Genomic DNA, 140,246 nt, shown 5'->3' with positions numbered 1-140,246 from the left:
CATAAACACAAAATTCAGAATGGTGGTTACCACTGAGCAAGGAGGAGAGGGGAGAGGGCTCAGGAGGGGCACACATGGATTATAAACTAATAATAATGCATTTTCTTAAACCAAATGAAAGATGTACACTGCATAGTCCTATAAATATTTGATACAGTATTTCATAGTTACTCAGTGTCTAATAAAAGTAATCATTAAAACAGCTTAAAGGAGAAAAAACCCATATGGTTTTAGCAATAGATGCTGAAATGGCCTTTGACAATGGGGGACAGGGTTGGGGGACAGGGTTAGGGGGCTCACAACCCACGTTTCATTCTGTGTAACTAGTGCCCCCTGGCGCTCAACTCAGACAAGATCGTCAGCCACAGCTCCATCCCAAAAGCCCCAAGTTTAAAAAAAGATACAACAAAAACAGAAGGAAGGTCTTTCCACACTTTAAAGGCCGTTCACCAAAACCAACAGCCAATATCCTGCTCAGCCCTAACATATGAATTTCCATGCGCATCAGAAAGACCTCGATAATTATTCAACACTGTTTCAGAGGTTCTGCAGTTAAACTGGCAAACTGGCAAATTTGCACATTTCATCTATAAAATACAAGTTTCTTTTAAAAACTACCGGAGTTCGTATGATAGAAAATAAGCAATATTAAATAATTTGCTTTTCTCTATATTAACTATCAGGAATAGAGACAAAAAAAAAAACCCTCATCCACAGTAGTGACAAAAAATACAAGACATTTAGGAATAAAATGAGAAAGTTTTAGAACCCGTATGAAGAAATAATAAAATCTTATTGGAAGATCTAAAAGGAGTCAAACAAATGGAAAAACCATAGCATCTAGGGAGATTTAAAATCATAAAAATGTCAACCCTCCCACAACTTACATCTACATTTAATGCAATTAAAATTTAAACCCCAATGGAATTGGCGGGGGGAGGCAGGGAGAGGAGAGAATTGGATAACGTGATTTTAAATCTCATGTGAAAGAAGAAATTCTAACAGTCGCCTGGAAAAACATTCTAAAAAGTAAAACTGTGAGGGAAACTGATCTATCTGCTGATGACGCCCCCAGATTCTAGGAGCTCAACCCTCACGTCGGAATCACCTGTCCGTCTAGCTGGTAACAGTATGTCTCCATTGTTGTATTTAAGGGTCATCTCAAACTCAACAGATCCAAAACCACATATAGTGTAATATAAGTAATAACCAAGGCGGGTCACTTAATAAATGGCGCTGGCAGAAGTGAAGTTCCACCTGGAAAAACCAAAACCAAAGTTTGACTCCTGCCCTACCACTTCTACTAAAATAATTTCCACAGGAAATGGAGATTGATACACAAAAAAAAAACTTTAAAACAGTGCAACAAAATTTAAGAGAATACTCAGGGGTTGGATAGAGGGGGAAGGATTTTCTCAAGCACGATAGGAAACCCCAAAACCTTTCAAACAACACCATAAACCAAGCCACGGACAGACAAACCAGCGGAAAACGAGGCGCAGCTGTTAAACCCGAGCCGTCAGGGCGAGCGGGCGGGTCTGTCAGGGGAAGGTAACTGGAGAAGCTATTTTAAAATGTAAAACCCGCGGCTTCCTCTCCAGGTCCTCTGTCTTGCAGATGTAAAAGCACCACACCATTAAGGGGCATCTCTACAAGAAATTTTCCTGTAGTGACCCAAGAAAGTTGGAAAACAGCCGCGGTGAAAGGTTTCCTCCGAGCCAGGGCTTGACACGCAGACTACAGGGGCAAAATCCAACCTCCCCACTGCCCTGTCCCAAAGCCTCCCGCTGACCCGGGACGTGAGACCCCGCGGCCGCCGGCCCCAGCCTGACCGCGCGCGGTGGGGCCGCAGGGACCCGACGTCGGACCCCGGGGCGGGCCTCGCACACCCGGGCTCGCTCACCTCCCCTTCTCCTCACCCGCGCTGAGGCGCAGACGCTGGCACTCGCACTTCGGGCCCCTTGGCAGGCTCGCGAGCCTCCCAAGGCGCATGCGCAGGGCGCGGAGCACGTGCAGCAACTGCACCGCGCAGGCGCCGTTGCGTGCCTGTCTCGAGGCTCAAGATGCGGGCGGGCGAGACGGGCGTTCTCCGCGTCATGCAACCGTTGGCGGTCTGGGAGGACGCCGGCCCACCGATACCCGCAAAGCCCGTTTTGAGAGATGACCCAGTGCTGCGGGCCGCGTCCTTTAGGCCAGGTGAGAATCTGCAGCCAGCCCTCGAGCTCCTGCTGTATTATGGTAGCTGATGATTTAGCGTGAGGAAGTCAAAACTCTCCCTTCTGACACTCAGGGGTTCTCGCATCGCAGTGCTCCAGACCTGACTAGGAACAGACTGGCTTAAATGATGGGGAAGTGGTGCGGGGAGTGAGAGCCCAGAGCTTCAATAGAGGAAAAGCGGGGAAGGAAGGAACGTAAATTCAAAGTGCTGAATTAGAGCGCCCACCACTTCCCCAAAAACCTGCAGGTGCTCTGGCAGGAGTGGCCCTGGAGGATCCCATGGAAGCATCATAGCAGCGTCAGGAAGGGACAAGAAAGGAGGAGGGATGTGTCCGCCAGAGCCTTCTAGTCTCACTAGCCCAGGTTTGCCTCTGTGCCGTGGGATCCCTACCCTCCGAGCCTTGGCTGGAAGCTGCTGAGAAAGCCCGTGCCTCAGGAATTAGCACAGGCAACCTTCCTGCAGCCCGAAGGACGCTGGATGGAAGCCCTGCCCTGCTTGCCTCAGGGCATACTGAATGGGCTGATGGTTAGGCGGCTACGAGGAAGGCCACTGAGTAAGCCGTGGAAGGCCTACAGGTAGCCCGTGGGGACCAGTGACTCTTAGAAGCAAAAATAACAGGTCAGGGCAACAAGGGCTTTGGGCCCTCATTGCAACTTGAGACCAGCTCAATTACTGGCTGTCCTTATAGGTTCTGGTGGAGAATTGGCCCTGTGCCTTAGTAGGCCATAAAATCTCTACTGTCATCCAGCTCCTTTATTTTAGAGAGGGGACCCAGGATGGGCAGTGATTTGTCTGAGGCTTTGTGAGCTGGAAGAAGGAGGGAAATTTCTGCAGGATCCACCAGGAGCCCTAGTTGGGCCTGGCATGTTCCTAGTTAGGAGGTGTAAATCGCCAGACTGAGAAACAGGCTTGGCAACATTTTGGCTCACTGCTGAGTGGGATGTGCCTTGCCAGGTCCTTCCTCTGTCCAGTCTGTGTCTTGCGCACTATCAAGAGGGTGCCCCCAATAGTGCTGAGGACAGTCTGAGGCCTCAAACGTTGCACTGGAGGAAGCACGTTCCTTTAGAGCTCTGTGTCCTGTGGCCAAACTGGCTGTCCACCTGCTCAGGGAACCAAGAGCAATATGGCTGTTCCAAAGGAAGCCTCAGAGGCTTCAACAAAAGGGCAGAACCCTCCAGTGGAATTCTGAGGATGTTTTCGGCATCTTGGCAACCGTCAACAGGTCCCCAATAGCCTGGCCCAGCTGCACAACAGCCTTACACTGGAGACAAGTAGCCAGTGGAGGCACTGCACGCGCAGGTAAAGAAGTCTGAACTTACCAGTCTTAACACTTATTGGTCTTTAGAGCTGTGAACTCTTCGCTAATGCTGCTGGAACCACGGGTCTAAAAGACACTCATGTCTTTCAAGGGGAACTGGACCCAACAAGGGGAACCAAAAAGCAATGCCACCCAGACAGATGTAGAGGAGGAATCAGAGGCGTTTCTCTCAGCCTGCTATTAACCGATGCCTTCCTTTGGTAAACCAAAATATCAAACCCTTGTCCTGACCTAGTAATGAGGACAGTATTGATGCTAAAGTGGGGTTTTTAATGCTAAATCCATGGGACACTTGGGAGCTGAGGCAGTGGTATAAGGTGAACTTTTTTGAGGATTTTGCCCCTTATTTTTCATGATTTACAGAAAAGTTCCTAACCGAAGTTTCAGAAGTACAGCCCTGTCTCAAACACAGCTGGCCAATGAAGATGCTCAATGTCAGGGTAGTTCAAACCAATTAAAAAGTCCACTTTTCACCTTTCAGATTAGTAAACAGTTAAGATGGAAGAGCCTGCATACAGGCAAGTGTGTGGGGGAAATAACACACTACTGATAGGAGTTGAAATTGGAAGTCTTTTCTGGAATGTATCTTCGAATTTTTAATACATCCGTCTGACACAGCTATTTCTCTCTTTGGAATTTATCCTATATACATAGGGATCTGAGTTAATGATTAAGTACACACATACACACACAGATAGTCATCACATCATTTTTCATAAACACTAAAAATCCAAATATTCATAAATAGGGGACTGTTAAATGACAGTACATTCAAGACAATGAAAGGCTATATGGTTGTTCAGAAGAATAAAGTAGATCCATATGAGCTCTTCTGAAACAGGTTCCAAGATACACTAAGTGGGAAACAGGCAGAAATTGTGTGGATGTGTACTTGTGTGCTAAGGGTGGATACTCTCTCCCGGGAGGGGGTGGGGGGGAGGGAGCCTTGATTTTCATGGTCCAGCCTTTTGTACTGTTTGAATTTTTACCATGTGCATGTGTCACTTAAAAAAACAAAACAAAAAACACAAAAGAAATTCCTCATCCCTCTTATCCTTAAAAACAAGGGTCACTGCACTCATTCACCACCTCGCAGCCTTGAACCCAGGACCTTCTTGCCACAGACCAACCAGACCATCTCCTTCCTCCCACAGTTCCAAGGAGATCAGTTATCTGTGGCAGGGGAATGGAAGAGACCCCTGCATGGCATCTTCCTACCCAGAATGGCAGGAGCTCCGCGTGGGAAGCAGGCTGCACTCAGCGCAGCTGTGGTTGGATTTAAACAGCAAGGTGGGCACACCCAGAAGTTGAAGCTAAAACATTTAAGAAATGCAGTGTTTCAGTTCCTGTGGGTGTAAGGAGGCTGAAGATACAAGACACTGAAGATGGTGGAGATGAGGAAGAATTTGAAGACAATTTAAAGCCACAGTGGAGGAAAGGATGAAGAGGAGGAAGATGCTGGATTTTACTAAGAAGAAAACAGACTGAGTTCAGGAGTCTCACCAGTGAAAGTTTATAGTATTGCATTTTGATTACAGGTGTGTAAATAAAAAACTTGAGTTTACCCTCTGGTAAAAATGCAGAACCAACTTCCATTTAGATTAAAACAGTATGTTTGGGGACAAAAATGGACCATATGCTGCCTGTGATGGAGAAGGCGAGCTGGACAGGAGAGGAACCACCAGTTCAAGAAACCCCAAGACTCAGAGAATCTTCCAGAGGAAGAGGGCAGGGTCTCTCTGAATGGTATTTCCCCCAAACAGCCCTCTACCAGGAATGTGTTTGGGGAAGCCCCAAACCCACAAGTCACAGGCGCTCTGGCTACGTGCACAAGTGGGTGAAGACTTCTAATCCAGTGTGGCCTATCTAATCTAGGGGCCTCGCAGTGCTCCCAGTCTTCTGCAGACTTCACAGGGCCACTGCTGGCCAGATGTGGGAAGCTGCCGGAAACACTGAGAGGTCTGACTCGCAGACCAGTGGTCGAAGGCCATAGCTCTTGAAAACCCTAAGTCCCCAAATAAAGAGGGGGAAGAAGAGAGTTGGAGGAAAGCAAACCAGAATTTTTCCAATGGCCATTAAAGAGAAAACTCAGTGACTCCTGCCTTTGTCTTTGACCCTGAGAAGTTGTTTGAGGGCCACAGCTGTTTGAGGCTGTGACCAGGCAGCAGGAAAGGCATGGTGTGCTTCCTACAGAGCAGCCTCTGGAGTCCCTGTGACCCACTTCCCACACCTGTGGGCCCCTCCTCCTTTCTGGCCCAAAGCAGGGACCCTGACCAGGCATGGTGGGGCAGAGAGGGAGCAAGGGAAGAAAAAGCAGCAGCAGGCCCTCCAGATGGCCCACAGCATGGAGGCAGGCGTGCTCCTTCAGGACCCTGCCACACCCACTGACAGAGCTCCACCAGGTCAGCACAGGGGATCCTTCACACACAAGGTCCTTTCCTAAAGGGAATCCTTTGGACTTCAAACATTCAGCGTGCTACCCAGGTCAGCAGTCGGACCAGAGTTGGATCAGTCCACTCCTCAACCCAGACTCAAGTTTTTGAGGCAGGAAACCTCAGTGTCCACAGTTAGCCGTGGAAATCTCCAGCAGGGAGCACTTGGGCGGTGGATGGGGAAGCTGAACAGGAGGATCTTTCTTCCCCAAGCTGTTTGGACTGTGCCACAGCCAAGGTGCCCGACAGCGCAGGCCACCACTCACATCCCTGCCTGGGGCAGGAGCCATGAGTGGGAGAGCTGCTCAGTGCTTAGCCTCCTCCTGACCCGTGGCCCCCTTGGAGTCCCCTGGATTGGAGTTCCTGGGGAAGCACCACTCTGGGGGGCCCTGTCCCTCCCCCAGCCCTGCCCCTGGAGCCTCTCCAACTTCCAAGAGGCGCTGGATTTGCCACATCTTGAGGAGCCAGGAACCAACAGATGTGGCTCGGACTTGGCATCCTGGTTCTCTCTGTCCTTTGCCCAAGAGTCACCAAAAAAGGTATGGTCTCACAGCAGGCACAGCATCTTGTTTCTTTTAAAAAATAAATATTTATAAACTTAGGGAGGAAGATTCAAAGAATCAGAGTCTCTTTCCCTCCAAAAGCACAAATGTCCCACGTGAGTCAAACCAAGGTAAGTCCACCAACCCGTGAATGAAGCGCCACCCCCAGGAGCTCTGCCTTTAGGGGTAGGGAAGCTGATCTCTGGCTCTGGGCCCCTTAGTCCCCCTTGGTGATCAGGTCCTCGATGTAGGCATCCAGCTCGTCGTCTGTGTTAATGTCTATGTCCTGGAACAGAGTAGGGCAGGGTCAGCCAGGGGCCTCCTCGCAGCCCATGAGGCCTGAGCTCAAGTCCCTTCCTCTCTCCCCTCCACCCTGTCAGGCCCACCCCAACTTGACCATCTGCTCCCCCCAGCCCCATCCTCTGTGCACAGATGACACCCAGATTTCTTGCTCCTGCCCTGCCTCTGCCCCAGATTCCCACTTGCCTCAGATGTGCTTCAGGCCTCCCAGACTCACTACACCCAAGAGCTCTACAGCACCACCCACCCCATGTTGCTCCAAGTCTCAGTACAGGCCACCACCTCCCCTCTACCCAGGGGCCCAGACAAATCAAAACAATCACCCTGTTTCCTCCCCTTCCCTCAGGTATTAACAGATCTGCCCACTTCTCTTCCTCCTCAGTCATCATCCAAGGTTCACGCCAGAATCTCTCACTCAGACAACTGTGGGAACCTCCTCACCGGAGTCCCGGATTCTAACCTCTGCCCCCTCCAGGCCCTCCTACAACCAACCAGAGTAAATGTCTTAGATTGAAAATGTTTAGATGGTACCACACCCCTCCAGTGACTTCCAACCCTATACAGGCCCCACCGCTTCTATCTCCCTGCCCTGGGCCTTGGGCCCAGCTCTTCCCTCTGCCCAGAACTTCCACATCCCACTCCTGTGTGACTGGCTCTGCTCTCAGCTCAAATACCTCCACAGGCCACCCCTGAACACCCTAGTAAAGTGGCCTCCCTGCTTTCTGTCTCTTTTGTGTTTACTTCACGGCATGTCCCACCAGTCTCCTCCACCTGTTGGACTCTGAGCACAGGGACCCTATCTTGCCTGTCTGGTTTACCAGGGGTCCACAGGACAGGCACAGAGCAAACCCTCAGTGTTTACTGCCTGGATGAAAGACAGACTCTACAGGGCACACCTGCTTCTGGGCTACCCCATCCCATCTGGGCATCATCTGGAAAATCAAGAAGGTCTTTCTGTTTTATGGCTTGGAGGATTCTCAAACCAGGTTGTACGTCAGAATGTCTAAACAAGGGCAAAAGTATGATACTGTGGGTCTGGCTGGGATGAGGCCCAGGCAGCTACACCACGTCCAGCCCTCCTGGTTGGGATGCTGTGCAGCTAGGGCTGGAACCGCAGATTCCTGTGATTGAGAAGGGAGCAAGAGGTGCCCAGGCCCACCTCCCTGAGACACCACGTGGTCCAGCTGCAATGAGAGGGCTGCCTGGCTCACCTCCTGCACCTTTTGCAGGAGTGCCACGATGTTGGTCCTCAGCTTCTGCAGCTTCTCTTCTGTCTCGCGGAGCTTCCTCTCGGAGGTGCGCAGGCTCTCCTCGGAGGCCTTGGCCCGGGAGTCAGCACGGCTCTGGTAGGAATGGCACAGATTCTGGAGCCCCACTTCATACTGCTTGAAGTACTCTTTCTGTTGGGAGGGGAGCCGGAGGGTGAGCGCATGAGCTCACAAGGGTTCCCAGGGCCCTTCTAGATGGGCACTGGTGTCCCCAACTGGCTCAGCGCAAGGAAGCTGGGTCTGAAGGGATGTCAGACACAGAAGTAATGATCTCCTTGCTCCAGAGAAGACAGACCTTGATGCCCACCTCATGACATCACGAGGATGAAGACGAGCGCTCATGTGTGAAGCACTCAGCAGAGTGCTCTGGCAGACAGCCGCTGCGAGTCACATGATGCTACTCACCATCCCAGGTGGCCCAAGAGGGACGAGATGGCCACTCCCCAGATCAGTCATACCTTTCTGACTTCACACAGCCCTCCCAGCAACCCGCTTCCAAGTCACACCAACAACGTCAAGACCAAAAGTGCTCTTCCGCAAGTATTTACCAAGAACCTCCAAGAGCAGACACCTCGGTTTGTGCAGTATGTTTACACAGCATCAGAGCTTTTCATCGTCTTCCCTGAGTGCATGACACTTCCCAGGGGTGGGGCAGTAATGTTAACAAGACATAAGGTTTTCAAACTTTTAGAAGGTGGCAAAATACTTGTTTAAAATTAAGGTTACAACATAAATCTCAACGTAAAAACAATTTAGTTAATATCTCTTTGTTTATATTTTCAAAGCTCAAAGTTATGAGATTATGATTTACTCACAAATCACCAATGAGAATGATGAGGCCATTCTGATGAGCACAGACCCAGAACCCACCGGTCCTGGCCAACCACTGCAGCCTCACCACCTCTAGCATTTACTTACTTCTGTGAAGATGAATGAGCTACCCAGCAGTGAATGGCTCCTCCTGGCTGCTGTGTTTTAAGTGTTAGAACAATCTATTTACAATCTAGAATGTTATACTAGTAAACCACGGTTGCAAGAGAAAATTCAACTTATGCACAAAAAATAATTACCACACAAAATAAATGTTCAAGCAGGCTCCAAAAGTATTAAAATGAAAAACATGTCTTGAGCCCAACTATGATTCATATTTGTTTTCACATTTTTTTCATGTTTAGGTCATTATAGATTCACATGCAGCTGTTACTTTTTTTAAAGATACACATATTTGAATCTTATAGTTGCAGGACCCCTGAGGGCTTTATGGAATTCCTGGTCCAGCAGGATGGCAAAAAGGACAGTCATTTACAAACCGTCAAGGACACAATGAACATTAGACTCAGCTGTGTCCCTAACTTAAAAAAAAAATGAAAGCCAGAGTTATTTTAGGCATTACACTTAGGAGGCTATTAGGCTGATGCATTAGTGGTTCACCTCCTTCTACAAGCATAAGCTAACCGACTATTTTAGGCTCAGTCCTGCTGCCTGTGCTCTGGTCTGAGCAGTCAGGCCCCCTGCAGAGACCCCACTGCACCCAGGCTTTGCTCTGAATTTGGCAACAACTTTAAGGCGAGAGCAACAAACCTGAGGAAGGACGCCAGGCTGGCCCGGCTGGCCCTTCAGCCATTTGCTCCTGGGGTCTGCAAAGAAGGCCTGCAGCCCAAGCAAGGACGTGAGCCCAGGCCCATGGCTTCCTGTGAAGCCGCCTTCCAGCCTCCCCAGGAGGCAGCACCCTCGTCTCACAGGGAAGCAAGGCCCTGTCTGTCCTCAGTAGTAGTTCAAATCTGGGCTCTATCACAACACACTGCTCACGTCTCTGAGCCAGAGTTTCTTCAACTCCTAACCTTGTTTCCTTTTTTTAAAGCTCACCCCTCTCTGGCAAACTTCATCAAGCACGCAGCTGCCACCCAGGGCTGCCGTCAAACACACCGATCCTGCAGATTCAGTTCTAGCTGTCCTCTCTAGAAACGCCTCCTGGAAAACTTAAGCTGTTCCTACCATAGAAACATCCTCTTGATGTACACAATTCCCAGGTCCCCACTCTGGCCCTGGCCTTCTCATCCCGCGCCTCCCAAGGGCTAGTCCCCAGTGTCCTGCCCAGTGGACATCACCAGAAACGTAGTGCCAGTACCTCTGGCCCAAGACAACTGAGTCACAGCTCATTTTCCTTACCCCACCCTCTGTTTTCTCTCCCAATTAACAGCTCGGTCACCAACCTCCAGTTCCCACAGGCCTGTGAGCCAGGGAAGCGTGTGGCCTCTACCTCCTCCCCCATCACCTGCCTTCAGTCAATGAAGGACCTGACATGACGCCTTCATCCATTGGTCCACACCCACCACCCCTGGCTCTGCTTCTCACTCCCTCAGCCCTGACTGCTTACAGGCAGACCAGCCTCCCTGTCCCCTCCACCCATCCTGCCAGGAACCAGTTACCCTCCTAGGGGCAGGGTCGGCTGACCACTTACTGCCTATGGGCCCAATCAGCACAGCCACATCCCTTCCTCTACATGCTGTTTGTGACACAGAGCTGAACAGCTGCCCCAAAGACCTTACAGCCCTGTAAGCCTGAAAATACTTGCTAACTGGCCCTCTACAGGGACAGTCTGTTGGCCCCTGCCCTAGACATGGTTCAGATCCACAATTCCATCCGCTCAAACCTTTTGCTGGGCCTCCACGTCACACAAAGTTAAGCCACTGTGCCTAAGACTGGGCGCTCCAGAGGCATCACATCTGGCTCTGAGGCCCCTTCTCCCTAAGCGCTCACCGGACAGACAGCTGCCTGCCTCGGGCCCCAACCTGCCCTTTCATCCCAGGGTCTTTGCTCACAAAAGTCCCTCTGCCTCAAACACCTTCCATCACTCATACAAACACTTGCTAAAACCCACGTTTTCTTCAGACTGGGTTGCCCTCCCGCACTTCCCCAGGCTGCCAACCACCCCCACCCACATCGACAGTCCTTACAGCTCTGTCTAGTGTCCAAACATCTGCTGAAAATTCAGTCTCTACAGGCTCTCCTTTGCTGCTCCAGCACTGAGGCACCACGTCCACATTTGCTGGGCTCATCTCCACACACCACCTCCCTCTGAGAGTGAAGTTTTAGGCACTTTGAGCCTAAGCTCTTCACTGTTTCCTGCCTCAGTCACACCGGGCCTGCCGTCCTTCTGGGAGGATTCCGCCCTGGCACCTCACGGCTGTATACCAGTCATCCAGCTAAGATGCTTCTTTCTCCACAAGGTGAAGGCTTCCTTTCCCTTCCCTCAGTGGAAGAAAGGGAGGCTGGCAGAGTGGGGAAGAGGGCACAGCTGAGCACCGGCAATCCCACCAAGCACCAGAGTCAGAAATCAAAAGTCTGGCCAGACTCACCAGCGGAAAAGATATTAGCTCATCTGAATTCATAGCACTCAACTCCTTCTTAGAGATGGGGAAACTTGGAGGCAGGAAGTACCGCAAACAATTCCTAAATAAGAAAAAAGGTAGGGTCAGGAAGTCAGAATTGCATGGGGTTGCACGGAGAACCACCGCTGGCCCTGGAGCAGGACGACAACGCACCGAAGGATCTGGACGAGCAGGTCGATGGTCTCGTGGTTGGTGCTCGGGGCAGTGGTGTCAGGCTCGATGCGAATGCAGTCAGAAGTGGAGGGCTCCGCCATGGCTACAGCCTGCTGGGCCACCGTGGCCTCCTCCTCCTCCCCGCCCTCCTGCTGTGTGTCTGGGCTCTGATACTCGGGGGATGGGGGCTTCATCAACCGCACGTCCTCGCTGCCTTTCTCCACCCTAGGGAGGAGGACACAGCGTTTGTGTCACCTGCCCCTGCCCTGGCCACTGCTGTCAACCCAGCCTCGCAGAAGGGGCGTTACCAGCGGTCTCGTGGAGTTGTGTCCGTGGGCACGTAGTCAAATTTCACCTTCCACCGCACCACATTCTTGCCCACCTCCACAGCTGTGACACGGCCTGTGTACCACTCCCTGTTCACACGCACCTCCACGTGCAGCCCTTTATCTGCAGGTGTAGACAGGACTGAAGTCAGAAAAACAGATTAGAGCCCCCCCACCCAGCCAGGGCCACCTCAAGAAAGGTTATCCCAGGTTCACAGGAACAAGAACCCCTAGGAGCTTGACCCGCAATGCCAGGGCCATGGAGCCCAGCCACCCTGGTCTCCCTCCCTGCCTGTCAGGAGGGGGCCACAGAGCAGCAGGATGATTGACTGCCAGAGGTGAACACCAAGGAACTAATGCTAAAGATAAACACGAGGATGGGCCATCCTCAGAATTCTTCTCGGAATTAGAGAGCCCAGAGCCAGGAAAGCCTCCGTGAGCCTTCGGGATAAGGTGCTGCTGGCCGAGGGGCCCCACGTCCCCCCCCAGGCTGCGGGTACCTCCCTGAACTCACCTTTCTGAGCACTCTTGAGATCAGCAGGGTCCTCCTCACCAGCACTGTCTGACAGCTGCAAGAACGGGGCCTGTCAGAGGCCTTGCCCGCAACCCTGGGAGCAGCCTATCTGCCCAGGGTCAGCAGCCACCACCTCACCCCTCATGTGGCCTCACTGGAAGCCTCTCTCTAAACCACTAACTATGCTTCTGCCTCCACAAACCCCGACAAACGAGAGAGCAGGCGAGAGGCTGAGTGTCAGACACATAGAAGCAGATCTGTGTCAGTGACCTCAGACCTGCGATTACAGCCATAAGCCATCCTCACTCAGATCCTACCCGGCACCATGTTTCTAGTCAGCTGTGTGACCAAGTCCTTCAGAGATGAACTGGGCTTCTGGAAGCCTCCCATCACAGGTCACGGGAGGTGCTCTGAGAACCGCACCTCACCACTTACCTCATTCACGTCCTTCTTCTCCTCCTTCACAGCAAACTTGCCCCGCTTGGACCTCTCCTTCCTCCTCTCAGCCTCTTCCTCGGCTTCGTCCTCATCAGAGACCCCGAGACTCCGCTTCCGACCAGGAGTGGCCTACAGCAAGAGGAGAGGGGATGTGAGGGGCCCTGTCAGCCCTTGAGGTGCCGGAAGATCCCTAAAGGAGTGGTTCATAGTGGCGTTGTGTGTCAGTCCCTGCCAGGGCTCAGCTCCTGACAATACTAGGTGCACAGCAACCCCCAGCCCACGCACCCATGAGGACTTCTGCTCAAAGCTTCGCACATGAGCCTCTCAGTTCACTCCCTACTGAGACTGCCTGGCCAGCTGGGACCTCCCCAAGCCGCACCAGCCACTGCTGCAGCCCACCAAGGCTGTCACCAGATGCCAACCTCTGCCCATGACATGACAAGCAGTGGAGAGGACTCAAGTCTGTGGAGGACCGAAACTCAGAGGGAGCACCCAAGAGCTCCCAACAAGCTCAGTCCCTCCAGGGCTCCCAACTGGGTCCCTTTAGTGATCAGACTCCTCCTCCACAGGGGCAGGCAGGGAGCCTGCTCTCCACCAAGGCCCCCCAGTGCAGCCAGCGCTGCCCAACTCCACTCCCACACCACTGTGGGCGGGGCTGGAGGAGGAAGAACGTCTCACCAGGGAGACTTTACTGGGTGGCTCTGGCTTCTTGACCACTGGAGTCTTGATGGCTCTGGGGGCAGGGGCCTCCCGAGGGCTCTTGGAGTTGGGCACCAGAGATGGGGACAGCGGCTGCACCAGAGGGGCAGGCCGGGGTGCAGTCTTGCCCGGAGTGTTAGCAGGCTTTCGGGGAGCCTCAGGTGGCTGAAGCAGCCTGGAGGTGCTGGCCTCCTCCCGGGCTGCCAGGGCAGCAGGCTTTGGGGCGCTGCTGCTGACGGGAGCCTTGCGGGGCTGGCTGGATGGCCTGGGAGCCTGCAAGGAAGGGGGTCTGCTCGGGGCATTCTTGATCACGGCAGGTAAAGGAGGCGACCGAGGACGCTGCGGTCTACGTGCAGGTTCCTGAAAGAGGCCCAGAGAGAGTGAGAACTCTGACCCCAGCACAAGACACCTAAGGAAAAAGCCTCTCCCCTAACCCCGGGCTTCACCTCTGTGGAAGGTCTGGTGGTCACTTCCAAGGGCAATTTCTTCAGGTCAGCTTGGGAGCGGATGGGTGTGGTTTTCTGCAGGGTAAACATGATGAGGATGTTGTTTGCACATCTTGGTACTTTCAAGCAAATTCTTTGGATCCCTACTCTCTGTCTGGGACAGCAGGCAAATAAGAAGGAAAACCTAGGCCACAGTCCCACTATTTCGAGCCTCCCTCTCTCACTGGGGAGACAAAAATACACGGACATTAAACCACTAAATTACAAGATTCTATGTGATTAATCCAGCAACTGAGAGACTGAGAAAAAGTGTCAATGGACTAAATTTCTATAAAATGAGACAAATAAGGTTGGAGAGCCCTGACGGACAAAGCCAGGAAAGACAGGTGGGATTCAGCAGACGGGAAGGCATGCACACAGCACTCGGGTCAACGAGAGCATCTTCCTGTACAGAAGCCAGAAAGGGAAAAGCCTTTGTAATAAGTATGATAAAGGGTTGATATGACACACGTATATATATATTTTTAAAAACTCTGACATATTAATGAAAGAAAAAATAACAGAAATAAAAGAATAGTTATAAAAGAAACACATGAAAAAATTGTTCAATTTTAGAAATATGAAATGTAAATTCTAAGATGTATATCTTTGCCTATCAAATTTGTATAAACATTTAAAAATAACCATACTGCTGGTAAAAAAAAAAAAAACAGGATATAATACATCTTCTAGAGGATAATTTGGAAACACTTATTAAAAAAAAAAACCATAAAAATTTAAAACCCCTTTTACTCTTTCAAATTCACTTCTGGAAAATTATCCCTCCAAAATAATTATGCACAAAAAAAAATGTGTGTGCTTGTAAGATATGACACAATGGTGTCATGATCTCTGTACTTCTAGTAAAAAAATACATGTACTTATTATGTGTATACAGTAGTCATCAAAAGTTGGAAGGATATATAGTTAATGGTAGTTACCTCTAAGATATATTCATTTTCTGGAGTTTTAAAACACTCTAAATGAACTGGGCCTCTTTGTCATATATAAACAAAATTGTTTCTTTAAAAGAAAAGTCAGCGTGTCTGGAGGCTGGAGTTTCTGTTGTGGCAGCACTCATGGGTGAGAAGAGGGTGGAACTGAGCCTGAGGGAACGGGGGAGCCACTGAGGGTTCCTGCCCCCCTTGCCCCTGCCCACGCACCTGCAGGGCCTCAAGCTTCTCCTGCTGCTGGCGAATTTTCTCTGTCAGTTGCTTCTGCTTCTCTTCCTGTGTCTTCATGTCCTTTCTGAATGTCCCCAGGGGCACCTTCTGCTTCTGTTCAGAAGCCTCACATCTGTAAAGAGAAAGTGCTAGAGAGCGCATGGTCCAGGTAGGGCGGGGTCCTTCCTCCTCAGCCAGCCCAAGATCTCTCACCAGAGAAACCTCTTCAGAGTTTCCAAATGCACAGAATTAATACTCAAAGCAGGACACACTTCTGTTTTGATTTCCAGGCACTCATTATGTACAGCAAAACCGAGATGTAAGGATTATGAGCATTGACCTCAAGAAGCACAGTGGAAGAGTGAAGAAAGCAGGGGGCTGGAAAGATGCCCACCAAGTCCCTGGCAGAGCAAGTGCTCACCGATCTTGCTCAGGATCTGGGTTCATGGAGCAAACCCAGGTGTCGGGGTACTCTTTTTCCACAGAATTCAGCTGGAAGGGGAGCGTCCGCCACTTCAGGCACAAATCTGTGATACAGAAAACGCCCCCATGAAACGTTGGCCATGCCCACCACCAATAATCCCAATCAGGCTCCTCCCAGCCAGGCCCAAGGCAAAGATGCCCCAACCTTTCATGTGAAGACCCTCAGTCTGGCTCCAACTCTGCCTGCCTTACAGAACAGTCATTCTTCCCAGGGACAGTGATTTCAGCAAGGATGAAGACTTTGTATCACAGACTCTCAGCAGCCCCAACCCCTCTCCTGCTCCAGGACGGTCCTGGCTCAGGCATCAACCACACCTCTACCAATGTGGTACAAACTGAGTGAGACCTGGCAGGTTAGATGACACCCTGCCTCATTCTGGAGGGGCAGGTGGATGCAGCAGAGCCCTGAGACTGAGTTCCCAGGCTCATCACCAAACAGACTCATATCCTTAGTGGGGCCGTTAAGTCCATGAATGTCAGTGCAGTCAGGAGGCCAGCACAGGGACTATGTCGGAAAGGAGTCAGGAAGAGGTTTCAAGCCCCAACTCACCACACTGGATGGTGGTTGGGATTTCCATAGCTCTCCGCCGTTTATATCGCAGCTCACTGGATGGGGGCTGGTTCCAGTTGGCAGAGAGGTAACCAAACTCATCCCAGAACTTGATGATTCCCCGCTGGGCTGGAAGGCAAACACCCACACATCAGCTAGGAGCCAGCCCCCTCAGGTAGCGAGAGTCCCAAGGCTGGAGGTGAAGAGGAAGGGCGTTACCAATGGCGATGTCCTTCCAGTACTGTGCCAGGTGCTCCCCCATCGCCCGCAGCAGGTGTCGGTACTCCTTGGCGTCAGCGAAGTCCTGCTTGTTGTGTGTAGGCTCCAGGACCAGGTAGGGCACATCAACCACCCCAACGACTCCGCCGCATGCCCTACAGAAGGAAGACAGGGCTCTGTCACCCCTCTGGCCACAACCCTCCCACATTCTGTCTTGGGCTGGATGCTCTCCGTGGGCGGCACTCACATGCCCCCTTCCAGCTGCGGGCCCACTTTCTCATACATCTTGATCAGGCGGCTACAGTTGTAGATAAACATGCCGTCCAGGTCCCGGTGTTCAATGTTGACCCCAAAAACAAAGTTCAGTTCCTTAGGTTCTTTAAGTGCTCTGAGAAGACAGAAGATAAATTCAAGCAGATCAACCCAGTAACACACAAACACCATGGTATTTAAGATGTGTTAAGCTTAAGCTTAAACTTGAGACACTTAAGTTTTGCGTTTGCATTCAGTGTGTAACCTGTCAGACTTGATAAGGATAAGCTCTGTGTGGTCACTTTAAGCTCCCTAATTAAAAGCACAAGACTTTGGCTTTTGGTACCAAAACGAGATGGATGGAAGTATCAATGGGATTCTGTGAAGCTGCTGCCAATCTCTGCAAAGACCATCACATAGTGAGATAAACACAAGGTTTTCTGCGTAATTACTCCACCCGTGCGACAGTAATACATTTTAAAAAGGCAGAAATTCCTAAGAACAATGAACAAGTATGTGAGAGAAGAAACCATCATGTGATAAATATAAAAAAAAAAATAGTGGAAGGTGAAAAACAGATGGATGAGCACTGGCCAAACTCATGGGAAGAAACCCGAAAGCTATGGCTATGGTGAGGGGCCAAGAGGCAACCAGGGATTCAGACCTAGAGCCTGGAGAGGCTCCAGACACGGAGGGGCACAGAGGTCACGCAAGGAGCCAGGACACACGCCCAGGCTGGATGAAAAGGAACACCTCAACCTACAGCACCAGTCCACATCTATAACCAGGGGTACACAGTTAAGGGTAGATATCACCAGGTGGGAGAAGTATAAGGGAGTTTACAACTGTATTTCTTAAATGTTCTATAGTTTACAAGTTGTATCCAATAAGCATCTTATACATCCTCTAAATGGAAAGGGAAAAAAAGGAAAGACAGAGGGAAAGGAATGAGAAGGGAGAGAAGGGGTGGGAAGACAGAGGAAAGGGACGGAGCGAGGGAGAGCTGCCAGTGAGGAAGGTTCTGTGTTCGACACATGGTGTTGGCTCTGCCCCCTTGTCCTGGCTCAGGAGGCACTGAGCTGGGGGAACCTCTCCTGGGACATCTGACAAGCCCTTGGGATCACATTAGCAGCTTTCTCAAAGCCCTCTGTGTGTGACAGAACGTCTACCTCGCAGGCGGGGAGGGATTCCTCAAGCCCTTTAACTGTCAATAATCAGTACCAAAGCTACATAGTTTTAAAAGCCCCGAGGCCACCGCTGGGCACTCACCGCTGCTTGGCCTCCTTGATCCGCTTCTTGACGTCGGCTTCCCTGCGCAGGGTAATGGCTGTGTTCTGCACCTGCCGCAGCATCACCTGGAAACGCACCCAGCACCGAGTGAGGAGTGTTCGGGCCACAGTAGGCAGCGCTGTAACATCTAAGACATCTCACTTTAAATCACACGGACGCAAAACCAGACCTGGAAATTACTTCTTTTCCACAGAAAAGGGTCCTCGCTAGGGACCAAGTCAAAAGCTCTACTTCACTTGACCGGATTCACCAACATTAGGGAGGAAACACCCAAAACTGAAACAGCAGTCTACAGTGGGTGCATCACATGGGGAGGGGTGGAGAACTGCCCTGCGGCAAGGGACGCTCTTCACTTCAATTTTTCTCTGTAAACTGAGGATACTCCCAGTGTCCACCTCATGGGGTTGCTGGGGTGCTGAAGTGATCAGCCAAGCTTTCCCCACACAGCATGTTCGACAGTGATTATGGAAGTGTCATATCCCATTTTTCAGAGTTAGGGCAAGGGGTTCCTGACTGGCCTGAGATTGGGCCAGGCCAGCACAGGGATGCTACCAGCAGCAATGCTCAGGGAGAGCCGGGGGTCTGCGGCCTCACCCTGGAGTCCCGCGTGAGGTCGCCGCCCAGGCGCACTTCTAAAGTCCGGGCTTTGCTCTCTGCCTCCCGCGCCTTCTCTTCAGCTGAAACCCAGAAGAAACCATGATAAGGAATTCAAAGGGCCATACTCTTAGTCATCCCTTCTGGACCCCACAGTGCAGACCCCGCTGGACAAGACGTGTGTACACTGCCAGGGAAGGAATGGGAGAGCAGGGAGGGCAGCCTCCCTGCCTGGAAAGCCAAGGAGGCCCCAAGAAAAACGGACAAGCTTTTCAAACTTTACAAATGAATCAGAACAGGTCAAAAATTGCCCAAGGCAACCAGAGTCAAAACCTCAGCAAGAGCTTATCCTTGTCCTCAGCCAATTACTCCCCCTTCAAGCAGTCAAGAAGCTTGGTCAGCATGAGAAACCTTGAGATTTTTGCCTTGGAGTCAAAAGAACCAATTTCGCAAGCATTTGTGCCAGAGGACAGCGTGGGATTCTTCACTCCAGGCAGGCAAGTCAAGGAGTTGATGTTGCTTTTTTAGATAAGTGCCTATAAATGGCTGAGGAAGAGGCAGCCTGGGCAGAAAAACTGCTGAGGGGACTGGAACGTGGCGGGAGGGGTACAAGAGGAACTGGGCCAGGGCTCAGGACAGCCTATCCTTGGGTGCTGGACAGAGATTTTGCCTGGATCCTGCTTTCGCCACAAGCAACGTCCCCCCGGACAACCCCCGCCAACCCCGCCTGCCCACGGGGTCATTACCAATCCGCGCCACATGCTCAGCTTTCTTCACCTCCTGCTCCGCGCGGGTCTTGAACCGGCTGGACGTGTATTTGTACATCCTGAAGTGGGGCAGGGGTAGGGGAAGCAACCTGAGGGCCCACACAGCAGGGGGGCCAGACAGCAACTGTTCTGCACCCTCCTGAGTCCCTTGCCCCCTGCCCCATCTCTGATAAGCAGCCACGCCACTCACCAGGCGTGTTGCTAATTCCTCAGGAGAAGCCAACCTCAGCAATCAGCCAGGGCCTCTGCTTTCCTGAGCAACCTCTAAAGACCGAGGCCAGGCCGGGCACCCTCTATGTCACAGGCGGCACACTCACCGAGCCTCTCCAGCCTGTCAGCCACCCTCGTCCCTCCCTCAGGACCCAGAAGGGTGTCCACTGTAAGTCTCAAGTCGAAGAAAGGCCTAAACTCAGTTGGCATCATCAGAGACTCTTATCAGCCAACACTCCCAATGATGCCCAAAAGATGGATGGACAGGCCCCACCCTCCGCCCCAGGGAAATAGCAGGCCAGGGTGACCAGGCCCCTACCTGGGCTTGTACAGGCAGCAGGAGAGCCTCTTGGTCTGCACCTTGTGCCCGTGGAGGAAGATCCTCATCCGGGGGTCAATGTAGAGCACAGCGGCGTAGGCGCGGAAGGAGCGGCGCTCTGGTTTCCTGGAGGCAGGGGGAGAGGAAGGGCTCTGTTGCCACCCATCACCAGTCCAACCAAGGGCCTGCCACCTTTCCACCTCACATCTCGGCCTCTCCTGCTGCCAAACAGCACATCCCACCCCCTCACATCCCCGGCATAGACACCTGGCACAGCCCCCCTGCCCGCCACGGCCCAGGCAACTCCTCTCCCCTCTCTAGGTCTCTGTTTCTTCCTCTGTCAAATTAAGGAATTGGGGTGTGGGGTCACTAGTCTCCTCATCTGCAATAGCTAAGGAACTGCTGCCCTCCATCCATCCCTCTGTCTTGTGGCAGGAAGACAGGCATTCTCAGCTTTATCAACTCTGACTCTGGGGAATTCAGGGAACAAGCTCACAAGTCACTCCCCTCATCCTCCCTTCCCAGCCATACTCACGTGCCCTCCGGGGAAGTCTCTGCCATCTGGATATCTCTTGGGTTTGAGATTATGTCTAGCTCCGGCTCTCCATTATCCATGAGCTTGAGGTTGAAGATGATTACCAGCGTTCCTGGGGAACAGAAATCCTCCTTTCCTTCTGCCAGGCACCCCTAGCCGACCCCCACACCACTCACGGCTCTGGAGCCCCTAGATTCTACAGGTTACAGGCTCAAAGCCTACTCACCACTGTTCCCAGGAATCTTCATGAACTGGGTCATCACTTCCTCCTCATTGCGGAAGGGAGAGTACTTGTAGATTAGTTCTGTCTCGATGGCAAACTTCTCCACATTGTCCGTGACAGGCTCGCGGGTCCGCGCATTCCAGGTGGGCAATGGGACTATCACCTTTGGAGAGAGAACAGGCAGGCACTTGGTGTGTCCGTCCCGTCCCTCCCCACGGTGACACCCAAGCTCCCCCGCCTGGCACCAGAGGCTCTGGGGTTCCTGCCAAGACAGCCTCACACTCCCAGGTCCTCCCGGCTACGCTGGTTCATGGCCTGGGGGGTCTCTGCGTGGGCAGCTCCCGGCCTGGGAGGTCCCTGGTCATTTCCCAATTTGGTAATAATTCTACGCTTTCTACTAAGGAAACTGTATCTCTAAGCATGTAGTGACTCTGAAGATACATATAAATGTAACACACAGCTCAGCAATTCCACACCCAGGTACAGATCCTAGGAGATTCTCCTGCACGTGTCTACCAGCAGATGTGCAAGAACACTAACATCCACGCAGAGTGGACAAATTAAGCCATACTGTCTTCACAAAAAGGATTACTGTGAGTGATGAACATGGGCAAATGGCTACTGGCATCAACGTGGATGAATCTCACAAACATGGTACATGAAGAAGCAAAATACAAAAACCTACAGTATGAGTCCATTTATATAAAATTCACATGTAGGCAAAACTAAACTATTATTCAAGCATGCAGACACAGGTGACAAAATTATCAAGAAACACAAGGAAACAATCGTCACCAGAGTCCCATGAGGGCGGTTCCTTCCGAGGAACAACAAGGAGTATGACTGGTCAGGGCACAGGGGAACATCCACATCCGTCCAGGACGGTGGCTACGTGGGGATCCGCTTTGTAATTCCTCTCTCAACTGTACACAGGTTTTAATATTCTCCTCCACACGTATGGAGTTTAATCCTACATCTAAATAATCTTTAAAAAACCTTACCTTGTCAATCATACCTCAATAAAGCTGGGGGAAAATCCTACTCATTCTTCAAAAACACTGCCTCAAATGCCCCTTCCCCAGAGGCCTCGACATGCAGGCCCCCCTCCCCGTGCTGCCCAGCCTTGTGGCCTGGGATTTCCTCTGCCCAGCAAACCAGTCCAGGCACCTGAGAGGTTCCACACAGACCGCCCGCCCTGAGGAAATGGGACTCAGTGTTTTAACAAGTGCTGGGGTGATAAACTGCTAGTTCTGAGTTACTTGACTGGTTTCTCAGAAACTTCGTGCCTGCAGTATTCAGCTCTGGGGCTGGTCTGGACACATTCCAACCCAGCTGAGAATGATCTTATTCTGAAATCTTGGCCGAGTGCACACTAGAGTACAATCCAAAACAGTAACCTTCTAACACCAAGTAAGGAAAAAATTTCAACCTAGTGTCTCCACCGGGGGATCTGAGTTCCACTTGTGTTCTATGCACCTGTACCACACTCTACACCAACCATTCCTCTCAGCAGCCCCAGGGGACAATGGCGTTACTTTAACTGTGGGCCTTCACCCCGTTAGGCACCCCACCTCCCCTCTAGAATACTTCTTTACTTTCAGCGTCCCCACTGCCCAGCTTTTCCTCCTACCCTTCTGGCCACTTCGGCCTCTTACGCCACGTCCTTCACCCAGGCCTTCCCACGCAGCGGGCCCGAGACCCAGGTCCTTTTCCTGGGCCACACGCTCTTTTACGTGAGCTTATCTGCTACCAAGAATCCCAGATCCAGGACTTCCCCGAGCTTCAGACCCAGACTTAACTCTCCAAACTGCCTATCCTCCACGCCCCACCTGCCCCACCAGAACCCGAGTCACCTAGGACCCCTCCTGCCCTTTCTCCTTTCCACTAATTAAGCACCAAATCTGGAAATCTGTGTGCCAGGCCACAGACACCGACACCGCAAACCTTCCAGTCACCACACAATAACCAAATTGACTTTTTCCAAGGAGAATCTGCTACTGCCACACCGCTGCTTAAATTCCCTTTAGTAGCTGCTTTTACTAAAGTCCCCTACACTCCCCAAGGCACAAGGTCAAGCCTTCTCTGCTCTCTGGAGGCCACCACCTTCCCACTGCTCTCCCAGCTCTCAGGGCCTTGAACAGACCACTGCTACCGACAGATACCCCCTCCTCCCACCACCCTCAGGCCATCAGGAAACATTCTGGAAAACACAGCCTCCAGCCCCATCTTCCCGGAGAGTGCCTTCCAGCTCAGCACCTCTCACTCCAAGTCTGCTGAGTATATCCACTGAGTGAACCGACACACATGCTCCACCAAAAAGGCAAACAAACCCACTGGCTTACCAAGTAAAGATGGCAGAAAAAGTGCCTTTCATTCCCAACATGAATTGATTTGCTAGGATTTAGGATCCACATCTAAACAAGGCCAGTACGAAGTGAACCCCAGCCAACCAACACAGATGAATTAGGTGGAAACTCTGCCCGAATTCACCAGTTCACACGACAGCGGTGGGTTTCTCTCCATAGACCCTCTCAGCCTCTCACAAGCTCTAGCCTTCCTTTCTCACACGTGAAAGGAGGCAGGAGTCTGGTCTGAGCCTGGGCAGACCAAGGGCTTCCCTGATCTTCCCCACGATGCGGTACAGACCTCAGCAGACCAGCTCTGCAGACATCTGAGCCACCCACCAGGCCCAGAGTCAGCTGTGCATGTGTTCAGCTTATATAATTAATTACCAAAATGTTTTAAAATCAGGGTATTCTAGATTCAGTACGCCTGTCTTCCAGCATAACAACAATCAGCTGGGGCTGAGTATCACATGTCACTTGGTGAAGAACTTACACCGATATTTCCAACATGATCCTGCTCCACTACCTGCCCAGCCCTCATAGGTTCATGACTTGTAGCTTCTGATACAGAAGGTTAGAGCAACACATTCATTCCCTTAGAAGATGCGCTCACAGCACATTCCAAGGAATAACCAGCACACGGGAAAGACAGGGCTGTCCCTAAGAGTATCACCAGCTAGGGTCTCCACCCAAATCAGGGAAGCCCCCAAAATACCCCTCCTGATAAAACAGCTCTCCACAGCGACACCCCCCACCCCATACTGAATTCTAGCTGCAGATCTAGGAGACCCACAGAGCCACCTCTTGGTCCCTGCCACTTGATGGCCGCAGTCTCAGAACCAGGACAACTGTTCTCAGAAGCTGTGAGATTTTACTTCCTCTCACATTAAGATACCTGTCTTGCCCCCTCAACCAGTTCATCCAATCAACCAGCTAATCCCTCAGTGGGGGGCAGGGCTTCAATCCTCAACACAAATAAGTCCAGCAGGCAAATGACCCAGAACCAGGACACATGGGATGGTGACTTGGAGCACGAGGATGAGACCCACTTCATCAATGCCCTCCTCCTCGTGAAAGGTCCGCGACAAGAAGAGACAGGTCATGGTGTCTTCCTTCTTGGTGAAGAGGATAAAATCCTTCCCAATGCGCATGGAGCCCCTGAAAGGGAAGCAGAGGTGGGTTATTCTCCCAGGGGTTCAAAAGCTCACCTGAAAAAGAAGCAAGTCCGCCCTCTGGACATGACTGAATCTGCCTCTAGAGGGCTCTCCTAAAGGCCTCCCTTGCTCCCAGGGCCCTGCGCTGAGGCCCACAGCCCTCGCCCCCTATGCTCCCCTGACTCGCCCCCTCTGCTCTTCCATTGGCCTCAGTCTTTCCTTATCACCTTCTCAACCACATTTACCCCCCACACCAGGCTGTCTCACCACCTGTGAGTGACCTGTGAGTCTCACCCTCCCGTGGCCGCCCATGCTCTGGGCTCATCCTGGCTGCGCCAGGGCTGCTGCACCCCAACTGCACCGCCAGGTTTCACTCCAGTGACCCACACCTTCAACACATCATCTTCCACGCCGAGCACACCCAGTCCTCACCTGTCCTTCCTTGCTGACACCAACTCCCCTCCCACTCACTCCTCAAACGGCAGCACCATCAAGGGAAAAGCCCACTGCCTGCACTCACAAGCCCTCAAACACCAGGATGACCCAAAGGCAGGGCTAACCACACAGAGCATCCTTCCTGTTCACAGTCTGGAGGAGGCCTACAATCGCCCCACGCCCCGTAATCACAGCCATCGTGTCTCAGCACCGTTCTGACACCTCAAACTTGTCATGCGACAGGCCCCTGCTTTAGGGTGCAACTGGTTTCTGAGAAATGTGCCCTGAGGCTGCCGTCCACAAGGAGAGTCTGAATGAAATCTACTGTTTCCTACCTCTATTTGGCCTTGTTAACCCTCTGGAGAGCAGGCAAGGACAGGCCCTCCTGGGCAACACAGAGCAGGGCAGAACATGAAGCACCAGCGGGAGGGGTGCCCACTGGATGATGGGCTGTTTGCTCCTTTCTTCGAAGCAACTTCTGGCTTTATGGCTGTCACCTCATTAGTCCTCCCAGTACCCCCAGGGGCGATGGCATTGGGAAGCCATATTACTCTCCTCCACGCACAAACACAGCCCAGGCACACAAATGAATGCCACGTCCCATTTCCCCAAGTGCTCAGGAAAACTCCAGGACACCACCCAGAGCACCCTGGGGGCTGCCCAGTTCTGCTCCTCCTCCTCTGGTTCCCGAGGTGCTGGCAACACTCCCTCCACAGCCCTCATTCCTCCCTGGAACTTACTGGTGGCAAAGTGAGGCACGCTGGCTTGCCTTCCCTCAAAGATTGCTCTTGCCCTAATTTGGCAAAACCTCTCACCTCGCGCCTCTTTCTTCCCTCTGTTTCTGATCCTGACCTTGGAGGGAAAATAGCAACAACACAAAAATGTCACTTCTCTGCTTCTCAACCCCATGCTCACCACAAATCACTTCCTCCTGAAAGTCTTTCTCAGTTTCTAAATTGGTTTCAAAAGGAACACACTCTGGACGCTAGATGGCTCCAACTCAACGGGTCCTTCGCAAAAGTCATTCTAAAACATGCTGATGATGACACTCAACTTCTGTGGGCTTTCCTTCCTGGTTTTCCAAGCACTTGCAGAATCACATTTCATTTGCTCCTGAAACTTGCTCAGTAAGGGAGAACGTCAGAGATTAGAAGCCCATTATCTACAGCAGGAAACATACTCAGGAAGTAAGAAGGCTTGTCTGAGGCCACAGAACTGATACAACCACGAAAAGGAGGCTGATCCAGATGGGAAGTCAGGGTTGCTTACATCACACGGACTCTGGGAAAACTCAGTTGTGGAAACTATCCACACCAGAATCTCCTGGGGAACATACAGGTCCTACCCCTGACTCACCAAATCAGGCCAGGAATCTGCCACGGAAATCTCAAAGGAGGAGAAGTAAATAAGAGGTCAGAAACCAGGCTAGTGCTCTCACAGCAATGACAGCATTTAATTCTTATGTATTATAATCCCAGTTACCAACGAGGAGGCTGAGGCTCAGAGAAGTAGTTAAGTGGCGGATGTCAGATTTGAACCTCAGTTTGACTGAAGGGGATGGAAGGCAAAGTCGGCTCTGCATTCAGAAAGACACGGTTCAGATCTCTGCTCTACACTGGGGCATTTTCACATCTCTGGGCAAGTCACTTCACCCCTACAGACTGCAATTTCCTCATCCGAATATGAGAACCACGGTACCTACACCTCACAGGTCTATGGTGAGGATTAAACAAAATCACCCAAATAAAGTTGTCAGCACAGCGCCTGGCACATGGGAAGTGCTCATCAGAAAGACAAGTAGGGAAGCCCAAGAACAGGCCCCCGCCGTCCTGGGAAGCACCCCCTCTTCCCCACACACCTGACGCCTGCTGCGCCCAAGAAACCACCGAAGCTGCTGACGGACCACACACCACCCTCCCTCCAGCAAAACAACACGTTTTCACAGCCACACTGGAAACGTGACTCAGAATTCCATTTGTACAAACTCCAACCCCACTAAATCTCATTCCATCCAAAGGTATGTACAGCTGGAAGTGAGCTTTTCAGAAATAGAAATCTTTCTCTTGGGGCTTCACTCAAACCAGAACAACACGTTCCAAACACCAAACCAGTGGGAACTAAAGGCTGAGAAAGAAGTCCAAGGGATCTGAAGACATTAGGTAGGTCCCTGATACCCAGCCTCACGGGACACGTGAGTAGAGACTACGTCCCCTGGGGAGGAGGGTTCAGGTCTCTCTCACTCACCCTGGGTCCCCAATGCCTGGCACAAAGTGTGCTGTGCAGTAGGTGCTCAGCAGGAACTGCTGCTCCATGGGGCGACACCCTCACCGTCTCAGACGTAACCCAAGCCCACAAAACCACCACTTGCATCCTTAACCACAGGGTAAAAGTGAGAATTTTCAACAGGAGCAGTGCTGTTCCAGAGCACAGTGCCAAGAGAAGCCTACAGCTTCCCCCACCTCAATGATTTTGGATGATCTGTAACGTAAAGGCTGGACATCAGTTGGTAAGTCCCCAAACCACCACTCCTTCTTGACTTTCCTCCTGTTCCAGAATTACAGGGATGAAGGACAAGGAGAAGGAAATTTTCCCTGGATAGAAGCAGGACAGCATGGCTTGATCTTGTTTTGAGTCCTGTGATGGGCTCCCAGGATACTTACGACTTTAACCCATTCCCATACTGTCCAATCTGGGTGGACTCAGGTGTACGTTTGGCCGACTTCCCAAACTGGATCACACTGGCGGCATCACCTGAAGTGGCAGGCACAAGAGAAAGTGAAAAGTCTGCTTTTCTTTCCCAGACTCAAAAAAATCAAGGTCTGAGCCTCATTAAATCCAAGCAAGGCTATGTGTCTACTGAAAACCTCCATCCAAGGAAACTCACAACCACAAGGCAAAGAGGCAACCTCCGACAGGCCTGTCGGTGCTGCCGTCGTGAGGCCCTTGTTCTGTTACCAGAACGTGGTAATAAGGCTGGGGGAGGCCTCTGCAGCTACAGCTCCAGGATGTTACGCAAGATGATAGATACAAAATCAAGAGGCAGTAACCTGACAGACTTGAGGCTGCCATTCGGATCCTGCCTCGCATGTTAGGACAAGACCCAGCAAATCCATTAGTGGAATTAAGCCTGAGATGTTGCAAGGACCTCCCTCTCCCTGCTAGTCACAACAGTGAGGCAACAAAAAATCCAGTTAACAAAGCATGTATGTCGTAAAAATGGTTATAACCTCCCCAAGAGACGCAATCAACTTGTCACTTACTTGGATCCATTCCTGCTCCATCATCCAAAAAACAAAGCATAAAACCTCCTCGGAGATCCTCTCTCCTTTCTGTAAAAGAAGAAGCTGCCATTACTGGGTAGTTACTCCGCAGAGGGTGGCAGCTCAGGTATGACCAGGAGGATCAACATGAAACTTGGGTCAAAAGAGCCAGGTCAAACCTAGCATCTTTCTCAGTCTTGGCTAGTTTGAGTTAACTGGCAGGGCCCTTGAGGGTGGGAATTCCCCTCAAAGGTTCCCCAATGCCTTCCAGTTCAGGACCAAGCCTGAGACAGTCTATGAGGAGGGCAGACAACACCTAGTCCAGCATCTAACGACAGCCAGGACCACTGAGTATGCATGTATTTCACACACAGCAGTCATCCTTTTGCCTCTCTGCCCTCTAACGTGGACACTAAAATACTCCAGCCACTACACGCTGCATCTCACCAACACTGCTCAAATTCAGCAGGGCACATCCTCTGCAGGTTAAGGGTACGGCAGCATTCAGACAAAGTGTTCAAGTCGGACATGCTATGGACACAGTGGTGGCAGCGGCTATCTAGAAGGTGAATTACTAAGTCTTCACATGACCATCCCGGGCCAAATGCAGTTTCTGGGACATATGCAGCCATTGCCACATCCCTTCCATGCTACAGGTCCTTGGCATGGCTCCCCAACCCAGGAGTGAGAGGGCACAGAGCACAGTGAGAGCTGCCTGGTTTTCAGCCGGACCTACTTGACTGGGAGGAGGAACAGCCCTTTGACAGTAAGACACAGAGCAGCCATGGCAGAGCTTGCTGGAAGGGAATGCAACAGACTACGGCTGCCACTCCAGTGGCTAGAAGACCCTTTTCTTTCAGCAGCTTCTGCAGCAGTAAGCGGTTACTCCAAGCAGCCTGGGTCTGAGCATATCACCAAAACTGGAGATAGTCCCAAATAGGGAGGGACCATCCTAGCATTTCCAAGGTGACTTCTGGCCCCAATGATGAGGACTAGATGGGCGAAAGAGGACTAGCACATGCCTTGCAATCAGGAAAGCACGTCTACTAAACAGAGGAAGGTCAGTTTAAGGTACCACAGGGACAAGCCCAAGGCTGCTTCAGTCTAGTTCCTAACAGAGGACTTTTTTTCTGCTCCAAGCTGCAGCTCACCAACTTTATACAACTATCTTAGCTGGGGAATCTCAGTTTGAAATGCTCCTTGTTCTCCCTCAGGCTAAAGATTCAAGTTAAGTCACAACTGGCTTCTGTTAAATGGACTAGTTAATGCAATTTAAAATGCCATTTCAGAAGTACGATAAACCACAGAGATTTTCAAGTATTACTCAGTGTTCAGGAAGCTGAACTTTGCTGAAACATTAATAACAAGTGCTTCTTGAAAGTCTGAGGGCAAAGACCTTCCTGGAAGTACTTTTGATAGATAAGAAAATTTCTCCTTGTGGCAGTGCCTCTCATCAGACCCTGGAGAATCCACACAAGAGCTGGGAAGCAGACACAAGCACAAGAAAACTGCAAAAAGTCTTCAAAGTTTCCTTCTGGAAGAAGCAAAGTGTCAATATAGAGACAAACAGGGTCAGAGACAGAGCATGGTAAAGGAAGTGTCCTAAATCTAGCCAAGAGCCGTTTGCTGCACACTTCAGCCATAAAGACATACATGGATACTCTGCTTTGGGATCTAGAAACTGGTTGGAGCCAAGTGTGTCTGAAAAATCCCCAAGGATTCCTGGGATTTCTTGAACACTATCTAGGAAGTTACTTCTAGGCCCTGGTGTGTTAGGACAGGACTCACAGGCTGTTTTTACGTACAATCATCACCTAACAGTGGGTCTGAGGTCCCTTTCTTGCTCAAGGACTTCATTTCAAAGCTCCTCATGTGATTTACGAGGTTAGGAGACCCATCTATGGAGGATTCTCCCGGCCACACAGTGACCAACAGCCTGTAAGCAGCTCCAAGTGTCCAGGTCCGTGTCATGTACAGCACTGCCTCAGGGCCGAGACAGACTAGCAGACAGAGCAGTCACGCCCTCAGCTCTGGAACAGGCAGCCTGGCACCTTCACTTAGCTATAGTCTCATCCCAATCACTCACTCACTTGACGTGCCTGGCTCTGTGATGAAGGTATCAGCCGTGAACAATGCAGATGTGGTCACTGCCTCCACGGAGCTTACAGTCCAGTGACCGCCACTCTCTGCAGCAGATCAGGGAAGCAAGAGGGTTTAAGCAGGAGACTGAGAAGAGTGTCAGCTGGAGCAAGAGTAGCTCACCCAATTCTGGGCTCCAACCTGCAGGATCTAACTGCGTGGTCTGAGGTGGTACCTGAGAACTTGCATTTCCAACAAGCACCCAGGTGATGCTGATACTGCCCACCAAGGACCACTCTTTGAGAAGCACAGAGCTAGAGACAGCAAGAACTAAGAGGTTTCCCTGCTCAAAACTCTCTACCAGTTAGAGGTACATTCCTAACACCTTTTATATACTTTACTCAGTCAACTGAGTGATACGTGAAGCCTCCAAGGAAAGGATTTTGAGGATGATGGGGGAGCTCTAGGCAGAGGGGAGTCTAAGCAGCTGGAGACTGTCTGCTCCTCTTCCCAGCATACATCTTGGAAGCAAGTCCAGGAGGGCAAAGCCAAACTGCCTTCTCTGCAGCTGCCCGTCAGACCCTTGCAGCAGCTGTGTACAATGACAGAACCAGTGTGGAAGGCTGCACGTCTAAGCTTCCCCCAACAGGGCCAAGTCTAGCTTCTTCAAATTAGCCTGACATTCCTCCCTCCAACTCCCATTAGGGAGAACAGGGGGGAAAAAAAGAAGCTGGAGAAGCGATGTGATATGGAGCTATAAGTCAAAAGTCAGAGGTGATAAAATAATGCTGTCCTTAGCAGAGGCTGTAACAGAATGACATCCAAGTTCTTCATCATACTCTGCAATCTGTTTGAGCAGTATTCGTTTCAGTGACATTTGCTCCAACTAATTTTCCATTTACTAACCACTGACCTGGCCCCACAAAAGGGATTTTTGAGGAATGGCAGTCCCTGTCCAAGGAAGTCCAGAAACTCAATTAAAAAACAGTCTACTTCTGACAGGCACATTATGGTCTGGCCTCAACTAACAGGAATGCTTTTGGCTAAGTGAGTCTGGTTCCTTTCTCGCCCTTCCTAAGTTTAAATTAAAATGTGAATTTGTGAACTCAAACTGTATCTGATCTTTGGGGAGATTTCCAAGTTCAGTACTCATTTAGTTTCAGAATGGGAGACAGGAAAATACTTCCCCCCGTATATTAACAACACTTTATAGTGTAAGATATTACTAATCCTACTGTTCTGCTTGTAAAGAGGTTGCCTCAATTCCTCCCATTGAATGTGTTAATGAGGCACTGAGGTAGAGAAGTGTGAAGTTAAGGGCACCTCAGTCAAGATTCCAGTCTCAAGGTACTCAGAGTAAATCAAGTCTTTCTCCAAAATGCTGTAGTGCTTAGAGCTTAGTGCTCCTACCACACCATTTACTCCTTAATGACTCTGACAGTTCCCTCAAGATGGAGTTACTGTTCTCTCATCATCTGTAGATGGTTAACTCTCTCTCCAATTGGCAACTCTCTAATGAGAATTCAGCAAAGGCCCCTCTCACTAGCTCTGGATTCCTCCCAAAGCCTAAGAGCTGTCACACTGAGCACAGGGTAAATGCTCACAGGGCCTTTTTCATTTAAACTGAAATTCAACTTGGTTCTGCTGCGTTCCAAGTGTAAAGCACTGAATTTCCTTGCTGAAATTCACCCACCAAGGGTGGCAAAAAGGAGCAGAGATGATCTCTTTCAAAAAGCTTCTTCCAAATAGACGTGGCTGTGATAATCTGTCCTTTCAACATCACTTGGAGTAGAGGCCCACTCTTCATGTGCCATCTGTGCGATGATTAAGACAGCCGCCATTTCTTCCAGAGGTGGCTGTTGTGACTCCTCACTGAAGCACACTGGGAGGTAAAACACATACTGTGGCCTGGGAATGATGCCTCCATCTGGCCTGCGGGCTTAGCACCCATCTTCTAACATTCTTCTGCTGTGTCCCCTTTCCTGTCACTTTCTTCTAAAAATAAAAGGAGTCTCCTTTTCACCACTTTGACAGAGCCTTCTGAACAGAAAGCTTTCAGAATTTAACCAGTATAACTGACTTTTAGCTGTTCTGAATATTCTCCTTCCTCCAAAGTCTCAGGTATAAGAAATTCATATTTGGACAGATTCTTTGTAATTATATGACACTGGAGGTTCTAAGAACTACTTCTTATTGTGGGCTTATTCCCATTTATCAAATGCGCTGAAGAAGAGGGGCTATCTGACAATTGTATATTCCCACAAAACACTCAAGTCTTCTCAGAAGGTAGACAATGTTACTTAAAATATTACCTCAAACTTTTCAGAAAAGTCTGTCAGAAAAACAGATCATGCTAGCCAAATTGGATTTAAAAGTCATTTTCCTCTAACTCTACTTCCAAATTTTTAGCATTCAAATGACAAAAATTGTGCTGGTACAAACACTGAACAGGCAGGAAGCAAACTATCTATAAAAACGAAGGTGTGGGGTACCTAATGATAATGACTAAGAATTCTTCCACTGTCACACTCACTCTAGAAAAAAAAGAGGATCTCACTGCCAAGAAGCAGAACCAATTAAATAAGCAAAACAGCAGATGCTGTCAATATCTTTAAATTCCAAGCAAAGCAGCCCTCCTTCCTACCTGACTCCTCTGCCTGAAAACATCTCTGCAGACTTCAGGGCCAACCCCGTTGCCCAGCTGTTTTATACAACTGATACCAGCAACTCTCCAAGTTAGGACTTGGAGAAGGGAGATCCCCAAGGTTGCAGAGGGAGGAGAGGGCTTCCAATAAGATCTCTCTTTGGCTGAGAAACCACAAGCCTGGCCACCTGCTAATTCCAATCAGGAAAATCAGTGGTACTTGGTCATTTCTCTCCCCATTACCCTATTCCATCTTCCCCAGAAATCTCCTAGTGGCTTTTTAAAAATATATCTCTAGATCTGGGCACCCCATGTTAGTTTCTTCACACCAATATTCTTGATTTCTGTTATTAAGTCTGACCAGGGCTGCCCTGTTTCTGCCTAAGGCCTGGAGTAATCAGGCTGTCTACCCAGGATCCAGAAACCAGTTATTTCCTACTCATTTCTTTTTAGGCACAGCAATAAATGCTTTCAGGAACTGGGAGTCAGAAGACAGGGCTGATGTATGTCTTACCTGCATAAATATCTATTCTGGTGGCATCAGCATCTCTGCAAAGTTAGAAGAAAAAAAAATCAAGATTCAAATGAGAATATGAAATATCAACCATCAAAACACACAGTATTTTGAGTGGGATACATACTATTTTGACTCTATTTTCAGTTTTTAAAGAAATTCTGTATAGATTAAAGCTATACTTTTATACTTGGCAACACAATTTTCCTTATATGTCTGTGAAACACTTCTGGAGCTCCAAATTATTTTAAATAATCACATGACACATAGGGCCTGGATACATTTTTTTAATAAGAAGTTCACAGTGAAAACATCTAAAAGATAAATAAGAACATTCCCTTTACACAGTAAGAAATGACTCAAATCACTCTTTTGATTGCAAGCATAAAAAACGTTCCAATAACTTGTCCATTTTTCCTTACCAAGATACTGAAAAAAAAGGGAAAGCAATAACCTGCCACAAAACCTAAGAAAAATCAGGTCTCATGGTATATACACTACAGTCAGCAGACTGATTCGCAAGTCCATAATCTTTTCCTCTTTAAGCTTGAAAGAAAGTTGGGACACCCCATTAGACTCCAGCCATCAGCTGAAATAAAAGTTCACTCATCAATGAAGTTTTCCATAAAGGCTTGAAAGTAATCTAGCCCAATTCTGCCAACTGTAGGCAAGGAAAACAAGGCAAACAGAGTTTCATGCATTTTAAATGCAAAAAAATAAAAAACCCACACAAATCCATACAACTCTACATGCACCTATTCCCAAAGACATAAAAACACTTTCAAAACTGAGGGAGATTGGCAAAATGTGTGCATGAACAGGAACATATATTCCCCGGTAATCTCCAGTTAACCGTATGATCTACAAAAAATGCAGCCTGCCAAAATACACTATGGTCTCACTAACCTAACAAGTGGCAAGTTCAAACATGGTTCCATTAAGCTACAAGATTTTTAAGTTGAGTATAAATATTATGAGTCAGCAAGGATTGAAACAACTGAAAATATCGAAAAATGGGAGTTTTCTGGTTAAACAATTTGTTAACTAGCACACTTCCACGAGCACTCCAGTGAATAACAATAATAAAAACAGTAACAGCATAGGTTTATAACACAGGCACAGGTAGACCTATCAGCAAGCTCATTAACTGGAGAGCTGTTTAGAAAGTGCTTCTGTCAACTCTTAGTCTTCTCTTCCTTTATTAGTCATCAAACTTGGCCAATAAATACCATGTATGAACTTTATCTTTGAATTCAGAAACAAGACTAAGACAATATTTTCATGATATAAACAAAATCATAATTTGGACTTTGCTATTTATCTCTAAACCAACACAAATTTCAGTCTTGCACAGCAACATTTATAGGTTTCTATCACTAAGAACTCAGTATAACAGTACTGAAGAATGATTTCTCTCAAGCACAGCTGCTAACAATGGAAGATGCTTTGATCAACTAGAGTCATTTGACAATAAATACAGTCACCCCCTCTGTATCCACAGCGGATTGGTTCCAGGACCACCTGGGGACACCAAAATCTGCAGATGCTCAAGTCCGTTGTATAAAATGGTGCAACCTATGCACATCTTCCAGTTTACTTAAAATCACCTCTGGGTTACATATAATACCAAACACAATGTGAATGTTATATAAATAGTTGCCAGTGTGTGTTAATTCAAGTTTTGCTTTTTGAAACTTTCTGGAAATTTTTTTTCAGTATTTTCAATCTGTGGTTCATTGAATCCACAGATGTAGAACTTGCAGATACAGAGGGCCCACTGTATTCTGGGAAGACACAGAACTCTGGCATAATTTAAAAGGCATTACACGGTGTACTGTCCTGGTAACAAGCTAAAACAGAGCTTGTTCCATTAATTAGATTCCTAGGTTTTTATCTTAATTGCCTGTGTTTCACTACAATTATCTTGCTCAAATACACAAGGGAGGGTAGCTTTGGAGGTCATAAGTTCACTATTTTTAGGCTTGAACACAACAATGAATTAAAGTATCAACTAATGTGCTATTAAAAATACTTTTTGGGTAGGAGGCCTCTTAGAAGTGAGTCACATTTGCAACAAAACTGCCTTCCTCCCAAGTCTTCAGAGGGCAAAGGTCACAACAACCCAAAAAGTTTTCAAGCACAGGTCATGTGCCTGAAGACCACATACCTGGCATTATCAACCAGTTCAGCAAGAGCACCAAACAAGAATTCATGAGTAGTTCTGAAAAGATAAACACTGAGTCAGCAAAAGAATTATGGAATTGAACTATGACTCCTAATAAAAAGTTAGTTATAAAATATTTAAAAGCTTAAAAAAAAAAAAGCAAAACTAAACTTGCCATTTGCATTGTCAATTTACACTATTGAGGTTTAAGCTTCTCCACAATTCAAGTCTTTCCAGAGCTTGCTTAGTCCCCCTCAAGTGTTAATCTGTCAAGTCCTGCTAGCTACTGAGAAATGTTTATTCTTAGTAGGCTGAGCAGAGGAACCCACCCTGAAGCATTAGATTCCTGAGTACTACTGCTAAAAGCAGTGTTTTTCACTCTCCATATTCTACCTAGAAAAATGCCTGTATTTTATTTTTCATTGCCTAAACCACTGTCAGCTTCTGTGTATCTCTAGGCATGCTCAGTGGACAATACCTGTGTGCGATCTTCTGGTGGAAACCGATTCAGTTTTGTGCAATTTATAAGCAAAAACACTCCATTTGAAAGGTGGGAGAAGGGAGGGAACAATCCATTTCCTGACTTTCCCCAATTTTGGCTAAAAACAGAACTTTCTCCACATTAAAGAAAGGAATTCAAGACCCTTGTTAATAACTCCTTCTAGGAGAATAAAGCCTTGGTGTGGTCTCCTAGGGCCCTTATTAAAATTAGCCCCTTCAAGGAGGGAAGCCAATGGTCATCTCCTCCTCAAGGAGGCTGCTCAAAATTTGGGTGGGATAAATTCACAATTACCATGTTATTCAGAACTCAGTAAAGATGATATTTATGCATAAGATGTCTCCTTCTAATTCTTCCTCCATTTACATCCTCCTTAACTTGTGTTATTTCCCAAAGTAGTCCTTATTAGATATAAAAGTGGGATGTGTCTACCTTAGAACCACCTAGAAATCCTGACTTTTTTTTAATGGCGGTATTAGGGATTAAACCCCAGATCTCATGCACACTAAGCACGTGCTCTACCACTGAGCTATACCCACCCTCCACCAGAAACCTTGACTTCTAATTAAAGAAAATATAAAAGCATTAACCTACGTAATACATTACCATCATCAATTTTTCAAAAATAACAGTATTATTCCAGCTGATTTTTTGGTATAGTTTCAGCCAATAAAGTGAAAATTTCTCAAAATTTATGAATTATAACAATATTAAGATTCTTTGAGCACTTACTATATTGTTTAAAGCAAATAGTAAAATGTTTATTTATAAAATAAATACCCAGAACTGAACTGTCCAGGAACACTGGTTTTTCTTCAAGTAAATCTTCAAAATTTCACAAGTGCAAATTTTTAATTAAAACTACCAGTTCTTGGAAATTTAGCAAGAAATTTTTCCCATGAGATCAGTGAAAATATCTGTTGCTGATTCAAAGGCAGCACCAATGACGTTTCAACAAAAAGTAGATATTTTATCTCCAAATCACCTAGAAGACAGAGCTCAAACTCTTCTCATTAAAATTGAAGTTTTGATTATTTTACATTTTTCTTTTAAAAACTACATAAAACAGCCATATCTTTAATTATCAAAAATATTTGTCTCTACAATCATCTTAAATTCTTCAAATTATCAACTAAAGAAACAAAAAAAGTATTCTGTAGATTACTCCGCTAATAGGGAAAAATAAACTAGAAAATTAAGCTGATTTGTTGAAGGTAATACACGTTAAAAGTAAATCTAATATTTGCCCTCAAGCTTTCAAGCAATCATTTTGCTATCTGACTTAGCAGCTGACTTTGAAACTGACAAAGTGAATTAGTTTTCTATACTCAAAATTTTTTAAAAATTTTTCAAGGTTGTCATATGAAAATACAGAATAAATTCTATTGCAGTATTTCTCATTTCAAAAAGAATTTGCACTTTAAGTCAAGGAATCTCAGAAATATAGCTCCTGGGGAAAAAAAAACACAATCATACTAAGAATGAGCCTACATCTTGTATGCAGAAATCTTTGGGACAGACCAGTTAAAGAATGATGTATCTGGCCTACTGTCATCTGTAGTGACAATGGTGAATATGAATAATCTGGAAAACTAATTCTGATACTTTTGCCATTACGACAAAGAAATCAAAAATAGGAATAGCAACTGCTTCTCAGCAATATATATTTCTGATTGCTTCACATGAAAATTAGAGACATTTAAAATTCAGTAAGATCTCAAAAGGGCAAGCACAAAGCACCTCTGCGTGAGTTTTCACTGCCTTCTATACAGTGTTTAGAAAACTGCCTTTGTTCATTTAGACTCTAAAGAAAATATTTCAAATGTTTGTTGTTCCATACAGTACTAATGCTGTTCCACAATACATATTTTAGATAAAAGTAGCTTTAAAATGTAGCTAAGGGATACCTTCATGATGTGCACTTACACATCATAAAAGGGGCCTTTTGTGACAACCGCTGGTAAGGTCAGATACAACATTCAAAATCTTTTCCAAACCTCCAACTGAATAATTGTTCCTAACAAATGCTAGAACTAAAGCTCTCAGTATCTCTTAAAACCGTAAGAACCGAAACATACCAACTGAGAAAACTCTCCCTTTTTTTTTCAAATAATATTCAAAGAGGTAAGCTCATGGCTAATAACATTTGAGTTAGAGATATTTGTGTAAGTATCAAAGGAAATTTTTCTTCACAGACCTAAAGATTCTTTGCATGTGATCCAAGAAAGATCAACCATCTGGAAAAAGACAAAGATTTTTAAAAGACTCTTTCACTTTCAAATGACTGTAGCTTTACACCATTTGTAGCATGATCAAAACAGTTTTGCAGCTCAGCATTTCCAGCAACAAATTCACGTGTGAATCTACTCATTATGTAAGGAAATGGTCTATTTATATTCAGACTGAATTCAGATTCAGAGATAGACTACCCATAAGCCCATCACACACTGATAGCTTCTGCTAAGTATCTGGATACTGCTGAGTAGTGGATATCTTGTCAAGAGTTTATTGCCTCAATTGCTAGAAAATAAAGCTAGAAAGTTCTAGAGCAACCATTTTACATTCAGACAGCTTTAATATATTTAGAGTGTGGACCCACGTTTCAACAGGATTACACATCACAAGAAATACCGTCTCTAGAGTTAACAGGTTACTTCACACACTGATAAAACAACCCCAAAATATCATACAACCGAGTTAACAACTTATTAAATATGCCACCAGGAACACACATATAAAGCAGACATCTTACACTTAAGCACCCTGCCCTATCAGACCACCCAGCAATACTGCAAACAGAGTGACTTAAGATACACACCTTACACCAAAGGAACATCACTACCACCACTACATCTGGAATCTGGCACCTAGACTGCTTGTCAACTTTATACCAGCAGTAACCAAAACCTACAAAGAGCAGTAACAACATAAAATTTTTCTTTAAAAACCCTAATTTCATTCACCTCATATGAGCAACATCCAGTATTAAAAGAAATTAGCCTAAGATTTTCATGTTAGAATTTCCCAGGCTTCAAACCTCAACCCTGATATAATCAAGAGAATAACCATCCAGTTACTGTAGACCTACTACAAAAATAAAAAATTTAAAACAAGTGTTTAGTATCTCCAACAGATGCTCCAGAATTACCTAAGAATTTATCTGCCTGATGACAAGCACCAAACAGCAAGTTGCTACCACACTGACCAACTTGTGGTTTATATAAGCTCATATTATAAATAGAAAAATAATCATCATCTATTCAGTATTTATTGTGTACCATGTACAATCTAATTACCTTATAGACATTTTACATAATCCTCATAAACACTGTCAGATTAGCCCCATTTTACAGATGAAGAAACTGAGGCTCAAATAAGTCGATCCACCCAAGGAACTGCCAGGAAGCAATCAAACCCAAGCTTGGCTGGCTCCCCAAGCCCATGCTTTTTTCACTGCACCACACTGATTTTCACCCCTCTATCCTGGACTCTGCTCAAAAGTCTACACTGGGAGGTAAACAAAGGGTCGTTTGTTTCATAATTGACAATATGGCAACATTGTAGATGTCAGACACCCTAAAATGGTCTTGTTTTTTTAAATTAGAACAAAGAAAGCGTGTAAGACAAAAACTCCCTTCTCTGAAAGTAAACTGCACCAGTAACAGGAGGAGATACATTACCATCATTACAAGTAACAAGTCACATTTTATGAAAATTTTAAAGTGTTTTTCCTCTAGAAATGAACTTCCAGTCAGGTCACAAAGAACAGTCTTGAAATTGGTTACAAACCAAAAACCTATCTAAGTATCCTGGGGTTCATATTTTCTTCTGGCAGGATTGGACACATTCAAAAGTAAACAACATCAAAGGTGTAATCCAGATAATAACTCCAGAGCTTCCAAAATGATACATACAACCATCAAAATGTTCATGCAAGCAAGTGGTTCCAGTTCAACACGGTAAGCTAAATTCACAGAAAATTCTCCAGTTTCACTTTCAAATTAGAGGTTCATTGAGATAAACTGAAATTGAAGACAAAGTGGAAAGTGAACCCATTGCTCTTTAGACAAAGAAACAAGCCCTTAAAGGTAAAACTGACTAAGTCAGTGCTGCCTAATGGTTAAAAGCACTAACCATGTGACTAGATAAATCTTACTGCCTTGAACCTTGGTGCCTTAAATCTGCCACATAGCAGCTGTGGTATGTAACTTAATTGCTTTGAGCCTCAGTCTCCTCAAATGCAAAATAGGAATAATTCTTACCCCAGCAGGGTTTCTATAAAGATTACTTTAGACTATGTTTTAAAATGATTGGTATGAAGCAATTAACTGTTACTATTATCAGTCTTTGGGGAAGCTGGAATAAGAGTCCAGTTCCTGAAATCTCATTCATGGTCTTCCAAGATCATACATAGTTTGTCATTCCAAATAAGGCCCCAATTCCAAAATCCAGAATTGAACTTACCAAACACAATCACCTGTGAACATCTAAGTGCCCTTCAACTGCTTGATCTTAACATGGCAATTCAAGTATACAAAAGGATACTGAAGGTTTTATCCAAGGCTATGCTTTCAACTAGATGAGTATAACCTTTGATCAGAGACCTTATCTAGCTGAATTTCACATTCATCATCCACAGTATGAGACTTCACCTAGGTGACTCCTATAATACCTACTCAAACACTCTAATTCAATAAGAATCTTCCTAAAAGAAACAAAACCAGCCTCTCGTTTGGCATATTAACTTCACTACTCAGATAATTTTTATTACCTTCATAGGAAAAACTGCAAACAAGAGAATTACAGATGTTATCACAAATAATATGTTGTCCTTTCCTATAAAATACTAAGTTATTGTACTATTACTGGATAACTGAAGTCTATATTCTCAACCATGAGGGTGGTTCTTCAGATCTCTGGGCCATTCATTTAGCTGCTCATCATCTCTCCAGATACTAGAATGAGATTACTTACCTTCTCCTGAAAAGTGCCAAATGAATGTAAAAATAAATAAATAACCTAACTAGTTATGACCTCACTGGATTACTTCCAAGAGTGGGCAAAAGGATTAACCGTGAAACATTCCAGAACAATGTGGAGTGATGGTAATCTCTTCACAAACTCAAGAACCATGAACACACTATTTGTTCAGGGACTTGCACACATTTGGTGAAAACACTATTTAAATCATGGGTTTAATAAAGTTGTCACTTCCTGCTTAGAGTATACAAACTATATTGGATGAGGGTGAATTTCCCAGAGAAATGAAGCCAACTGTTTCCTGGGGAAAAAAATAATTTCTTCTCACAAGTTGTCATTTAAATGTCTTCATTCTTTTTATTTTTTTCTTTTTTCCTTCTTAGAAAAGGCTTGGTATAACCCAACTGTTTTGACTGTTGTCACTAAAGAGAAGGAGTTGATAATATAACAGTCCAACTTTTGGCGATCCAAAGAATAGTACTTGTGGATTCCTATCAAACACTTGAATGAAACAACGCAATATTCTGACTCCAAGTAACTAGCTTGCATTTGATCAAATAAATTTCAATCCAATAAAGATCATATTCTTCCGGATTAGCAACAAATATTTCACTGATCTCAGTTCTTCCACACAGAGCTCAAGACTCATCCAGTGACACATCCCAAAAAGTAAAAGGGTAAAATTTTCTGGGAAAGGATTTCCATATTAATATCAAGCAGAGTTATCAGCGACCTCGGTGGCACCTATAGGATACTTACGAATTTGTGTGTAGATATTCAAAGGTTAGCTGAGCTCGATTCAAACTGCTGTAATTTGTGAAGGCCATTAGTGCAGTGAGGTCTCCAGTCCTTTACCTACTAACTGGGAAATATAAGCTTACAATGGAATAAATTTTTCAGGATTCCTTCTTGTAAGATTTGGTAAATCTGTGCTCCCTATAATCAAGCAAGATTACCTAGTATCTATCCAAAATATATTCAAAGGGTTGTCTAAAACAATAATTGATTTCTCCTTTAATTTTTGTTTAATCTTCTCAACAACTATGATATAGTATCTTGGGAAGAACTACGTCATAAATCTGTACTCTTCAGGATCTTTAGCGTTAATTTGCGATAGTTCGCGAGTCGAATGTGGTTAGTGCTGGAGTAGAAGATACTGGAGATGGCGATTTTATTACTGCTCCATCTTCATGTTCTTAGAGCCTTTCTTTGTTCCTCTAAATTTCTTGAGGAAATTTACCAATCCGGAAATCTAGCAACTTCTGTCATATAAGTGGATAACCACCCATGTCTTCGCCATCAAAGATCCCAGGATCCTTCAATAAGCCCCAGACTGGTGACCACGATGTTGATGGAGTGCATATGGCGTTGGTTCCGGTTTCACCACCACACTGACTTAAAGATTTCCTAAGCGCTGAAGACCGACTTTCGTTTTCAAAGCCTGGACCAAACCTAGCTTGCTGTCGGCCCCAATTTGGGTCAGATTACCTCACAGTGACCCACTACGTCGCCTCAGAACTGACCCACCCAAATCATCTCAGGCGGGCCGCGCCCCTCCCCCACTTCCTTCAGACAGCGGCCTCAGCCTCTGAGGCCCTTTCCTGGCCTCGGTCCCGTGGTCTCCACCTCACGGAGAAGAGTTAGTCCCAGCTTTCAAAGCCCGGATCGAGGGCAGTGGCGAGCACACCAACCGACTGGGCGTTTCCCGGCGCTCACAGCTGCCTTTGTCCCTCCCCACGGAATTGGAACCCAACAACCGCAGCGCGCTCTTGGAACCATGTGCTGCTGCCGCCGCCTCCGCCGCCGCCGCTGCTGCCGCTGCCGCCGCCGCGAGACCAGCCGCCCACGCGCCGCCTGGATGAGATGGTGACGGGACTTAGCACCACGAAATTAGGCGTTTAGGGCTTGCTCCGTCGCCGCTGCCGCTGCCGCCACTGCCACCTCAGCCACCGCTTTGTCTCCGCTAGCGCACACAACCCAGGCCGCCTCGCGCACTCCCCGACGCCCCAAGCCCCCGAGGCCTCCGCGGCGCTTTCGGCCAATCACAGAGCCACAACTCCTCCCGCCCCCGCCCTGATGTGACGCCTCCTGATTCGTGGGTAGCGTGTTTCCACGTGACCGGATCTTGTTAGCCGGACCCTCCCCTGTCACGTGAGAGCGCGCGCCTCTCTTCCTGCTTTCTTGACCCTCTCCGCCATTTAAAGAAACAGTACCGGGGGCGGGCCGAGCGACGCAGCCGGGACGGTAGCTGCGGCGCGGACCGGAGGAGCCATTTTGTCTCGTCGCCGGGGAGTCAGGCCCCTAACTCGAAGAAGCCCTGGCGCGCCCTCCCCCCCTCCCCGGTCTGGTAGGGCGAAGGAGCGGGCGCGCGGTCGATCGAGCGATCGGTTGGCGGCTCTTTCTCCTGCTCTGGCATCCAGCTCTTGGGGCGCAGGCCCGGCCGCCGCGGCGCGCGCCCGGTGGCCGTTGGCGCTCGCGCCGTGTCTTTCTTCTCGTACGCAGAACTCGGGCGGCGGCCTATGCGTTTGCGATTCGACGAGGAGTCGTCCGGGTGGTCGGCGGCGGCGGGCAGCTGCTCCGCCCCGCTCCCGGGGAGGCGGCGGCGGCGGGATTTGGCGCGGCCGGGGAAGCTGGGGTGGCCGGGGCCGGCCTGGAGGCCTGGCGCCACCCTTCAGGGCCTGCAAGGACCCAGTTGGGGGGGCAGGAGGGGGCTGGGGGATGGTTGGTGGTGGGCTTTCTACTTTGCCTTTTCCTCCTTATGCCGCCTTAGTGGGGGGCGGGAGCTCTGGCGCCTGCTCCGGGGTGGGGAGACGAGCTCCGGAGTCGGAAGAGCTGGGTTTGCTTCCGGGCCTAGCCACCAGCTGGATGAGTGACCTTAGGCAAGTCACCCTGTAATTTGTCTGCGCCTCAGTTTCCTCCTCTACCTATCAATGTTTGTGGGATGAAAGCGCTTTGTAAATGGTAAAAAGTCCGTATATGCAAGGGGTGATTATTGTTCGTAACGGTTGGGTGTCTTTTTGTTTGTTTTTTTGAGTTGTAAGGAAACTTAGTTGTCCAGTCCTTGGATTTTGAACCTGGGAACCTTGGATTGGAGTTGGGGATCCCCAAATTCTCTGAAATTGTATGCAGAAACTAGTGGGAATGTGCATTTTAAGGGAATGAGGATCCATCGCCAACAAGTTTTCAGAGGGGACTGACCCGGAAGAGTTTTTAAGAACCACAATTCCTTTGCCACAAGGAGGAAACTGAGGCCTAGATGTTATTTGGGCCCTTTCAGAACCAATTTGAAGCCCCTGTTTGAATCCCTGGGATATGTGAGCTGTTATATGCATAGTGGATATTCGGGGTAACAACACTCCACTGCTTGGCTTCTATTCTGAGTCCTTTCACCGTGGGTTGCCTGAAGGGTGGCTGATGCGCATGGTACAGTGGCACCCCATATAAAGCAGCTAAAACTAGGAGTGGTTGTGTTCTCTAGCATCAAGAAGCCTCTTTAATTTTTGTCCCAACAACTTTTTTTTTTCTGGTGCCTGATTACCTTTCTGACTCTTTCTTTGACCATTTTCCATGACCATGGTTGCCATCCGTTACTTGCTCCTATTTTATATTCCTAGTCGTGTGGTTGATAGTAAGCAGGCTTTTGTTTAAATGGTGCTGCCAAGTCCAGCTAATTAATGGTGCAGGTGGATTTTTAGCAAGCTGGCTTACTGGAACAGACTGAACCAGGCATGGAATTCCTGAAGATGTTTGGGGGTTTGTCTTTATTAATTGAAGGCTAACATTCTTTGAAAAGTTTTGTTAGAACTTCTGCTGAACCTCCGGGTCAGTAGATTGAAAGTGTTTCAAACTTTAACTTTTTGCTGGCCTGCTTTGTATTCGGTTTGCTTGCAAGTGTGTTACTAAGGTGGCCAAAATGCCAGTTTTTGCTTCTTTGTTAATTGTCAACTGCTTTTATCAAATTCCAGGCCATTATCCAGCAAACACTATAGAAATGTTTGAACAGTTGGATTTCAAACATTTTCACTTTGTGGAGTGGTGCTTACCAGTGGTACAGCTCTAAGCAAGCAAACGCAAACACATTTAAGTATATTTTGTCTGTTAGGTGTTAGCCGGTTCTGCTGTTTCATACAAATGTCTGGAAAAGTCAATGGACTATTCCCTTTACCTAGAGGGCAGAGACAAATAATCTCAATCCCAGAGAAATTACTGTTTTGGAGAAAAATGTGTTGGTCTTTTAGCTCTTTTGTAATTAAATCTGGATGTACCTCAGAAGATTGTTATGACTGTGGTGATAAGATGCTTTCCTCAGGAGACAGGAGGAAAAGAAACAACTGGAACTCAAAGCTTGAAATTTTGTGAGAAAACATGAAATGTCCAAGATAGGAGTTTGAAAGGGTTTAACTACAGTGCTCTGCACTAGCTGGAACAGATGTCTTTCAGTGCAGTCATAGCGTGGACTCCAGATTTCCAGATTTTCAAGAACTGGATCTGGGACCGAGAAGAGATCAGGATGTGACAGGAACTTGCGAGCTGGATTTTTTATTTTTGAATTTCGGGACTGTTGTCCTTGCTTTGAGGAAAAAAGACAATGGCTGAGCAAGCACTGCCACCAGCACTGTTACTGGGAATTCGGAGACCCGAGTTTTCGCCAGACCCTCGGTGCAAACTCTGGCATCACTCCGTCCAAAGTGAACTACGGTACTTACCATTTCCCAAAATGCCTTATTCTTTACCATCTCTATACATTAGTTCACATTCTCTTCTCTACCCTGGAATGCCCTCTTCTGCTTCTTCACCTGTCAGAACTCTGCCATTTCCTCAGTATCCAACTCACATGGTCTCTCCTCCATGAGTCTCTTCACTTTAGCCAAAAATTATCTTTTTTAAGTTTTATAACATGTTGTTGTATATCTTTTATCTGTCCATACAGTTGCTTGTAGTTTTTGTATGCATTAGCTCTCCAGATAGCAAGCCCCTTGAAAGCAAGGGCTTTTTCTTGCAAATCTTTGCCTGGACATATCACCGCATATGATGAAGCATTTAGTGGAAAGAAGGAATTTAGAGAACAGGCTATCTCAGAATGTGAGCACTCAATAAATGTTTAATTGCTGTGTGATAACCTAATTACTCTTGATTAGGAAGAAAGTCACTAGTAATGGGCCACATTTCTTTCTTTATTTAATGTTTTTATTATTTAATTCTAACTTTAAAAAGATTTAGGGAGCCCTCAAACATAAAGAGAAACTGCTGTGTTGCATAGGGTGTTACAGAGAGGGCAATACAAAGACTAGGGCCTTACTCCCTTTTCCCTACACACTTTATTCTCTCCCATTCAAGATGGAATCTTGTTAAAATGAAAGTTGAGGACAGCTCTTTAAAGTACAAGGTCTTAAGACAATTTGTGGAAGTCACTGGAAAAGGAAGAACAATATCTCCTTTGCTTTGGTGCTGATATATAAACTTAAATACAGTTGTTATACCACCTGTGAAACCACTTCTTTCTCCCCCACCAACCACTACCCAGCAACCGAATACAATCAAATTACTGCCCCAAAGTATGAGAATTGGGGCAGTTTCTGTTTGCTGCTTCCCTAAGAGTTTGTCCTCAAGAGTCAGTAAACAATCTTTGCCAGAGAACTCTTTCTATTCTTATTATCACTGATCATTAATCACAAAACTTTTTTTCCCCCCATTTATCATCTGTCAACTTCTAAGCCAGGCTTGTCAAGAGTTAGTACCCATTGAGGGGAGGGTATAGCTCGGTGGTAGAGTACATGCTTAGCATGCATGAGGTCCTGGGTTCAATCCCCAGCACCTCCATTTAAAAAAAAAAAATTAGTACCCATCAGGCAGCTGATGTGCTGACAGCAGCCCCACCCCAGTGTAAGAGTCCTGTGTTTGTGATTCCATGCATTTGTTACCTTATCTGTTTTGTCCCTCTCTCCTCAGTCCTGTGCCTCCTGGTTGTCGAGTGTTCACCTGGACCTTCTGACCGCGTTCCTTGTGCTGTTCCATCAGCCTACAGATCTGGTACCTGGATTTTTCCCCATGGTGATTCATACCACCTTACTACTGAAGAAGACACCATTCCAGTGGACCACTGTGACCCAAGAGGCATCCAGCGAATCATCATGATGTGGCCTTCACCTCCACTCCTGTCTTGTTCTACCCAGATTCAGCATTGCCCTTTTTAGTGAAGTCAAACTCCTCAAGCCAAATAGCTGAAGCTATTCTATCACAACAAAGGCCCAGTTTGTTCCATGAGTATGCATTTCATTTCTTCAGTTAAAGCCTTCAGAGACACGTAATAAATTTGGACCAGGGGATTTTTATCAACACTGTCTGAAGAATGGCAACATCTTTCTGAGTACCACATTGGACCATGCCCCACAGTCTCAAAAGACTGAAGTTCACGAAGTGTCTAGGATCCCATCTAAGTCACTGGACCTTATTCTTTTTCCATTTCAAATCTGTAGTAGCCTACTGAATGAGCAAGCAGATACTCTGACCCACTGGGATTAAGCAAAGGCACAGTGAACTCATAGCATCTTCTTTGGGATTACTCAGGAACCAGAACTTTTCACACAAATGTAAGAAAATCTACCAAGGAGTCCCTTTACCTAACAGCATCTCACAAAGCTCCAGTCAGATTCCAGAAAAGGCCTCTTGATACATCCAGGTAGAACCTATATGGTAATCCCTTATGTTCATATAGCACTTTACAGTTTCAAAGCACTTTTACATGTATTAAATCTCAGTTATCAAATGACACACATTATAATCCCTTTTTGCAAATAAGGAAATGGAAATTTAAAAGATAATCCAAGGTGACACAGCTACAAAGTGGTAGAGGCCAGGCCCTTCTGACTCCCAGTCCAGTTCTCTCCTTGGAATTAATTTAGCCTCTGTTTTACCCACGGTGTTAAAATAACTGGGGATTGGGAACCCCAGAAAAGTTTCCAGCTCCCTGATCTGTTGCCCCTAGTCAGGATGTCATATATGTAATCTTATGATATCTGTACCTAGACCAGAATTCCATGGCAGCATCTCTGAGGCTTAGGAGTAGACTGTCTCTGTGGTGATAGATTGTCCAGTCAACACAGCAAATGTTCATATAACAACAGGATTACCCAGCATGAAACACACAGCTGTTTTTAGATCTTTTGTCCAACTTTGTGGTCTTTCCAAAAATGATCTAATTGATTGGGGTTCCCTGTTCATATCCTGTCTCTTTTTTAAGTTAATATTCCTGAGCACCAAGATCTCATCTATGGTCATCTATCCCCCAGCTAATTTTATATAAATGAGCCATTAATTTTTTTAGAACAGTACTGTTTCATATATATGTGTGTGTATGTATATATTTGATATACACATATAATATATATCATATGTAGAGTTTCTGTAGTTCGTTAAGGTGGTGAAGTACTGTAAAATGTGTTCCCTCTCCTGATTTATAATGCAGTGTAGTATATTAAAGCATCTCAGAAGGCTTGAAGAGTCTTATTTAGCCATTTAGCCCAATGCGTCCCATGTTTAATCAAGCACAGAATGTTATTTTTGCACCATTCCTTTCAATGGAATGGGGGAATCTTTGAAACCCCCCTTTTTCTTACTTTGTCAATAACTGCTTGAATTAATATGACTTCTTCATATGAGAGGACCATATCTTAACAAGTTACCTTTATTTTCTGTCAGAGGAATATCTAGAAGATTTGTGGGGATACATGGAAGGGGAATGGGAGGTTAATTCTGCCACAGAATTAGATGAATTCCATGACATTTAGCAATATACTTCTGTGTCCCTAGAACTGTGCTGTTAACCTAGTTCAAGGGCATCACATCTCAGGTGGGTGAGGAGACAGGGAAGGGAGGAGAAGGATGGAGAAAGGGGAGGAGGGGTGAGAAGGAGATACTTTCTTAGGATTTGAATTGTGGCCCATTGAGATCTTAATGATGCTTGAAGAGAAGTCAACCAGCCAGGGACTTCTTGGTATAATATTTACGAAGAAATGAATGAATTTTGCAGCTGTATGCTGACTGCAAAAACCCCAGCGCTATTGTCACTTAAAACCAATAGCCTTGTTCTCTGTCACTTATAAGCCCTATTTCAGGCAATCTGAAATTGTAGCAGACTTGAACATTAACTTCATCATTCTGTAATGTGGCCCACGTTAGGGAAGGAATAAGTAGGAAAACACCTTGGCTTACCACAGGCTTTGCTCACACAGTTTCTGGTTTCTGTGACCTATTTTTTGTATTTCAGCATTTTGTGAACAACTTATTCTTAGATCAATGGTTTTCCAAAGGCTTTGTGGCCATGAAGCCCTTTGAATGAAAACTATATGGAAGCCCAGAAAAAAGTGAAGCTGCTCTGGAGGAAGCAGAAGTGGGGGGCCTGAAACCTGCTACAAGCATCTTACTTTACCGCCATGGTGACACCTAAGGAGACTTTCTTACAACACCTAGAATTCGTCAGAACCCAGTTTGAAACCACTGCCCTAGACAACAATATGTTCAACCTGAATGACATTCTGTTTTGTACCTCTGCCCAACAACATCCATGTTCAGTTGATGCTGAGCATTCTTAGAAATACTTAACGTGGGCAAACGCAGAAAAATGCAAGAAGATGGGCATATCTTTGCACCCCAGAGTAGTCATATGGGCTGAAAGTGGTATCAGTCAAGTGGACCTACGATTAACAGCCCTTTAGCCCTAGATGGACTTGCAGTGGTTCCTGGAATTGGATATAGCCAAAGAGCAATTAATACATATTCTACACTGACAAACCCCCTTACCCATCTTCCACCAACACCAGATTCTCTAGTGGTACTTGAAATACATGACTTTGAAGTCTTGATCCTCCTTGGATACATGAATCGCCAGGTATTGAAGCTAGTGTTGAAGTTGATGCCTCATTGAGGCCATATTAGGCCAGCTGTACATTGGATCTCCCATCATCAGCCATGGTACTCTACTTCATGTGCAAGGGATAACCATTAACTATGAAAGCAGAATTCAAATACTGGCAGCATTACCTAGAAGGGTACCTGGTAATTATTCATCTTCTCAAACCGTAAATCACTATCGACCTGTGGCAGTTACACTGCTCCTTGGTTTTTATTCAGTTTAACTGCTGTTCCCAGGATAAATGAGCTAATAACCTTTAAGAAAAATCACTAAAACGGTTCCTCCATCACTGGCATAACTGCCTATTCTGCTCCAAAATTATGAATGCTCAGCTCTGACTACATGTTAACACCTGATCCACAAGAGACAGTCTCTGAACATCCTTTCTCATGTATATGATTTAAAATTTGACCATTTGGAAATTTCCTGCTAGCCAATGGGAGATTTTAAGATGGGTCTTTTGATGTCTAGTATCATCCACTATAGGTGATAGGGATATTTGGAGGTAGGCCTTTTGACCAGGTCATGATAGCTTACTTGGTGGGCATCTCAAATTGCATATCATCTACCTTTTTGCTGGAAATGTAGACTGACTTGAAAGAAAATCTACAAAGCCTGCAGCTAAAGATCAGTAGACTCAAGAGCTGCTGCTTCCTAATGTCACAAGACCACAGTCCCTTGTCCTTGTGGATGTTTTCATGGAATTTCATCTGTCTCCGTACTGTTTTACATTGGCTGACTTCATTCCTTGTCATGAGATACTCTCAGGCATTAAGATAACTTTTCTGTTTCTGCAGGAGGGATTCAAGTAATGAACTCCCAGACCAGATCATGTAAAACAAGTAGCCTTCAATTTGTGTCATGAGACAAATCGCATTCCTTTAGTTCACAGTCGACTTAAGGGCCAGCTGTCCTCAACTACTTTAAAGAATGCACTGGTTAAATGTTGGGAATGATTTCTTTATATCTTTGTCTTTTATCCTCTGGACTAATTGTGATTATGTGACTCAGTCTACAAATAATCAAACAAGCCCTAAGTCTCATTACTCTAGACTGCTTACCCTCAACAAATAAAAATAAAATCTGGTGACTAGTCTGCTTGAATACAACTATTATTTGTAAAGAAATTATCTACAAATTCAGTATTTCTACTACCTTCAAAATGTCAGCTCGATTTTTTTTTCTCCTGTACTTTACAGAAAAAGACATTGATCTACACTGCCAGTTATTCCCTTTAATCCTGTCAAAATGAGGGGCTTAAGGTGAAGATGATCATCTGTTCATGAGTCTAATATACACTGTGTATAAGAATTGATGATTCAAACCTAGGATCTTACCTTCTCTCTCCATGCCTCAGATCTCATCTGAATCTCAGCAGTACCAGTCAACCAGTCTGAGACCTTGACTTGTTTATAAAATGATTCTCAGAGATGGGCTGAGTTACAGAAGATGGAGACTTGATTACCAAAGAAAGTAGGGCCAACCTTGATGAACCTGGCTCTCCCAACCCAATCACTCCCAGATGTAGCATAGCCTTTAAATAGAACCTCAAGTCTGGATTGAGGATATAGCCTTCTCCTGAGCTGAAAGTTCTTGTGCAGATGAGCAGGAAAATGAAAGTTGTACCTGACTGGCCATTTAAGATCAGAAAATTGTATGCAGATTAAACCCTATGGAATAACCCTGGAATATTCAGGGTAAAAACTAACTTACAGAGCTTCGATATTAAACTGCTTGTTCTCCCAGATCATAGCCTGGCTATTGATATGGCTGGCCCTGCTGAAGGTACCTTATTTGACTATCTGACTCAGCCCTTACCTGCCTTTGTTGACATGTTGCTGCAGACAGACTGGCTGTCCTTGAGAAGACTACAGCTGATCTTGGCCTACTTTATGTCCAATTCCATCAAAGAGTTTTCAACAGAAGCAACCTGCACCTCACCCCACCAGGACTTAATGTTCACAAGAGAAAGGACCACACTGTGTACTCCTTAACCAGCAACCTTCTTTAAAAAGAAAAAAAAAATGCAGAATGAGCCTCTGTGCCTCTATATATTTGATCATTTTCAGCATTTGGGACCTTTCTACCAGATCCGAAGGAGTACCGCAGATTGAAAGCACTGTCCATTTCTCTCTTTTACAGTAATACAGAGATGAATCTGATTCACCAGTACTCACAGAAATGTTCCAGTTCAACTTGCAAAAGACTTAAAGGAACACATAAAAACTTTAACACTGAACTTAAAATTTACCACTGATTTGAACAGCATCACAGAACTGTTTGCCAGTGGGAGGCTAGTTGTCCTGCTTCATGTCAGCAAGACAGTTGGGCTCTCAGACTCAAGACCACTGAGTTAACTTATATTGAAACTCTATTGTATCACTCAAAGTATGTTATTGGACATGATTATTCCATTCAAATGGATTACAAACCTCCTGAGTAGAAGACAGACTGACTTCTCATGATTTTTTTCCAGAATGCTTTTATTGTCAAGGAAGTAACAATGCCAGCCGTTAGCATTCAACTTTATGAGCAGAAATTAAACTTTTTCAATATCTGGTCTTTTCATTGACGCCAGTTTTTGATTGACCAGCATCCATTCCATCTCCTTATAACAACTCCCTGATGTTTCTTGTAACCACCTCTCCATAGTTCCAGTCCACATGGTTCAGTGTCACACAACAGCTCAGGTTTCATGGGTGGATATGTAATTCAGACGTGATCAATCAGCACAGTCCATCTCCTTGACCATAGTGATTGGTTCAGGAGTGATCATGTGATCCAAGTTGGTCCAATGATACTCAACCTTAAGAGTTTTCATGAACTGTGGAGGAGAAGCTCTTTACTGAGGTTGCTTAGCTCTCTAGGATGAAAAGCTCAAACCAACAGGGCCCACCATATCAAATGAGCCAGTCAGAGAATGAAGCCAGTGCAGATGAAAGTGGAGCCAAATGATGGAGAGACTTGAGTCCTGATGACAATACCCCTGGATCCAACCGTGCCTGAAGCTAGTACATCCCCTGGACTTTTCAGTTATGTGAACCAATAAATACCCTTTTTTGCTTAAGTTACTTTGAGTTGGGTTTCTATTACTTGAAATTGAGTCCTAATATACCAGTTTTGAAATTTGACAGATTCAAATAGAGATTCCAATTATTAAACTAGAGGTCAAGGCCACACTGAAAGTATTTTCCAGTCCAGAAGACAAAATGAAGTAGGAACTGACAATGTTTCAGTTACTACAGAAACATAAAAATTATTGGGTAGGAAAATATAGAAGAAAACCTAAATGTTTATCAGTAAAGAACTGGTTACAATAACCAAACACATGGTTCAGCCATATAAGAAAATCTACATGTCTGTTAAAATGAATAAAGTACATTTATTGTGTATGGGCATGGAAAAATGGCCATGATATATTAAGTGAAACAAACTTGATAGAAACATATGTAGTATGAAATCATTTAAAAATTTTGTGTGTTTATGTTCATAATGCATAGAAAAGTCTATTAATGGCTTTCTTTGAACACTGTAGGTTACATGAGACTTTCAACTTTATACATTTCTGTATTTGAATATTTACACTACTCACTTAAACTTTATTTAAAAATAAAGAATTTTTAAATTAAATTTAGTGCTTACTGTTTGACCTTGGCAAGTTAACACTAAGCCAGTTTTGTCAAATAATTAAAAAGACCTACCTTATATTAGTGAATATTTAGATAGACGTATGCATCATCCATTACTCAAACTGATAGACTTGCACCTTTTTCAGAGCTTAGTAGTTGTTCCTTAGTTTTTCAAGTGTAGTTCTTTAAATGTCTGAGTGTGTTTGGCTTATCAGAACTTCCTAGTTTCAGTGTTCATCAAAGATTATTCCAGTTCTCAACTGTTAATCTGTGTAATACTTCTACTGCAGTGCTCACACTAGGCAAGAAGGAAAAGATCACGTTTTCTTCAGAGTCCTTTGAGTATTCTGATCTCACTGCAATTGAAGTCAATAATGGCCTTCTTATTGCTAAGTTCATGACGTAAACATCTTACCTGAACTTTCAGCAGCACAAACAACTCCCAACAGCATCTTGACACACTCCTCCCTTAAGTGCTGCTTCTTCCTGCCTTCCTGGCTATTGGTTGCTCCATTGTAAGTTCTTTTCTTCTCCTCATTATTTAAATATTGGTAGAGTGGACATCCATTGATTTTTGTCTCCTCCCAAATCATTTCTCTTTTTTTTAGTGATAGCTTCTTACTTTTTTTTTTTTTTTTTTGGAAAGTACTTCTTCCCATTTTGTGGAAATACTGTAAGTGACAGTATTGTTGCCTCATGCCTCTTGGCTGAGGTTTGATTGTGTGATCCAAGCTTGAACAATCTAAATTCCCTTCAACCAGGACTTTGAGTCTTGAGAGCAGTGACACAAACTTACAGAAGCTGAGTCCTGATAGTAGTGTCCCAAGAAGACCATATAAGAGTTCATGCAAAGACATCCCCAAAGGTGCCCTAGTTTCTGTTGTCAAGACCCTGTCATCCAGATTTTCCTTTGTTTTTCAGACTACCATGTATCTTCCTTGTGTTCCCTTTTTATCTGTCAACCAAAGTGGGTTTTCATTGCTTGCAGCCAAATGTCTGAATGATCATAGAAATTGATAACAGCGTTAAATAGTAAGCTTCAAACCCTCAGGGACATGGAGATTCTGAAATTGTACTGAGATTGAATTAAAGTTAGCAATAACACTTGCTCTGTGGGGGGGAGGTTGGGGTAGGAGGGCAATGAATAATGTACAATGGCAAAACAGCAAGGAAAGACTTGTTGGGAATTATATACCTATTGAGGGCAAAATTTGGATAACCAGGTAGCTGTTGACAACAGAACAATTTGAAGTGAGTAAGAAAGGCTAAAACCATTGAATAAGGGGTGTTTAATTCTAAACTAGAACTTACAGATTGGTTCCACAAATTGCAACAATTAGATGCTGATTGGATTTGCAGCATTACTAAGACCTTTTGTGAAAGTTAAGGCATTAGTCAGAAAACCAGTACTGACTTACGGAGTACTGGTATCTAAAAAGATTGACCAGACTTGGAAAATCCCAACCCCCATATACCTCAGGAATAAAAGTTTGGCTCTTCCCATTAGACAAAAACCCTTGGCTGAATTAAAAATACAGAGCTGTATAGTGAAGAAGGGAGAGTTAAGTACAGTCGGCTCTATAACCACAGGTTCTACATCTATACATTCAACCAGTGTGGCACAGATTCAATCCCTGGCTGAATCTGGGTGTGTGGAATCCACGGATACAGAGGGCTGGGTGTAATATGCCGTTTTACATAAGGGACTTGAGCATCTGTGGATTTTGATATCTGCTGGGGTCCTGGAACCAGTCTCCCATGCTTACCGAGGGACAACTACCAGCTATAGCCCTGTGCCTTGTGGAAATAAGATCTCTATAGCCTCTACCCATATCTCCTAGTTGACCTTGTCTTTTTATCTCTCTCCATTTAAATACTTTGCCCTTCACACTTCCTGGCTGAAGTTTAAGCATGATTCAAGTTAGCCCAATCTGACTTTCCCTCCATTGGCACTGAGTCATTCTGCTGGCAGTGTCCCCAAGCTAATATATGTTAGTATGTTCGTGATGGTTATATAAGCCAGTAAATCCATAAGTTGTACATTATCAAGATGGGGTTACGAACTAGAGGATTGTGACTATCACCCAGAAATCTTGACACTGGGTGTAATAACTGAAATAATTTTAGCTTATCTCCTCTGGGGAGATGAATTCATTTTCTACAGTATGTTGGATGGAGGCATTTATAAAATTATTCATTAAGAAATGCATATACTGGAAAGGCAAGGGACAGACCATAACAGACAGCTGGATTTGCCTACTTAGTGTATTTTCCCCCCTTCTTTGAGAATAGTACCTCACCTTTGCTTTGGGAAGATACCCCTCTCCTGTGCTATAGGAAGATAATATAAGGGGCATGTAAGTTCCTATTACTGAGACTTTCTCATTGCCCAGGTACCTGATTTTCCTGAGTGTTAAGCATCTTTAATTTTTGTGAACTGCTTCATATCCTTCCAATAAATTACACTGCCTGGCCAGGCTGCTACCTATGGCTGCACAAGGTATCCCCTGTGCAACCGTATGTAGAGGCTCAGTAGCCAGAGTTGATTTTTATTACTTACAGTCAGAGAACCCCAGCTGAATCGGTGTCCCTCCTATGTCTTAGACCTTCTTGTCCTATAGACTCTGAAAAATCTCATCCATTCCCATGCCTCTGTGGTTTCCAACTGTATGCTGATAACTGCCAGATTCCTATCTTAAGCCCAGGCATATTTCCTGAGCTCCAGATCTGAATGTCCACCTGTCATCTGGATATTCCTCCACTTAACACACAGATTCCTCGCACTAACCCCACCATTCTCCCTTCAAAATCTGTTCTTCCAGTGTTGCTTTTCCTTGATAAATGGCACCATCCTCCACTCTATTTCCCAAAACAGAACATGGGCGTTATTCTTGACACCTCCCTCTCTTCTCTCACCCCATACATCCCTATTGGTCATTAACTTCTCTTGATATATCATGTAAATATACCTCAGAACCATCTCCACTTCTATCGCCCTTGTCCAAGGGAACAGTGTCTGTTGCTCAGACTTTCGTGATGCCCTTCTAGTGGTGTTACTGCCTCTGCTGTTGTCCACTTCTCCATTCTTTGCAGAGCTGATTGTGTCACTCTCTGCCTAAAACCTTTTAATAGGTCCCCCCATTATTTCAGAATAAAATCTAAACTTATATTATGAAACTTTACCCTTCTTTACAAGGCTCTTTGTTATCTTACTCCTCCACGATGTCACTTCATTATCCTTCACCATGTCAAACAGTAACAGCTAATTTTGTATGTTGGAGTTTCCTGTAATATTTCATTTGAAAAAAGATTTCACAATTTTAAAAAGAGAGAAAGGGAAGATTCCATTAAAAGAAAAAAATCAAAATCCATTAATATTCATAACTACCCAAATAATTCCTGTTATAAATACTATATTTTCATCCAAATTTCTACATGAAGTTTCTAGATTAAATGTGAAATGTGTAATTACTATATAAACAGAGCTCCAGTAAAGTGCTGAGGAAGCAATCAAATCCCTACCTCACATCATACACAAAAATAATTACAAAAGAACTACAAACAAATGTTAAAATGAAATACTGAAAGAATTTTTAGGAGACTATTTTTATAATCTTACGATGGGAGATCATAAACAAAACAGGAAACCTAGAAACCCTAAAGGAAATTATAGACATGTTTGACTACATACACAGAAGTTTGGCGAAAACAAATCTTAGTTCTATAAAAGACACGTGATAGGCTGGGGAAATATTTCCAACATAAGTAACAGAATGAGGTTAATAGCCCTAATATACGGAGTTCCCACCAATTGATTACTACAAAACAATCACGCCAGTACAGAGCACCCAGCAGGTAACGCAAGAAATCTATAAGGTCAACAGTAATAGTCACTAACCATTTATAGTGCTTGCTATTTGCTAGACTTAGTTTTGGGTACTTTATATACTTTTAATCCTCACAACTTACCCTATAAAATAGATAATATATCTGTTTTTCAGCTAAGGAAGCAGGCTCAGAGCAATGAAGTAACTTGCCCAAGTCATATGATAGGTGGTCAGACATCTTGAGCCATGATACAAACTCAGGTGGAATGACTCCAGAGTCTGTGCTTTGAACCATATACTTTTCTGCATTTCAATAAGCCTATGAAAGATGATCAAGTGTACAAGTGGTCAGTAAGATGTAAATCAAAGCAACCAGGCACCATTGATCAACTATCAATCAGATAGCAATGAACTATTACTCAAAAGAGCAATACCTTCAGTGCTGGCAAGAATTAGGGCAAATGAAAACTTTCATACATTATGGGTGGGAATGTGGATCATGCCAATCTTTTTACAAGGTAATCTGGCCATACTGATTAAAAAATTTAAATGCACCTTTTAACCCAGCAGTCCTACTTCAAAGACCTTGTCTTAAAAACTAAGAGCACTGAGATATAAGGACATCGGTACAAAAAAGTTACTGCAACATGGCCTGTAGTCACAGAAAAATGGAAATGACTGGAGAGCCCATCAAAGGGAATGGTGGCATCATTTAAAGTGCAGCTGTCCTCTGGATCCCTATGCAACTCTTAAAAAGAATGAGTCAGATTTCTAGCTCTTAACCTGTGCCATGTCCATGATATATTTCTTAAGCAAAATGAGAAATTTACAGCGTGATGTATATCATGAGAATGCATTTTTGTGAAAACAAACAAAACCTACAATTGTGTCTAAATAAATGATCACGAAAGAAAGGTGGAAGGACACGCAGCAGGTTTAAAATACGGGGTTTGAGAAAGTTTCACAATTAGTGAAACAATGCCAATATGTATAAGGTACTAATTGTGGGAAGCACTTGTCTTTTTTTTTTTTTTGAGAGAAAGCATACTTATTTCTAAGAAAAATAAATTTTAAGTCTAAGAATAATCAACTAAATTACAATGGACATTTTCAAGTTAGAATATGTTAATAAAAGAGTGATGATCCAAGCAGAAAACAAAGAGTAACAGTTGTTTACGTCTCACATATTTAAAGTTGCCTTTGGAAGGTGCTTGGGGTCCACGTGACTGGTCTTCAACCACTGGAGGGGCCACTCACTGCAGCAGAGAAAGGGCTGTCCATTAGGGTGCCCTTCTGACAAAGACCAGTGGTCTCCCTGTTACCTGTTCTTCCCAGAATAAAAACCGCATTTCCCAGCCTCCCTTGCAGATAGGTATAACTCACTGACTAAAGTTTTGCCAAAAGGGCATGGGCAACTTCCGGGACTTGTCCTTGAAAAAGCAAGTGCACATTTCCTCCTTCCATTCTGCTGGATAGAATGTGGATTTGATGGCTGGAACTTAAACGTCATTTGGACCATGGAGGAGAGAGAGCTGTGTAGGAATGGTGATTGAGCCACAAGTGAGAAGGAGTCTGGATGCCTGATGGATGTCAAGCCTCCATCCTAGGTCTGCCTGCAGTGTTTACCTCTAGGCTTGCTTTAACGGATAAGGAAAACTTCCATCTTCTTAACATAATTGGTATTTAAGATTTTTCTCTCCCTCGCAGCTGAACCTATTTGCTCACAAGTAGTTTGATGGAGATATTTCTCAGGAACATCTGATTCCATCTGTTCTAATTTTATACCTCTGAAGCAACCTGCCCCCAGCTGGGCTCGCTGACAAGAGGGCAGTGCCCTAGGTGGATGTCTGGTTGGGTCATGAACCAGGCATATAGCTCCCATTATAAATTAGTAAGTTGACCCCTTCCTTTATTAGCTAGGTGCCCCTTCTTTATGTTCACAGAACCCCCACTGCTGTGGACATTTCTTTTGTTTTGTTTTGTTTTTTTCTTCCCAGTATCTATCCCCACTTCTTTTGATAAGTGCATGTCAATTGCCCTCTGGCTTTTCAGCCCTCCTCCACTTCCTGTCCATATGCTAACTACCCCTGTGACTCCAGTGTTAGCACATACCCCAGACTGACCTCCAGAGCCCTGTAGCCCCTTGGTCGGTGTAGTTGGGTAAGGAATGAGTATATAATCCAAGCCAAACCAATCTTATACAAACAGCTAATTCTGGCAGATTAGTGGAGGGGTGGGGGTGGTAAACTGAGAAAGGCATTCCTCTTGTTTTTAATCCGCTGAATTTAGAACTGTAAGATTGCAAGCCTGGCATTGCTGGCAACCATCTTGCATTGCCATCACAAGACTGCCTGAGAATGGAACCTACACCGGGAACTACAAAAGAGAATCCTGAATTTTTTTTTTTTTTTTTTTTTTTTTTTTGTCTGTTGGATTCAGCCATGCCTGAAGCAAAACTAACCCTGGACATTTTTTGCAAGCCAATAAATCCACATTCTGCTTATTCAATTTGAGTTGTCATCTCTTTTCATGAAGTGGACAAAGTCCTGACTAAACTATTCCAATTCAACTCATTACCAGCACCTGACATGTAGTAAGTGTTTAGGAAATATTATGAGATTGTTTTGTAAGAGGCAGGTTAGAGCCTGTTAGCTCCAATAGACTGAGCCACGGAAATTTCTGCATTGGCAAAGCTGAGGACACTGGCAAGCTACTTAACCTCTCTGAGCCCACTTTATTCACAAAAAGAGGTCTAGCAGCAGCCAACGCCTCAAAGATTGTGAGGATTAGGAGAGGTGATGCACACACCGTGCTGAGCACAGAGCCTGGTGCCGAGGAAGCGCTCAGTAAATGTTAGTAATAATGTTATGAAGGCAGCAATTCCCTGCAAGTCTCTTGGCTCAGCCAGCCAGCAATTCACTTGCCATCTTTTTAACCACGACTTGCCAGTGTCCATGACACACACACACAGAGTATTATTCAATCTCTTTTATAAGGAAAATCAATTCCTTCTTAGCCCCATCACCCTTGGGAGTGCTGGGAGCAGCAGAACATGTCACATTCCATTCCTCTTGTGGGCTGAGGTCCTTGGACGCCACCTGTGCCAGTTGGCCTGTTAGTAAGTGTGGTAGGAAGCCTGGATTATGGAGGTCCAATAGCCGTTAATAGAAATATGTCCCTCCTCATCTGTATCAGAGCACACAGCCAGTCTGGGAGCCTGGGTGCACTCCAGACGGTTGATCAGATCAAGGGTCAGCACTCCTGGCTGCTCCTTGTACATATATATGTATATATATACACAGGTTTAAGTCACAGAGTTGAATCCTGGTTCTTCACATCTACAAAAATAAAATATTTTTTTCTGTTCGGATCTAATTCTGAATACCCCAGAAGACCTAATGGCTTTATCCCACATTGCCATCCTGAACTTCCTTCAAATCTTAGGGAAAGGAGCTGAAATCAGACCTAGTTGTTAGGTCTGGGAAATGGGCTGAAGCCAGATTGCATCAAGAAGCCCTCGGCTCATCCGTGTCTCTTGCTGAGGCAGCAGCACGGAACAGAAACACCCGTCACATTTGCCTGACTCAGTGCCCGGCCTCTTTGGATAGGAGCTCTGACTTCCCAAGTTTGGAAGATGCCTGGGACTGTCTGGAGTTGGGGAGAAGACAATTTGTCCTGAGAAAGTATTCAAATCCAGACACTGTTTTAGGTGATCTAGGACTTGAGAGGCATACACAGACCAGGGCTTCAAAGCCTTCAGAGATGTCGCAGGGACAGGACACGGGGCAGGGGAAGGGAGACGAGAGGACCAACGAGCCCAGACTTCACTCCAGCCCCAAAGATTTGCTGACACGCTCAAAGAGTGACAACAGTCCTCACAATGGCATTCAACTTACTTCCCATCTCCAGAACACATCATCTGTAGTGCTCTATGAATTAACATTTTAAAGTAAATACTGTTTCTCTTGTGACCAGCACAATTACATTGCAGTATAATCTGTGTCTTTTACAATATTCATTTTCCAATGTGATCATTTAAGTTATACCACAAATTTTGGAGAGCATGGCCACATACACATACACAGACACCCACCCACCACCACCACCACCACCGCCAGAGCTGAGACAGCCCAGGGAGCCCGCCCCAGAGGCGGGGCCTGGCTGGGGTCTCCATGGAAGGCGGGAGAGGATCAGACCTCCTCAAGGGTCCTACAGAGGAACAGTGTAATCACATGGCGTCTTCCCATCACTTCCCCGGCCAAATCAAGCCCTTCAGCCATTTTGCGACATTTCATTATCTCTAACGACGGGAAAATTTGCAGTAATCAAAAGTGAATGTGGAAAAGTTTCAAGAAACCTCAAGTCTATAATAACAGGCATCTTTGGCTTCAGCCGAAAAGCAAATTGATACCAAGTTATTCTTAGCACTTTGCCAAATGGAATGCAGTTTCCTCGTGCCTGGGGCGCCCAAAAAGGGAACGAGAACTTGGGCTGTGCTTAAGGCTCTTGGCCTGGATACCTCCCCCAGTTCCCTCTTTTAAGGCAAACTGCTCTAATAGCATTCTGTCCCCGGGCCTGGCCTTCATGGACCTATTTTATGATAACTAATGCTCTTGGCTTTGCTTTCTGTGCTTGTCCTTGGGTCTAACAGCCTAAGAAGGAGAAATAGAACCTCCTTGTTCCCCTCCTTCCTTGCTCTCTTACTCTTCGGTCTTTCTTCTACTTAGAAAATTCGAGTCAAGCTTCCCTGTGCCTCACCTAACTCTAACCCTAACCCTTACAGGAAACCACCCCCTTCTACACACCTGCAGGCGCCAGGTCTATACAGAGGGGATCCGCGCACAGTCTCCCCAGCCCTGGCTCCTTCCCCTTTTTCTAATCCTAGACCATCCACCTTCTCCTATCACTGCCTTCTGAAATTCCCTGTGGATGAAGGCACTCAAGATATAGCAAGACTCATACAAGGTAAAGGGCTGTAAGGAATTTGGAAACTTCACGTGCAGTTGGCGCCTAAGAACTCGAGTCAAGATATAGTATTACAGGACCAGCTACATAATTTGTGGGGCCTAGTGCAAAATGAAAATGCAGGGGCCTTGTTCAAAAATTGTGAAGAGGCGGGAGGGTATAGCTTGGTGGTAGACTGCATGCCTAGCACAGATGAGGTCCTGGGTTCAATCCCCAGTACCTCCACTAAATAAATAAACAAACAAATAAGTAAGTAAGTAACCTAAGTACCTGCCCCCCCAAAATAAAATTTTAAAAAAATTTTAAAAACAAAACAAAAATTATGAAGAATTTCAAGATGACAACAGCAGAGCATTAAACCAAATTTGAGCCCCTCCTGAGTATGGGGCTCTTCAAAGAATGGGGCCCTTTGTGTCTGCACAGGCCGCATGCCCAAGAATCTGGCTCTGGTGGTATATTTTACTCAAATACCCTTTCGTTCACAGACTAATATATGTCCATGCTACCCAGTCTGTCAGCATTTGGTAGCATTATTACAACACATGGTCATAACTCACATTTACTAAGGCTAGGAATGGAGCTAAGCCCTCTGCCTTTATCAACTCAGTTAATGCTCAGAGCACACCAGTCATTACAAAGGAGGGAACACCAGGGCCCCTTAATTTGTAGGTGATCTTCCACCCAGGTTTCCAACCATAACCTCATCCTCCAAACTGCAGATCTGCTTCAGCCTAGAAAACAATAAGACCCATGATAGTGGATAAGTAAGAAGAGGCATTCTAGGCACTCAAACTGGAGATTTTAACATAATAGTATAATACCTTTTGTTTATCAATTCCTCTGCAATTTATATGCATCATCTCTTTTGACACATTTCTGGTGTGAATTTTATTCCATAGACCTAATGCAAGAAATTTCCCATAGTTTTTAGGTCATTTAGTCCTTCCTGAGTCAACTCACACCCCCCCACAGCCCCACCCCTTAGCCATTGACTCTTTGTGACAGAAAACTGAGGTCCCTCCACGGCAGTTACCACAGGGAGGCTGCTCCACCTGCTTGTGGCCAGCTTGACCAAAGACTGCTTTTCCTTCTGGTATCCAGGTACACTGGCCCTTACCCCTGTCCCCCACCTGACCACAGGTCTGCACCGGGACCCTCACCTTCTCCAGCCCCCCTGGTGTATTTCAGCATCCCAGAACAAGCCATCAGGACAAGCAAGACCCAAGTCATTCACCCGCATGTTTGAACAGCCTCCAAACCCTGTCCCTCTCCTGATTTCAAACCTTTCCATGACCCAAAGGCACAGGGATAAGGACATGAGACAATTTCAGCCTCCTTTTGCTGGGGCTGGGGTGGTCTGGGCTGGGCTGGGAAGAGGAACAGCTAATATCAGTGTTTTTTTAATTTTCTTTTAACAACTTGCCATGTCACATCAGAAGAAGAACCATCAGCAGAAGGAGGAGTCACCAATTTAAGGTCCGATGTCTAGAAAGTGGCAGGGCTCGAGTCTGAAGCTGTTGCACTTTAACTCTCAACCTGGACTACCTGCTCCAGTGTTGGAAACACCTTGGACGAGCTCATGGAAACATCTCAGGCCCCGCACTGGCCTACAGAATGACAATCTCTGGGGGAGAATCGGCACTTTTAAAAATTCCAGATGTTACCTAGAAGCTTCCGGAATTTCTGTGTGGAATTTCCATTTGGAATTCCAGCCAACCTCACAATGTTAAGTGTGGCAGACAGACCCCAACTTGCCCCCACCATGATCAGTGCTTCCTGGCGTTCACAGTTGTCCAACGCAGCTCAGGCTGCTGTAACAGAATACCACAGACTGGATGGATCAAACAACAAAAAACGTATTCTCTCAAAGTTCTGGAGGCTGGAAGTCCTGGATCAAGGTGACCGACCAGTCAATTTGGTTTCGAGAAAGGGCTCTCTTCTGGCTTGCAGACGGCTACCTTCTCCCTCTGTCCTCATGTGGCCTTTCCTCAGTGTGTGTGTGAGGGAAGAGAGAACGAGCTCTCTGGTGCCTCTTCTTTTAAGGACATTAATCCTACCAGATCAGGAACCCACCTTTATGATCTCATTTAACCTTAATTACTTCCTTAGAGACCCTGTCTCCAAATACAGCCACACGGGAGGTTAGGTCTTCAACATGGATTCTAGAGGGGTGCAGACACTCAGTCCAAAATCCCTTCTGCTCATATCAGACTTTCCCTCTGATGTGGGATTTGCAATTTGCTTCTAACCAATGGCATCTGGCAAAGGTGATGGGATGTCACTCTGTGATTATATTACATTATATAAGACTCCGTCTTGCTAGCAAACTTGCTCCAGAGGCTCTTCTTGCTGGTTTGTTGAAATAAGTGGCCGTGTTCGGAAAGCCCACATGGCAAGAAACTGCAGGTGGCCTCTAGGACCTTGAGGGTGGCTTCCACCCAAAGGACCAGCAAGAAGCTGGGGCCCTCAGCCCTACAGCCACAAGGAACTGAAGTCCACCAACACCCTGAATGACCTTGGAAATAGGTTCCTCCCCATCCTTGCCTCCAGATGAGAATGCAGCTTGGACAACACCTTGACTGTAGCCTTGTGGGCCCCTGAGAAGAGGACTCAGTTAAGCCACGCCTGGACTCCCAACCCATAGAAACCGTGAGCTCATAAACTGTGCTGCTCCAAACCACAAACTTAGGGATCATCTGTTACACAGCAGTGGAAAACCAACACATTAGACAACCTCACAGTCTCCACTAACAAGGCTGCATGGATGACCCCTCTTTTTATTACTTCATCTAGAAGCAAGCTGTGGACTTACCAAGCATGACAAAGGGCATGTATCAAACTGCCTGGTTTAAAAAAATTTTTTTTAAGTTCTTGATTATGAAAAGCAATAGATGTTCATTGTAGAAAATGTTGGAGGCACACCAAAAAGAAAATAAAAATTACCAGGAATAATTTCCTCCCACCCTCTCAGATAACCACAGATAACACACTGGCAAACAGCCTCCCCCAACTTGCTTCTACGCAGAGAGGCTGGATAAAGTTACAAACAGAGCAAGCTCTGTACTCCCTGTACAGACTGTTTTGTAACTTGCCCTTTCCACAGTGTCAGCCCATATTTTCTAAAGAATTTGAAGCATCAGAGGGGTGACTTTGTTCCTGGCATTTGGGGATATTGCCAGATCCCACTTAAAGACCTCGTGTTTTTCCCAGGCTGGGCTTTGGCAAAGGAGACTCATAAAGGAAACTGAGGTTGGGAAGGGAAGGACATACCCAAGGCCAGATAGCCTGTCATCGCCCAGAAACTTCTGCCCCTCCAAACTCCTCATAACATTGTAGTTGAGCTGCTATTTCCCCAAATTTCCCCTTGGAATTTTTGTCAGAGGTTGGTTCATGTAAGCCACAGCCTCACCCCTTAATGAGAGGGACTTGGAATAGGGGGAAGCCAGCACCCCTCTGCCTGAGACCTGGCCAGCCCACCACCCACAGAGCCTGATTCTCCCCTGGCCCCCAGAGTAGCTGATACTCAATTCCTGTAGCACCATTCTAAAACTTTTCAGATTCGACCTTCTTTTATTTTTTTATTTTATTTTATTCTGACTTTCTTTTAAATGTGAGTGGAAAGGTAGTCAGTAAGCAGGTGAGAATAGGAAGGCAGGGCTCACTCACTCAGTAAACTTCATCAAGCCTCTGGAAGTCCGTGTGGCAGGTACTGGTGCTTTGGAGGTAAGTACAGGATCCCAGTCCTAAACAATACTTCTGTATTTGAATGTGATGCAATGAACAGGTGTGACTTTGGCAATGAAAAAGTAATGGTTAGTAAAGATTTTTTTTTTAAAAAGAATGCCTGAGTTAGTTTGACAGTTATAAACTATGTGACTGTTCCAGTTTATTGCTGCATAATAAGCCACCTCAAAACTTTGTAGCAGAGCACCACACCCATATATCCTCACCGTTCGTTCCATGGGTCAGAGTTGGGCAGAGCACAGTATGCATGGCTCGTTTCCGTGCTTACATACCAGGGGGCCCCAGCTGGAGTGCCTAGAATGAATGTTGAGGTCAACTCAACTGGGGCCTTATGTCAGGAGGCTCAGGTCTTCTCCATGACGTGTCTTCTGAGGCAAGGATATCCAAGATGGCTCCTTCACCTTCATGTCCACCACCTGGGCTGGGAACAGTGGGAGAGCTGGAGGCAACTTGGGCATCTTTCTGTGATGCTGCCTTTTCACACGGCTAGCTTGGACTTCCTCCCAGCATGGCGGTCTCAGAATAGTCAGACTTCTACATGGCAACTGGCTTCCCACAGAACAAGCATTCCAAGAAAAAGGAAGTGGAAACTCCCAATTCTCCTAAAGATGTAATCAAGATGGAAGCCTCAGATCATCAAAAGTCTACAAACAATAAATGCTGGAGAGAGTGTGGAGAAAAGAACCCTCATGAACTGTGGGTGGGAATGTAAGGTGGGGCAGCCATTATGGAAAACAGTATGGAGGTTCCTTAAAAAAATTGAAAATAGAGTTACCATACAATCCAGCAATTCCACTCCTGGGCATGTATCTGGAAAAGATGAAAACTCTAATTTGAAAAGATTCTAATGTTCATAGCAGTACCATTTACAATAATAGCAGAGACATGGAAGCAGCCTAAGTGTCTATCAACAAACAGATGACTGGATAAAGAAGACGTACACACACACACCATGGAATATTACTCAGCCATAAAAATAGAATGAAATATTGCCATTTGTAGCAACATGGATGGGCCTAAAGATTATAATATTAAGTGATGTAAGCTAGCCAGAGAAAGACAAACATTATATGATGTCACTTATATGTGGAATCTAAAAAATAATACAAATTAATCTATATACAAAACAGAAACAGACTCACAGAAAACAAACTTACAGTTTCCAAAGCGTAAAGGGAATAGGGGGAGGGATTTAACAGATACAAACTACTATACATAAAGTAGATAAGCAATAAGGATTTACTACATAGCACAGGGAACTATATTTAATATCTTATAATAACCTACAATGGTAAATAATATGAAAAAATATATGTATATATAAAATGATAGCTTTGCTGTATACTTGAAACTAACATTGCAAATCAACTGTATTTCAATTTAAAAAAAAAAGATGGAAGCCACAGTGCCTTTGTATGACCTAGTCTCCAGAGTCACACATTATTTCTGCTTTATTCTATTTATCAGAAGCAAGTTACTAAGTCTAGCCCACACTCAGGGGAGGGGGAATTAAGCTCCATTTCTGAAGAGAGGAGTATCAAAGAATTGGTGGACATTTTTTTTTTCAAAAGCACCATACAAGCAACATAGTCCATTTCACACTGGGCATCAGACATCCTCTCCAGTGCTCTGCTCTCCCAGAACCAGTATAAGCTCCCTGTCTTGTTACATAATGAGCAGTGTAGTTGATTTCCTTTTTCTCCTGGTCTCTCCCCCACACTCTTATCCTTTTCGTCTATACATGAGAGCTTATCAGTATATTTTTCCCACCCCTTACAGTCCCCACCCTTAAATGAATTCTAGTGCCAGTTGTTAAAATAATGCAATTTCTATTTTTTATATGATGGTTTTGTACAAAGAAAATTATTTTGAATGGAAAGCCCATATCCAGCCATACTGTTAAGCAAATGTGAGGACAAAAGAAGATATCTGAAGACAAGCAGGAACTCTGAAACTTTCTCCTGTGCACCTTCTCTGAAAAAAAAATACTTGAGGAGACTTCAACAAATCGATAAGGGAGTCCAGGAAAAAGACTGGGAAAACAAGAAACAGTGGAACTAAAGCAAGAGAAGGTTTGAAAGAATCCCAGCCTGACAGCTAGAAAGACGAGATAAAACACAATGTGTTAAAACTAGAATTGGACGTTAGAGTCCTCTGGGACAAAAACTTAAAGAATAAAAATAGATGCCATTGGGCAAGTTGAATACGTGACAATCTGAAAGTTCTGAAAAGATGAACATAAAAGACCAAAAGGAAGAGTGCAGTTAGAAACAGTGGAATATGGGTATAAGCGATGCTGGAAAATCACAATCAAGCTAAAATGAACATAATTTAGGACACTTGATGGTGATTTAGCCAGTAAGAAACAAAGACCACCAAATTATAGTCAGAAACAAAGCTGAATTTATTGCCTTCCTGGCAAGGGAGAGTCATGTCCCTCAAACGCAAGTTCTACAGGGCTTTCTGAGCAGAAATGAAAGTAAATAGGTAAAGTGAAGGGGGGATGGGGAGGAAGTGCACCAAACAAGGCAAGATTCTGAACTATGGTCTCTCCTTGGCTCACAAAGCAGACTAGCAAGTCATCTTTGCAGGTGGTCACCTTTAAGCTCTGCATCACAGACACAGAACTTAATTTCAAGCAAGTTCAAGACACATTATAAAACACTCCTTTGGGCCTCGGGTCATTCAGCAGAGGTGCTTGAATGTGCATGTTCAAAGCTCAGCAAAGTGTTTTGCTTTGTTTTTTTAACAAATTTGAAACAGTGCTCAACCCTACTGGACAAAAAAAAATTGAGCGAGGAGTAAGATTAATATTCTGAATTCATGATTAATTTGTTGGGTTTAGAATACACAGGAGGTGTAAATATGTTCCCAGGATGTTTCTTGCCAGGATGGGATAGGTTTTTTTTTTTTTCCTACAAGCAGTTTGTCACTTTTATTGAATAATTTCTTGGAGATCAGCCTTTCTCAGTTCCTTTCTTCTAGCGGGTTTAGGTTTTAAACTTTGTTCCTTTCAAAAAAATTTTTAAATGTGCATGTGAGTGTTTATTGTCTATTTAGACATCACAGTTGTCCTCTGATTTTCATTCGGCAGGTGTTAAAAGTTTTATTATGTAGAAATTTAAAGTTATATCTACTAAGATAAACAACGTTTAACCAAATGCACAATGTTCCCATTCTTGTACTATTTCATAATCTTTTTTTAAATATAGAAGAATTTGGCAGAGGTGGGGTGGGGTGGCAAAGGGAGACTTTGGTTTTACTTCAGTTCTTTTTCTCCTATTAAATTCTAGTAAAATAAATTAAAAATTTTACTATGAAAAGCTGAGACTCAGTATCTCATGGTGATGGAATTAATTTTCATTTTTATGCATTATGCTTTTCTGTAATTTTCTTTAAAAATTTAACCATGGATGTGCATTACTTTTAAATTATAAAAAGTTATTTTATAAAAGAAAGCCAAATACATATGTAAAAGGGTATTTATAACAGCATTGTTCATAATAAGAAACAATGACAAACAACTAAGAAGTCTGTCAGCAAGGGAACGGAGTAAATTATGATACCCCCATAAACAATGATGTAGTTATTGAAAAGATTAAGGTAGATTTATGTGAGGGGACTTGGAAAAATATTAAGGAAAGCAAGTGGCAGAAAAATGTGTTCTCGGTTTTTTGGGGGGAGGCGAGGGTTAAAAGTTTAATTTAAATTACTCAAATATAAGCACCACATGCTAATCAACTGCACAACTGGAGCTTCTAAACTACCCAAATATAATTCAAAGGGCTTGGAGATAAAGAAAGAGTGGCACAGAGATATATGTGTATGTGTATGTATGAATGTGTATATATTGCAACTTGACCTCTAAATGCAAACTGATACTCAACTGAAAAATAGTGATCTGTTTTTTACATGATGTAGGAAAACTAGATGGACTTACTAAAGAAAGTACAGGATCTATTAAGACCATATATATCAATAATAATAAAATTTAACATTGTGAATGGACTTTAGAAGCTGTCACCTCACACCATAGGCCACGTCACTTCTATCCTTCTGGACCAGAAATTCTAAGAGGATGCAAGTGTTGCTGGTAAAGCCCGTTAACAGTTCCCAGGAAACAAAAATAGAACTTGGGTAACAAAATCTAAGCTTTTTTTTTTTTTTTTTTAACCTTTGTGCTTAGTCTTGTTTTACTCGTGTGTGCAGAGGCCTCGCACTGGGCCCTTCAGCCAGACTTCCTGGTGCCAAACCGCTATGCGGACACCTCAGTCCAAGATGGCAGCCCGAGCCGTGTGCAGAGACCATGAGAGCCGTGTGCAGATACGCTGCAGGGCCCGTGTGCAGAGTCGCTATGGCTACCCTGCAATGTGGACCTGGCACAGCACAGTGAGAGCTCCGTCCTCTCCCCTCCCTGCTGATGAATCCCCATAAAATAGCCCCACCAACATTGTACTTTACACTGCAAGCTCACACCTCTCCATTCTTTAATCAAAGGATAAAGCTTTCATTCGCTTCCGAACCAAACTCAGTCTCATTTTATTCTCTCTGATGACACCAGGGAGAAGGACCCTCATTGGGAACTGACTCGGGAGGGTAAGTAACAAAAGCCTATCAATTAACAAACGCTGTGGGACAGAGGTTACTTTTAATGCTTACCCACGTGGTTCTATACTGTTTGAATGTGTTAAATTTATAAATAATTTATAATTTTTAAAAATTATAAAGGTTTATAAGTTTATGATGCATGTTAGCTTTCTATATTTATATATTCACATGACACTATTTTTAACAGCTGCATAAAGTTGATTATTTAAGTAATTTTGTACAATTATAAACATTCTTGTACATAAACCCTTGTTCATTTTTCCATTTGATTCTTTTATTAATTCATCCTAAGGGAAAACAAGGAGGGAGGTATACACTGTTTAATAATATCTTTATGAGGACAAAGTAAAATAATGTTCCAAAAGAACCTCACTTCTGTAATTCTTCTTTTTAACAATGGGCTCAGATCCAGGTCTGAAGAACCCTGTGGGTTCAACAAATATTTCAGTTGCCACAGTCTGGGCTGGCCTCTGAATGGGGTATGGACCCTGACCCTGACCTCGGGGAACTCACAGTCTTGAGGGTAAAACAGACACAAGCAATTACAAAAAATGAAACCTATGTCACAGCAGAAGTGCAGTGTCATAAGTGGCACAGAGCACTACACAAACTTCAGCTTGCACACAAGTCACCTAGCATCGTTTAAAATGCAGATCCAGATTCAGTGAATCTGGGATAGGACCTGCATTCCTACCAGTTCCCAGGTGATGTTAAAGATTGGTCATTTGCAGACCACAGTTTGAGTAGCAAAATTATAAATAGAAGTTAAACAAAGCTTTTCAGAAGCCTGAGCAGAGTTTTGAAAGATAGCTATGAATTTCCCAGACAATTGAGGGGAAGGGTATACCCTGGTGGAGAGAACAACTTATGCAAAGATGTAGAGGCATGAAATGGCATTAGTTTGTTTGAAACACCAAGTTCACAGTGTAGGGGGCAGATTAGAAAGATGCCCCTTAAGGAGGAGAAATGGTGATAGAACAGAGGAGGAAGAGACTGCAGGGTGAATCCACAGCCTGGATAACAGACCAAATGTGGGGGGAAGCAGAGGAGGTCATGTATGATATGGGGAAGGCTGTCCCCTCCAAATGAGTGAATAAAGGATCTAGTGCAGGTTTGAGGGAGAAAGTAATGAGTTCAGCTGAGGGTTCAGGGAGTTGCAGGTGGAGGAATATGGAGCAGCGGGATACTCTGAGGAAAGACTGGAGTCTTGAAGGAACAGGCAAGTTGTCAATGTGTTGGGCAGTCAAGGCCACAGTCTGGGAATGGAGAAAGATTCTCCAAGCCGGAATGATGGTCTCTTCAAACCTCACAACCCTCACTATAATGGTGCAAACCCATGAATGATGTTTCTCATACTACATCTGAGAACATGGATCAACAGAGGCAAAAACAGGGTCTCAAGGACCCCCTCCCAAATTATCAACAACATCTCTCACAAAAACCTGTATGGAAATGTTTATAGCAGCTTTATTTATAATTACTCCAAACTTAAAGTAACAAAGATGTCTTTCAATATGAATGGATAAGCAAACCATGATACAACCACGCAATCAAAGGACTATTAATCAGCAATATAAAGAAATGAGCTATCAAGCCATGAAAAGATGTGAAAGAACCCTAAATGCATAATGCAAAGTGAAAGAAGCCAGTATGAAAAGGCTATATATTACATGATTCCAAATGGAAAAGACAAAACTACAGAGACAGTAAAATGATCAGTGGATGCCGGGTATGATATTCTGATTTATAATAAGAATTTTGTATCTGGTCTTCATCCCAGTTCTGGCATGGAGCTCCTAAAACCCTTGGAATTTCCTGTGGTAAGAGCCAAAAAGGTGTGTTTTGTTATGTTAATGAGGTGACTTTTGGAAAGCCCTTCAGTAACCTTAGGATGGGGGCTGGTTGCCAAGGAAATGAACCATGTGATTAGAGAATTGTAACGTTCAGTCCCACCTCACCCCCAACTTTCAAGGAGGGAAAAGGGGCTGGAGATTGTGTTCAACCACCAATGCCCGATGATTTAATCTATTACACCTATGTAATGAAGCCTCCAAATCCCCCCAAACAACAGGAGAGCTTCCTTGCTGGTGAACACACATATACTGGAATGGAACAATTCAGATGTAAACGGATGTCAGATATTGGGGGTAAGTTTCTCACTGTTGGAACAGGAGTTTACAGACAAGCAAGGGAAGGGAGCTAGAATGATCCATATGGTAATAGATTAGAACTGGATACATCAGCATGAGCTCACGATCAGCTTAATATAGATATAGACAGTCACATATACAAATGTATATATACATGTAGAAACAACTTTTTTGCTCTGTCAGCTGAGAGGGCCTAAAGGAAATGACACCCCAGTAGCCACAAGAATGCCTAATGTTCAGATCTTGGTTTCTAAGCCATTCCTCTATAAAAGGAACCAGAGCTCCTTAAAGAAATGGCTGATTCTAGAACTGAAACAGGAAATACACAAGATGAGCCTAGAGCGTCCTGCCAGAGAGTAAGGAAGTGTTCAAAAAAATAATAATAGTAATAATAATCATAATCATATTGAGACTATGTCACAGGAACCAACTGAAAGAGCTTCTAATGGCTAAATCTGAAACAACTTAAACAAAAAGTTAAAGCAGCATTGGGTTATGAGCCAACATAAAAAATATGCCTTGGCTTATAATACTATAAATGATGGAATAAATTAATAAGGAGAGAGAAGAGACAAATCTCCCTTGCAAGATGGAGTGGACTGAGTAGTGTCCCCCAAAACTTGTGTCCACTGAAAAGTCAGAATGTGGCTTGATTTGGAAATAGAGTCTTTGCCATTGTAATTACTTAAAGATCTCGAGATATACCGGGTTCAGAGTGAGCCTATAATCCAATGCCTGGTGTCCTTATAAGAAGAACATAAAGATACACAGGCCAGGTGAAGGTGGAGCAGAGATTGGAGGGAAGCTTCCACTAGCCAAGTGATGCCTGGGGCCACCAGAAGCTGGAAGAGGGCAAGGAACAATTCTTCCCTGGAACCTTCAGAGGGAATCTGGCCCTGCTGACACCTGGACTCCAGACTTCCAGCCTCCAGAACACTGAGAGAATGAATTTCTGTTGTTTTAAGCCATCTAGTCTGCAGTAATTTGTTATCCCAGCTTTAGGAAGCTAATACACAAAAGAATTCCAAATAACTCATGTAGATACGCTGCCCTCGAGGAGAGGGGCATAAAGCCCCACTTTTTAGGCAAAGGCTGTGCATAGTGACTTCCTTCCAAAATGTACAATATGGAAAAAGGGGACAAAGAGTGACTTAAGAGTGGAGAAACCTGAAAAACACTCCATCAGCCAGGTGATCAAGGCCAACATCAACAGTCACCAGTCATGCTGACAGCCTGTGTGCTCAATATGACATCATGGAAGTGGAAAGCTCTGTGGTCTTCCTCCCAATAACCCAGCCTTACGAGAAAATCACTGGATGAATCCAAGAGTGGAGCAGCCCACAAAAAGCTTGACCCGTTCTCAGAACTGTCAAGGTCATCATCAACAAGGAAAGTATAAGAAACTCAGAGACAAGAGGAGAGACGACAACCAAGTATAATGGGGGCTCCTGGACAGGATCCTGGAACAGAAAAAGGACACTAGGTAAAAACTAAGAAAATCTCATCAAACTGTGGACTTTAGTTAATAACAACATATCAATAATGGTTCATTAATCGTACAAAGTATATAGTCATCCCTCAGTATCCATGGGGAATCAGTTCTAGGACCCCCACCCCACCCCACCCTTTGCAGGTACCAAAGTCCTCAGATGCTCAAGTGTCTTATATAAAATGGCATAGTATTTGCATATAACCTACACATGGCCTCCCTTATACTTTAAATCATTTGTAGTTTATTTGTAATACAATGTAAATACTTTTTAAATAGTCGCCTATAGCAGCAAATTCAAGTTTTGCTTTTGGGAATTTTCTGGAATTTTTTTTTCTATCAGGTTGGTTGAATCTGCTGATGTGGAACCTACGGGTAAGCAGGGCTAACATATCATACTAATGTAAGACGTTTTAGTAGGGAAATTAGATGTGGGGTATATAAAAACTCTATCCTATTTTCTCAATTTTTCTATAAATCTAAAAGGTGCTAAAAAAATAAACTACATTGAAAAGAAAAAATGTTAAACAACACAAAGGTATAGAAAGTGAAAATCTTTCTTTTCTGTTCGTCGGTCCGAATCCCCAGAGGTAACCGTTAATACACTTGGTGCACAACCAAAACAGAAAAAACATCGATGACGTCTCCCAGTGATGTGCCCCAGTGGACCATGGTTGTCATCTCTGGCATCGACCTGAAACGCAGGTACATCTCAGCGACTCTTGTCTGGCTGCATGAGCCAGACAACCCATGTCCTTGAATCTCAGAGAGTCAGTGCCCACAACCCCCTTTCTGAGATGACCCTCCCCGGCCACAGATGATTAGCCCAGTGGCGGACATCAAATTCCAGCTGAGCCAATCAGAATCTGTCCTGGGACTGCTTTACTCCCTCTGAAGTCAGCCCTACAGCATTGAATGGAAAGGAAAACAAAAACCTCAGTCACCATCTGCTGGGCAGGCAGGAAGAAACAGTCAAGAGATCAGGAATCTCTGGACAGATAGTTCCTACCCCAGCACAGGGTGGAGGGGAGGAAATCCTGTCCCTGGCAGCTAAATGCTCTCCAGAAAGGCACAGCAACAAAGCATTGTACAGAGCACGTGTGCCATTTGTACACGTGGTGAACAATGGTTACAACCTATTTGTTTAAAAGAAAACCAAGATTTCTTCACAGGGATATTTTCCAGGAAGTTTGGTGTTGGTTGGATTTTAGTTGAATGTGCTAGGGGGAAGTTACAGTTAAAGAAACAAATTCTTGCACCCAGCAACAGTATTTTAAAATAAAAATAATGATAGCTCACATCTTCTATTTCCTAGTTGTATTTACAGTAATTACAGTTGTATTACAGGCTTAGCATTTGACATACACTGTCTCCTTTAATCCTTTAATAGCCCCATGAATTAAGCACTGATATCTCCATTATACACATAAGGAAACTGAGGCTCTCAGAGTTTCAGTATATTGCCCACAGTCATATAGTGCTTAACCTCAGGGCTGAGTTTTGAATCCAGGTTTATCTGATTCCAGGGTCCATTCTTCTGACCAGTTGATACTGACCTTTCAAAACAACTCATGGGTTATGGAGGAAGAGAGAGAGCACATGCAAACTCTTTGCCTCAGTTTCCTCGTGTATAAAAAAAATTCCTTATGAATAATAGCTACCTCATGATGATTAAGTGAAATATAGCCCATAAAATGCCTTCATAGTTTTTGACATACAATAGGCACTTAAGAAACCTGTATTGTCAGTGTTATTTGAGGATCAGATCCAATCAGCAGAAATCTTAGCTGGCCCAAACAGGGGCTGCGTATGTGTGTGTATGTGGGCGGCGGGGGTGGGTAGGGGATGGTCTTTTGTTATCCTACTCTGTCTTACTTTTATGAGGGCATTTAAAGGGTTAACACACACACACACACACACACACACACACACACACACACACACACACACACACACACACACACACACACATACACACTGTTGCCATGTTCTTACTTCGAAAAGCCACACAAGTTTTTAAGATTTTGAATTAATTACAAACTAATGGCACAGAAAAATATGGATTCCCAGTTTATTCTGACAAATTGGAAGCCCTAGCATCCCTGGGTGCATATTCCACAGAACCACAACCCCTGGAGCTGAGAGATCCCCATTAGACAGAGCACGTGCTCTCTGAAGGCAGTGCCACCGTCTCCACCGCTCCTAACCTGAAGGCCTCTGAGTTGACTTGAAATGTTTGGGTTTTTTAAAAAACATTTTATTAGGAAAACTTTCAAACATACAGAAAAGTAGAAGTAATAGTGTAATGAACCCTGTATTCATTTCTTAGAGTCGCCATCACAAATTAACCACAGATAGGATGGTTTAAAACAACAGAAATCTTGAGGGGAGAGTATAGCTCAAGTGGCAGAGCACATACTTAGCATACACAAGGTTCTGGGTTCAATTCCAAGTACCTTTCCTATAAATAAATAAATAAATTTTTTAAAAAACAGAAATTTATTCTCCTTGCCCCCCCGTGGTTTTTTTTATGTTTTTTTTTATTGAGTTGTAGTCATTTTACAATGTTATGTCAAATTCCAGTGTAGAGCACAATTTTTCAGTTATACAAGAACATACATATATTCATTGTCACATTTTTTTCCACTGTGAGCTACCACAAGATCTTGTATATATTTCCCTGTGCTATACAGTATAATCTTGTTTATCTATTCTACATTTTGAAATCCCAGCCTGTCCCTTCCCACCGCCCGCCCCCTTGGCAACCACAAGTTTGTATTCTATGTCTATGAGTCTGTTTCTGATTTGTATTTATGTTTTTGTTTTTGTTTTAGATTCCACATATGAGAGATCTCATATGGTATTTTTCTTTCTCTTTCTGGCTTACTTCACTTAGAATGACATTCTCCAGGAACATCCATGTTGCTGCCAATGGCGTTATGTTGTCGGGTTTTATGGCTGAATAGTATTCCATTGTATAAATATACTTCTTCTTTATCCAGGCATCTGTTGATGAACAATGAACACTTAGGCTGTTTCCATGTCTTGGCTATTGTAAATAGTGCTGCTATGAACATTGGGGTGCAGGTGTCTTTTTGAAGTAGGGTTCCTTCTGGATATATGCCCAGGAGCAGGATTCCTGGGTCATATGGTAAGTCTATTCCTAGTCTTTTGAGGGATCTCCAAACTGTTTTCCACAGCCCCCCACCCCGTTTTATTGAGATATTTATACCATAAAATTTGCCGATGATAAGTATACGATTCAATAATTTTTAGTGACTTTATAGAGTTACACAACCATCACCACAATTATTTTAGAATATTGACATCACCCTATTCAAGTCCCCCTGTGATCATCTGCAGTCATCTCCACTCCCAATCTCAGCTCCAGACAAACATTAACCTTTCTGACTCTATAAATATGCCATTTCAGGGCATTTGGTATAAGTGGAATCATGCAATATGGACCATTTATGTCTGGCTACTTTCACTTAGCATAATGTTTTTGAGGTTCATCCATGTTGTAGCTTGTATCGATACTTCATTACTTTTTCATTGCTGAATAATATTTCCTTGTTCCCATATTCTGGTTCTCCATTCACTAATTGATGTGCATTTGGATTGGTCATAGTGTGGGGCTATTATGCATAATGCTGCTATAAACATTCATGTACAAGTTTTTATGTGGACATAGGTTTTCATTTCTGTTGAGTAGATACTTAAGAATGGCACTGCTGGGTCAGGTGGTAATTCTATGTTTAGTATCTACTGTTTTCCAAAGGGATGCATTCTTTTACATTTCCATCAACAGCATATAAGGGTTCTGATTTCTTCACATCCTCACCAACACTTGTTATTATTTGGCTTTTTCATTATAGCCATTCTAGTGGGTATTAAGTGGTATCTCATGGCTTTGATTTGCATTTCCCTGATGACTAATGAATTTGAGTATCTTTTCATGTTTACTGATTATTTGAATATCTTCTTTGGAGAAATGCCTATTTAAGTCCTTCACTGATTTTAAAATTGGGTTATTGGTCTTCTTATTATTGGATTATAAAAGTTCTTTATATAGTCTAGATACCATTTCTTTATCAGATATATGATTTGTAAATATTTTCTCACTTCCTGTGGGTCATCATTTCCCTTTCTTGATGGTGTCCTTTGAAGCACAGAAGTTTTTAATTTTGATGAAGTACAATTTATCTATTTTTCTTTTGTTCCTCAAGCTTTTGGTGTCATATCTAAGAATCCATTGTCAAATATGAGGTCATAAAGACTTAACTCAACTCTACATTTTCCTCTAAGAGTTTTATACTTTTAGGTTTTGATCTATTTTTCACTATTATTTCTATATAATGTGAGGTAGGGATCCAACTTCATGCTTTTGCATGTGTCTATCCAGTTGTCCCAGCACTATTTATTGAAGACTATATTTTCCCCTGGAATGACTAGAGCAATCTTGTCAAAAAATAGCTCATTACAGACACATGGGCTTAATTCCAGACTCTCAATTCTAGTTCATTGACCTACATTCTCTTCCTATGCCAGTAACACACTGTCCTGATTCTTGTTGCTTTGTAATAAGTTTTGAAATTGGGAAGTTATGAGTCCTCTAACTTTGTTCTTCTTTTTCAGTATTGTTTTGGTTATTCTGGGTCCTTTGCAATTCCATGTGAAATCTAGAATCATTTTGTCAGTTTCTACAAAGAAGCAAGCTGGGATTCTGATGTTGATGGTGCTGCATCTGTAGATCAACTTGGAGGAGAGTGTTGCCACTTAACAATAGAAAGTCTTCAAATCCATGGACATGATGTTCTTTCCCATATATTTAGATCTCCTTCATTTCTTTCAGCAATGTTTTGTAGTTTGAGAGTATGTATTGCAAATCTTTTGTTCAATGATTACTCAGCATTTTAATTTTTTTAGGCTATTATGAAAAGAATTGTTTTCTTAATTTCATTTTAAGATTGTTCATTGCAAGTGTATATGTAAAATCAATAATTCTGCATATTGATCTTGTATCCCGCAACCTAGGTAAACTTGTTTACTAGTACTATTAACTTTTCTGTGTATTCCTTCAGATTTTCTATGTACTAATCCTGTCATCTGAAAATATACTTTTATTTTTTCCTTTCCAATTCAGTTCTTTTTCTTACCTAATTTTCTTGGTTAGAACCTCTAATACAATGCTGAATAGAAGTGGCAAGAGTGTACATCTTATCTTTTTCCTGATCTTAGCAGGAAAGCCTACATACTTTCAGCATTAAGTATGATGTTAGCTGTAGGTTTTTCATGTATACGTTTTATCAGGTTGAGGAAGTTCCCTTCTACTCCTACTTTGACAAGTATTTTTACCACAAAAAGGGGTTGGATTTTGTGAAATGTTTTCAGTGCATCTATTGGGATGATCAGGTAGTTTTTGTTATTTATTCTATTGATACTGTGTATTACATTAATTAATTTTTTGATGCTAAACCAAACTTGCATTCCTTGGATAAATTTCACATGGCCATTGTGTACAATTCTCATTATATTTGGATTTTTTGGATTCCATTTCATTTTTTAAACTATATTGTCTTCTCGTTATTGAGTTATATGAGTTATTTATATGGTATGGATACAAGTACTTTATTGAACATATGATTTGAAAATATTTGTCCCGGTCTGTAATTTGTCTTTTCATCTTCTTATAAATGTGTCTTCCACAGAACAAACATTTTTCATCTTGTTGAAGCCCAATTTGTACTTTTCTTTTGTGGAACATCATTTTAGTGTCATATCTAAGAGTTCTTTGCCCAGCCCAAGATCACAAAGGTTTTCTCCTGTGTTTTCTTCTAGAAGTTTTATAGTTGTAGTTCTCAAATTTATATCTGTGATCCATTTTCAGTTTCTTTTTCTGTATTGTGTGAGGTAGGGTGTGAATTCACCCTTTTGTTTACTTATATCTAATTATATCAGAACTATTTGTTGAAAAAACTATATTTTCCTTGTCAAATTGCCTTGATGCTTCATTGAAAATCAATTGACCATAAATGTAAGAGTTTATTTCTAGACTTTTGATTCTGTTAGATTGATCTATCCAGCCTTTTGCCAGTTAGGTTTGAACACAGGTAGTGTAAGTCCTGTGACTGTTCTTCATTTTCCAAATTCTTTTGGCTATTTTAGGCACTTGCATTTCCATATGAATTTTAGGATCAGTTTTACAATTTCTACAAAAATCCTGTTAGCATTTCTATAGGGATTATACGGAATCTAGAGACCAATTTGAGGACAGTCACCATCTTAACAATATTGAATTTGAATGTCTCATCATATATTTAGATATTCTAAAATTCCTCTCATTAATGTTTTATAATTTTCAGTGTACAAGTCTTACACTCCTTTTGATAGATTTATTCCTAAGTATTTGATTTTTTGTGCTACAGTGAATGGAATTATTTTCCTAATTTCTTTCTTGTTGTTATTTGTTGCTAGTGTGGAGATGTACAACTGATTTTTTTTTTCATTATATTGACCTTGTATCCTGTTACTTTACCGAACTTTTTTAGTTCTAGCAGCTTTTGTGCATAGTAAGAGGGGAGTTCTTTAGGACTTTCTACACACGTGGTAATGTTACCTGTGAGTTAAGAATTTTACCTCTTTTCTTCCCTAATAGGTGCCTTTAAATTCTTTTTATTTTTGCCTTGTTGCCTGTCCTGAACCTACAGGATGAAGTTGAATACAAGAGGCAAAAGTGGATAGCCTTGTCTTGTACCTGATCTTAGAAGAAAGGCATTTGAGTCTTTTACCATTAAATATGATGTAAGCTGTAGTTTTTCATCAAATTGAGGAAGTTACCTTCTATTTTAAGCATCATTGAGAATTCTTATCATGATTGGGTGCTGGATTTTGTCAGAGCTTTTTTCTGTATCTATTGTATGATTGTGTGGGTTTTGTCCTTTATTTTCACCAGTTTTTTTGTTTTTATGCTCAATTGGCTTCTCTCATTTCTGTTAGCATCTTGGCACTGTACCACCCATCTCATTATCAAGGGTCAGCCTTGTGTTCATATAAAAGGAAGGAAGGTGATCACTCTTCACTGGCCCCAGGATGCCAGTGCCCCCTCACTGCATTATCTCCCAGCTCCTCCTGGTAAATTCATTGTGGAGGTAGAAGGCTGCTGCTTTCGCTGGTAAACTTTTTCTCTGGGGCCTGTGACCTGTCCCCAAGCATTGACCGTGTTCTGGATGAACAACATCTCTTCTGAGTCCAACAGTGTGAGATTGTTTGTCGTATCCCTTTATTATCATTTCAATACCTGCATAATCTGTTGTGATATCCTATATTTCATCCCAATATTAATGATTTCTCTTTTTTGCCAGAGGTTTGTCAATTTATTGATTTTTTTTCCCCCATGATACAGCTTTTTTTTTTTTTTGGCAGGGGGAGGTAATTAAGTTTACTTATTTATTTTTAGAGGGGGTACTGGGGATTGAACCCAGGACCTCATGCATGCTAAACATGCACTCTACCATTTGAGCTATAACTCCCCTACAAAGATATAGCTTTTTGTTTCATTAATTTTCTCTCTTGTTTTTTTGTTTTCAATTTTAGTGCTCTCTGCTCTTATCTATATTATTTCCTTTATTCTGTTTGCTTTGGGTTTATTTTTCTCTTCCTTTTCTAGTTCCTTGAAGTAGAATTTAGATGATTAATTTGGTAAGAGGCCTTCAGTGATCTGACCTTTCCCGTTCCTACCTGCCTTCCGTGCCCCCCTCAGCTCACCTCTATCTCCTCTGCCCCTCATCCTCGAGGCTCCTGCTACACTGGCCTTTGTCCTGTTCCTTTAACAAGCCACTTCATCCAGCCTCTCATTCTTCGCTCTCACTGTTGACTCTGATGGAAACATTCTTCCTTCAGATTCTTTGCATGACTGGCTCCTTCCCCCTGGACATTTAGGGCCCAGATCAAATATCACCTTCTCAGAGACACCTTCTCAACACGAAGACTGCCCCAGGAACACCTATCTCATCACCTCATTTTAGCTTTATCATACATTAATCATTTCTTAAAAAAAAACAAAAAAACAAAAACCTTGTTGTCTGTCTCTCCCCAGGGAACCCAAGCTGATGAGATAAGATATCTTCATTAGCTTAGCTGCATAATTCTTCACCAGGGCTGATTTTTACCACCAGGGGATATTTGGCAATGTCTGGGGACATCTTGGGCTGTCACAACTGGACAGGTGCTCCTAGCATCTCTTGAGTAGATGCTGGGAATGCCGCGAAACATTCTACAATGCAAAGGCCGAAACAAAGAATCGTCCCACCCCAAATGACAGCAGTGCCACAGTGGAGAAACCCTTTCCAGCTCATCTCTGATGCCCCAGCGCCTGGACCAGTGCCTGGCAAATCTGATGCCGCTCTAACATTTTTGCGGCATGAACGAATAAAATGTTTAAATTAAATGTTGGATTTAATTTTAAAGCCTAAAAGGCCCTTAGAGAGCAATTAAACCACAAGTTTTCACCTTCTGCTTCTGGAAGCCTCAGGCTATGGGGCAGAGTTTCTGGAATTCTCTACACTATGAAGAATTTTCTGCTCAACACTGAAGATGTAAATTCTCTGGCCGTGGTCTGTTTTATATATTGGGATCCCAAGTATCTGACAAGTTCTACTGCTTAAAAAACTAGGGAAACCACTGTTCCAGACCAGTCCCCTCATTTCACTGGGCTGGAAACCAGGACCCAGAGAAGCTGGGGGCCCCTCAGTGTTATTCCACAGAGAGCCAGGCCTGGATCTCTTGAGTACCCAGCTGGCCTTGGTCACAGACTGGCTACAGCTCTGTGATTTGCTAAAGACACGATTTAGGAGCAAGATGATATGATGTAACAGTTACGAGCACCAGAGCCATACTGGGTGGGTTTTCACCCTGGCTCTGCCTCCAGCCAGCTGTGTGACCTTGGAAAAATCACTTAACCTCTCTGAGCTTTAGTTTCCCCTGAGGACCTGTAAAACTAGGGATATTAATAGGACCTACTTTACAGGGTTGTGGTGCAGATTTCAAAAGAGTTAAAATGTGAAAAGTGTTTGGAACGGTGTCTGACACATAGTAACTGCTGTGCTATGTGAGTGGGTGACCAACTCACCCCGTTTGCCTGGGACATTCCTAGTTGTAGCACCGAAAGTCCTGTGTCCCAAGAAACCCCTCAGTCTGAGGAAAGCAGAATAGTTGGTTATCCCAATTGTATGTGGATATTTGATCTTTTAAAAAAAAAAGTCTGTATTAATGTTCAATAACTGTCTATGTTAATGTTGTTTGACTTTTCATTACTAAGTACTTTTTTACTTAGTACGTTATTTATACTGAGCATGAGGGAAGGTTACTGACAAATTAACACAGACGGGCTATCAGGGGCCATCTTTAGCCTACTTTCTTTTCTTTCTTTCTTTCTTTCTTTCTTTCTTTCTTTCTTTCTTTCTTTCTTTCTTTCTAGACTGTTCCCCTTGCCGGATATGGTGATACATTAGGGAATTTTTTGCATTGCTTTATGTGAGTGATATTGCTTGGATAGTACTTTTTTTTGTTTACATTCTAACATTATTCCCATTCCTCCCCAGATCATGAGATATAATCAACATACAGCGCTGTATAAGTTTAAGGTGCGCAGACAGCAACATGATTCGACTTTCCCTACTTTCTAACAATGAAGTAAATGAAGCTGCTTTTTTTTATCGATTCGTGCAAGGAGACCCACAGCACCTCCACTTGGAAAATACTCATAGAGCCGTTGGTTTCTTACCAGACCGCCTCAAACAAGAGAACTCTGTTTCTTTTTTCGAAAAGTCTATATTCCGAAAGTTCACCACTTCAGATGACATCCTCCCAGCCACACAGAACCTTAGAACTGGAAAGAAGGTTAGGAAATATTTAGGACAACCGTCCCATTTCCCAGATGGGAAGCCTACTCCCTCTCCTGAGGTCACACTGGTAGTAAACAATGGCCCGGGGCTCCAACTCCTGGGTCACAGCACTCTCTGCGGTTCTAAACTGGTTCCATACCCGGGGGCAAGCTGCACAGAGAGGTAGGGGGCCCTGGAGTAAGAGGGAAGCCGTGTCACTGAGCAACCTCTACCCTCTTTCCATCCCAGGGGCTCCCTTTTCACCATCTGGACACTGAGCTGCGGCTTCAGTAGCCTCTGCAGAAGGGCTCACGTGCCATGCTCGCTTCGGCAGCACAGATACTAAAATTGGAATGATACAGAGATTAGCATGGCCCCTGCGCCAGGATGACACACACATTTGTGAAGCAGTCCATATTTTTTTTTTTTGGAAAAAGAAAGGGTTCATGTGCGGAAAAAAAATTTTTTGAAAGCCGCTCAATGACATCATAAGATTGACATATTTTCTTCCCTGGAAAATTTGTTCCCATGGAGAAAACTTAACCATTTCTTTAAATGACACGTCTCCCCCTGTCTGATAGATTTTACATGGTCGGAAAAACAGATGCGTGGGCCCTTTAAAAGCCAGCAGTTACAATGAAAGGCTCATTCACTTGAAGGAATGAGCTGAGTGAGTCAGGGCGCTGGTAACAACCGACCCAGATGTGTAATCTCATGCCCATCACTTAGAAAAATGTCACTTAGCAAAATGCTGCCATTTAGGGCCTCTTGATAGAGCCTGAGAGTGAGGGCTTGGGAGGACCCTGAGGGGGGACAGTCCCCAGGAAGTAGGATGGAGGGGGACAGATGGCAGTGAGACCATCTAGAACCCAGGCCCAGGGTGTGGGACATAGGCAAGAGGAGCTACTGGCGAGTTATGCCTCTCCCTCCCCACCCTCTTCCCACCCCCTCCCCACCTCCATATGATTTTAAGCTGAAACAGACAAACCTGGCTTTGGAGCTGGGAAAACATCCTGGGCTGACCCCAAAGATGAGAACGACAACAAGAAATGGCAAAGCAAAGTGTGCAGCCTTTGTCCGTGCCGAGTCTGGGCTCTCCTTTGAGTGGGTCAAGGCTTAAAGGATGGGCGAGGAGGCAGACTGGATCCTCCACAGGCCTGGGTTTGAATCCCAGCTCAGCCGCTCACCAGCTGTGCAGCCTCAGAAGAGTTGCCACACCTCACTGAGCATCCTTTCCTCGTCGATTAAATGTAACAGTACCTGCCTTACGAGGCCAGCAAAGGATTAAAAAAAGAGGGGGGCCCCGCTCCTTACAAGGCTTCCGTGCCTAGGAAGGAGCTGCAGCCACTGCTTATTAAGTACCTACTAAGTGCACATCCGTGGGTGCCACAGCCTGAGCTCCTCACCCTTGGGCTGTGTGGCCGGTGTCTACTGGGGATTCTCCCCAAATCTGGAACAGTTTAGAGTAGAGCTGTCACCATGGTTATTTGAAGCCAAAATAGCTTTGGGTCAGAGGACACCCTGAAACACTCAGAGTTCATCAGTCTTTGCCATGAGTGAGTGTGTTTGGCCAACCCTCCCCACATAATAGGGGCTCAAGAAACATTTGTCGAATGAGTGACTCAGTGATGGAAGAAATTAATAAAGGACTGAATGTTGATGAATGTCTCCTTCTGGATAGAAAGAGAGGAAAAAAAACAACTCAGAAGTTCATGAACATAATGTTGAATGAAATAAACCAGATACAAGAGAATGTTCTGTGTGATGACATTTGAATAAATTTCTAGAACAGGGAAGATAAATCTATGGTGACAAGAGTCAGAATAACAGTTCCCTGGGGGCTGAAGGAAACAAACAAAGCTGTTCCCTGTCTACCTGTACCTAATATCTGTTCCGCTCTCCCTTCCAGCTAGTGTAGCTACTTGATAAAGTTCTGATCAATGAGACATAAGTGGACCTGTCGAGTGACAGTTGGTGAAATCCTTAAGGACTGGTTCATGCTCTTTGCCTCCTTGTCCCCTCATCCCCCATGCTGTTTTCTCAAAACAGATGTGATGGCTGGATTTCTGGCTGCCCTGTTTGATCATGAGGACTATGGCCACACATTAAGGTTAGAAGAGCTGGGAACTGGATGCCTAACTACTTCATGGAGCTGCCACACTAGCCCTGGACTGCTCACCTGCTCACCGTTGACGTGAGAGAAAGAAATGACTCTTGGGGAAGCCACTGTCATTTTGGGGTTTACTATCACGTGAAGATTAACCTATTCTCCCTGCCCAATGGCCCTCTCAGGTTGGTACTGTTACTGTTGTACAGATGAGGACACTGAGTTACAGATTAAATCCTTGCCCAAGGTCACATGAACCCAGGCTGTGTCTGAACCCAGGCTGTGACAGTTGTCGAAGGTATTCCTTCCCTGGAGGCTAACGGACACACATCACAGTCCTCTCATGCCCAGTTCCTAGGGTCCCAGACAGAACAAGCCATGATCACAGGATTAAGAGAGTCCTAATCATAGGACTGACTTTGGGCCCCACTCACATGATGTCACTGACACTCCCCTTCTTCCCCAGACTTTGGGAGATGGAATCTCATCCCCATTTTACAGCTGAGAAAACAGAGGCTGCGGGTGCTGAGCTCACTCTCTCAGCATCACAGAGCTAGGAAATGGCAGAGCTAGGATTTGAACCAAGGGCACTTGCCAGCAAAGGACACATTCTTAACCCCTCAGCCACACTGCTGTCTCAGAAGCCATGTAGCCCAGTTTCCCAAGAGATTTTTGAGAGTCCCTTTACAGCCCCTGCCATGTGGCTGGCCAGCCTCCATTTGCATACCCCGAATGACAGAGAGCTCTTTACCTACAGCCCTGCAAAGGAGAATCTTGGGAGGAAGGGTTCCAGTCTTTATGCTGGCCCCTGCCTTCTCCTGCCTGGCCTCAGCCATCCTTGACTGCCCCTGGGGACTCTTCCCCAGAAGTGGCCTTTTTCCTCAAGCTCTCAAGCTCAACAGGTGGGGTGGGGGACAGGTGATAGCTTTACAGTGGATTCTCTCTCTCCCCCCATTGCCTGCTCCTCTGAAGAGAATGCAAGACTGTCATGGAGGAGGATTTGGCAACAGTTCAGCAAATGTAAAATGCACCTGCTCTGTGACTGGCTCGCTTGCTCTCTCCTCGCACATGTGCGTGAAGCAGCTCAGGACAGTGAGGTTCATGAGGGTGAAATCCTGGAACAACCTAAGTATCCATGGAGAGGGGGCTGCTTACAACACCGGAGTTGCCACAGCAGCTCAAAAGGTTAGGATTAAGGTTTCTGCCCAAGAGAAAGGAGAACACACTCCCTCACAAACATGCAGGTGCGAACATTTACAACAATATTAGTCCTAACAGCCCCAGACTGGAAATACTCCAGGTGTCCACAGGCTGATAAATAGATAAGCAAAATGGAATACAGCTCTACAATGGAGTAGCAGCAAAAAGAGGACGAAACACTCTACAGCACGGATGAGCCTCCAAAGAGTCAGGCTAATAAAAGACGTTGGTGCAAAAGATAATGTACTCTGTCATTCCATTCATATGAAATGTCCAGAAAAGGCTGACCTGCAGAGACAGAAAGATCAGCAGTCACCTGTGGCTGTGGGTGAGAGCAGGGACTGACTCACAAATGGGCAGAAAGGCACTTGCTGGGGGGCTGGAAATGTTCTTGAACCGGATTGTGGTAATGGATGTGCAGCTCTCTGAAGTCACTAAAAGCCACACTCACAACAGGTGAACTTTATAAGTCACCCCTCATTCATGCTGTTCCTTAAGAGGCTGATATGAAAAAAGGGATAAGACATTAGGTGAAAAAAGAAAGATGCTGAACAAAATATCCAATTCCCGTTTACGTAAAAAAAAAAATACAATTTGAGAACCCTCCCATATGAACATGAATATGTCTAAAGAAATGCAGAGAATCGCATCTTGAAAGCTCCACCTCACACTTTTTGACAATCGATACTTCTGGAGAGGAGGGTGGGAGTGGGGGGCTGGAGAGGGGGGTTTTACTTTACCGTGAAAGTAGATTCCTTGGCTGATTTTTTTTTTAATACAAAAAAGTCAAGCAGAAAAAAGAAAAGAAAAGGAGAGATGTAGAGGAGCGAGGCTAGAGGCTGCAGTCTGTCCTCCGGCACCTCCTTTTACAGTTATTGGGCCCATGGATTTAGGGAATTGGCATTTGTAAGCAGTAAGTTGGACGTGTCTAGACTTAGGAAGGATTTCAGGAATGATCTAGTCCAGTTCCTTTGCTCTTAGGTGGAGAAACTGAGGCCCGGGGAGGGACTGGGGTCCGTCTGACGCCAGAGCTCATTGCGCTTGGGCCCGGGCTGACGTCCAGGCTTGGGTCGAAGCTCCCAGATCTGCCCCCGCACTGCACTCTGCACAAATTGTTTTGTGTCTCCGGGAAGGGGGAGTTTATAAATTTGGCCACATTTTGGAACAACAGAGCCATAAATGGACATGCCCGCGGGAGGCTGGGAGTTACCTGACCTTTGAGGCTGGGAGTGGGGAGAGGAAGGGAACGCAGGGCGGGCAGACCCAGCCATGGCCCAGATTCTGGCACTCAGGGGAAAATAAAACCGGAGAAGGGAACTTATCCAGAGGAGGCTGCAGATGAAGTGGGGAAATGCAGAGGGCCAAACCATCTGGTTCAGAATGCCCCCTTTGCCACTGGCTGACATTGGGCAAATGCCTTTACCTCTCTGAGCCTCACTAGTCACCAAACCCAGTGAATGATGAGAACATGTGAAAAGGTTGTAAAAATGCAAATGACCAGGCCCCAACACTGACAGAGAATCAGACTCTTCCAGGATGGGGCCCCAGCAACTGTATTTTCTAGAAGCATCCTGGCATAGTCTGCATCACTAGAGAACTGGAGTTCAGGGGCCAAGGACATCGGGCTCTTAAAACAAGCTTCTCAAAGTGATTATTTCCATCCAGATGGCTTAGCACAGCATTCAAGTTCTCCAGGGGCATAGGACAGCTTTGTCTCACCTCAGCTATGCACATCCATCTCTTTATTGCTTCAGAAAATAAGGTGGAGTGTCCCTGCAGCTGCCCCAGATAAAAACCAGGTCCCTGCCTTCCCTGGGCATCCAAAGCAGGAATAAATAAATTCTGTTCTCTGTGGTCCTCTTCCTCTTCCAAATACGTTCACTTTCAAATCTCTATTCAGGCACTTCCTTCCAGTTGGACAGTCCTCCCGCACCCCATCTGGCTTCCCTTTTGATGGAAAGTCCACCTCGAATTCCCTCTTCTGTAAAGCTTTCTTGGGTCTCTGCACCCCTAGACTGAATCACTGTTTACTCAGGACTCTCCCCTCCAAATGAACGAATGAACGAATGAGTAGAATTCCTGACGGATGTGCCTCCCAGCCCTGGCACAGTTTGTAGCCAATAATGTGTGCTAAAATACAGTGAAATCTGGATACTCTTAGCCAGCTCTGATCTGAATGCAACAATCACTGAAAAACATTTTTCAGTCAACAAACATTTATTGAGTGCCTACTCTGTGCCTGGCACACGTAAACAAACCAGATCATTCTGAATGGGGTTAAATGTGATGAGTGCTATGAAGAGAACCATGGTGAGGTGCTGCTTCAGAGAGGAAGGGGCCAAGAAGCCCCTTGGAGGAGGTGGCATTAGAGGTGAAATCTGAAGAGTGAGACAGGGCTGGCCTGCAGAGCCCTAGAAGGGCTGACTTGATCTGGGATTAAGACGAGCTCTCTGGATTCTAGGTGGTGAGGGGCAATGGGGTAGGGACAGTGGCCAGAGCCAAGTGACGTGAATAACAGCAGTGTGGAGAGGTGGGGCCCAGCCACACGAAGACAGATGCCACAGGAGGCCTGCTGCTTAGGTGGGATGGCTGACCTTCCAAACCTTATATTCTCTGATTGTAAGTCTTGTTTATGTTTTAAACACACACACACACACACAAAGAAATCCAAACCCCTCAGAGCCTCAGAAGTTGGCTAAAGCCCATAGGATTGTTTGTTAGTTTTTTAAAAAACGTATTTTCCCACTGAATCTTCAGTTTTGTTTCCAGCAGCTGGCAGGCACCCAAGAGGACAAGTTAGCTGGGATAAACGGGCTTCCGTCACTCTGTCATTGTCCTCTGGATCACAGCTCGTGGCTGCTAAGAGGGTCATTTCCTGTGGCCTCAGCAGGGCTGGGAGGGTGAGGTGTAGGGGCCAGGCCTTCCCACGGATGCAGCTGGGTCAGCTGCATTTCCTGAGAGGACACTGCTCTGGGGGAGGGGGAGGGGCAGGCGAAAGGTAGCCCCTGAGGTCAAGCAAGCAGCTCCAGCTCAACAGTTCATTATTAAGTCAGTTACTTGAGGTTTAACAAAACAACATGGTGAAGTTCCCAGACTGGCCCATAGCACTGATATTGGAATCATCTGCCAAGATAGGATGAGAGGAATCCAGCTAGAAGGAGGGCCTGGGTTAGGACCTGATTTCAAGACTCATCAGATTCAGGCCAGGTGACCTGGAAACGATCCTCTGAGGTGAGGCTGGGCTGTGACTGGAAGACAGAAAAGCCCCTCCCCCATTGCAGACCAGGCAGGGGGCCCAGACTCTGGGAGAGGGGACTCCAGACATGGGGCTTACTTAACTCCATACACCCAAATTCCAAGTCTCTAGGTTCAGCCCTTCCTGGTTACAATCTGGTTTCTTAAACTGATGCTCTGCCCCCAGAGAGAGTAGGGAGGCTGCCAAGTCAGCATCTGGGCCATACCCACCAAATTCGTCCCACAAACCCATGAATCTTGTATCAGGATTATACACCTCCCTCTGATGCCACTCTCCCTTGCTCGATACCTCCAGTCACGCTAGTTTGCTTTGGGTACCTTCTCCCCACCTCAGGGCCTTTGCCCATATTGTTTCCGCCTGCAATACCGAGCAAAGTACTCAAAGCACCTTAATTAACCTTTTCCTTCTAAGAGCCAACTAACAATAGTGAGTCATGTAGTAACTTGCGTGATGTCGTCTTCCTCCACAGACCGCTGAAGTCGGTCCACTGTCTGTCACGTGGCCTCCAAGGTCACGTGGAAAAGAAAAGAGAAAAAAGACAGTGCCTCGGAGGATTCTGGGACCTAAGCCTGGAAGAGACGCGCGTGTGCCTTCCACTCGCTTTTCATTGGCTGGAATCAGTCACATGACCCCTCCTAACTGCAAGGAAGGCTGGGAAATGCGGTCTAGCTGTGTGCGGAAGAGGAAGACGCCAGTATTCGTGCAGAATAGCTGAGTTTGTCCCAGTCCGCAACGTGGTCCCCCAACATGAGAAGAAAGGGGTTAATGGGGGCCTAGACAGGCAAAAGCCCCCACTATTGCCCTGTACATACCCTCCACATCCTCAACAGGGAGAGAGAGGCGTGTCTCCTGGACCTGTGTCTGCCTTTTCCTGTGAATGTAAAACCAGTTAGTGGTCAGTGTCTGGAGCAGACACCACCCATGTATCCCCTGGACTGCACTCACCAAAGGCGGCTTACAGCGAATGACATTGTTCTGGCCTCAGGAGTGCTCTTGGGCCTGCATGAGGGCAAGCTGGAAGTGAGGGAGTTGGCCCCCTCTCCAGCCCTCAGCCAACAAAGATGGAGAATTGGTGATTGATGTCTGAGCTCCCTCGCCCAGTGGTGGGGATGATGGAGGCTGCTCTACTACTGGCTCTGAGTGTTCCCTAGCAGGGTTTCCCACCACAGTGACTTCCTTGATAATGCTTCCTCTACTGGCTCCCTTCCCTTCCCTTCCCTTCCCTTCCCTTCCCTTCCCTTCCACCCGCTACAGGGATGCCCTAGGATCACCTCCAAAATAGGTTATTTGCACTTAAATACTTGTCTTTGAGTCTGCTTCTGGGAGGACCCAAACCAAGGCTGCTCCTCAAGGGCAGAGATGATGACCCATGTTCTTCTCCCCTACCATATCCAGCCTTCCTGGGTGCAGGGTTATCCTTTTTTGATTACTTTTAGAAACACATAGAACACATGTCAATGGATTGGTCTTCTTAGCCAGGGCTGCTGTACACTCATCAAGGAGAAGCCTTGAAAAGAAGCCTCTGAGGATTTATCTGCTCATTCTATTTCTTTCCCACACACAGGAAATTCTGGACAGGCAGAGCTTCCTGAGCCCGGGGGAGCTTGCAGCACTGGGTCAAAGTTCTGCTCCTTATGAGAGGAAATGTTTGAGTGGTTTGAGGGAACTAGCGTTGCCTTCCTCACTGCCTGGAGAAAGGGAAAGTATAGAGACCTGGGTTCAAGTCCTCACACTGCCACTTGGATTACTGGGACACTCTGAGCTGTTCCTTCCCCTCCCTGGGCCTTAAATTCCCATCTATGAAGTGTAGAGGTGGAATAATCGGGCTTCGGGATATCTTAGAGCTGCTGCATTCTGTATCTCCTCAGAACTCAGATCCAGATGGGTCACACTCATCACTTCTGAAAGCTTTTAGGGCTTTCAGGAAGTCAAAGCAGACAAGTATTTTGGAAACCAGGATTAGCAACAATTAAGAAAAGTTAGAGTGGTTTGTCCTGTAGATGGAATTTTCCATGGGAAATAATTTTAGATATGTATTTTCTTAATAAATTGACACTCACTAAAAAGTTTTCTCTTTTTATTTTTCCAGGCTTTCTCCAATCTCTACATTGCAGCCCAAGTTACCTGGCCAATCGAATCATGTTGCTCTCCTGCTCAAAACTCATCTGTGCATACCTAGTGCCTAGCAGAGCCTCCCACAGTGCTTTGCACATAATAGATAATTAGTTATTGAATTGAATTTGATTTCCAAGCCATGGCCCAGGAAGATGTCCTCCTAGAAAAGCTTGTTAGGATGGTATGTAAAGTAAAAGTAGAAAGGCTATGTATGAGTGAAGGCCAGGAACGCTTACCTAAGAGTGAGGTGCTTAGTATGGACACTATGGTGTGACTTTTGGTGCTCAGTTGCCCTTTTAGCTTCATTGCCGATTCTAAATAACTCATTGCATAAGTTACTCCAGTTAAGTGAGATGCTACTGTCATGCTTATTCTATCAGTTAGGGGTGCATTAAGCTGCAAGTTGCAGTGCACAGTGGCTCAAACTACAAGGACATTTGATTGTCTATAAATCTGGATGCAGGAGATCACAGAGTTGTTCTACCAGCTTAATGATGTCATAAAAGACACAGGTTCTTCCTAATTTTTCTCTCCTCTCTCCTTATATTTCAGCACCTCATGGTCCCCAAATAGCTGTCACTTCTGTAAGCATCATCTTTGTCCAAAGAGGGTGATACCCCTGGGCTCTACTCTCCGTTTTGATCCTTTTATCAGGAAAGCTTCCTACAAGCACCCCAGCATACTTTCTCTTACGTCTCATTAGCACAGAACTAAGTCACGTGACCATCTGTATTTATTATCTATTGCCATAAAACAAATTAGTCCAAACCAGGCTGCTGCAATAACCATCTACTATCTCTAAAAGTTTCTGGGAGTCAGGTCTCCAGGAATGGCTTAGTTAAGTGGATCTAGATCAGGATCTCTCAGGGGTAATCTGTGCCAGTCTCAATATATAAAGGTGACTGTGTGACAACGTGGGGAAGTCAGTGCCACTGAAAGAAATGTTTAATGTTACTTACAGTTTCCCTAGAAAGAAGAGGCATGATGTGCCACGCAGGGCCACAGGAGAAAGCACCAGCATCAGTCAGGAGGCAGAAAGGAAAGAGACAAGGCCAAGAGCACAGCCTTTATGAGGGTTTCTAAGGGCAGGGCAGGGCAGGGGAAACAGCTTAGGACTGGCTAGTTTGAATAATTCCAGTGGGCTTTGCGGCATAGGAGCTGTCCCAAGTTGTCCAGTACCTGGCCCTGGGTTATGGCAGAGGACATATTGGCTTGGTATGTGAGAGTTAGATAAGGAGGTGGTTGGGGGTATGGACTCAGGATTGGTCGGTTTATATGTGAAAGATGGGCTCATAGACAAGTTCTTTACTGTCTCTAAGAATTAACTAGCTCTGGGAAGGGCAGGCTCTTCCCAGACACCAAGGTTCCCCAAGATGTCAAAGTATCATAAAATATAGAAAATAAAAAACATAATTAATGTGAGGATCCCTCTGGCTCATGCTTCTGTCAAAATATTGGCCCACACCATAGTCATGCAAAGGCTTGACTAGGGCTGCAGCCACTTCCAAGGTGGCTCACCTACATCCCTAGCGTGTTGGTGCTGAATGTTGATGGGAGGACTTAGTTCCTCCCATGTGGGCCTCTCCACAGAGCTATTGAGTGTCCTCACAACATGGCAGCTAACTTCCCCCAGAATGAGTAATCTAAGAGAGTAGGGCAGAAGCAACAACGGTTTTTATGACCTAGCCTTGGAAGTCACTCTTTGAAATGAGTAAGTCCAGCCTACATTCAAGTGGAGTGGGTGAGTTTCTATCTTTTGAAAAGGAGGGTGTCAAAAAATTTGCAGCCACCAGATCATCCCCGACTGCAAGCAAATCTAGGAAAGCAAAGGAGAATAGGATTGTCATGAGGAGCTTAAACTGATCACAATTCATCACCTGGAACACTGCCACCCCAAACAAAATCAGAGATCAGTTAATGAGGAAGGAGAAGAAAGGGTGATGGGAAGACAGTCGAGAGGGTCTGCCACAGTAATGACATCAAGGTGAAGGGGAATAGGGCTGCCAGGTAACTGTCTGTCTCAACGTTGCCTAGGACATATTTATGTGAAACGTTATTTGTTGTTTATGCGAAAGTCAGACTGAACTGGGTGTCTTCTATTTTCATTTGCTAAAAACCTAGCACTCCTTGCTGGGAAGTAAGTCTTCAATTGTCACGGCAGGGGGAGGGTGTAGCTCAGTGGTAGAGTGCATGCTTAGCATGCACGAGGGCCTGGGTTCAACCTCCAGTACCTCCATCCAAAAAAAAAATTGATTTTCCTTAATTAATGGAAGGAGGCCAGTGAGGGATAGGACTTCTTGGGAAGAGGGAGCAAAAGGAGACTGCGGTTGTCTGGAGGAGGAACAGACATTTTAAAGCCTAGCAGAGGTTTTTTGGGGAGGTGGGTGTGTGAGGTTAAGTTCTCCTGTGGTCCCAATCGCTCTTCTCTGTTCCCACCACCACCACCCCCACCACCACTGCCACCATCACTTCCACTCTGATCTCAAAGAGCCAGGAAATTCTAGCCAGAAGCATCTCTCTCCAACATCCTGAAAAGCCAACTCCCAAAGCCAAAGTGGGAGCCAAGGGCAGTGCTGCAAAATGCATGGAAGTTGGGTGAGAACACAGACCTTTGCTGTGTGACCTCAGGGAAGGCCCTCCCCTCTCTGGGCCTCCCTTTTCTTGGCTATGTAATGAAAGGCTGGTCTAAATAGTCTCCAACAGCCCTTTCACTTGGCCTACGTGTCTCCCTCCCAAAAGGAAAAACTGGAGGGAACAAAAAGACATGGGTGGTTTCTCTGGTCCCGTTTCCAAGCCAAATGCAGATGAAAATGTCCAGTGTGACATAGATTTAATATAAACAGTGGTGCATTAATACTCACAAATACCCCAAAAGGAGTCTCAGATGGGCTATTTTTATCCCTTCAAATGCGTACACACACGCACACACACTCCAACCCCCATCACCCCAACCCATGAGTTTCTCCAGTTGGTTTTTACAAGACAAGAGTTCCAGTTAAGGGTGCTAATTAAAAAGCCTGGACTGTGGGCAGGAAGGAGGCTGGCAAAAACCTCCTCTCTGGGCCTGATGTCACCGCAACTGGGTATTTCTCATGACCCAAGAATGTGAGTGTGTTTGCACTGCATGTCGAAGCCAGTGATGCAAGCGTGGCCTGGTAAACAGGCCCCAGACAGGCAGGCCCTGCAAGGAGACGCGGTGCCGAGGCCTGGCGGACGCCCAGGTGGTGCTTAACTCCTTCCTGGCAGAACCGGCTGCTGGGCTGCCAAGGCTTGGCCAAGGGGCCTTCTGTCCTCAGCCCCTGCTTCTCTCCCAGGCAGGGTCCGTGGTGTGGCAAACTCTGAATTTGGAGTCACCGAGACCTGCATCTCACCCACCAGTTACCGGCTCCAGGGCCTTGGGTATATGATTCCTCTGCCCTGAGTCTCAGTTTTCTCATCTGTACAGTGGGGAGAGGAATCAGGTCCCCAGTCCCCACTTTCAACTCTATAGTCCAGAATGCCTGGACAACCAAGGCTTTTCTGTATATTCAAAAAAACACTCATTTGGAGGCAAAATCTGACCTGAATGGACTGAGGCTGTGCAGAACTTGTACTTATCTGACTTAGAGTCAATACTCACACTTCTCACTACAGCAATACCCACCCGTATGTTTGACTGGGTGGGTGCAGACCCCAACAGATCACCTTTCAAAATGCCCCTAAGTTCTGAATTCTGAAACCCATCCAGCCCCAGGAGTATTGATCTGGGGTTGTGGGCCTAGGGACTGGCCTCTGGCTCTTTGGGAGACTTACTGAGAGACTGCCTTCTGCTGGAAAATCAGCCCCGGACGACAGGGCTTAGCTCTGTCTCTGCTGCTTCCCAAGCAGCCAGCACAGTGCCTGGCACAGAGCAGGCATCCAACTGAAAGTCGTTGAATCAACAGCTGAAGTTCTTTATACCCCATAAATGCCACAGTGGTGATTACAGGGAGACTGAGGCTAGAGACTCTAAGCTGGCCCACCCTGGATCCTTTCCTGCAGAGGGACTTCAGGCTTTCTCCAAGAAAGGTAGCTGCTTGCATTTCTCTGCTGGCCTGCTCATAAACAGCCTGGTGACCCCCCTCCGACATTCCAGGGCAGCCTTCTCCCTGGATGGCTGGTTTGAGGGCATCAATGAGTTTTCTTTGGCTGAAAGTTCAGCTGACTTTTTTTAAAGGGGGCCTGTGCAGAAAGCTGGGGGTGGGGGAGGAGAGGGTCATCATGCGTTACCTAGGGAAGGTGGGATTTAAGGCCAGCCTGAGACTGTGAACTAGATCCCCAGACCCCTCCAAAGACTGTGAATGCATCAGCTTTAATCCTAGGACTGGAGAATTACCCAGACCCACGTGGAGCTGCCAGGATGGAAAAGGCCTTCCCAGTGTGTTTGGACACAACCTCAACTGCTGTGGAGCCCGAGTAACTCCCTGTCCCTCTCTGGGCCTTAGCACAGTGGAGCTGGAGAATCCAGCATGGTGGATCAGAGCTAAAGTTGTAGACACAGACTTGAGAACAAGCCCAGGCTCTTCCCCTTGCTGGGCAGGGAGTTAGGGCAAGTCCATTTCCCTCTCTGAGCCTCAGTTACCCCATCTGTAAAATGGCACTGAATTACAGGGATATTGCCCCAATGTACATGCCTGGTACATTGTGGTAATAAAGGAAAGTTAGACACTGTCACCCTGGCCTGGATGACCCTCCTGATCTGATGTCCTACCTTAGGCACCACGTTAGAATAATGAAGACCTCATTGTCCAAGCACCCACTGTTTCAATACTTCACTATGTTCTAAGTACTTCACGAGTATTAGTTCATTTCATCCTCCCAACATCTCTCAAGTGGGTACAAGCATTGTCCCCACATTTCAGAAGAGGAGTCTGAGGTTCAGAGAGGCGAAATGACTCCTACAAGGCTGCACAGCTGGTGAGAGGAAGAGTTGGAATCTGTCGGACTCTAAGTATCTTATACCATGGCTTCAGGGAAGACCTAGCAAATGATTCCATGCTCCGTGCTCCATTCGCTGAAGCCAGAGATTCCAGCTGGGCCACCCCCGATGTAGCCAGCGACCAGTGCTGGGGCTCTGGTACCCCTATCTGAACCAGGAGGAAGCGCCTCCCTGCCCTGACTCCCCCTGACTAAAGCGAGGACACTGGTGACCTTGAAAAGGACTTTATAGGCTCTGAGATGGGACAGGTATTCTCAAAGTCTCAGTCCGGTGGAGTGTGGGGGTAAAGGAAAAAAATAATCCTTTCCCAGCCACGCTGGCAAGTGTCAGACCAGCTCTGGTCACAGAGGGACTGGAGAAGGGAAGGTCAGTGAGGTACAGCTGCCTCAGAAGTCGAAAGGTTGAGGGGACTACTTGGAAACCAAGAACAGAAGGCGAAGTGGCCCCAGCCCTCCCCCAGGACCTGACCCTTACTGCAATGGTCCCCTCCCTCCATTAGGAGTTAGGGAGTACTGCCTAGTGGTTAGGAACTTGGCCTCCAGAGTCCAACAGATCAGGTTTCAAGTCTCGGCTCCACTCATCTGTGCTGTGTCCCTTGGACTTCCCCTGTCTGAGTATCAGTCTTCCCAGCTATGGAAAGGGGTGATAGGATGAGAGCCTCACCAGGACTGTAGTAAGGACGAGACTTGGCCCATGGATAGTAGTGGAACAATTACCTTCTACACCTGGTCTACAATCTTCAAGGGAGCGTCCAGTCTGGAAGGAGAGACTATATATAAAATGCCTGGCACAGGTAAGTGCCCACCGGATGGAAGGATCGATAGATGGATGGTTACATAGATGGATGGATGGACAGTTACACAGACGGATGGATGGACAGGGTGAGAGATTTACTCCAGGTCACACAGTCAGGAAGTAACCCTTCCTGAGAATTCTCATTGGACACCAAAGAAGGCATAAGAGCTGGGTAGAGAGGGAGAGGTGCTCCAGGGGGAAGGGACAGCACCACAAAGGCTTGGAGTTAGGAATTCCTGAGACATGGATGAGACACTGGTCTCACATGCCCTTTCAGTAACCTGTTCAACAAGATCCTATGAGGAGGGGGATCTGGATGGATGCTCTCCCAGAGTCCTCTGGGGCAGAGCCAGGCGGTTGTGCAGGGAGTAGGGCCCCATGGCACAGAGGAGCAGGCGGGAGCAGGCCCAGCCTGGGGGTCAGGCCTCCAAGGGCCTGGTCTGCCCATATTTGGTTTTCAAGGAAGTGGGAGACTTCTTGCTGGCTGTGCTGCCCAGGCACAGGAGCGAGGCCACCCACAGTTGCTGAGTCAGGCTGGCAGCTGGGGTCGAGAGCAGAGGCCTCCCCATGGGGTGACTAACGCGGTTGTTCAGAGCCTGGCCTCGAGAGTCAAGAAGACGTGGGTTCAAATTCTGCTGGACCTCCGATGGCTGTGGGACCGGGCCGACCGCGTCACCTCTCAGAGGCTTGGTTTTCTTTATCTGTAAAACAGAGCAAGACCAGTAAGGACCAACACCATAACTGAATTTGCTGCCTGCCAGTCTGTGCTAAGCGCTCTCCCTGCATTATCTTGCTTAATTCTTATCACGATAGAGAAGTATTATTATTGTCCCCCTGAAACAAAACGCGTGAGACCAGCGTTTCTCAGCTCCAAGCCTCAGCTCACGCAGCCCCCTCCACCTGGAGTGCCTCTCTGTCTCTGACCTGCTCAAGGCAAACTTTAATGCCTAGTGTGCAGGATCAGGAGGACTTACTTCCTGACTGTGGGACCCGGATTTCCAAATGAAGAAATTGAGGCACAGAGAGGTGAGGTCACATGCCAGGAACAGACAGAGCTAGGAAGAGCTGGAAGCACTCAGCCACTCCCCAGCACTTTCCTACGTTCCCATTTCCCCATCCAGTGCCCCCCAACAGCTCCTGCAAACACCCGACACCTGCACCCTCCACTTCTGATTCCCAAATTGCTGCCAAAGCCCTATTCAGCCCCTTATAACAGCCCTGTTAGAAGGTTATAAGAAGGTCAGCTAGATATCATCCCCATTTCACAGATGGGGACGCTGAGGCTCAGAGAAATGGAACAAGTTGCCTGAGCCCTTGCAAGCAGCACAAGGGGAAACCAGACTTGGACGACAGTGCTAGCTGACTCCCGTTCCAGTCCTCTCTCCCCACCACAGTGAGTGGACCGCATTCTGTGGGGGGAGCCCTCACTTTTCCTCCCAGCCAAGCCATCCTAGACAATTAAGATAAAAGAGAGGATAAAAGAGAAAATGAATCCGAGGTCCGCTTGAAAGGAAAAATCAGGATGAGTGGGGGCATCTTGCAAATACATAAATTAGGTTTCCTTTGAAAAAAATCATAAAAGAATGAATGAACAACCTGTAGTAGTTTTAAATCAGATCATCTCCTCGTGACAGGCAGGAGACCAGAACCGCTCTCTAAACCCATTAGCTCATCTCAGTCATTTTGGAGGCATCTCCTTCCCTGCCCCGGGCCAGGAACTGTGGCAAGAGAGCCAGGCAAGGGCCTTGCCCCAGAGCAATCAACACGTGGACAGCGTTCCCCAGAAGCTGGGATTTCACATCCTGGTAAAGTTTTCTCCCCACATGGGGCACAGAGTTGCCAACATTTTGTTATCTGTCAAAGAGCATTAAAGAAAAGGGAAAAATAAAGCATTACTTTCTGTCACCATAAAATTTAATAAGGACTAATCTCAGAATTTAGCAGTGTTTAAAAATTATCTTTATAAGTCATTGTCCTAGTTTTCTCACTAGCCGCAGGCCAGGGAGACTGTGTCTAAGATGGGCATTTGGCAATTCCCAGATGAGTGGGAGAGATAAAACATTTACGCAAATAACTCAGAGTAGTGATATTCATTGAGTATCTTTTGGTTGAGAGACACACAAAACTATCCTGGCTACCTTATTAAACAAAAATTTATTGGAAGGGGATGTTATTGGGAGATTGGATTCTGGGAGTTATGTAGTGGACAGCAGGGCCAACCAACCAACCATTGCTGGCAAGGACAGAAAACTTCAAGAACAAACAGAATCAGCGCTCTCGCTCGCTCTCTCTCCCCCCTTCTTGCTGTGTTACCTGTCTTCTGGTTGCAGACAGGTTTCCTCCATGTGGCAGATGGCTAATAGCTTCTGTATCTCACATCTCATGGCCCTAGCAACCAGAGGCAGACCAGTTACCATCTCAATTCCAGTGGCAGTGGTGGTGGCAGTAGGAACAGAGACGGTGGCTGATTGGCCCAAGTCAGAAGTCCACCCCTGGACCAATCAGCTGTGGCTTGGGGTGGGTTCTGTAACAACATGGCAGCTCCTATGAGAACTCACCTAGCTTCCGCAAATATTAACATCTTGCCTAACTTTGGTAATTATTAGAGCCAAGAAATTAACACTAATACAGTACTATTAACTAATCTACAGAACTTATTTGAATTTTGCCAATTTTCCTTGTAATCTAATCCAGGATCCCACTTTACAGAATATCCCTCAATTTGAATGCATGATGGTTTTCTCATAATCATGCCGAAATGATGCATTTTTGGCAAGAATAGCACAGAAGTGATGCTGTGCCCTTCTTAGGGCATCACACAGGGGCTACATCCTGTCAACATGATTTACTACTAGTGATGTTAACATCAATCACTTGGTTTAAGGAGGTGGTTGCCAAGTTTCTCTATTGTAAAGGGTCCTTTTGTAATTAGTAATTATCTTGTGGGGACATACTTAAGAGAATGCAAAAATGTAAATTTCTCATTCTTTAGGTTCTTTTTAAAGTGCTATGCAATGCACACTTTCTACTTTTATTCAACAAGCGTCAACTTTTCACCCACTATATACCAAGCACTGGTCTAAGACACATGGCTTGGTTATGTGTAGCTCGATGACCTTGCTGGACCTTAGGTACCACTCAGGGCTGCTGAGGATAGAGGAGGATCATGTTTGTGAAAGTGTTCTGTAAAGCTAACTGGAGTGGTTCATTCTTTTTCCAAGGCGCTCAGCTCTGTCCTCACCTCCGCCTATTGGCAGTCTCCATTTCCGTCCTGCCTGCATCCATGCCTGCAAGGCTTCTGTCTCTCCTCACTGGCCAGACTCCCTCATCCTATTTGCCAAGCCTAACTTATGATGTCATTTAATAAGTTTTGGAGACACAAGGCGAGCCCTGTAGAGACTGACAGTTTCCTTCAGGAGCCTCTCTCTGGGCAATTTTGGGAACTGCCTCGAGGTGCCGAGTGATGCCCGGGACCCTTGGGTGGCAGGGGGAAGATCCTCTCTCCCATGGCAGAAGTAACGGGGAGAAGTAGGAATTGCCTCCCTCCAATAATGGTTTGGCTCTACAAGGGAAAACTCTTGAGTTCCAGAGTATTGAATAAGTCTGGGCGGATACCTGTATCTTACTGAGAGATCTGACATGTGCACCCTTTGAAGGAACAACTTCACAATGTGAGAGGATCAGCTCACCAATGACCCAGCCTCCTAACCCAACAGCACTTTTACTTTGGAACAAGAGTTTAACGAACCAAGAGGGAGGTATAAGGTAAGTAGCAACACTCCTTTTTAAAGGCAGGAACCTTCTGTGCTTGATTTTTTTTTTTTGGTCCTTTATACAAGATCGTTATGAAAATCAAATATGATAAAAGGTGAAGGTACCCTGGAACTCCTGCAGAGCCAGGTCAATGTGGCTGTTCCCATCCTGTGCCCTGAGGGAAGCTTTTTAGGAACTGCTTGCCCAGACCTCAGCAGGCAGAATGAAGGTCTTAGCTCCAACATCAGCCCAGGCCACGCTCTGCCTTCCTTCAGCCAAGCAGATGAGCCCTTCAAAATAAAGCCCCCCAAGCAGAGATCCAGCAACATACAAGGCATTCGATCCAGGGTCCCAAGCAGTTTCCTCCTTGGCAGGACACAGGCCTGGCTTTCCCAGGCCCATCTCCTACCTGAGGAGCAGGTTGCTGTAGGCTGGACTCCTACCTAGCTAGCACCCAAGAATTGGTAAATTCTCAATGGCTCAAGACTATTTGCCAATTTCACCACCCTCTCCCCAGTGGACCCTTGGGAGCATCCATCCCTTGGAGACCACCAAGGCAGCAGCTCTCCTAGGGACCCTCAGGTTTAAGAGACACAGTCCCCCCATCAACCAGTTGATTTTTGTGGCCATGAACCCAACTATAATGTGCACATGAATCCCCTGATAGTCTTGTTAAAACACAGACCCTGATTCAGTAGGCCTGGGGTTGGGCCTGAGACCCTGCATTTCCAACAGGCTCCTAGGAGATGCCAAAGCTGCTGGTCCACAGACCACACTTTGAAAGCAAAGCTCTAAACAACAGGCTGATCAGAAGGGTCTGGAAACTAGAACATGATTTTGAGTCAACGGAATGAGTTTGAGAGCACCCCCTTTCTACCTTGAATTTTTTATAGTCTTTTTTTTTTTAATGGAGGTACTGGGGATTAAACCCAGGACCTCATGCGTGCTAAGCATGCACTCTACCACTGAGCTATATGCTCCCTTTGAAAGTTTTATAATCTTGATACCACTTCTGATGGCCTTCCAGTAACGCCCCCTTTTAACTCAGATTAATCTGTGAGGTTTCTGGTATTTGCAAACATGATAACCTTTCCTAATACCCCAAAGTATTTTACCCCCCAAGTAGGAAAGGGTGACACTTCCTCCATCTGTCCCATCCCTTCCTTTACAGGCCAGTCCCATCACCAGAGCCTGGCCAGATCCACTAGCTTCGTAAAGGGAACCAAGTTCCTTTGGTGGCACTTCAGATGGTATAAATCTCTTGCAAGAACACAAGAGGTTTTCAAATGTTATCCTGGGGATTTCTCATTGCCTTCTCTCAGCATTTTCCCAGAAAGAGACCTAAGTCTCCTTTCTGGGCTTCAGTCCCTTGATTGCCTCCCAGCCCCACAGCTGTCTTGTGCATCAATTAGCTGGTAACTAATTGCTCTCTAATTGCCAACCGGCTCCCACCCAAACTTGCGACACTGAGTCATGGGCATCCTCCAGGGAAAGGTGTTTTCTGAGTCCAGTGGTTCACTTTTCCACAAATTGTGCTGAACCTCTTCTGTGGTGCCAGGTTACCTTCTAGGTCCTGGGAATTCAGAGATGAGCAAGACAAACCCTGTCCTTGCCTTCACAGAGCTCACATCTTTCGGCAGCCAAACAGCAACAAATCAATTTCAGATAATAAGTGCTATGATTAAAAAAAAATAAGAATAAAAAAGGAAAACACAGTACAGAGTAATGCCTGGAGCTTCAGACAGATGCGCTGGGAAGGCCTTTCTAAGGAGGTAACATTTGGGTTGAGACCTGAATGGTAATCAGGAGCCAGTCAGAATTAAAATGTGGAGGAAGAGCCTTCCAAGCAGAGAGCATGGGCAACGTCAAAGGCTGGGAAGGAGGGACCAGCGTGGTCTGAGGAACCCTCATTACATCCATTCAGCCCCCCAGGGATTCAGGAGTCAGCCATCAAGTTGGAGTTGGTTGTAAGAATTGAAGCAAAGCATTCCTCCTACCCTCTAGAGGAGACTGGGGGCGGGCCTTATTCCACGTGGTCCCGCCCCCAGAAGATGGCGTTATGCATCGGATAGGTCAGACTTCAGGATCCTGCAGTCAGGATCTTTAGTGGTAACTAGAGAGCTTTTTCTTCAAAGTTTCAAATCCAGCAGTCAGAGTCTTTGGTGGTAACTAGGGAGCTTTTTCTTCAAAGTTTCAAATTTCACAGTCCTATGGGGGACTTAAGGGTGGAACTCCTCGGTGGGTCCACTTAGGAAGCGTCTGCCCCTGGGGAATTCAGACCCAGGACTCTGCAGAGGAACAAAACTGCGTACTGCCATGTGAAATTTTTTGATTTTTAAATATTAACGATGAATTGAAAAAGCTTTTTAAAAGCTGTGCAGGCCAAACACATGTCTATGGGCAAGACCCACCCCGCCCTCCGGCACTCAAGGGTGCGGTGGGGCTTTGGCGAATGCTTAGGCAGAGGTGATGGAGAGGAGATAGGAAGGACACTAACTACATCCTGGATTCTGAAATACCTGCCCTGGCAAAGATGTGCCCCAGGAGGAACTCACTGCCACAGGCACATACTGAGCACCTACTGTGCAAGTCTCTGTACTAGGTTGGAGGATACAAAGCACATTGTGAGGCTACACCCTCCTCCAGGGCAAGGGTTGCCTACCGCAGGAGACCTGGGTTCGCGTCCTGGTTTGCCATTCTCTAGTTGATGCGCACCCTTGGGTTAGTTCATCAGCTCTGGAATCCTGCGCACAGCCTATGTTGATAGCAGGTTAACTAAATCAAATGAGGACAAATTATGAAGGGTCTTGAGTGTCTGGGTAGAGTTTGGGCTGTATCTGATTAGGGGGTGAGAGCCACGGCAGATTCTTGAGCAGGAGAGTAATGTTCTGAGTAAAATATTTTAGGAAAATGAATCAGACCACCTGTGCAGAGAGGAGAGGGTGACAGACTATCCAGGTGTGGTATAGTGAGACAGCACCTGGGTTTATGCAAATCAGATTTTATCACCCCTCACTCAAAAGCCTTCAGTGGCTCCCTGCAGCCATCACAGCAAAGTCCTTTCTTCTTACTATGGTCCAAGGGCAGGACCAACTTCCTGGGTGTATGACCTGTGCAGTTGCACAGGGCCCCATGCTTGGCTTAATGCTCTACTGTCACCATCTTGAAATTCTTAATAATTTTTGAGCAAGGGGACTCATATCTTCATTTTGCACCAGGCGCCACAAATTATGTAGCCAGTCCTGCCCACAGGGACTGGCCCTGCTCCCCTCTCCTTTCCCTCCTCATTTACACCTCGCTCCTCCCTAACCCTTCAAACTCCAGTTGCATTGGTCCTCCATCAGTTCCTGGAGGTTGTTCCTGCCTTAGGACATTTGCACAGCCTGTTCCTGCTACCAGAACACTATCCCTCATCCCAAGACCAACTCTTTGTTCAGGAAATTTCTTCTTATCTTCTGGACCTGAGCATAATTACCTCCTGACAGATACCTTCCTTGACCTCCCAGGATTATCTATTCAAAACAAAACTTTAAACATAATTTAAAGTAGGCCCCAGGGCAAACTCCCATAGTGCCATGTGGCTCCACCTGCACAGAGCTGACCCTAATCTAATGACATTACATGGGGCTCTGTTTGCTGAGTCCATCTCCACCTCCAGACTGTGAGTGCCATGAGTCCTACCGAGTATCAGCAGATCCTCATGAACTTGTCTGTCTGGCTTCAAAGGGAGGCTCAGAGATAGGTTAATGGGGTAAAAGGAGGGGAAGCCACCTCTCACCCACCTTGGACCTTTCCTTCTGGGTGGGCGGAAATGTTCACAATGTACAGACCACACACACAGCAGGGTCTGATTTGGCTCTGGCCCTTCCCCAGCTGGAGCCTATTAGCTCCAGACCCTCTTGCCCTGTTCCCTTCCCAGTGATGGGACAATCCTAGGGGTGGGTTGGGAAGGGGATGCACTTTACAGAGCCAAGCTTTAGTCTAAAGGAAGCAATAATAGGAGCATTCTAGACTTCTGTCAGCAGAACAGCCGGTGGTGTTTGGGGGATTTGTGCTTTCTTAGAAGGTTAGTTGAGTAACTAATATCCAATCAGAGGAAAATTTCCTTCTCTTAAGTAAGTATTTATGAAGCAGGTTCCATGTCCCCTTACAGGGTTAGGGTGAGCATTCAGGAGCTTAGCTTAGAGCCTGGGACATGGGACCTGCTTCATAAACATGAGGCCTCCGGGCAGACGGGATGGTCTTTCTGATTTTATCTTGCCTGGGTCAACAAATTTTTTATGTTTTGTGCAAATTCTGTCCCTTCCTCCTACCTCTTGTAGTGTGAATGGTTTTATTTACTTGGTTAAGACAAATAGAGCTAATAGAAGCCTTATCTCACAGAGTGGTCATGAGGAATAAACGAGTTACTGTGGGCCTTAGCACGATGCCTTGTGCAGGTACATGCTGCATGAGCCCTTGCTATTATTTTTAAAATTCTGGAACCTGTTCCAGGGCCAGCGTGAGATGATGGGGGTCCCAGCCCCACCGCCGGCTGCAGCTCAGGGCATTGCCTTTGCTACCATTCGGCTATTATTAGGCTCAGCATCTCAAATCCAGATGGGGAGCTAGAAGGGCAGGCAGAGCCGGGCCTGGCTGCCCGAGGGCTGGGAACACTGCTGGGAGGCCGGGTCGGGTTTGGGCCCCACCCCGCCTACCCTCCCTCGCCTGCAGCAGGTCCAGCCGCCACGTCTGCACTTGGCTCTGAGGTCTGCCCCAAAAACTCCCTCCCACCATGGCCGCCTCCTCAGGCCGCCTCCTCAGGGAAGGTTCAGAGCACTTCTGCAGCCTCAGCACGTTTCTGCCCACCCCGGGGAGACCAGGCCTGCATGGAAACTATGAATTGGACACTGCCTGCCTCCAGAGCCTGCAGAGGGGCCACCCACCCTCCTGTATAGAGGTCTTCATGCCTCCAATGAGGCCTATTGGGTCCAGCAAGGGGAAAGGGTCTGCACAACTGGGTTCAAATCCCAGCCCTATCACCAACATACTATGTCAACTTGGACAAGTGACTTCCCCTCCATGAGCCTCCATTTCTTTATCTGTAAAATGGATCTAATCTTAGCACCGACCTCCCATGGCTATGGTGATGATTAAATGAGTGAATGACACATAGTAGGGACTCAATATGTGCTGGTTATTGCTATTTCATGCCTGGATGTGCCAGACCCTGAGGGGGAAACAAGGGATTTGGGGGGCTGGGGATCTGGGGTAGAGCGTGGCTCCACCTCCAAGTTGCTGTGTGACCTGAAGCCTGTTCCTTGCCCTCTCTGGAACTCAGACTACCTATTTGGACCACAGGGTAGGCATCTGGGACTCTATGATGTCACGATCCAGCTGCTGTGGTCACCAGTAGTTAAGAATATGACAAGGCCCCATGTGGGCAGAGACCCCAAATGGCAGGTGGCAGGGTAGTGCAGTTAAGATCAAGGGATCTGGGTTCTAATCCTGTGTGAGGGGCTAGTGTGGCTTGGCCTTGCTAAGCCTGCCTCCGCGTCTGTATAATGACGGTTCTGCTTCACAAGGTTCAAGCTGTGAGGTTCATGATAGTAACAAAACTGCCACTCATGTAGTTTATGGGTGATCTGGAGCCAAGTTCCAACCCACTGGGCAGCAACTATCTGGGACCCCTGCCATAAGCCTAGATTACACCAGGCATCAGGGAACTATTGGAAGTCCCAAGAAGTCCAGGCCAGCCCCTCTAGAGGCTGGTCCTCCAGGGGTTCAGTACAGCCCAGTGGGCATCTCAGGGCCCCACCTCCTTCCCAGGGCCCACTTGCTTCCAAGTTTCCTACATTGAAGAGTCACGCCTTTCCCATCCCTCAGCACCTAGGGCCGGGCCCCCTTCTCCTCCAAGGCCGGAAGTTTGTCTGGCACTGTCCTCAGAGAACACAGCAGCTGGATGACATCATGGAAGAGATAGTCTTGCCAAACTGGTTTGCCAAACAGGGCCCCAGCCCCACTTCTGGCACTGCTGGCCAGGACCCTGGGGGCCTCTAGGTCTGCCCATGAGGAAGAGGGTCGCAGCCATGGAATCCAACCAATCCCAGCAAGAACTAGTTCTCCTCCTCCAGGTCCCCATGCTCCAGCCTCGCCCACGTGACTTTCCCCAGGAAAGTCCTCAAGTCCTATCTGCCTGCCTTTGCTCACACTGCGCCTTTCTCCAGGTGTCTTTTCCCAGCCCCCACCCACACCAAAAAGCAAGAGAGGGCTTTTTTCCTACAACTTTTAGAGCCCAAATCGCATCCCTCCCCTGCTCTCACTAGGCTCTGAGACCCCAAAAGCAGGCCCAACTCCAACCCATCCCTGATCCCTCCATTCCTCCCAGTGCCCAGCAGCCCCTGAACTCCCTCATAGGCCCAAGGTCTTGGCCTTGGCTGGCCTCACAGCCACTTGTGGGGTCTCCCACAAAACTCTTGGAATTTTATGCTGTCTAGTCTGGGGGCAGAGGGCTCGGAAAGCTCAGACCACAACTCCCCCATTGTGCAGATTTGGAAACTGAGGCTCCAAGGTGACCCAAACTTTGCCTGGACTGGAGCCAGGCCTAAGATTCATCGTTCCTCTTGCCTCCTGATCCCAGGCCTGGGCTTTCTCTGCAGGATACTGGCTGGGGGGAGGGGTAGCCAGGGAGTTTCAGGGATCTGGCACTGCCAGCTTGGTAAAATATTTATTCTCAGGCTCAGAGACTGGAGCAAAATATTACCCTTGGCCCCTGAGCTGTTCCAGCCACTCCCCAGTCTGCCAGTCCAGGGTTGGACCTGGAAGAATCTGGACCCTTTCTGTTATAGCCTCTTGCCCTGGGAGAGCCTGAAGTAAGCCAGTTCAAGCCCCTCATTTTATAGATGGACAGACTGAAGCCCAGGCCTCCCCGGTGCCCACAAGATATATTCACCCTGCTCACCTGTCATTCAGGGCCTTTGACAGATGGGAGGACCCCCATCTCCATTTCCTGCTCCATCCACAGCCCAGCTCTCCGCCTTTTCCCACTTACAAACCTCCTGGCCTTTATTAACACTGTTCCTCTGCCACAATTATCTTTTCTTGTCTTTCCTCCTCTTCTCTGCGGGATGGATTTCTTGGCACCCTTCCTCAAGGATCAGTGTGCATTTCACCTCCTCTAAGAAGTCTTCCAGGATTTCCTCCATTCTAGATGCAGCTAGGTGAAGGAAAGGGGCTTTGGTACGGGGCGTGATTCCACTCAAGTCTGAATGCCACTACTATCCAAGGTGCCTTCTCCTCCCTGAGCTCCAGCTTCCTCCTCTGTAGAATCCGGGTAACACATCTTACACAGTGATCAATTTGCAACAGAGCAAATTCTGTGTCAGACATGCAACAGCTGCTCAGTAGACACCAGGAGCCTCCTGACAGGATGTTTGCTCCTCCCTGTGCTGTGGCTGCAGGCTTCTCCAGTACTGCACAGGGCTGCCCTTTGATCTTTGTTTCACCAGCATCCCGCTCTGCCCCTTTCAGATAGGAAGGGAAGGCAATTAGGTCTGGAGAAGGACCCCAGCCCTGGGGGCTTGACTGAGGGGCAGGACCCATGCTTATCTTCAGTACTACCCAGAACTAGTGAGCGCAGGTAGGCACTTTAAGTCCATACACAGAGATTCACCTGTGCGGTTCCTCCTTGCTTGGGGGGGCAGGTGGTGCGAAGCTAGCATGAAGCAGGCCATTCATTGGAGCTGACAGCCGCCACTCAGGTGGTCTATATGTGTTCCGCTCCAAGGGGCTGTTCCAATGGGGCACGAGGGTTGAATAGAACCGAGTGGGCCTTGGAGGTCACTGACCCTCATTCTGGAAAATAGGATTGCATCTAGGTCAAGTAGAGAGGGCCTAGTTCAGGCCTGCCCAGGAAAGAGGACCTCCAACTATAGCCCCCAAATTGGGCTCTGTTTGCTCCTTCTCTTGTGTGATCTTAAGTTTCTTCCCTCTCTGCCCCGTGGTTTTCCCACGAGTAAAATGGGACCACTTCTCAGGGATATCGAAATAAAATATGACATCTTCAACAGAGTCTCGGAGTGGATACTGGCCCTCTCTCTAGATAGGGGTGAGGTGGGGTGGAAAGTGGTCACAGAGGATCTGGTCAGCGGGGCCAAGGGGCTCTGCTGGGGCAACTGGCTGAAACCACTTCCCCATAACCCCACATCATAGTGGTTAAAAGCACAGATTCTAAATTCAAAAGGTGCTGGTATGAATCGCAGGTCCACTATCAGTTGTCCTCAACTGTAAAATGGGACAGTAATCCTGAGCTCAAATGGTCACTGTAGGGATTATACGCCGGGCACATGGCAAGCACAAAATAAATGAGTTGATATTTTTTTAACGGACAGGACTTCAGACCCCACCTCCCAAGCTCCAATGCCCTTTTGTCTCCATAGAGACCTGTGGGAGGCTTCCTGACCTCTAGCACAGGGGATGGGTGGCTTTCCCCAGTGAGTCTCAGCTCTTGGGCCCCTAGCTGACTCCCAGTGTTGTCCTGGACGTGTTGGCTCTCTCTCTGGGCCTCAATTTCCTCCATTTGGCGAATGAGATTCTGAACTCCGTATTTCCTATTTAAAACTCCAGAGCGGGGAGAGGGAGGGTATAGCTCAGTGGTAGAGCACATGCTTAGCATGCCTGAGGTCCTGGGTTCAATCCCTAGTACTTCCATTAAAAAATAAAAACAAAAACAAAATAAAACTCCAGGGCTGCAAGAGGTCGAGGGAGAACCATTCACAGATAAGATCAATGTCTGCGCAAAGGTGTGCAGCCTGGGGAAAGTGTGCTGTGCGATTGATCCTGCTCCATCTGAAAGTGACCCCTGAGGTGCTCCAACGTTGGTAGGGTCAAGGGGCTCCCGGTCACTTATTCCCTGCTCGGAGGTGGCCCGGACTAGGTATCCCGAAAGCAGCCTGGGGGCATCGGCCAAGCCGGGGCACTGAAGCGAGGAGGGGGCGGAGTCGAGGGAGGGGACAAGGTCTCACGAACAAAGAGGAGGGCGGAGAGGGGCTGGCCTGAAGGCTCCGCGAATAGTACGATCCCGGGCCACTTACCCCGGCTTTGGACGCCCTCCTCGACTTTGGCGCAAATCTACGTCCTCCTAGAGACGCCCACGCGACCAGTCAAGGCTGCGCCAGCAGTGGCCCCAAGACTGCAATCCCCTACAACCTAGGCCTGCGAGGGGCGGGACCTCCACTAGGGGCGTGGCTGCCAAATTGAATTTCCCCAATGGGGCACGAGGGTGGGCGGTACCCTCCTGAGGATTGGCTCGCGCCATGGCGCGGGGCGGAGCCGGCGGGACTGCTGGCCCGGCTGGACGGGCGGCGCTTGCAGAATCCCGGGGACGGTTGCTGAGCCTGCCTGGGATCCCGGTCGTCGCGCCTTCCCCCTGACCGCTCCTAGTCCATCTGTTGGATCCCGAACTACTTAACCTGAGCCCGCGCCAGACGGGCGGGCTGGACTGAGAGGTGGGTGTGCGGGCCTCCGGGCGGCAGCAGGACCCCCAACGGGTCTGGGGGTGGAACCCGGACGTGTGGACTCTCAGGGTTCTGGGACTCCCTGATCTGGGAGCCCCTACCTACCCACGGGGCTGTAAGCCATGCGATAAGGTTCTGAGACCTCGGGGAAAGACGCTCACGGACCTCCAGGAGGCTCGACGCCCCCCAGGGGTGCTAGTGTCTGTGGGGGCAGAAACCCTGAGGAAGTGCCTACATTCCTCTGAGGCCCCTCACAATCTTCGGGGGCCCCAAACTGTGTGACAGGGAGCCATGGGACTGGAGCAGCGGCGGGAATCCCTGAGAAGAAAGAGACTTCCCTGAAAGTCCTATATTATGCATTAGGGTCCCCCCTCTTCAGGAGACATGGAGGAACTCAGAATGTCCACAGAACCTAAGTCTGGTGATTGCTGAGTGACGTTCTTGGAAGCTTACCCCAAAGTAGGTAGACAAGGGTCAAGGGCCCCAGCAGAGGGTGGCTGGGAGGTTGCCACCTGCCCAAGCCTATACAGATGGGAAAAGCAAGCAGCAACTTGAACAGGCAGGGTCCAACAAATCCCAACTGTGTGGACAAGGACCCCCAACTCCAACCCATTCACCAGATGGGGTGACTTGCCTGGTGACTGATCTGGGGATGGGGGAAGAATGACCGAGTGATGAATCAACAGGAGCGGGGGCAATCCTGGGGCCATTTCAGTCACATACGTTAACTAAGCACCTAAGGTGTGTCAGGCTGTGGGCCCTCAAATTCCAGAAAGACGTTAGGGCCTCAGGAGGAAGCAGAGCTGCAGTGGGAGGCTGGGCCAAGGTTTAGGGGGCCATTTTGATAGGCAGTGATAGGGCAAGGGGGAGTGTCCTGAGCCCCTGAGGGCACTTTGGAAGGGGACTTTACAAGCCAAGATTAAATCCATTCCCTGCCCTCTGGGTCTTTCGGATCCTCCTTACTCCCCGTGACAATTCTCTGCCCTCTCCAATCCTGTTTGCCTAAGTCCAGAAGCTGGACGGATCAGTTTTGGAAGGCACTTCCAGCTGGGAAACTGAATTCTAAGTGCATGAATTGGCAGGAGGAGCTGGGTGCCTGGACACCTGGCTTCATGCAGTCAGGACAGTTGGCATCAGAAGGAGGGCAGAAAGGAGGAGTGGAGAGGGGTGTGTACAGAAGGCTGTCCTCAAGAATTGGAAGACAGGGTGTTACCTCCAATGGCGTAACTCACCTAGGGGAATGAGAGCGGCAGAGGCAGCAAGGTCTTGGACATGGGCTTAGCCTAAAGCCAGAGGCTGAGCTTTTGGGGTGAGTGGGGGCTGGGCAGGCGCTGGGGATGGGTGGGTGGGGCAGGACATTGTAGAGTCTGGCGGGCACCCCCTGGTGGTGAGCACAGCTTGAGTGGGTCTTGCTGGGTCCTGGCTCCACAATCCAGGTTCCTACCCTCCCTGTTTCATGAGGCTGAGATATGGAGAGGGTCCAGCTTAGGCCACACAGCAGGCTAGCAGTCGAGTTGGCTGGGCTGAAACCAGGTACTTCTACTCTTGGTGTGTTGAGGTTTCCAGCACACTACCCTAGAGCAGAGGGCACCTCCCACGGGAGCCACATAACAGATAACAGGAATGGGACAGCAATGGATGATTGTGGGTTAGATGGGGAAACTGAGGCACAGAGCCCAAGTGCCTGTGGTTTCTAGAGGCCCCAGCAGGCCTGATGCATGTCTGTCCCCTGCAGAATTCCCTGAGCTGGTATCAGGTGCCACAGGCACTGGAGAACGGAGGGGACGGATGGAACTAGGGGCCAGCAAGATGGCAGACGAAACATTAGCTGGGCTGGATGAGGGAGCCCTGCGGAAACTGGTAAGTGGCCCCATCATCCCCACTATGAGGACAGGCAAGCCAGGCCAGAGAGGCAAGGCCAGCCCAGGATACCTCTCAGCTGACAAGAGCAGGTGACAGGGAGGGGGCAGGAGGAGGACTCAGGGGAGCAGGGCTAGGCCTGTTCTGCCTGGCCGAGGCAGAGGCCCTGGTGTTATGTACCTGTCCATGCCAGGTGCTGAAGCCTTGTCCCTCCCAGCCCCCCACTGCCACCACCTGTTTAAATAGTAACTGCTGAGGACTCGCCCATGTGCAGTCACAGGTGTGGGGAAGCTGGAGTTGCCTCTCCCAAGCAACAGCCTGGGCAGTGCCCACCCCTGGAGAATGGCCCAATGATAAAAGCAGTAGCAGTGATTAATAAGCCAGGACATAGCAGGCAGCAGGCTGGGTGCTAAGAACACCATCTCACAGAATGGTCCCAGCAGCTCCAAGAGCCAGGAGGACACTGTGGCTCAGATAGGTGAAATCACCTGCCCAAGGACACCCAGCCAGGAAAAGGGTGTGCCAGGATCCAAACAAACCCCAAAGAGGGTCATCGGGGACTAAGAGACCTAGCTAAGTCAAGGCAAGAAGAGCCCATAGAGAGAGACAGGCCTTGGGGGCCCTTATGAGCTCTGTGACATCTAATCTGTCATTTTCCCACTCTGAGCTTCAGTTTCTTTACCTGTAAAATGGGAGGTGGAGGAAATGTGTGTGAACATAATGTCTAGGTCCTATAGTTGGTATTGGAATGGAATGAGGCATGGGGCCTGATCTTGGGGTGGAAAAAGTATGGGCCCACTCTATCCCCTTTCCCCAGCTTCTCCTTGAAGCCCGCCGCCCCTCAACACACACCATGCACAGAGAGGCTGTGGGGCAACAGCGCAGGGCAGACATGTGCCCACCAGCAAGGGCAAGGAGCAGCTGAACTGGAGGAAGAACCAGAGCCCCACCTCCTAGCCCCTGACCCCTGTCCAGGGGGGAAATCAAAGATTTACCTTCTGTGGGAGAAGGAAAATGACCCACCCCACCCCCATACCAGTCCTCTGGTGGCAGGGGCTGGAGCCAGCCAGCCCAGCCCAGGCACTGGGCAGTGCCCAGCCACTGCCATCACCTACCCAAGGCACTGAGCCTCTGTCCTCGGACAGCACCTTAGACTCTGGGTGTCCGCCACCACCATAGCCAGCTGTGTGCAGCCTGAGGGAGATGGGTTGGGTTAACAAAGGTCCCCACCATGTCAACTCGACTTTCCTCCCATCAGGAAGTCGGAATCCCACTGCAGGTAACAGAGAAAAAGCCAGGTCTCCGCGCACCCCCTTGTCTAGGGGTCCATTCTGAGGCTCGGGGTTCTCCAGCCGCCACCCCTACCCCATGCGGGTTTGGGCGCTGGAAAAGGGCTTCAGAGAAGCCTGATCTGTGGTTGTAGTCCGCTCATCCTGGGCCCCCTCCCTGGGAAAGGACTAACGAGAACCCATCCCTCCTATCTGGACTTCGAAGACCCCCGAGGTGTTTCCCATTCCGGGGCTGGATCTTCCCCGCCGGGCGCCCGCCATTACTGCGCCCCGCCGCTGCCGAGGGTCCCGCCCTGCGCGCCGGCCTCGTGGCAGGAACGGGGGCGTCCCGGGCTGGGCTCCTCCCCGCGGGGCCGGGCCTTATAAGGGAAAGCTGACCCAAGCCCCAGCGTCGGGCCGATCTGGGGACCCGGGACCCGCTCCTAGCTTGGGCTCCCGCACATTCCTAAGACTAGGGTGGGGGCATCTGGGGACACGAACGCCACGTGCCGCTCCACCACATACAGGGACTCCCTCCTCCTCGGTCCCGGTTCGAGATCGGGCTCTGACACTCACTAGCTGGGTGACCTGAGGAAGCTACTTAAGTCTGTGAATCTGGGTTTCCTCTTTGTAGCGGGGATATTAACGCAGCCGGTAGCGGGAGACTTCCTGCCTGTCTGGCTCCGCGCTCTGCGCCTAGTGCGGGGCTGCGTGGGAGAGGCGTGGGCGGTGCCCCGGGCGGGGTTGTGGGAGGCGGGGAAACGGCGTCTGCGGGGCCCGCGGGCCTTCGGCGCCCCCTGGCGAGGTCCCCCATCGGTAACTGGAGCTGGGACTGAGCAAATGCTTGAAAACTCTCCTCCATTGGGCTGGTGGAGAGACTGAAGCCCAGGGAGACGCCAGGATCTGTCAGACATCCCCAGCAGGGAAGGTACAAAGTACCGGAGGCCCGGCCCCCGAGAGGAGGAAGCGCCCTCTTTCCTCCCGGGAGAATTCCACTGGGCAGTTTCGGAAATCGCCCCATCCCCTTCCCCTTCCCCCTGGTGGACAATGGAGCTTTGTACTTCCTTCCCTCCCTCCCACAGCCCCCTCCACTCAGGGCGGTGGGGCCTGAGAGGGCGGGGAACGAAGAACGCACAGCAGGGACACTGTGGGTGGACTTTTGTCCCCGGGCCCAAAGGAAGGGGTCATACGAGAGGGTGACCAGTGAGATGAGCTTGCCTATTTCCCCAGCCACTTAGGGGATCTGACAGCGGCTCCCATTTTCCAGATGGGGACACTGAGGCCCTCTGGTGTTGCAGAGGTGACCAAATATCCACATCAGTTTTTTTTTCAGGGACAAGAACTCCATCTCTGGAGCCCAAGGCACTGGTAAGGGGAACCCAGGAGATAAAGGCCTAGTAATGGCATCTCTGAGCCTCTTTACACTCTGCACAGAGGGGCTGGACCAGCTGTCCTTCCCCCACCCCTAGTCCCCAATCTCCAAGTGTGCTACAGAGGGTTCTGGGCCTGAGGCAAGGCCAGGACTAGGGGTAGGAAGGTGAGCCTCATTCTCCCCCAACCCTGTTTTGATAGGCCCCCCCTTAAGCCCCAGAGCATCTCTAGTCCAGGCTAGTAGTGTCCCCAGTACAGTACCAGGGTCCTCGAGGTACCCACCATAGCAGACAGACCCCAACCATAGAGCTATCTTCAGCCCAGGGCAGGCCCCAGAGTCACAGAGACCTGGGTTCAAATCCTGGCTCAGGTCATTTGACTGTAAGCAAATCACTTTTCCCTGAGCTTCAGTTTCCTCACCTGTAAGTTGAGAGTAATAAAGTGCCTAAGGTTTCTGTGAAGTTAGGACAAGGGGGCCAGTCAGCCCAGGATCTGGCACATGAGTTCTCGGTGAATATTACAGATGCCTCTGGGTATCTTGTCCTCATTTGCCCTACTTCTCTCTCCTCTCCTGACTGGCTGGAACCAAGCAGGGGGGTGATGCTTATGCATCCGAAGGTCTGTGGGGGAGTGGGGGAGCCCAAGTCACTGTCCCCATCCCCCCCTGAGGTGGGGGCCATTGTCCCATCTGGCAAGTGAGAAAGAAAAAGACGCAGAGATGTTAAAGATATGATCCTGACCACCCAGCCAGGACTGGATTGGGGCTGGAGCCAGCTGGGGGGGGGGGTCCTGGCTTGAGCCTCAGGGGACCTTCCCATAGCTCCTCAGGAATGTGGAGACTGAAGGTACCCTGGAGGGCTCTATCCCTACTCTCTTAAGACTGGGACAGGTGAGCTTGTGGCTAAGCTAGGCCAGCCCACACTCTCTGCTGAAGCCTATCCCCCTCCCCAAGCCCTCTCCCATGGAGCAGGAAGGAATGATGGGGGAGGAGGAAAGGAGCAGAGGGTTGTGGGGAGGTGGGGGCAGAGGAAATCACCTTCCTCTACTCACTCCCAGGTGGCTCAGACCCACACTGGAGGCTTATCTCTGCCATTATCTTCCTGGGGGCCCTGAGCCAGTCCTCTCTCCCTTGAGCCACAGAGGCCCTTTTGGGGGTGGAGGTGTGCCGGGGGCAACAGGATTGGCTGACTCTGCACAGAGAACATGCCCTTTCCTGGACCTGACTAGACCAGCCACCCCCAATTTCCCAGGGAGTGACAGGCTAAGAAGCTAGTGGGAGCACCTGTCCCCCATGGGCGCCCTCTCTAGGCCCCTGGGGGGACCCGAGTGCAGCTGCCATATCTGTCTGGGGGATTGGCCCTCCCAGTATGGGCCCCGGCCCCTTTGCCCCTTCAGTGGTGGCCAGGGCTGGACCAGTGCAGGGAAAACAACAGCCCCCAGCCAGGCAGAGAGCTGTGACTCCTGAGCGCCTGCCTCTGCCTCAGTTTCCCCATCTGTCCAGTGTGGAGGACACTGCCACTCACCAGCAGGGCTGTGGTCCTTTGGGACCATGGGAGTCTCCCTTTCTCACAGCCGGACTCCAGAGGCCTGAATCACCCTCCCCTCCCAGGGACACTGCTTCCCTGATAGTCGTATATTATGCATTAGGGTCCCCCCTCTTCAGGAGACATGGAGGAACTCAGAGTGTCCACAGAACCTAAGTCTGGTGATTGCTGAGTGACGTTCTTGGAAGCTTACCCCAAAGTAGGTAGACAAGGGTCAAGGGCCCCAGCAGAGGGTGTCTGGGAGGTTGCCACCTACCCAAGCCTATACAGATGGGAAAAGCAAGCAGCAACTTGAACAGGCAGGGTCCAACAAATCCCAACTGTGTGGACAAGGACCTCCTCCTGCCACGACTCCCTGGCTATTGGGGGTTTGATGAAGGCTCTGAGAGTCAGGAGTTGAGTCACAGAAAGGAGTGCCTGGCTTGGCACCTGGCACAGGTGAGTGGTTGCTGGCTGCCCATGCTATGAACTGTAGCACACGGTGGGCTGTCCAGAAGCCCTGGCTGTGTCATCTGTGTTTCCCCAAGGCCAAATTTGGGTGGGCAGGCAGGCACATGACAGGCTTGGGGAAGAAGGAGTGGAGACAGACCACTCATTGTGCCTTGGGACGAGCTGTGGGCAGCTGGTGCCTGCCCTCCACCCTGGCATCCAAAATGACCTGCCCCTCGCCCCCGCCTGCCCCACAGTTGGAAGTCACAGCAGATCTGGCAGAGCGACGGCGCATCCGCTCGGCCATCCGGGAGTTGCAGCGGCAGGAGCTGGAGCGCGAGGAGGAGGCCCTGGCATCCAAGCGCTTCCGTGCCGAGCGGCAGGACAACAAGGAGAACTGGCTGCAGTGAGTGGTGGGGGCTGGACATGCAGGTGGGGCAGGATGTGCCAGGGCTCAGCTCCCGTTGTACAGGCAGGCACGAGCCAGGTGACTGCTCCCCACCTGGGTGGGCAAATGGCAGGACGGGACACATTTGGAGTACACAGGGATGTTTGTGTGCACGAATTACTGGTCACGGTACTCTGGCCACACCCATGTGGACAGCATATCTGGTTGTGTGGCGTGAGCGCTGCTCCATGGGCGTGCACATGTCAGCGTGTAGCCAAAGGGTGTGCACAGCTACATGCCCGTCTGCCAAGGTTCCGGGTACCCTGTCCTGGCCTCCACCCTCAGCCCACATCCTCCATGACCTGCCCCTGGCAGTGGAGCTTATGGTCATGATGTCCCGGCAGCTCTCAGCAGCGGGAGGCAGAGCAGCAGGCTGCTCTGGCACGGCTGGCAGGACGGCTGGAGTCCATGAGTGATGTGGAGGAGCTGACCGCGATGGTGAGGCCTAGGCCAGGCAGGGGCTGGGGGCTGGGCAGGTGAAAGCCTGGACCGCACAGCCCAGTACCTTGCCCTGCCCCTCACACACAGCTGCGAGGTGCTGCTGAGTACGAGGAACGCAAGCTGATCCGAGCCGCCATCCGCCGCATCCGGGCCCAGGAGATTGAGGGTGCGTGCCCTGCCCCGGCCCCACCCCTGCCCTGCTGTATGCTGCCAGCAGCACCGCCTGGCCACTCACCAGACACTCTTCCCTCTCCTTCCAGCTGCCACCTTGGCTGGGAGGTTGTGCGGCGGGCGTCCCAACAGTGGCTCAAGAGAGGACAGCAAGGGGCGGGCAGCACGCAGGCTGGAACGGTGTGAGGTAAGGGGTGCAGGCCAGGTCCTGAGCCAGGGATGCCAGCAGCACAGAGCACCTGTGTGTTTTTGCTAGACTGGGCCTTAACTGAGGGTCCCCCACCTTGTGTCTGGGAGACACTGAGGCTCCATCTCTGGCCCCTGCCCACTCTCCCAGGCAACCTCTGGTCACATGTCCCCACTCTAGAGTTTGTCTCTACCCAGGCCTCCCCTCAAAGCCAGCTTGTCTACACTGCTCCCAGTTTCCTGTCTGTCTCCTATGACACCCTTGTTAACCTCCTTGCTCGCCTTCCCACCTCCACATCTACCTTGCACCCCGACACCAGTCATCCAGCCTCCACTCAGCGGACAGAGGGATCTCCCTGAAATGCAAATCAGACCCTGGAACCTGCCCAGCTTAAATCATCCCAAGGCTTCCCCTCCCCCACCAGACAGCCCACATCCTTACCTTGGCTTATGAGGGCCTGCATGTCAGGCCCAGGCTGTTCACAGAGTCGACTCTATTCTCCAGGGAGTGTGGGTGAGAGGTCAGGCCATGCAGATTCCCAAAGTGGCCAGCAGAGGCCACTGGATCCCTAGTCCTGGCAGGACTAACCCCAAGCCCCCTGATTAACCAGGCTGAGGCCAGGGGTCAGGGTCCTCCACTCCAGGAATCTAGTAAGTCTGGGAATTCCCAGCAGGTCTCCTGCCATCCTCACCCCCCAGCATTAGGATCCGGTCCTTTCTGAACTGCCCTTGACTAGGCAGTGCCTGGAGGTTGGGAAGTGAGGATCAGAGAACCGCCAGTGTGGTACCAGTGACGTACTTGTGCAGGTGTGCCTGCAGGAAACCATGCCCAGCCCCTCTGCTTTGCATGCCCTGCCCTGGTGCCTGCCAGCCCGGGGAGCCTCGGCCGCATCCTATGGGTCTCCCGCAGGTGCCGAAGCCAGAGGAACAGGAGAAGCAGGCAGAGGTCCCAGTGCCAACCCCAGCCCCTAGGAGCACCAGCCGGGATGTGACCACAGTGACACTCCTGCTGCGGGCCCCACCTGGGGGCACACCCAGCCCACCTGCCTCACCCGAAAGCTCGCCTACCTCTACTTCTCCCGAGCCTCCACTGGAGCCTGCCAAGGGCCAGTGCCCTGCTGCCGAGGCTCTGGGCAGCCCCGAGCCACCTCCCAGCCCGCCCAGGGCTGCCAGCCCTGAGCCCCAGGAGCCTCCGGCCACCCCCAGCACTGAGAGGCAGGTGGTCAACAAGGTGAGTCTGGATGAGGGGCAGAGATGACAAGCAGGACCGCTCCTGGGTGTGGGAGTCAGGCCCTGCCATGCCATGTCTTCCTGCAGCTCCTGCCTGGCCGCACGGAGCCCCCTGCTGCCCAAGGCCCCGCCAGAGATCCCTCCAACACGAAGAGAGCAGGTGAAGTTTCCAGCAGGGATAGCTGCAGGCATCTGCCTTCCCGGGCCTCCCCTTCCCTTCCTCGAAAATGGGTGCTTGTGCCTAGACAGCTCCAGTCCCCGAAGGTCCCGGCCATCTCTGACACTCCTCCCACTGCCCCTGAGGTGTCCCCGCCCCCGGCCTGGCCCACTCCCCCACCCATGGCCAGAGGCCTCCCCGCAGCCTTGAAAGGCAACAGGCCTCAGGCACATTCTTTTCCCCAATAAGGGAGTGCGCCCATCTCCCAGCTGGAGCCGCATGGGCAGTGCTGTCCGGGGGTGTCCCCTGTCCCCATCAGCAGGGAGGATCTGGGCACCCTTCCTCCAGCCCAGGCCTAGCCCCAGCCCCCAGGAGTGTCCAAGTCATCTTGGGGTCAGTGTGGGAGCTAGGGGGAGGGGCCTGTAAGAGATGCAGCTGAGCGGGAGGCTGGGAGCTGTAAGAGGTGCAGGAAGGGCCTGGGAGGCTGAGGAGGTACGGAAGAGAGGACTATGAGAGGTGGACCCCACCATCCACTCTCCTTTCTCTGCCCCTACATGGCTGCCACCGCCTCCCCCTGCTGCCAGACCTGGCTGGACCCCACCTCTGCCAAAGCTCCCTGTCTGTGCTCAGCCCCCGCCAGCCAGTCCAGAACCGAGGTACTGCCCGTTCCCACAGCCTCAGGTGCTGGGCAGTCCCTGTCACATCAACCACTGACAGGTCTCCTGTCCCTTCTAGAGCCCACCCCTCTTGCCAGCGGACCTTCCCGTTTCCAGCGAGCTGGCTCCATACGGGACCGCGTGCGCAAGTTCACATCTGATTCTCCTATGGCTGCTGGGCTCCAGGAAGGCCCAGCCCGGGCAGCCCTAGGTCCCTCGACCCCGGCAAGGCTCTCAGGCCCCTCCCACATCAGCACCACCCTTGCCTCCTCCTCCAGTGGCCCCTCCTCACGGGGCCCCAGTGACACCTCCTCCCGGTTCAACAAGGAGCAGCAAGGAACAGCCCGGCCCCTGGCCCAGCTTCAGAGCTGCCCCCAGGAGGAGGGCCCTGGGGGGCGGGGTTTGGCTGCCAGGCCCCTTGAAAACAGAGCCGGGGGGGCCGTGGCCCGCTCAGAGGAGCCCAGTGCCCCGCTGCCCGTGGCCGTGGGCACTGCTGAGCCAGGGGCCAGTATGAAGACCACATTCACCATTGAGATCAAGGATGGCCGGGGCCAGGCCTCCACGGGCCGGGTGCTGCTGCCCACAGGCAACCAAAGGGCAGGTAGGCCTCCCTGCTCCCCATTGCTGGGGACCAGTGCCTGCAGCTGCCAACCTCTGCACATAGGACAAGTGCTGCGGCCGGGACTCAGGGTGTCTCCAGGGGGTACGCTGGGAGCAAGGGGTGCTGTCAACCTGGGCTTGCATGGCCCTCACCCCACCTGATCCTGACAGTCATCCTTCTCCACCTCCAGAACTGACGCTGGGGCTGCGGGCGCCCCCCACCCTCCTGAGCACCAGCAGTGGGGGCAAGAGCACCATCACCCATATCAGCAGTCCTGGGACCCTGGCCCGGCTGGGCAGTGTCACTCACGTCACCAGCTTTAGCCATGCTGCCCCTGGTAACCGAGGAGGCTACAGCGTCAAGGTGAGCCCTCCCTCACCCACCAGCTTCACCCTTGCCAACCTCACAGAGACCGTTTCAGGCTGTCGGGCTAGCAGGGCTCCTCTGTCTGCCCTTCCCCTGCTGCACACCTGAGGAGATGGAGGCCAGAGGGAGAAGGTGGCTGCCCACAGTCCACAGATAGTTGGTAGCAGAGCTAAGGTCAGACCCTCACCCATCAGCCACTGGATGTGTCCTAAGCTCACTCTGTACCAGCTTTAAGCTTCCCACATGCTGATCTCCAGTCCTTACTCCAAAATTGGTTGGTTCATTCCTTGTGAACAGATGAGAAAACTGAGGCTCCGAGAGGGTGGTAAGGGCTTGCCCACCCTTCCTGTGGCAGCCCCAGTGCCCCTGCGCCTACCCCATCCTGGACCTTGGCTTCAAGGTGCAGAGCCGCTCTTCTGCTCATCCAAGATCAGCCCGGCCTGTTAGGAGATTGGAGATTAGCGATTACCATCTGCGTCAACATCTTGGGGGGAGGTGGGAGAAGCATTGATGGGGGGACAAGCAGGAGGTGTCAGTCAGGTGAGGCAGCAGCCTAGCAGGTGCCACGGGAACTGAATACATCACACCCTTCCATTATTCATTCTGGAGCCCGGGATCAGCTGGCTGGGAGCTCAGCAGGGGAAGGGATCCCCAGCGGGCTGCCCAGCTGCACAGGTAATGCCCTCTGCGGTGCACCAGGGACTGAATGGGACTTTAGCCGAGGTGAGATGGTTAGAGCCAGCTTCGGGCCTTCTCAGGGGTGACAGGGAGAGGGTGGGAGCAAGAAAGCACCCTTCCCCTCCCAGAGCAGGACCTAACTGCTCTCTGCCAAGGGAATGAGGAGAGGACAGCTGAGGCCCTTGCAGTGGATGGGAGGTGCCACAGTGAGCCTGGGTCCAATACCACCAGCTTGCCCCAGCTTCTTCATCTAGAACCAAGGGGAGGCAGACCCTGTGCCCAGAATGCACTTGTTCGAAGTCTGCGGTTGACCTGAGCACCAGAGGCAGGCAGAGGACATTTATCTCAAGGACAAGACACTTGTTACAGCAGACTGCTCAAAGTCCCACCTCTCTGTGCCTCCATGTCCCCTATCTGTTCAAGGCTTTCTGAAACAGCATGGCATGAGGGCAAACAGTGCAGGCTTGGTGTATGACAGATTGGATCCTCCCAGCTTACGTACATAGTGGCCCAGACGGACCCATTCCTTGCTCCTTGCCTCAGTTTCCCCACCTGTGGGGCATGGGGCCCTGGCCTCAGTGATCAGAACCTCTACAGACTTGCTGCACTGCTGGTCTGTGGTCTCTGCAGGGCCAAGGCCAGGCCTGGCGGTCAGCCTGCTGGGGCAGGCCACCCCTCCCCCACTCCCCCCTCTAGAGGGAGCCCAGAATAGGTTTCTATTTGGGCTACAGCCCCAGCTGGCGGGTGGCGGGCTGGGAGGCCAGCAGGGGCGGGGCAGGCCCACTGCCCTTGCCTTCGCCCTCAGGCCAGCTGCAAAGACTCTGACACTGCCAGCCAGAAGCAGCAGTCCCTACCACTGTCCCCATCGTCACCCCACCATAGAGCCCCTGCCTGCACCATGCCGGGGGTACCAGGGCCTGGGTCTGAGCTGGCCGCAGCCCTGGAGGAGCGATTGGGCCAGGCGTTGGAGGAGCTGCGGGCAGTGGCTGAGGCAGGCCGGGCAGCAGTGACCCAGGCAGCAGGGGCAGCTGCCTCGGCCGTGGAGCCAGTGGCCCGGGCAGCTGAAGAGCTGCGGGCGGAGACAGCAGCACTGAGCCGGCGGCTGGATGCACTGGGCAGGCAGGTGGAGGTGCTGAGCCTGCGTCTGGGGGTCCCACTCGTGCCTGACCTTGAGCCTGAGCTGGAGCCTAGTGAACTGCTCCTGGCTGCTGCTGACCCCGAGGCCCTCTTCCAGGCGGCCGAGGATGCTGGGACCCCCGTGGCCCACCCGCCTGCCTTCAGCACCCGCCGCCGCTCCTCTGCCGGCCCAGCCCGCAGCAGCAGTCTCGTAAGTCCTGATGGGTTATGGGGAGAGGGGTGGTTTTCAGACAGGTTCTACCTCGGCTGAGTGACCTTAGGTGTGCCACCACCTTCTCTGATCCTCAGTTTACCTATGTGTAAAGGGGACTGGGGAGCTAGTGCTCCAAGACTGAGGCGAGATGGTGCCAGGCTCCTGGCCCTGAGACACGCGTGGCGGCTGCCCTGGCAGCCCCTGGCCAGGGCCCAGCCCCCACCCCCTGCCCCAGCCAGGCCAAGCCTCCCCGAAGCAGCTGCCACCTCGGCTCTCCTTTCCCTTATAGCAGGCAGAGGGGCCCTGCCAGGAGGGGAGGGGCTGTGATAGTGGGGCCGGGGGCTTGTCTGCAAGGGGCTGGGGAGATGCCCTGGGAGGGGTGGGGGGCTAGGTTGAAGCTGGAGGCCCCTTAGAGGGTGGTTCACAGTTGGGGGGTGGGGAGCAGGGGTAAGCTTCAGAGAGGACTTGGCTCTGGGCAGCCCCAGTCAGACACCTGGTCAGGAGCCTGTGGGCCCTGGTCCAGCCCCCTTGGTGTGTTGGGAGGGGGGCATGTGCTGCCTGGGCACTGGCCCAGGAGGACCCAGGCTTTGGAAACAGGCAGGCCAGAGCACAGCCTGCCTGGAGGGGTCTGGGAATGAAGCAGCAGAAAGAACTCGGGTTCAGGAGCCAGGCCCCCTTCACCTCAGACCCCAGGCTGCAACACACTTATGGAAGGACTGTGGGCAAGTCATGCAGTAACCCTGAGCCTCAGTTTTCCCTTCTGTTAAATAGGGACAGAAAATTCCTAGTGCTCATACAGTGCTTCCTACTGAATGGAAATCACTGTCATTGCCACTATTAATTGTATTAAGACAATTTTAAGACACGGGAGGCCCTACAACAAGGCTCTCAGTGCCACTTTCCTGAGCCGTCACCCACATGGCTGTCCTTGGTTAGGCAGTCTGATTGGCTAGTGGTATATCAAAGGCTGTGTCAGAAGCCCCAGGGTCTGGTCTCCTGTCCTTTGGGGGCATGGTTGGTTTTATCTACACCCCTGCTTAAAGTCCATGCTGTCTCCCCTCCCCGCAGATGGAGCCAGAGACTGCAGAAACCCCATCTGCAGCAGTGGAGGTGGCCAATGGCACCCAGCAGACCCGAGTGGACAAGGCACCAGAGAGGCGAAGCCCACTGAGTGCTGAGGAGCTGATGGCCATTGAAGATGAGGGTGTCCTGGACAAGATGGTATGGCCTGATCTGGTGGATGGGGGATTGGCAGGGAGCTAGGCCAGCAGGCACCAGGTGGGCAATGACAGGGGCTCTATCCGCAGCTGGACCAGACTACAGACTTTGAGGAGCGGAAGCTCATCCGGGCTGCGCTGCGTGAGCTCCGACAAAGGAAGAGAGGTAGAGCGCCTGTTGCCCCAACCCTAGATCCAGCTCCCCACTCACTGGGGTCCGTTTGTGGATGCTCCAACTCAGTAACTGCCCTACCCAGTGTCTCCTTCTCTCCACTCGGCTCTTCCCTTCCCTCCTTCCCCCTGGATCCAGCTGCTCCCTTCCCTGGCTGCTTCTCTCCCGCTAACGAGAACCAGAGCCAGTTTCTCTTCTCTTTCCTAGACCCGGTTACCCTCTCCCCCAGCTACTCCTCCTTGGATCCAGTTGCTTCTCCAAGTACTGCCAAGGACTCCTTCCCTGAATCCAGATACTCCCTCTCCCAGCTGCTTCTCTCTCCGTGGGGTCCATAGATGGCCACCTTAGCCTCTGCCTCCTACCCGCTTCCCCTTCCCTGGACCCAGCTATTCTTTCTTTCAGTTTCTCAATTCACTTGCTTCTCCAGACACTCTCAGTTCCTCCCTCTCTCGAACTAGCTGCTTCCTCCAGGGCCTGCTGTTGCCACCCAGCCTCCACGCCCACCCACCTGTTTCTTCTTTAGGCCCAGTTACCCGCTTTGCCAGCTTCTCTCCCAGCTACCCTTTCCCTGGATCAAATTGCTTCTCAGATACCTCCAATTACTCCGTCCCTGGATCTAGACATATCTTGCTTCAGCTGCTCTTCTTCCCACCAAGACCCATTTGAAGGTCCGCTCCACTACTGCCCTCACTCAGCTTCTTCTTCCCTGGACTCTGCTACTCCCTCCCTGGATCAAGATACTCCCTCTAGATTCAGATACTCATCCCCACAGAAACTCCCTTCTTGGATCCAAATATTCTCCCTCTGAGTTCAGCTATTCCATATCCTCTCCTTTCTGAGTCCACACCCCCATTCCCTGCCAAGTTATGGCTATCCCCTCACCCTCAGCTACTCCTAAAGAGGGTGCTTGTTCCCTGTGTCTTCAGTGTTGCTAACCAGTTCCCCTCCATCCCATCTTATGTGTCCCGTATGCCCGTGCATATGTGCTGTGTGGGTGATGGTGGCCCTTCTGGGCACGCATGGGGCATTCCCTGCCCAGATCAGCGGGACAAGGAACGGGAACGGCGGCTGCAAGAGGCACGGGCCCGGCCCGGGGAGGGCCGTGGCAACACGGCCACCAAGACCACCACACGGCACAGCCAGCAGACAGCCGATGGCTCAGCTGTCAGCACTGTTACCAAGACCGAGCGGCTCGTCCACTCCAGTAAGGGGCCAAGCAGGCTCAGGGCTCAGGGTGGGAAAACGTCCACCTCACTGGCCCCATGCCTCTCACACTCTTCCTCTCGTCCCCTGCCCCTGCAGATGATGGCACACGGACGGCCCGCACCACCACGGTGGAGTCGAGTTTTGTGAGGCGCTCGGAGAGTAAGGCCGCCCGGCATCTGCCTGTGCCTGCTTGCCTGCCTGTCCGCCTCCTCAGGCTCTTCCTCAAACTCTCTCTCCGAACCATTTTCATCTTTGTGTCTCTGTACAGCCGTCACTTTCTCTTCTCTGCCTGCGACTACCACCATCCCTCCACCAGCCTCCTGCCCCATCTCCCACATCAAGCCCAGCACCTCACCCCACTCTCCCTCCTCTGTCTTGCAGATGGTGGTGGCAGCACCATGATGCAAACCAAGACCTTCTCCTCTTCATCATCCAAGAAGATGGGCAGGTGAGCACAGGAACCCACTCCCAGACCACAGAGGAGTCAGTGCCACAGGGGAGCTCACTGCACGCCCATTCTACAGAGGGGCAGACCAGGTGCTGGGAGGTGAGGGTGTACGGTCAGGGAGGGGCAGAGTGGGAGGCAGACCACTCCTACTCCCCTTGTGATTTCACCTAATCCTCAGCTGCACCATGGGGGAGGCCAGAGATTTGCTCAGGGTCTTAGAGGGGCCTCCCCACTACACTGAGCTGCGTGCTGGCCCTGCCACTTCCCAGTGTCTGCAGACCACATCCCATGTCACAGAGCACCCTTACACTTTAGCCCCATGAGGGTGGGGTGCACCCTATGTTACCGAGGATGTTGGGGCAGAATTCAGGATAGGAGCCAGAGGGGTCCAGGGACTCTGAGTCAGAGACCTATGTTCAAGCTCTTGTGCTGCCCTCCATGCCCTCTGAAATTTGAGGCCCTGTTTCCTCATCTTTAGTGGAGCTGGTAAGGGTCCCTCCATCCTCTTATGAAATTTAAAATGACACATAAAAAGGGCTCAGTAGACATGAGGTATTATTATCATGACTGTTACCACGTTGGTTGTCATTATTAGTTGGTAGTGCCCAGAATATGAACTCACCAGTAACTTGACAATACAGCGAGCCTTTGCAGACAACTCCCCAGGGGCCAAGTCTGTTGAAAAGAGCTTGGCTTCCATCTTCTGGTCATTTGAACCTCAGTCTACTCCTCTATAAATTGGGTTTGATGAGGACACCTCCCTTGCTGGTCTGCGTTGCTGGTCAAGATACCGCAAGAGTGTAGGGTTTGGAGCGCAACAAGACCCCTCACTTGGTGAGGTGGGGTGGAGGCATAGGAGCGGCCCTCCTCGGCCCTAACAGTCATCTCCCCACCCCCTCAGTATCTTTGACCGGGAGGATGAGGCCAGCCCGCGGCCTGGCAGCCTAGCGGCGCTGGAGAAACGCCAGGCGGAGAAGAAGAAGGAGCTGATGAAGGCACAAAGTCTGCCCAAGACCTCGGCCTCTCAGGCCCGCAAGGCCATGATTGAAAAGCTGGAGAAGGAAGGCGCCGCGGGGTGAGCATCAGAGTGGGGAGGGGCGGGGCCTAATGACTGCAAGGGGCGGGGTCTGGATAGTGGTGGGCGGGGGGGGGGGGCAGAAACGGGAAGAGCCAGGCTGGAGCTGTGGTGGGAGGGGCCTGAAGGTAAAGAAGGTGGGCCCAGCGAGTAGGCACCCCAATACTCCTGTGACCCTGCTCCTGACACCACCCCTGCAGCAGCCCTGGCGGACCCCGTGCAGCTGTGCAGCGCTCCACCAGCTTTGGGGTCCCCAACGCCAACAGTATCAAGCAGATGTTGCTGGACTGGTGCCGAGCCAAGACGCGTGGCTACGAGGTGAGCTCTAGGAGACCAGGTGGCCCAGCGGGCCACCCCTCCTCTCTGACCCTCGCTGCTCCCATCCCCCAATCCCAACTGCAGTCACCCTCACAGCCACCATGCCTGGCAGGGAAGATGGACATTCCTCTTCTGGGATGAAACAGACTCACAGAGGACACATAACATGCCCTTGATTCCAGAATAAGTGATTAAGTGGCAGGGCCTAATGAGGGCCCTTGGATGGTGGGGATGGTTCAGGCCAGACCCCACCCTTGAAGTTCCCTCCTCATTGCTCTGTGGGGGGCATTGGGTAAATTTCTATACATAAGGGAAGGAGTGATGAGGGCATGACCATGGCCTTAACTAGGTGGTACTGGGCCTCTTGGTTGCTCTGTCCCCTAAGTAGCAGACATGGGAGTCAAGGAACTGCTTTGGAGGAGGTTCATGTTCCCACTGCTCACCGGCTGTGCAGCCTTGAGCAAGCCACAGGGCCTCTCTGAGCCCTGTCGCACTAGGTCTGGAATGCCACAGTACTGGAGGGTGAGGGGCATGGGGAGCTGACAGTCCTCTTACTACCCATAGCATGTGGACATCCAGAACTTCTCCTCAAGCTGGAGTGATGGGATGGCCTTCTGCGCCCTGGTGCACAACTTCTTCCCTGAAGCCTTCGACTATGGGCAGCTCAGCCCACAGAACCGGCGCCAGAACTTCGAGGTGGCCTTCTCATCCGCTGAGTAAGTGTGGGCCCCAGCCCTGCTGGTGTCGGCTGGGTGTCTGGGGCTGGGCATCTGGGCCAGGCCCATCTGCCCCAAGGCCCCCTGGAGCTGGCCAGCCACACTGTCATTCAGCGATTGAGAACCCCTTCCCCAGAAAGTCCCCGTCCTCTTCCACCCCACCCACCTGCTGCTGAGCGTGCCAGGTGCCCGCCGGAATGAAGGAGCCGGAGGCCCGCCTACCAGCCCGGGCCAAGGCCCACCAGGTGGCCCTGTCCATATCCCCTCCATCCCAACCCTCTGCCCCCTTCTCCCTCTCTCCCTCCCTTTCTCTGTCCTGCTCTCCTCCCACTATCACCAGAGCTTCCTGCTCCCACGGGATCCCGGCTGGAGATTCCAAAAGGAGGCTCCTGGCCCGGGCCCCGTGCCCGCCCAGCCTATATAGGTGTTGCCAGAGGCTTATATAGGACATCAGCAAGCCCTCCACTTTGGAATCGTTGCCCCGTCTGCTCACTTCACCCTCAGCACCCTCCTCCATCTGTCTTCCCTTCTCTACCTTTCTCTTTCTGGTTCCCCTAGAGTTTTCCTCTTTCTCCTCCCTCCACCTCCTCTCACGCCTCCCTCACCCCCACTCCCTGGGGCACAGCCCTCCTCTCCAACCTTGGCGTCAATGCCAACACCATTGCCCCCACCCCGCGTTCCCTCCCGCTTGCCCCGAGAGTTCTCTGCACCTGTGACTGATCTGGCCCCCACCCCTGTCTGCATCGCACACCATTAGTGATGGGTAGTGAGCGGCACGTCCACGATGGGGAGGGGGCATGCGGGGGGCTGGCAGACTGCAGCACTGAGAACGTAACTGAACTCATGTCTCTGTGTGTGTGTGTATGTGTGTGTCTCTCTGTTCTCCTCCCCTCTCTCTTCTCTGCCTCTTCCCCACCTACCCCGCTCGGGCCCCATCCCCTGCCCCTTCCCGGCCCCCTACCCTCCCCAGGACCCATGCGGACTGCCCGCAGCTCCTGGACACAGAGGACATGGTGCGGCTTCGAGAGCCTGACTGGAAGTGCGTGTACACGTACATCCAGGAGTTCTACCGCTGTCTGGTCCAGAAGGGGCTGGTAAAAACCAAAAAGTCCTAACCCCTGCTCGGGGCCCCACGGTGAGGAACGCCGCCTTGCTCGCCTGCCCAGTTACGCCGGAATCTGCTCAGTGGGGCACAGAGAGAAGCTGGGGAGATGGCGGGGGAAAGAAAGGGGAACCTGAGAAGAGCCAGAAGGAGCCAGACATGGCCCTGTCTTCTGGTTGTTCAGGACCTAGCAGTCAAGAGCATTCTCCTAAATGGGCAGTGATGGCCCAGGTGAGCAGGATTGAGGTGGAGGAAGCCCAGGAGGCCAGGGGAACCCGGAGGAGGCACCTGGCCCTGTGGGCAGGTCCAGGACAGTGATCTGAAAAAAGTACAAACTAAGCTGGGATCTGAATGACCAATTCAGGCTAAAGGAGGGAGAGGAGATACCCAGCAGAGGGACCAGCCTATGTACGCGGATGGGGTCAAGGGAGCTGGAGGCCATGGTACACCCAGGAGGGGAAGGAAGTTTATTTAGTCTGGGTGAAGAGGGAGGAAGGGGTCACAGTCAGGAGTCTGAACTTCCTTCTGAGGACAACAGGAGTCATAAAAGATTTCCAAACAGAGAAGGGATGTATGTGGTCTGGTGGCATTCTAGAACAATCCTGGGGTGAGGCCTGGATGAGGGAGGGAAATGGAGGGGACAGACTAGACAGCTAGAGAAGCTTAAGTGGAGAGATGGGCTTCCTGATGGATCTATTGGGGAGGGAGAGAAAGGATCAGGGAAGCCTCTCCGGCCTCCAGTTTGCACACTGGGGAGTTGGTGGTGCCATGCTCCAAGTTGAGAGGCTCAGGAGCAAGGCCAGTTTAACAAGAAGATGTTTCTGGTGGGGATCCTGGATTCCCAAGCCAGCTGTGGCATTTCCTGTCCAGATGCTTGACTCCAGGGCCACAGTAGAGAATTCAGATCCTGAGCTAACTGCCCATTACAGACCAGGAGCCCAGAGAAGGAGAGATTTGGGCTCAGAGAGTGCTAGGGGGTTTAGGTCAGAGCTGAGGCCAGAAACTGGATCTCTAGACCCCCCAATTAGCAGCTCTTTTCCTTGCCCCATCACTTTCCCCACTCATTTTGTAGAGAGAAGAAAAGACAAAGGCCCGGAGGGAGAAGGGGGATTGCCTGAAGTACCTGAGTCAGGGACAGAGCTAGCAGTGCATTCAGATGCCCCTCGGGGCCTGGAACCATTGTAGGGTGCAGCCCGCATGTGCACACATACGCTCAGAGAGGCCGTGCAGGTGAGGGGAGGATGGGCTTGGTGCTGTCTCCAGGTCATATATGGACTTAGGAACTGCTGCCCAGCAGGCCAGCCTGGAGGGAGAGGGGCCCAGCCCGGCCTCGATCCAGCTGGAAAGTGTGACTCAGCCGTACTGTTGCTCGAATAGCCTGGTGTTTGGCCTGTCACTGGGGCAGCTGGAGCCCTGAGCCGTGAGCCCCGGTGTAAACAATGGCTTTATAAGGTCTCCAGGGAAGACACCAGAGGTGGGAGGGAGCTCCATGTTGGGGGAGGCCGGGATCCCTGGGGAGATGGCCACAGCTGGAAGAAGCTACAGAGAGAGGCTGCCCCTTTGCCATAGTACAGCTGGTGAAACAAGCCCAAACTGGGGCCGAGATGACCCCAAGGGCACATAGCACATCAGCAAGAGAGTCAGGAACCTCTCACTCATCCTAGTTGCTTCCCAGGATTCAAATGAGGCAAAGAATGACTATACTGTTGCTGTAAAGATGGGGAAACTGAGTCACAAGGCAGGGCTCCTCTAGCTTCCAGAGCTGGCCAGGAGTGGAGCCTTGACCTAAACAGCTCTCCTGCTTCCCAGGACTCCCTGAGAGAGTCCTGGTGAGCTGAGAGTAGGCCCTAGTCCTACCATGGTTTGACCTTGAAGGTTTGACCTTGGAGGCACAAGGTAGGAGGTAGTCCTGGGCCCTTGAGTATCTTGGAAACAGGAGCAATTCCTGCCCTTGTGCCTTCTCTGCCAAAGAAAACTCGCTTAACAGCATTGACTGTTTACTGTATGTCAGGCATGGCAGATGGGAGGGAGCAGGGTAGAAGAGGTCTTGCTCTGGGAGGGAGGGGAAATGAGGCTGGGGTCACCCTCCTGGCACTGTCAGTTGCTTAGTAGCTGCAGCCCACTCACCCTAGAGTGAGGAGAGGGCTTCTGCAATATGGAAGAAGGGGCCCCAGGCAGGTGCCAACACCCAGAGCTGGGGTCTGGATGCCATCAGCCCAGCTTTTCACCGACTAAGCTGTGGAGCTCGAAACAGATGACTCCGCTGCTATGTGACTCAGCTTCCCTCTGTGGAAGGTGCATCTAGCACTCTGGAAGATGGATAGAAGGGTGGTCCTGCCCCTGAGCATGACGTAGATGGTTCAGTCTGTATTGATTGGGACACTCATCTGCCTCCCCTGCCCTACCCAAGGGGGTAATAAGGGTTAAAGAATGGTCTCCCACACATACACAAACACCTCCCTGGACCGCAGGGTTGTCCTTTGAGACAGACAGGAGTTCCCAGGCTGCTCTGCAGGAGGTGCCAGGCCAGGGAGCTGGCAGATAATCTGGGGCCCAGAGGGTCACTGGAGAGGAGGGTCCTAGATGCAGGGAAAGATTTGATCCCCTTTAGGTACAATGGTCCAAGTGAGAGGCTTGTGCCAGCTGGTGTGCCATTGAGGGTGAGGAGACGGCCCGCCCTCCAGAGAGGAGTGGGCGGGGTCTGGAGTCAGGACGTCCGCAGGGCTTGGGGTTGAGACCCCGACACAGCACCGGGTCCGCTGGGATGGGGCAGGGCTCTCTTCCACTTCCACATACCTGGCCTGACTCCCCACAGGGGTGCCTCCAGGCTTGGGTGGGTGGGGCCTGGGGTTTCTGCCTTCCTGGAAGGCTTTTCCCCCATTCAGTTGATCAAGAGTCGAGTTTATGGAAGACCAGGAAGCTGCGGCATTGGAAAGACCTCCGGGTAGAGGGTAGCCGCAAGAGGCAGGGCCGACGCTGACAACGACCCCCGTGACCCCTCCCCGCAGGATGCTGGTGGACTGCGTGCCCCTGGTGGAGGTGGAGGACATGATGATCATGGGCAAGAAGCCCGACCCCAAGTGCGTCTTCACCTATGTGCAGTCGCTCTACAACCACCTGCGGCGCCACGAGCTGCGCCTGCGCGGCAAGAATGTCTAGCTTCCCCGCCCGCACGGCCGCCCGCGGCAAGCTACCCCCACCATCCAGGCACCATCCCCTCCCCTGTGCGCCTGCCCACCGCTGCCCTGTCTGTCGCGACACCTTCCCACGCATACACACGCAGCGTTTTGATAAATTATTGGTTTTCAACGACTCTGACTCCTCTCTGCCTCCCTTGGGGGTTTGAATGGAGGGCAGCTGGGCGAGGTGTGCCCACGTCCCCACTCTGGCAGCCAGGCAGCTGGGGATGCGGGGTCTCCCAGGGGTATTCCAGGAGCTCCTATTGCTCACCCGCCCGCAGCAAAGAAGGAGTCGAGTTTCAGTTAAGGCGAAAGGGGATTTAGTGGAGCTGGGGAGGGAAGAAAGAAGGGTTAGGAGGAACCCTCAACTCCAACCCTGCTGGCTCGGGGACGGGGCGTCGACCCTCAGCGAGGGAGGTGCTCCCGGGACGCTGAGCGCTTCATTCTGTCCCCAGGGCTCAGGCAGGGGGGTGCCGCGCTCCCAGATCTACAGGTCACCGCGGTCAGGAGCGCCTTCCGCGGGCCTAGCGGGCGCCCGCAGGTATTCCGGGGGCACAGGCTCGTCGGGCGCCGCCTTGCGGTAGAAGCCGAGCTCCTGCACCAGCGCGTTGATCTCCTCGCGGGTCATGTCGCTGAGTGGAATTCGCTGCAGCGGAGGTGGGGCGGAGTCAGCGCGCAGGGCCCCGCCTCTCGCCCCGCCTCCCAGTCCGCCTCCCCAGGCCTCACCTCCAGTTCCTCGAAGCGGTGGCCCAGCAGCACGAGCTCTGGGTCTGCCCCCGGGAGGTGTTTCATTACCAGGTTGTGGCTGGAGATGGTGTTAAGGTGGGTAGTGGTGGAGTGGGCGGAGGCAGATGGGGTCTCCCGGGGCCTTGCTGATGTGAACAGCACTACCTCGTCTGCCCAGGGAGGGTAGGAATCCCCATTGACACTTGAGGAAATGGGGTTCAAAGAAATCAGAGGGTCTCCCTTCGGTTCCTGTATCTGTGACAGTCATCACTAGTCAATTTCTGTTGCCAACCCAAGACCACCTCAGAATTCTCTGGGCAGCCGCTCAATTAACCCTATTTGTCAGGTGAAAACCATTTGTCATCCTGATCTGTGAAGTTAAGTGGAAGAACCTTCTCCAGATCCCCTCCCCATCCTCCCTCCCCCAGCACAGTAGGCGGATACTAGAGTGGGATGTCCTGGGTGACGAAGGCCTTCACCTGGGGAGGAACCATAGCATCAGACCCCACCCCACTCCTGGTACCAACAGGAAGCCCAGTGAGGTCACACAGCACTCAGGCTGTGCAGGAGAGCAGGCTCCTGATTCCCAGCCCAGGGATCCTCCCCTACCCAGTCATTGGGACCATGTTGCCCCTGCCCCAGGAGGCTCAGAAGGGACAGAGCTGGGGACCCCTTACTTCAAACTCACCTCCTTCAAACGATTCAGCTGTCATCCCCCACAGGTCTGGAGGGGGACAAAATGGGATCGGTCAAGAGTCCTTCACGTCTCCCCTCACCCTCACTGCACCCTCCTCTCCCAGCTGGGAGTTGAGTGGAGCTGTGGATTACTCCCTGGAAGAGCAGTTCCCAAGGTGTAGAGATGGGGATCCCTTGTGGGCAAAAGGGGGAACTCTGTACAGACCGGGATGCTGAGGCCTAGCAAAACCAGAGGAAAAGAGGAGCAAGGCCAGAGTCCCGAAGGGCACTCACCAGCCTTGGGGCTATTGCCTGCACACCATACTGACTGTTGACTCTCTCTCAAAGCCCAAAACAAATGGTCACCCTACTCCTCTCAGGAAGTAGAGACCTGGACCTGGCCTTTGGCCTCTAGAACCTCAGGGTGGAGGCAGGCCAGAAGGAAACGCTCAGAACTTCCCTAAGAGGCCCCATTAGAGACACCTACCATCTGGTCCCTACGTCACTCCATTCAGAGCTAGCCCTCCCTGCCACCTGCGGCCTAACCCTACAGATCACCTGGTTGCCCAACAAGGGAGGGTGGGAGGGCCCCTCCCTGTACTCTCCAGGGGGGAGCTACCTCCCAGCAGGGGCCTAGACCCTAGGACCACCCATTCTAGTCCTCCCTCCTCCTCCTCTTCCTTTTTTCAGACAGAAAACTAAGGCCCAGAGAAGGTCTGTGAGGATCCAAGTCACACAAGAACACAGGGACCTTGGCGGGGGCATTTCCTGGCAGGGAGTGTGGGGGAACTGATGCAGAACAAGTGTTGGTAGGGCAGTTACCAGCCCCCTTCCCTGGCTTTTGCCTGGTGAGGGGAGGCTCCAGAAGACCTTCCCTCCCCCAAGCAAAGGGAGAGAGACCAATCGGAACTAGGGTGGGGAGGAATTCCAGGAAAAAGAGGATTGATGGGGGGATGGGAAGTTGGGCTCCAGAGGGCAGATTTGGGAGTCACCGGCCGGAAGAAGTTAGAGGACAGGGCCAATGCGGAAGAAGTTAGGGGACAGGGCCAATGTGTCTGGAGCCCGCTGTCCGGCGGGGTGGGGAACTGGGAAGAGGTTCAGATTTCCAGATGGCAAGATCGGATGTCAGGCTTCCACAGTGGATGCTGGGGCGTTCTGAGGCTGAAGAGTGGGAGGGACAAGTCCCAGCGGACTGGAGGGAGTCGGAAGGGTCCTGAGGTCAGAACGGGTGGTGATCCCAAAGCTAAAGGGTCATAGGGTAGGGCGGCGGTTGTCCCTAGGCAGGGGGCCGGCGCACTCACCTCTACCCGGGCTCGGGCCAGGCCTTGTAGACGGTTCCAGTCGGGCCGGAAAGTGGTGGCGGCGGCCGCGAGTGCCGCGAGAAGCAGCAGCAAAGGCGGCGGAGGCAGCGGTAGGTGCATTGAAACCGGGCCGAAGATGATCCGCAAGCTGGAGGTGAACCGCCGGGCCACTGCGCCACGTCTGGACCCGAGGGCTGGCCCTGTCCCCGCTCGAGGTCCCGCCCCACTGGGGACCACGCCCCCAGCTCTCGGTATCCGCCCCAGGGCCGGCGTGGGGGCCTCTCGCGCACTTCCGACGGGGTTTGGGCTCCTCTCTGGCCCTCAGCCCTTTACTTTCCCGTCCTGAGAATGTCCACCCAGCCTGTGCTGACCGAGAGCGCTGACGCTCCGACAGGATGCGGCCAGACAGTTCCCCCTCACGCCGGCAGGTGGCGCAAGCGAGATGCGGACGGACACGGGAATTTCTGGGCCAGACGCTCGACTTGAAAACGGGGAAATTAAGGCTTAGAGAATCCTTGTTTGTGTTTTTTATTTCTCTGGACGAAATTCTGATGTGGGTTTCAATTCTCTGGAGCACATGTTGTGGCTAAAGGAATATTACGTCGTACTCTGTAGGGGCTAGGAGGATAAAAGGGTTAATACACAATAGAAAGCTCTTTAGAACAGTACCTGGCGAGGTACCTTAAAAAGGGCCCCATGAACTCCGTTTTACAGGTTAGGAGACAGGCTCAGAAAGCTAAGACGATTAAGCTGTGGATCTGGGGTTCGAACTGAAAATGTCCTTTTGCTGATCTCCCCAAACCCAAGATGCTACCTCCCCTCCTCGAGCCTAAGGCAGACAAAGCAAATCGATCTCAATGCTCTTTCCCACTAAATCTAGACTGAGACACAGAATCCTCTTCAACAAGTCAAGCCTGCATTACGGCTTTATGGGCCCTAACCAGTTTTGCCTTCCTGGGCCCCCTCTTCTATCAAAAAAATCATCATCATCATCATCATCATCATCATCATCATCAGATTTTACAACTGCTTTGATGAAAAGATGGATATAATCCAATCTGGGTTCATTATTATTTATTCATTTTTAGAATTATGGCTTTAAAATAAGTTAAAATTAAAACATTTCTGTGGACCCCTAAAAGTAGGATGGATCCTAGACACTGAGCCTAATACGTAAGTCAGGTGTGCATGGAGCCCTTTGTTCATAACCTGCTACCTTCCATTTACTGACTTGATTGTAAAGATATAATAATAATAACAATAACAACAACACTAGTAATAATAAGCTTACAGCTGTTATTTAATATCCATTCTCTATAAGTACATGAGGACACAATAAATGTAATTGATTCTATCCAGATTATTGACATGATAGGCTATGTCTAGCATTCTATTTACTGCTGAGGAAGTGGGAATTCACCCAAGCTTTCTGAAAGGCAACTTGACACAACAAATCAAAACCCTAAAAATATTTCTTCTACCCAGTCATTCTGCTTCTCAGAATTTGACCCAAAGTAATCTTCAGAGAGGAGACCAATTGTCTGGTCAAGACGTTTATCCAAACACTGTTTATCATGGTGAAAAACAAGAAATGACAGAAGCATGTCACAGCCGGGGATGAGTAAAATAAATGATAGTACCTCCTTTGGATAGAAGACTATGCAATTTTTCTTAATGATGCAGCATACTGCTGTTGGGAGTTGTGATGCTCTGGGTTTCAAGTCACAGAAACTTCAAGTTAAACCAGCTTAAACAATAAAAGTAATCTGTTGGCTCAAATAACAAAATAATCCAGGTGGGGAGGGATTTAGGTGGGGTTTGATCTGGTTGATAAAGTCACCAAGACCTGATCTGTCTCCATTCTGCTTTCCATAGTGTCAGCTTATCATTAGCCCAGTTACCTGTGTGGTGTCAAGATGGCTGCAGGACCACCACAGGCTTCTTCATTCATATCTAATCAGGGGAAATCAATCTCTCTCCCCCCCCCCTTTTTAACTTCTCAAGCTTTCTTTCCCAAAAGTCCTCAGCAAAAGTCTCTTTGTATCTCACTAGTCCATCCATGATCCAACCAGTGGCCAGGGGAATGGAAAATGCTCCCTGGCTTAACCAGTTGGGACCCATTCCTGAAGGCTGTCAAGAATATCGACTGCAGTGGAGGCTGTGGCAGCCAATCAATTTTATCAAATATGTATGTATAAATATACATACCTAGACCAAAAGGCAAAATCTAGACAGACACAAGCCACTAAGTCAAAATGGTCAACTCTTGGTAAATGAAATTATAGGTGAATTTATTTTCTCCTTTACAATATTTTTCTGCATTTTCTATAATAAATAGAAACACAAACAGTAAAGTCTGTTTATAAAAACAATGGGACATAGGCCATAGGTTTCCTCTACACCCAGCAAGAGCCTCAGAGTGGCTGAAGCCAGAGGCCTCATGGAGCCCATGGTTTTCTGCTGACAGAACCAAACCTCAGCGCCCCACAGGCCCACGTTGTTCACTGGACAGACGCCAGCAAAGCACTCTCATTGCATTAACCTGGACGCTGTGGCCTAGAGGGGCCACAGTCTGGGCTGCTGAGGGTTGACAAGCCGGCTAGTGAAACTGATGGCAGAGACATTGGCCACAACAGTACCAGGAACAATTTGGCATCAGCGACCATGGGAGGCTCAGGACCTCCCAGAACAGATCTCTGCTCATAATCCACGCCCTTATGTGGCAGTTTGTAATCTAGGCCGGCAGCCATACTTATGTGGGGCTGGATTTGGGGCTTAGTCTGTGAAGGGCCAAGCTCAGACTGGATTGGGGTCAGTCCCTAGCCTATGGCCAGGTTTAGAACTGGTGCTGGGGCTGGAGTCAGGTCTCAGTCAGTTATTGGGCTTGGGCCTCAATTGGTGACCAGGATCAAGGCTCAGTCTGTGACTGCACTCAGGGCTCAGCCTTTCACCAGATTCACTGCACAGTCTGAGGTCAGGGGTTTGTGTATAACCAGAGTTGTGTGACCCAGGGTCAGAGCTCAGTTTGAGGTCAGGGTTCAGTCGATGATTAGGCTCAGGGCTCAGTCTGGAACCAGGTTCAGTTAATGACCAGACTTGGACCTCAGTCTAGACCTGGGGTTGAGGCTCAGTCTAAAATCAAGGGTTAGTCCAAACTAGGGTTAGAGTTGAGTCTGTGACTATGATCAGGGCCCAATCTGGGTCAAGAATTGAGGTCTCAAGTTGGAATCAGGCTTGGTCAGGCTTGGATCAGGTTCAGTACTTGACTAGAGTCAGAGCCCAATCTTGAGCTGGGGTGGAGGCTTAGCCTTAGCATGGGATCAGGGCTCAAGTTGGATCTAGGATCAAGGCTAGGGTTTAGTCTATCTCTGTGCTCTCTTCTGAGCTCCAATAAAGAAATTTCTGGGGCATGGGAGCCAAGGGCAGGTCAGCATACGAGAAGGGATAGCCCCCAGACTAGCTTATGTCCCTGCAGTGAACCTCTCCTTGCCTGCTAAAGCCGGTAGTCCTAGAGCCTTCTAACCTACATGGCTCTGCTGCCCGAGATCCCCTCACACCAGAGTAAAAATAGCCACTCACTTCAGAGCAGCTGACAGCGGGTGCTGGGCTGCCTGGGAGGAGGGGGAGCCAAGGAGAGGGAGGAGGGATGCTTGAGCTCTGCCCCAGCTGTGTGACCTTGGGGAAGTCACTCCTCCTCCTTGAGTCCATTCCTGAGGGGCAGAATGGG

The 140,246-nt window shown here is 48.3% G+C and overlaps 4 protein-coding genes, 3 long non-coding RNA genes and 1 other non-coding gene across 19 annotated transcripts; 5 read left to right on the top strand and 3 right to left on the bottom strand.

Moving 5' to 3' along the window:
- Nucleotides 1-1,911: 1,911 nt before the first annotated feature.
- LOC140690955 (uncharacterized) lies at nt 1,912-5,100 on the top strand. Its single transcript, XR_012066371.1, has 2 exons — nt 1,912-2,196; nt 4,691-5,100. It is a non-coding gene; the product is annotated as an uncharacterized lncRNA (long non-coding RNA).
- Nucleotides 5,101-6,515: 1,415 nt separating this feature from the next.
- MORC2 (MORC family CW-type zinc finger 2) lies at nt 6,516-42,802 on the bottom strand. 3 transcript variants are annotated; one of them, XM_015250999.3, is made up of 26 exons: nt 41,524-42,802; nt 35,289-35,342; nt 33,122-33,156; nt 27,885-27,953; nt 27,285-27,375; nt 24,085-24,193; nt 20,694-20,853; nt 20,468-20,579; nt 19,933-20,058; nt 19,383-19,462; nt 18,637-18,719; nt 18,022-18,107; nt 16,748-16,888; nt 16,501-16,655; nt 16,282-16,410; nt 15,670-15,775; nt 15,249-15,381; nt 14,047-14,121; nt 13,580-13,960; nt 12,899-13,030; nt 12,464-12,518; nt 11,932-12,073; nt 11,624-11,848; nt 11,438-11,531; nt 8,031-8,210; nt 6,516-6,796 (listed from the first exon to the last, which is right to left on the bottom strand). In XM_015250999.3, the coding sequence occupies exons 1-26, from the start codon at nt 41,589-41,591 to the stop codon at nt 6,728-6,730; spliced, it is 3,090 nt and encodes a 1,029-aa protein (XP_015106485.1). In that variant the 5' UTR covers nt 41,592-42,802; the 3' UTR covers nt 6,516-6,727. The 3 variants fall into 3 exon arrangements, with proteins under 3 accessions (XP_015106485.1, XP_006218109.1, XP_072809373.1); XM_006218047.4 differs by having other exon boundaries at nt 8,022-8,210; nt 41,524-42,801; XM_072953272.1 differs by lacking the exon at nt 41,524-42,802 and adding an exon at nt 37,982-37,999 and having other exon boundaries at nt 8,022-8,210.
- A 267-nt stretch (nt 42,803-43,069) lies between these two features.
- TUG1 (taurine up-regulated 1) lies at nt 43,070-44,397 on the top strand (the record flags this gene model as incomplete). Its single annotated transcript, XM_072952825.1, has 1 exon — nt 43,070-44,397. A coding segment is annotated over one exon (465 nt), but the record flags the coding sequence as incomplete, so codon positions are not given.
- A 19,481-nt stretch (nt 44,398-63,878) lies between these two features.
- LOC140690912 (uncharacterized) lies at nt 63,879-84,803 on the top strand. Its single transcript, XR_012066266.1, has 4 exons — nt 63,879-63,994; nt 70,050-70,436; nt 74,676-74,792; nt 83,690-84,803. It is a non-coding gene; the product is annotated as an uncharacterized lncRNA (long non-coding RNA).
- On the top strand, nt 84,290-84,393 carry LOC116276682 (U6 spliceosomal RNA). The gene has a single exon (XR_004186142.1). It is a non-coding gene; the product is annotated as a U6 spliceosomal RNA (small nuclear RNA).
- A 13,011-nt stretch (nt 84,804-97,814) lies between the features above and the next one.
- On the bottom strand, nt 97,815-111,439 carry LOC107034928 (uncharacterized). Of its 2 annotated transcripts, XR_012066431.1 has the most exons (3): nt 111,226-111,352; nt 109,095-109,349; nt 97,815-99,102 (listed from the first exon to the last, which is right to left on the bottom strand). It is a non-coding gene; the product is annotated as an uncharacterized lncRNA (long non-coding RNA). The 2 variants fall into 2 exon arrangements; XR_012066430.1 differs by lacking the exon at nt 109,095-109,349 and having other exon boundaries at nt 111,226-111,439.
- A 47-nt stretch (nt 111,440-111,486) lies between these two features.
- On the top strand, nt 111,487-133,950 carry SMTN (smoothelin). Of its 9 annotated transcripts, XM_072953527.1 has the most exons (22): nt 111,488-111,639; nt 113,384-113,508; nt 118,378-118,526; nt 118,913-119,006; nt 119,097-119,175; nt 119,270-119,367; nt 120,277-120,597; nt 120,684-120,756; nt 121,338-121,409; nt 121,489-122,010; nt 122,201-122,373; nt 124,289-124,381; nt 125,453-125,605; nt 125,692-125,767; nt 126,813-126,977; nt 127,076-127,138; nt 127,361-127,427; nt 128,329-128,502; nt 128,703-128,820; nt 129,385-129,536; nt 130,507-130,671; nt 133,647-133,950. In XM_072953527.1, exons 2-21 carry the CDS (start codon nt 113,437-113,439, stop codon nt 130,649-130,651), a joined length of 2,859 nt encoding a protein of 952 aa, XP_072809628.1. In that variant the 5' UTR covers nt 111,488-111,639; nt 113,384-113,436; the 3' UTR covers nt 130,652-130,671; nt 133,647-133,950. The 9 variants fall into 9 exon arrangements, with proteins under 9 accessions (XP_072809623.1, XP_072809625.1, XP_072809626.1 ...); XM_072953522.1 differs by having other exon boundaries at nt 111,487-111,639; nt 127,076-127,427; XM_072953524.1 differs by lacking the exon at nt 130,507-130,671 and having other exon boundaries at nt 111,487-111,639; nt 121,489-122,112.
- A 170-nt stretch (nt 133,951-134,120) lies between these two features.
- SELENOM (selenoprotein M) lies at nt 134,121-136,903 on the bottom strand. The gene is made up of 5 exons (XM_006218041.4): nt 136,520-136,903; nt 135,232-135,267; nt 134,988-135,022; nt 134,544-134,622; nt 134,121-134,463 (listed from the first exon to the last, which is right to left on the bottom strand). The coding sequence occupies exons 1-5, from the start codon at nt 136,637-136,639 to the stop codon at nt 134,305-134,307; spliced, it is 429 nt and encodes a 142-aa protein (XP_006218103.2). The 5' UTR covers nt 136,640-136,903; the 3' UTR covers nt 134,121-134,304.
- Nucleotides 136,904-140,246: the final 3,343 nt, after the last annotated feature.

Source organism: Vicugna pacos, chromosome 32 (genome assembly GCF_048564905.1).
Source record: "Vicugna pacos chromosome 32, VicPac4, whole genome shotgun sequence".
Classification (NCBI taxonomy): Eukaryota; Metazoa; Chordata; class Mammalia; order Artiodactyla; family Camelidae; genus Vicugna; species Vicugna pacos.
The sequence above is the reverse complement of the archived record's forward strand: the minus strand, read 5'-3'. Positions and strand labels throughout refer to the sequence as shown.

What these genes read in the sequence shown, in the direction of transcription:
- MORC2 (XM_006218047.4), bottom strand. Translation starts at nt 41,591, where the DNA reads ATGGCCTTCACAAATTACAGCAGTTTGAATCGAGCTCAGCTAACCTTT. An exon ending in GAATATCTACACACAAATTC is followed by an intron (nt 35,343 to 41,523) that starts GTAAGTATCCTA and finishes TTATCTTTTCAG; the next exon opens with AACTACTCATGAATTCTTGT. An exon ending in TCTCAAGAGTGCTCAGAAAG is followed by an intron (nt 12,074 to 12,463) that starts GTGAGTTCAGGG and finishes CTACACCTGCAG; the next exon opens with ATAAAGGGCTGCACGTGGAG.
- SMTN (XM_072953522.1), top strand. Translation starts at nt 113,437, where the DNA reads ATGGAACTAGGGGCCAGCAAGATGGCAGACGAAACATTAGCTGGGCTG. An exon ending in TCATCCAAGAAGATGGGCAG is followed by an intron (nt 127,428 to 128,328) that starts GTGAGCACAGGA and finishes CCACCCCCTCAG; the next exon opens with TATCTTTGACCGGGAGGATG. An exon ending in GTGGCCTTCTCATCCGCTGA is followed by an intron (nt 129,537 to 130,506) that starts GTAAGTGTGGGC and finishes TACCCTCCCCAG; the next exon opens with GACCCATGCGGACTGCCCGC.